Raw genomic sequence first — 144,179 nt, 5'->3', positions numbered from 1 at the left:
ACTGGCTCAAGCTTATCAGGCTCACCCACAACCTTCTCAAGCCCGTATAGTAGATGACCAAATTCATGCAGCTTCAGTAGCTGATCCTAAGTCAGCAACAGTTCATCGACAGATTAGAGAGCCGAATAGTATAGCTAGCCGAAGCCAAGAATAGGAGAGAAGTCGGAAAGCTACCAAGTCAACCGGTTGTGAATCCTAGAAATCAGTCATTGGGTTTTCCTCCACAACAAATTCAACCACCACCTAAGAACCCTCAGCCTGAAAATACCAAGGCTATTATAACCTCAAGGAGTGGGAGGATTTTAGAGGACCCGTGCGAGAAAAAGAGAGTTAGTGAAAAGGAACGAGAAGACCCTAAGTTGGGGGGAGTAGAAAAAGAAAAGAAAAATTTAGAGGAAGAGCCTTTAGTGAACCAACCCATAGTTCCTATTCCAATTGCACTCACAGCCGGGCCGGTGCGAAAGAAGAAAGAGACTCGCAACGAGGAGAGCTGGGAAGTCCATATTAACTTCCCTCTCCTCGATGCGGTCCAACATGTCCCAGCCTATTCCAAGTTCTTGGAAGAGCTATGTACTCAAATGATGGAGTCACGATCGGCTCCAAAAAAAGAGATGCTCCTGGCAGATGTTAGTGTAACTCTCCTAAACCAACTTCCCTGAAGAATGAACGACCCTGATGCTCCTCTCATAAGCTGTGTCATCTCTGGAATCACCTTTTATTGGGCTCTATTGGATCTTGGGGCCAGTATAAATCTTCTTCCGTCCATTATTCATGACAAGTTCAGGATCGGTGAGTTAAAACCTACTCCGGTTATTCTAGAACTTGCTGATTGGTCAATTAAGACTCATTGAAGTGTTATTGGGGACGTCATTATCAAGGTAGAGAGTTGTCACTTCCCATTGGATTTTATCATCATAGACATGACCCTAACTGAGGAATTGAACCATATCCCGATAATCTTAAGATGTTCGTTTCTAGCAATGGTCAATATAAACATCAATTGTAAATCGAGAGAAATGGACATTTCATTAGGTGAACAGAAAGTCTAGTTAAACGTTTTTACTGCCTCTAAGTATCCAAACCTAGGGGAAGATGAGGGCATGGAGGATATAGTGGACAATCTTTTAGATGCCTTGCCTACCCCTTGGTTAGCCCAATCTGAACCCTGTCTGTTGGAAGACGAAAGTGGGTCAGGGAGTTTAGATGCGAACAGTGCATGAATTTGTCTAGCTGAAGACGTTATACATAGAACTAGTCGGGAGGCAACCCAACGTAGTTTTCAATGCTTTGACTGTTAGGATTTAAGTTTTTCTTTTCTTTGATTTGAGACCAGGTGACAGACCTTGAACCTCTCAGGAAAACCTATTAATTGTTCCCTTTGGCCCAAGTCCTTTTGCAACATCCTAGCCATGCCATTAGGGACAATGACATTTAAGTTGGGGGGTGAGGAAAGAAAGAGAAAAATTGAAAAAAAAATTGAGAAGCTAAGCCTTTAATTATGTAGAATTAAAACTTCTTTGGACAATTTAAAATTTCTTTCCATTAAATGTTTTTCCTAAACAGAAAAATTTGAGAAAACTGATAAAACAATATTGAATTTTGTAGAAATTGGTAGCAAGTGATGGGAGTAAAAATTGGGCTTACTTGAGTATTGTCGAAACTGTTTAGAAATTGGAAAATACTCTCAAGTTTACCCCTACTAAGATAAGAAGAGAAAGATGGAGAAATTAAACAAAAATTCTTAAAATTGTTAAGTGTTGAGATTCGCGTTAAACACTTAAATGGACACCCTGAACAATGTTGCAAAAAAAAAGAGGGAGAAAAATATCAATGGACACCCTAGACTTAGTAACCAAGTCTCTTTACCTAAGTCAAGTGTTGAGATTCGCGTTAAATGGAAAAGGGAAATGCCAAAGACACTTACCTAACACTTAGTAATCAGGTCTCTTCACCTAAGGCAAGTGTCGAGATTTGCATTAATTGGTGGAAGGTAACAATTGAAATAAGTGTGCAGATCAAGTTCAGGGGTAGAAATCCACTGTAAAAAAATGACAAGAAGAATACTTGTCTGATTTTAAAGATCACTCTCAGCTTATCAATACAATTTTTAAATGGAAGGGTATATAAGATTTTTAAACCAAGTTTCTATAATATTCAAAGTAAGACAAGTTTTACCCCTAAAGCCCATTACCGATCTATATAGAGTTTGAGAATGCTGGAATTAGGATGCTTGACTAATTTTGTTAGGGATGATCTTGAGATGGGAAGGATCTTTATGGTTAGTGTAATTTTAAGGCTGCATTGGTAAGGGACTAGCAATGGTTAAGTTGGGGGTGTGATAACTCTGCATTTTAATGCTATAAGGGCATCAATTCTAGGGTATTTTCGGCCTTAGAGTAGTCAAACTATGTTTTTCTCCTAGTGATTTTTAATGTTGTGAGGTCTCTGTGCAAAATTTTGTGCAAAATTTGAAAATTTTCATGGTTGAAATGCAACTTTTGGGAACTTATGTGTGAATTCCAGATGAAAGAAGGGTGTTTTGTGAAAAATTGAGAGCAGAATGGTGTCACATATCTACTAAACCCAGTTTGGCTTCCCTCCTATTGTATTAGCATGCTCCCCATGCCTTAGCAAGCCCAATGGCTCCTTTTAACCCATTCTTTTCACTCTTACCAAACCCTAGAGCGCCCCAAGGTCTTAGTTTATTTTAAGGGGATTTCATCACCCTTCCATGGCCCAAAAATTACCACCCTTCATGTACAGTTCACCCTAACCCTAATTTAAAATTTAGATAGCAATATCCTTTAGGGAGCCTCACACTTGGTTCAAAGGTGTGCTCTATTTTAGGGAAGCTTGTAATTACTTTCCATAACCAACAGTTGGTGTCTAAGGAAAGAGGTTAAACGGCTACGCCAAAGCGGGTTTTGTGGTTACATAATTAGGTCCTTGCGAGAGCAAGGGGAGCTTCCCACATCCCCACCCCTTACCTAGCAAACAAAGAAAGTGGTCTAATTCCAAATGAACCTAAATGGATTCACATTGGTTGAACCACTAGTTTAGGAAACCCTAGGTCCTAGGTTGTGTGGTTGATTCACTTGCATTTATTTAATATTTTATAAATTCAAATTTTAGGAATTTAAATTTCAAAATCTAAATTTGAATTTAAATTTCAAAAATTTAAATTTCGAATTTCATAAAAAACAAAAAAATAAAAAAAATCAAATTTGAATTTAAATTTCAAATTTCAAAAATAAAGAGAAAATAAAAAACCAAAAATTAAAAAGAAATCAAATTTGAATTTGAATTTCAAGAATTTAAGTTTCAAAATCCAAAATTGAAATTAAATTTCAAATTTCAACAAGAAGAAAAATGGGGTTAAAACAAAATAAGATAAAATAAATTCAATGGCCGGAGTTTGTGGAATGAAAAACTACTTCCAACCTGAGCAATAGATAGATTGGAACCATGTATCCCAACAACTGGACAAGTCCTAGATAGTCCATAGAATTGACCAAGTCCTTGCATATCGTCAAAAAAGTGGCCCATACCCAACCTTGTCATCCTATCCATTTTGTTCCATCTTTGCATGCCCGACTCGTTATGTTAGCTAGTGCCTTACGGCAAGCCCATGTCAACCAATCAGTCCAAACCAAGTATATGTGGCCAATAGATTTTTCCAACCCAAGGCTAACCCATTCTTTAATCCATATAACCCTGGGTGGGAAAATCTGGCAAACTTCACTTATAGGGCCCAAGTCCAAGAAAACCCCTTGCTAGATTGGCACTCTCAAGGGTCTGAAGCCCAGACCCACTGGGAATACAAAGATTACCCTGGGACTCAACTAGCTCAACCATGTCAAACCCACACACAGTCCCAACAGAATCATCATCCATCTAACTCCATGGCCTAGCAATTTTAGAGGCCCCAAGTACAAAGTTCATTCCAGCAGGTGTACCCTAGGAACCAACTGGTTCAACTGTGTCAAGCTTAGCCTCAACCTCCTCAGACTCGTACAATATATGATCAATTCATGCAGCTTCAATAGCTGCTCCTAAATCAGTAGCAGTCCATCGATAGATTAGAGAGCCGAATAGGACAGCTAGCCGAAGTCAAGAAGATGAGAGGAGTAGGGCAACTACCGAGTCAACCGGTTGCAAACCCTAGAAATCAACCACCGGTTTTTCTTCCATAGCAGATTCAACCACCTCCTAAGGACCCTCAGCTTGAAAATACCAAGGCTATTACAACCTTAGGGAGTGGGGTGATGTTAGAGGGCGCATGTGAGAAGAAGAAAATTAAAGAAGAAGAAAAGGAGCCGAAAGACCCTAAGTTGGGGGGAGAAGAAATAGGAAAGGAAAACTTAGAAGAAGAGCCCATAATGAACCAACTTGTAGTTCCCTTTCCAATTGCACTCATAGTCAGGCCGATGTTAAAGAAGAAAGAGACTTGCAACGAGGAGAGCAGGGAAGTCCATATTAACTTTCCTCTTCTTGACGCGATCCAACATATCCCAGCCTATGCCAAGTTCTTGAAAAAGTTGTATACTCAAATGGTGGAGACACGATTTGCCCCACAAAAAATGATGCTCTTGGAAGATGTTAGTGTAGCTCTCCTAAACCAACTTCCCCGAAATATGAAAGATCCTAATGCTCCTCTCATAAGTTGTGTCATCTCTGAAGTCACATTCGATCATGCTCTATTGGATCTTGGGGTCAGTATAAATATGCTTTCCATCCATTCATGATAGGTTCAGGATCGGCAAGTTAGAACCTAATCCGGTAATTCTAAAACTCGCTGATTGGTCAATCAAGACCCCTCGAAGTGTTATTGAGGACGTCATTATCAGGCTAGAGGGTTGTCACTTCCTACTAGATTTCATCATCCCAGATATGACCTTAATCGAGGAAATGAACCACATCCTGGTATTCTTAAGATGTCCATTTCAAGCATTGACCAATATAAATATCAGCTGTAAATCTGGAGAAATGGACATTTCATTAGGGGAGCAGAAAGTCCGGTTAAACATTTTTAGTGCCTCTAAGTATCCAAAGCTAGGGGAAGATGAGTGCAAGGTGGATATAGTTAATGATCTTTTAGATGCCCTATCTACCTCGTGGTTAGACCAATTTGAACCTTGTCTATTGGAAGATAAAAGCGAGTCAGGGAGTATAGATGGGAACAACGCATGAATGTGTCCGGTTGAAGACGTTAGACTTAGCGCTGGTTGCGAGGCAACCCAACGAAGTTTTTAGTTGATTTTTGTTTGTAGTGTTAGAACTATTGTTTCTTTTCTTGATTCGAGACCAGGTGACAGACCTTGAACCCCTTAGGAAAACACTATTCATTGTTCCCTTTGGCCCAAATCCTTGTTTTGCATCATTCTAATCATGCCATTAGGGACAATGACATTTAAATTGGGGGTAAGGAAAGAGAGAGAGAAAAATTGAAAAAAAAATGAGAAGCTAAGCCTTTAGAAATGTAGAATTAAAATTTCAAAGTTTTTAAAAATTTGTAAAATTTTTCCGTTAAAAGTGATTCCCAAACAGAAGAAGTTGAGGAAATTGATAAAAGAATATTGAATTTTATAGAAATTGGTAGCAAGTGATTGGAGTAAAAATTGGTCTTATTTGAATATTGTCAAAACCGTTTAGAAATTGGAAAATACTCCCAAGTTTGCCCTTGCCAAGATAAAAGAGAAAGATTGAGAAATTAGACACAAAATTTTCAAATTATTAAGAGACAGTGGATTACCCTGAATAGTGTTGCAAAAGAGAGAGAGAGAGAGAGAAAGAGATAATAAAAGGTCAATGGATACTCTAGACTAAGTAACCGGGTCTTTTCACCTAAGTCAGGTGTCGAGGTTTGTGTCAAATGGGGAAAGGAATGCCAAAGACAATCACCTACCACTTAGTAACTATGTCTCTTCACCTAAGGCAAGTGTCGAGATTTGCATGAAACGGTGGAAGATAACAATAAAAATAAGTGTGCAAATCAAGTTCAGGGGTACATATCCATTGTAAAAAATGATAAGAAGAATACATGTCTGATTTTAAAAATCAATCTCAGCTTATCAAGACAGTCTGCAAATGGAAGTGTAAATAAGATTTTTAAGCCAAGTTTCTGTAGTATTCAAAGTAAGACAGTTTTACCACTTAAGCCCAATAACGATCTATACAAAGTTTGAGAATGCTGGAATCAGGATGCTTGACTAATTTTGCCAAGGATGATCTTGAGATGGAAATGATCTCTATGATTAGTTTAATTTTAAGGCTGCATTGCTAAGGGACTAGCAATGGTTAAGTTGGGGGGTGTGATAATTTTGCATTTTGATGCCTTAAGGGCATCTTTTCAGCGGTATTTTCGCCCTTAGAATAGTCAAAGTGTGCCCTTTTCCAGTTAAATTCAATGTTGTGACATCTGAGGTCTTTGTGCAAATTTTGTGTAAAACTCGGAAGGTTTCATGGCTGAATTGCAGTTTTTGGGAAGCTGGTGTGAAGTCCAGCTGAGAGAGGGGGTATTTTTGTGAAAAACTGAGAACAGGAGGGCCTTTTAACCTAATAGCATGCTCCCCTCTCCTACTGTATTAGCATGCTCCCCTCTCCTTAGTAAACCTTAGGGCTCCTTTTAACATATTCTTTTCATCCTTAGCAAACCCTTGCCACCCCCAACTGTTTAATCTCCTCCCTCCAATTTTTCTAATCACCACCACTCATTCTAGGGCACACTTTTTTGTATTTTTAAACCCTAGGGCGCCACCTATCTGCTAATCCTCACCATTCAACCCCTAACCACTAGATCTCAGTGGTGTGTCTGGAAGCATGTCGTTAAACACTCTAGAACACCAGTTTCTACATTTTTAATTTTATTCCGATTCTCAAACAACTAGTAACATAGTAAAGTGATGAGAATGGGTCATATCCACATGGAAGTTGGGGAAAAATAATTATGTACTTAGATCGAGAGAGAGAACACAAAGGGGAGTTGCAGAAATAGAAAATTAATTAATTAAAAAAATAGAATTCATTAAAACCAAATTCGAATAGTATTGAGAATAACAAGTGCTTAAAAATAAATAAATAACAGAAACAAATAAATAAAAGGAACAAAATAAAAATGTCTAAGAATCCGATCAGAGGTAGTAGTCTCCGGATCTCTCCTTCGACTCTCAAATTTCTCGAGTTGGGCCTTCCGTCTTACCTAGTCGAATTTCAGATTTGCAGAAAAGTAATAAAGTACAAATTAAATATAATAAAAGTAAAATTTGTAGGAAGGAAAAATGAACTGGAAATTAAAGAATAAAAAGTAATTCTAAAATTGAAGAAAAAAGTGGTTGGGATTCAAATCCAAGGTGGCAATAGTGGTGTTGTCGAACCGCAAGTAGGAACCCCTCCTCTTGCCTGGGCATCCTCCTCTTCCTCTACCCTTGAACTTCTCAAGATCAACCTCTTTCTTACCTGGGTGAATTGACCAACCCTTTCTCCAGGGCCCCTAGGGTCCTTTTTATAAAGAAGGGTGGATATAATTGAGAATAAAGAGAAAGAGGTGGTGGCAGTTGGGTTTTAGCAAAAATATGGGCGCCCTAGGCTTTAGAATGAAGAGTTAGGATGGTTCTAACGTGATCCTAAGGCTAAAAAGAAAAGGAGAAGGCACCCAATATTATGTATGGCTAAGATTTAATGGATAAAGGTTGAATGGTGAAGATTAGAAGTTAGGTGGCTCTTAGGGTTAAAATGCTAAAAAAAGAGTGCCCTAGAATGGATGGTGGATATTAGAAGAGATGGAAGGTGAGGATTTAACAGTTAGGGGCGGCTAAGGTTTCTTAAGAGTGAAAAGAATGGTTAAAAGGTGCCCTAGGGCTTGCTAGGGCGTGGGGAGCATGCCAATACAGTAGGAGGGGCGCCAAATTGGGTTTAGCAGCTAGGAGGTGCCCTCCTGCTCTTAGTTTTTCACAAAAACACCCGCTCTCTTAGCTGGACTTCACACCAGCTTCCCTAAACCTTCATTTTAGTCATGAAAACTTTCCAATTTTCCCCAGAATTTGCAAAGAGACCCTTAGAGGCCACAACATTGCATTTCACTAGAAAAAGGGCACATCTTGACTGTTCTAAGGCCTAAAATGCCCATGAATTGATGCCCTTAAGGCATCCAAATGCAGAGTTATCACTCAGCCCTCCACTCCATCTTCTATCTCAGCCATCCACTCTAGGATGCCACCCAACTCTTTTAATCTCCACCTTTCAACCTTAAGTGCCTCAATCTTCATTCATTTCTAGGCACCCAAATTTCAGCCCTACATAATATTGGGCACCCTCTTATTTTCTTTTCGGCCTTAGGATCACCCCAAAATCATCCTAACCCTCCATTAGAAATGCTAGGGCGCCCATATCTTTGCTAAAACCCAACTACCGCCCCCTCTTTCTCTCTAATCCCAGTTGTGTCCACCCTTCTCTATAAAAAGGACCCAAGAGCTCCTAAGAAAGGGTTGGATTCGGCCCCCATGTAAGATGAAAGGCTGATCTTGAGAAGTTCAAGGGTAGAGGAAGAGGAGGACGCCCAAGCAAGAGGAGGGATTCCGACTTGCAGTTTGCTAACACCACTACTGCCACCTCTAGAATCAAATCCCAACCACTTTTACTTTATTTTAGTTTTAATTTTTGTTTTTTCAATTCCAATTTCGTTATTTATTTTCTGTAATTTATTTTCATTCTGTTTGATCTTTGTTTTATTTACTACGGATCTGCAATTCGGCTAGGTAAGACGGAAGGCCTACCTCAAGAAGTTCAAGAGTCAAAGGAGAGGTCCGGAGACTGATACCTCTGGTCAGATTATAGATTTTTATTCAATTTCTTTTGTTAATTTATTTCTGAATTTATTTATGTTTCTACACTTTTAACTTTCAAAACTATTTGAATTCTATATTTTTCTCAGTTTAATTAAATAATTTTTATATTTCTGCACTTCCCTCTTGTGCTCTCTTGTCTGAATTTGAGTGTATATTAATTTTTCCCTCCCTTCCCTATGGATACGACCCGTTCTCATCCCTTTACTGCATTAGTAGTTGTTTGAGAGTCGAAAAAATTATAAATGTTTAAACTAGTGCTCCGAAGTGTTTAACGAGGCGTTTCCGGACACACCACATCCCAACATTTAGGGTTTCATATTGTAGGGCATGCATCATATAGGTTTATTTCATTGCTAAAATTATCTTCTTAGTTGTGAATTTGTTAGGTTTTCTTTCTTATTATTATGTTAATTGCTTATTGTGCTTAGTTTATTTTATTCTTTTATGTTATCTTGCTGAATTGCACTTTAGAAATAATTATTTATGCATTTTAATTAGTTGCATTTGTTGGGTTTATTTTGTCTTTCCGTTAATCCACTTAAGGGCATCCAACTTAAACCCAGTTTAGCGCCCCTCCTATTGTATTAGCATGCTCCCCTTGCTTTAGCAAACTTTAGGGCACCTTTAAACCCATTCTTTTTACTCTTACCAAACCCTAACCGCCCCAAGGTGTTTAATCTCCATCCTCCACATCTTTTAATCTCAACCACTCATTCTAGGGCACTCTTTTTGCAGCTTTTAAACCCTAGGGTGCCACCTAACTATTAATCCTCACCATTCAGCCCCTAAGCACTAGATCTCAACCCTCCATTCCATCTTCTATCTCAACAATCCACTCTACGGTGCCACTCACTTCTTTTAATCTCCAACTTTCAACCCTAGGCACCTCAATCTCCACCATCTATTTCTAGGCACCCAAATCTCAGCCCTACATAATATTGGGTGCCATCTCCTTGTATTCTCTGCCTTAAGATCACCCCAAACCCATCCTAACCCTCCATTAGAAACACTAGGGCACCCATATCTTTGCTAAAACCCAGTTGTTGCCCCCTTCTTTCTCTCTAATCCCAATTATATCCACCCTTCTCTATTAAAAGGACCCAAGAGCTCTTGAGAAGGGGTTGGATTCTGCCCCAAGTAAGATGAAAGGCTGATCTTGAGAAGTTCAAGGGTAGAGGAAGAGGACACCCAAGCAAGAGGAGGGGTTCCTACTTGCAGTTCACCAACACCACTACTGCCACCTCTGGAATTGGATCCCAACCATTTTACATTAGTTTTAGTTTTAATTTTTGTTCTTTCATTTCCAGTTCCGTTATTTCCTTTTTGCAATTTTTTTTCATTCCGTTTGATTTTCATTATTTTTCTGCAGATCTGCAAGTCAGCCAGGTAAGACAGAAGGTCTAGCTCGAGAAGTTCGAAGATCAAAGGAGAGACCTGGAGACTTCTACCTCTATTTGGATTATAGATTTTTTTTTGTTTCTTTCGTTTTTTATTTTTGTATTTATTTATGTTTCTACACTTTTAACTTTCAGTATTGTCCGAATTCTATATTTTCCTTAGTTTAATTAATTAATTTTTATATTTCTACACTTCCATCTTGTGTTCTCTTGTCCTGATTTGAGTATGTATTAATTTTTCCCTCACTTCTCTGTGGATACGACCCGTTCTCACCGATTTATTGCATTAGTATTTGTTTGAGAATCGGAAAAAAAATTTATAAATTTTAAACTAGTGTTCCAAAGTGGTTAATGACACACTTCCGGACACACCAGTCACCCCTTGTGGGTGCTCCCTCGGCAGGCTTCTTCGGCGCCTGCCCTCCTGGACTGCTGCCCCCTTGGGCCTTCTTCCTGGCACGAACGCTCTCCAACAACATCTTCTTTGCGTCCATGGGAACCTCTGCAAATAGGCAAAAAACAAAAGTTAGTAAGCTAAGGAAGATGATGGGAATGTGTTAAGAGACTACAGGACCTCTCCTACCGATGGGGGCAGGGCTGAGCCCTGCGTACACCAAGGGGAACTCCTCCTCCCCCAAAGGCTTGGCCTTGACCTTTCCCAGCATGAGTAGGTGGGCTATGTCAGTGGCCTCCTCGTTTTGAAGTGTGGGGGGCACCTCTCCACTGTCGTATAGGCTTCTCCCCACCTTGACCTAAACAACCAACCCTCGGGACAATAAATAAAAAACAACTTGCCCTTCCAATTGTGGACGAACGAGGGGTTATTAGCAGGCTTACCCTTCTGAGGTTGAAGGTAATACATGCTAGCTTTGGAGGTGTGCTTCCTTGGCATGAACAAAGCATGAAATAATTTAGGCATCAGCTCCACGTCTTGAAGCCTAGCCACTACCAACATGGCTAGCGTGGTTTGGAGGGCATTGGGGACAAGCTGGCTGATGGTGATCCCATACCACCTTGACAACTCAAAAATTAGAGGGTGAAGATGGAACTTAAGGTCGGGAGTCCACGGACGATCACCAACGTCGGGTACTCATAGTGAGTAGGATCGAGGTATGCAGAAGCGCCTAGCTAGGGCCTTCACTTGGTTCACGTCCAGAGTACTATCAAACTCCGAACGTGGTAAATTGGCTAGGGCCACCCCTCGGGCAACGCTTTCCATTGCCCCCCCTCGGATTGTGCTCAGGGACCTGGTCCCCCTTGGCTAGAGGAGGGTCACTGCCTCGGCACACCCAGAAGCTACCCTGTCCTTCAGCTCCTCCACCTCTTACCGAGGGGGGACCTTGGCAATCAATGGCCCCAAATTGTAGCTAAGAGGAGTAGGAGTTCGAAGAGAACTCCCCTCCAAAAGGTCGGGAAGCTCATAACACTTGGGGCTAGAATTGGAACCTGACGTTAGGCTAAGGTGTTACCTAAAGACAAAGGTTGGAAGGAACTAGATGAAGTGTGTTAGTAGAAGGCTTGGGAAGTGGGAGTCTCGATTGCAAGGGCATCTAGAGTCAAATGACGAAGAAAAAATCACAACTAAGGCCCCTATTTTTGGAGAACAGATGGCCCAGATTCGGCCAGATCCAATGGTGGGGAAGCCTCCGCCTTCGTTGCCCATCTGTGGCGTGACACTCGACACTTAGCCTCGGGGAGACGAAACAACATCGGCCAAAACGACGGGTCCATTTGCCACAACCCTTTGTTTCAAACCCATTGACCCAATGAACTCGTGGACCGGATCACTCAGAGCATCCATCCCGCGTAAAGAAGACTCTCGTCTCGCGCGACCTGTATGGGGGACAGCCTCGATGCAGCAACCCATTTGGGCACGAGGCATGTACTCGGCTTCTCTGAACCCAACTACACGGTTTTCCCAGCCAGAGATGAGACCCCAATAGCTTCGCCACTCAACCACGAAGAAAAGTCTGGGCCGAAGCATATGCAAGACGAACGCGATTCCACTACAGGATACACCTCGTGAGATGAACCTAATGGCACCTACCAATGTTTGCACTAATGAGCTTTTGGCAAATTAACTTTATTATTACCCATTGTAGGATTTTTCTGCGAGATATTTGTTAATTGTTGGTAATATGCATGGTTGCCCATGTGCTTGCTAAGGATGATTGCAATACATGTAGAGCAGCACTATGTGCACATGGTCTTTAATCCCTGAGTTCATTGCTTCCATACAGGAAATTGATTAAGAACTTCTTTAGGAACTTTCCAATAAATTTTAGTGGCACAAACTGAAATTGGCATTGGTGATTGGGCTAATGTTGCATATAAATTGGATCGGGATTATATATAAGACACACTAAGAACCTAATGTTTGTTATTTTTAATTTTATGCTTAAAATTTGATTTGTTAATATTGCAGATTTGAATCAAATCATACACATTGAATTTAGATGGATTTGAATATTGAACAATAATTAATAAATAAATCAAACAAAATGTTATCAAAATATTATATTATTAATAGTATAGGTTTGAATCAAGTCTTTTGCATTGGATTTAGATGGCTTTGAATATTGAGCAACTATTAATAAATAAATCTAATTCAAATTAGAAATGATAAAAATATTACATTATGTAGAATGATATCGAAGAATGAGAGAAAACATGTATATGTTCTTATTGATGATTATCCAATATTGATAGGTACATGAAGAGATAGAGTTCTATAAGGAGAAGAAGAAGTGATATACATGGAGAAGGGGAGGATTAGAGATAGAGAAAAAAAGTTATTATCGATATCGTGTGACGTGCTTGAGACAGTCGGCAAATGGAAGGGTATATAAGATTTTTAAGGCAAATTTCTATAATGTTCAAAGAGGGATGATTTTACCCCTTAAATCCAATATTGATCTATACAAAGTTTGAGAATTCTGGAATTAGGATACTTGGCTAATTTTGTTAGGAACGATCTTGTAATGGAAATTATTTTCTTTTATACTCAGTGTAATTTTAAGGCTGCATTGCTAAGGCACTAGCAATGATCAAGTTGGGGGGTATGATAACTCTGTATTTTGATGCCTTAACGGGCATCATTTTAGGGTTACCTAGGCCTTAGAATAGTCAAAATGTGCCATTTTCCCAGTTAAATTCAATATTGCGACCTCTGAGGGTCCCTGTGCAAATCCTGGGGAAAACTGGGGAAGTTTCAGGGCTGAAATGCAATTTTTAGGAAGCTAGTGTGAGTTCCAGCTGAGAGAGGGGGTGTTTCTATGAAAAACTGAGCACAGGAGGGCGCCTCCTATCTGCCAAACCCAGATAGGTGCCCCTCCTACTGTATTAGAATACTCCCCTCTCCTTAGCAAACCCTAGGGCGCCTCCCCACTCATTCTTTTCACTTCTAACAAACCCTAGCCGCCCCTAACTATCAAATCTCCGCCCTCCACTCTCTCCTAACCTCTAATCTTAACCATCCAAGCCTTAGCAACCCCTCATACCCTTAGATCTCTCCCTAGACAGCATCCTAGCCTTACACCTCACTCCTGAAACCTCAACCAATCACCTTAGGGTGCCACATCACACCAACCGATCACCTTTCTCCAGTTATAAGCACCCAAATCTGCACCCTTCATTCTGGGCGCTCAAATCTCATCCCTACATAATATTGGGCACCCTCTCCTCCTCTTTTTCAGCCTTAGGATCTCCTTAGAACAATCCTAACCCTCCATTCTCAAACCCTAGGGCACCCATATTTCTGCATATACCCAAGAGCTGCCCATCTCTTCCTCTCTAATCCTAGTTTTGTCCACCCTTCTCTATAAAAAGGACCCCAAGGGCCTTGGAGAAGGGGTTGGTCAATTCACCCAGTTCACAAGGGTAAGGTTTCTTGAGGAGTTCAAGGGTTATAGAAGGAAAAGACGCCCAGATCTTGTTAGGAGGGGTTCCTACAAGCAGTCCAACCAATCTGCAACTACCGCCACTAGATCTGATTAGCCATCCTTTTCATTTTCTTTATTTTCTTTTTTGTTAATTTTATTATAGCAATCTTTTAGATTTAATTTCTTTTTGTTTGTGTGTTTTGTAGATCTGAATTCGTCCAGTTCAAGGCTAAAGTGTCTCGAGGGGTTCGAGGGTTGAACGGAAGGAGAAAGCTTATACTTCGTCTTCCCAGACAGCTACCACTACTGGATCTGAATTTTGGATCACTTTTATTTATTTCTTTTATTGATTTCAGTGTTCTTTAATTTCTGAACATAAATTATTGTCTTGTCTAATTCTGAACCTTTAATTTCAGCATTAATAAAAATTTTATTTTCTGATTTTCTGCAAATCATAGATCCACTTTCATTTTATTTATTTGGAACAAAAAAATTTATTCTTGCTTCCCTGTGGGTTCGACCCCTTCATCACCACGTACTACGTTGTTTAAAGTTATGGCATTGTTGTTTTGCTGGTGTCCTTCACCGGAGATGTTGAGGCATCTGCGCTTGTGAGGACATCGGTCTTCATTTTTAGTGTCTTCATCTGAGCCATGGTCACTATGCCTAGTTTTGCATGATTCTGGAGCATGCTGCTGAGTAGAAAAAGTTGGTATTTTAAGTGGCACATCTTGCTTGTGTTTCGCTCTTAATTAGTCTCCTGGGTAGTTGATTGTACGATTCTCAAGGAAAGCCTTGTAATTGTTGATTGTTTGGTCCCTTCGTTTGCAGTTGTACTAGACGTGCCCCACTAATCCACAGTTTGCACAAACCCGTGGTAGTTGCTCATAGTAGTAGCGAAGCCAGATAGGTTTCCCTAAGAAAATGATGAAGTGACCTATATAGAGTGGTTCCTGTAGATTGGTGATGATCTTCTTTCGGACGTAGAGTCCACGGGTTAGATGACTGGAGCTGATTTTTTCTTGATTTGGTAGAACTTTTCTTGCAAAATTTTCCAAAAAACAGATCCTTGTGTCATCTACCATGCTTCGCGGGATCATGTGAATCTGCAACCAAACTCGCTAAGACCATACTTTCTCAACTGCTCCAGTAGCAGAGTTTGACCATTCTTCGAGCAATATCCAACTAGACTTATAGAACCACGGACCTCCTTCCAAGGCTGTTGTTTTGTCTGTAGGTTGCTCGAAGATGAATTCAATGTTGCCGTTATCAATAAATTTGATTGAAATTGAAGTATGAATACTCCATAGTTCTTTAATGTATACTGCCAGATTGACTAGGGAATATTCTCCCTTTCAAGGTTAGGTCGGTGAGATCAAGTGCTTCCTTGACTGGGCCAAAAGAAGGTACTTGGTGCTCTGTTGCTGTTGCTGAGGTTATCGCTTTTGAAAATTGATTAGTTAGATCTGTTTTCGCGAGCACTAGGTCATCGTAAGAGATTACTTTTGGAAGGCTCTTTCCTTGCATGCAAGGTGTTTTCATGCCGTTGAACCTCTTTCCCTTTGAAGCCTCGCTTTTCTTGTCTTTCTCCATTTTACGTGAGGACACTGTGACTTGAGTCACAGTGACTCCCAATGAAAAAACAGTGACTCATAGTAAAAACAAAATCAGTAGTAGCTTCTTGATGTGCAAAGACCCAATACACGACCATCCGATGGCTTATTATCAATATAGCATGTTTTGTCTAGACTTGTTCATGGGCCGGGCCGGGCTTTTACTGTGTATTAACAAATTTTTTTAAGGCCCGAGTCCGAGTCCAATCCGACCATCGGGCCTACAACTTGAGCCCGAGCCCGGCCCTCATAAAAAGTCCGAAGCCCGAGCCTGGGCCCGGGCCCAAAATTTAGCCTATACTATTATTATTATTAATGTTGAAGCAGCTGAATAGAGAGAGAGATAGATTGAAATTATAAAGAAAAGAATAATATATATATATATATATATATTAAATTATAAATATATATTTTAATAAATATTATATTATTTATATATTTTATAAAATATATAATACTGAGTCGGGCCGGGCCGGGCTTTTTTGACAAATCCCGAACCCGGCCCGAAACACAGTCGAGCTTACTATGTTAAGCCTGAGGTCAGACCCACGGGACTAATTATATGACCAAGTCCGACCAGGGTGCGGGCTGGGCCGGGCCGGGCCGTCGGGCTACCCGGCCCATAAACAGGTCTAGACTTTTGTCTAGGGACTTGGAAAATAAGAAAATAAAAGCAAAAACGAGGAGTCTCGAATTACCGTCGAAAAGACAGACGCAAAAGTCGAAAAGATACAGACGCAAAGGTCGGAACTATTTAGCCCGGTACAAATCATAAATCATATATTTGAATTCGACTGTTTACGTCATTTGAATATCGTTTACACTCCTATTTTCTTTGTCTAAAATTCTTTTAACAAAAACCATGCATTATACATCACACGATCTCAACCAGTTAAAAACCATCACATGAAAACGTGTTATTAAATGGAATAATGGAGTGGACGTGGACATTAGGTAGACTTTTCTGAAGGAGACGTTAACTATGATGACTGACTTTGCATGAAAATGACTGATGCTCATAACAGAAACGTGTTAGTGTTGCATGGTTCCTAATGAAAAGAGTGACGTTTTCTCAATTCTGGTTAACGGAGGGCAGGGCATTGCCGCATTGGGATGACTGGCTGGACCCCACAAGGACGAGTGCCCGGGTGTCCGATTAAGACGTGTCATGGGGCACACTTGTCTTTTGCTATGGTGCATGCACCGCCCTACTTATATCTTTGATTCTCGTGCAAATTACAACAACACAACCAGAGGAGTTGGGGTCTACCTTTTGAATTATCCAAGAACCTTGGTTTATCAGCCATACAGGTCTTTATCCTAAGCCCTAAAGTGGGCCATATCAAATTAATTGGGCATTCTAAATTATTCTTTGCTAAAACTCTTCTCTTCACGTGAATTTGTTTTTTAAATAAAAAAAATACAATTTCTTGTTTAATTTTGTTTTGGATATATATATCACATTTACTATGAAAGTGTTGTGGAAAGTGAACTAGACTTTTTTGTAATTGCCCACAATTCCACAAGTTCCACGTTAATTTACTTTGCTTCCCAATTCCTTAGAATTTTGTAGGTTTTTTGAATAAAAAATAAAAATCAAATATGTGACCATTTCAATTCATCCGCAATCAATTCAGATTTCTCGATTTAGTTCTCAAAATCAAATTGAGCATCTTTTTACACTATATATCCTTCTAAAAATTAGGTAGAACAGCCTAATTATTTGCGCTAATCAATTCATTAGCAACTTTATTTTAAGAAGGACATGATTATTTGAAATCAGGTCTAATTTCAAAATCTTTTCTAGTTAAAATTTTTGCATTAGTTACTACAAGGCGTGTGGAAATAAAATAAAATAAAAGGCTATAGGGGTTATAAATTTAAAAGGGTATTTGGCTATATGAGGAAGGCTCTATGGTAATATATGGATGCCAATTTTCACTCTACCCAATGGGTACCTGACTCTCCATGATGGGGCAGGTTTTTTGTTTGAAGAATGGATTTTGTGGTGGGGACAGATTTTGGGATTTTACAATTCACATGGGCATGGATAGAGTATGATATTATGCTAGACCCAATCCTCTCCGAGCCACACATTGGATTTATTAAAAAGCCCTTAGTGCTTATAATTAAATCATAGTTGTAAGGCATATGGGCTTAAGTATCATGTGTTGAATTTAATAATGCTTTAAATCTTATATGAAGGATAATTAAAATTTTATGTATTTTTTAAGTATTTCAATAAAAAAGTTGATAAATTTGATGTTTGTTCATGCTATTTTACATGTTTATTATATATAATAAGAAATAATATGTGGATTCTTGACTTAACCTGCCAACTCAACCCACCCGACCCTCATTCAGGAAGGGTAAGGTCAAGGGAGGGTTTTGCATTTTAGTTTGTAGGTAGGGCCAAGGGTGTCAATGGGCTGGTTTTGGATTGGAACTGGTCCGTCCGTAACAAATTTATATTGGATTGGATTGGATTAAGCCAATATCTGGTTCATTGATATAAAATAAGATATGTATCAATGGACCGGGTTTGGGTTGAAATCAATTTAAATCAAAATGAATTTGAACAGATTGGATGGTCCAAACATTGAATTGGACCAGTCCAAGTTGGTCCAAAACATTCATTGGATTGGAATGGACCTGGTCCATTTATAATGGACTCACATTGGAATGGATCGGATTGGGTAGGGTGTGGGTTAGGAGGTTTGGGGAAGGAGGGAGGTCTAGAATTTACAAAATCCTATCCCTAATGATATGGTGGCTTTGCCATATCCTTTGACATATTTTGAATGAGTCATTTATATAAAATTTTGAAAAATAATTGTATTTTGGGTGATGAGACAAGGATTTTTTTATAAACCATAAAAAATATATTTTGATATTTTGGGTTGCCTTGTGAGGATAACTTTTCACCAAACAAAAGAAGAAATCTCCAAATTATCAATGCCAAAGATACATGAAATGTTGAGAAGTTATAAAAGTGGACAACCTATATTTTAATCCCAAGAAAGCATAAAAATGTATATTTTTATATATATTTTATATTTCCTATACATTATAAATTGATAAATATGTATTATATATAAATATATATTTATAATATATAATATATTATTTATTATTTAAAATATAATATTATATATAATTCTTATATTTTATTATATATTTATATATTTTTCTATAATGAATATTGTAAATAATAAAAAACAGAAAAATTGACGAACCAAACTGACAGTTAACCAAATCAATCAACTGGTTAACTGTTAGGTTTCAGTTCAATTACGATTACCAGTTTTCCAAAAACCAGTAACCCCAGCTCAGTTTAAAAAATTAACCCACAACCGAATCGTGAGCACCCACACTTGTTCTCTTTGACAAAGACTACCGAGGGTAGTACCAACTGACTCAACTGGTAAGGTTTGAACTGATCAAATCCTGTCACAAGGGATGGGTATGGGTAGGGGGACAGGATCCACGGAACCCATCCACCAGTGGGTGAAAAAGGAAAAGAGAAGAAAGAAAAAGAAAATGGTGACCATTGAGATTATCTAAATTTATCCAATCAAATATAGATATGCACCCCTGTTGGGTTGGGCCTACTCGATCCAATTTGATTAGATTTAAATACATATATGATTACATATTTATATTACGTGTATTAGTAAATTTGAGGGATATGATTTGATTCAATTTGAATATATAAACAAATCAAACTTGAATGTATTTATACACTATCTGATCTAATCTCTGCTTGCAGTTCTACTAAGACCGTATTTCTGAGGCTACAATTATTAAAGTTTGGAAAACCTTGATTCAAATAGGAATTAAAATGAGAATAGAAATCAGTTGGAATGGGATTTCATTCTCAAAAAAGGGGGAGGTAAATGAGAGAATGTCATTTCACCAAGGTAAAACAATAAGTCATTCAATTTTGTTTTTGATACGTTTCATTGGATTTCTGAATTTTTTTCTGACTGATTATAACGTGTATTGGAACCACAACAGGCACACTATTGACCAATAAACTGATGATAAATGAAAGTTTTCAATTAGAACTAGAGGATTACTCAGTGTTTAGAACCAGGGAATTATTTATTTGATATTTCATCATCATCTAAACCTTATTCCAATTATATAGAATAAGTTACATAATTCTCTTTTGTCATTCTATTCTGTTTGGTGCGAATTATTTGTTTAATACATAAAAATTTTAAATTTTATCTGTAAGTACATTTATCTAAACTATTATCACCTTACATCTGCCTACTAACTTGTAATTTGGTCTGAGCTATTTTCCTAGAAAAAAAATTTAAAACAACTAAGTGTTTTCAAACAGCTTATAATGTTAAAGAGTTCTTTCAATTAGTTTCTACTTATCATTTAAGAAAGAAATGAAGGAGAAAAATGTTCTTAATTGTTTGATGTTTTACAGCACAATTATGAATTCACAATTTTCTTAATTACCACACAATTATGATTCATAATTTTCAATTTGTTTACTTTTGATCAAAATTAGAAAAACCTTGTCTAAAACGAATAGATTTTTGAGAAAAACGGGGGAGCTAATTCCTGGATTGAAGATCTCCAGGCTAGAGATGCCTCAACTCTTTCTTTTTTTGATAGAAAGGGAAAGAACAAAGACCTAAAGCAGCATGGGCCTACTCTATCTATCCATAAGACAGATGTAACCCTCAGCTCTTGCTAATGGTAGTACAACTCCAACTTCCTTCCATTATGGATGATATTTTGATCTGGGCCCGGTGTCAAAGTTATTTGTTGAAGTCCATTATTACCCCACTTTCACTTTCAGAGTCTCCGACAGGAATGGCAACGCCGCGGGGTGGGGACGGAAAGCCTCTCCCCATTCCTGTTTCCGTAAAAATCCTTGTCTTCATTCCTGTCCCTGCTAACTAAGATAAGGTTATCCCCATTCTTGTCTTCACGGAGATATCCCCATTTCTTATGATTTTTTATAATATTAATCATTTTGTTTTTGTTTTTTATTTTATTTAAAAAAATAAAAATAAAATAATTAAAATTTACAATCTTATTAGAAAAGATTCAAACATATTCAACCATATTTTTAAAAGTATTAATATATAGATATATGTGTACATATATACATATATAACGCATACATACATGTATACATATATATTAGTGGGGAACCCATGGGATGGGGATTGGGGTTCCCGCGGGGCAGGGAGTAGTCTCCCCATACCCACCCCATTCGGAATTGTCATCCCTAGTCTCTGGGTCGCTCTCTGATAAGACTTAGGCTGTGTTTGGTTACAATGCTAATAAATTTGTACTGATAGAAAACTATGAGAGTGAAAATGATTTGGATGTAAAAATTCTGATTTATTTTTGTTTCAAATTTTACCTTATTTTATTTGATTGCAGTACCTATAAAACAAAATAAGACTTAAAACAGAATGAAGTAAAACCAAACAGAAATTAACCAGAATTTGCATTCTTTTCATTTACACTCTTATGCATTTGTAGTAATGCAAATAGGATTGTACCGCAACCAAACACAGTTAAGAGTGAGTTTTGAATGACAATCTTTGTATTCTCACGTTGAAGTTGGCTGAAATAAGACAATAAGAAAAAAATTGTAAGCGCAGTCCTTTTCAACATTTCTGAAACACTGGTGAATGAATTTCCGGTTATCAAAAGAGGGAAAAAAAACACAGGCCACCATCCAATGAAATCTAAAACACAAATAGATTCCAATGGAATGAGACTATTTCAGCTATTTGTGAACTGTCTCACATTGGACCCAATATTTTATGTGTATTCATTCTTGATAGAGTGCCCATTCTGCTATAAATTATTGTTTTGGATCAATCTAGACTCCCGTCACAACGGAATGGCATGTAGATAAAAGCAGAAAATCTCATTAAAACTTTACAAATTTTTTATTTCATTATACACTCACAACAATTTAAAACTTTTGACACCCTCACTTACCAGTTACCACAGGATGCCCCCTTTTCTATTTTTACAATTCCAATTGTATGGTAAATTAAAAATTTGTGAGATTGGGGTATATGAAGATTTCCCTTGCTAGACAAAATCATGGATAGCAAGCTGGGCAATTTATCAGGACTGGAAACACTAAAACACAGGGGTTTACATGGCACCCCATGCATATGGAACACTAAGGCTGCATTTGGAAATAATACAAATGGAATGTAAATCACGGTTCAGGGTAAATTCGTATTCTGGTTCACTTTTGTTTGTGTTTGGCAACATTACATTTTTGCATTAACAAATAACAGAAAATACATTTATTCATGGATAATGAGATGTAAAAATACATCAATAAAAAAGAAGTAAATTTGCATTCAAGTGGGCTTTAGATAAAAAAGGCCTATACTTTATTGGAATTCGTATTTGCATCCATTAGATCTAAAAGTCTGTTTGGTAATTAGAAGGTAAATTAGTCAGTGCAAAACTAACCCAACTTTACTATTTATATGAACTGTTTTACACTCTACATATTTGCATTCACACTTATTTGTGTCATTTCCAAATGCAGCCTAAGGTTTTCACTACTTGCAATAGATTGCCTAATCCGTTGTTCATGATTTTGTTTCCAATCAATTTGGATTCTACCCCACCATCCTAATATGGGAAGGTAATTTTTTTTATTTTTAAAATTTCTTTTTTTTTTTAAATCTAAAGATTCAACATATATTTTGACTTGGGAAAAGGAGTTTAAATCTACCACCCACTAGGCTTGGGGAAGGTGTCAACTAGTTGGTTGTAGCAGAGACTTGAGATTGGATCCCACTTTCATTGGGGTTTTGTATTGTAGTCTGAATGTTTTTCTTTCCTTTTATCTTCTCTTTTTAGGAATATAAAATGGAGGTTTGAGGGCACCTCATCCATAATTCCATCGTTAGTGCATCAGAACCATGTCATAACATGGGTCCTACTAAATAGATCAAATAGAGCATAATTTAAGCTTGCAACCAAGGTTCAGGTCTCTCATACTGCAATCTAAATAGAGATTAAGCTTCATTAATTAGTAGGGCTAGCTGCAGATGTTTGGGATTTAATTTGATTCATTCATGTCAGCTTGACAAATCCATTTAATCATCGGATCAAATATTAAATATCATTTAATATTTACTAATTAATTGAAATGAACCCCTAGAATGAAGAATGGTCGTTTGACCATCCCTCGATAGTCAGAGAGGATGTAGAGAGAGTGGACCGGGCAGGTTGAACCAAGGATCAAATATTGATCCGATCAGTACACCCTGATATATATGCATGCATGGATAGACTGATACAATCATATTTTAAAACTTTTACAACCTTTTTTTTTGGTAGAGTAAACTACACAAGCTTGGGGATGAACTTTTACAACCTTGGGGGTGATAGAAGACATCTTCTAATCATTATAAAATAAAATAAAAAAATAATATATAGAATATTGGCCAATACGCATTAATATTCATCTTTGAGCATTGAACATAACAATATTTTGATCCTTGGATTGAAAAGGCTAGAGGGCTTTGACACTATTAGAGTATCAGTGAGATGGAAGGTAATTGTACATAGGAGTGTCAATTAGACTGGATTTGGTCCAACCTGATTTAGTCCAATGTGAGTCCATTACAAATGGACTATGTCAAATCCAATACAATGATATTTTGGATCAGTCTAATTCAATATCTGGAGCATTGAATCTGTTCAAATTTGTTTTAATTTAGATTCGTTATAACCCAAACCTGATCCATTGACACATATATTCTTATCTTCTATCAATGGACTCAATATTGGCTTAGTCCAACCCAATCCAATATAAATTCATTATAGATGAACTACGTCCAATCTAATCCAATAAACAATTTGGACAATTAATTCGAACTGGTTCAATTTAATGTGCCTTTGTTGCTCTCTCCAATCTGTCTGAATTGATTTTGGTTTGGAAGGGATCCAATGACACCCTTGATTATATTATAGGGAAAATGGACAGTGTAGCCATGAATCTGGGTCTATATTTTTCATGGGCAAGGCAATTACTTGATTTTTTAAATTTTGTATTTATTACCGAAATAATTGTTTGGTGGTAGCTGAGTTTTGTCATCTGTTGTACGTTGAATCAAATTTGATTGCCGTTCTCCCGGGTTTTTGTTTATTTTCATCTATCGACGTATTCTATTCTGATAGCATCATTCTTCCGAGAGAGTTTAGAGTTCACATCTGCGCCCTACTCAGCGTGCTCACAAACGCCCCAGAGCACATCTCAGTGTGTATTGGGCCAATACACAGCTGAGATTGGCTGTGGGACGTTGTTGAGGCGCGCAGTGTGGAGCGCAGATGTGAATTCATAAGAGATAACATTGCCTACGACGATGCTCGCAGAACAATTCAGGACTCCCCAGTGATTATTGAACACGTCAGTGTATTATGAAAAAGACAAAATATTAATTCCATGGGTAAAGAGAATTTTTATAAGATGAGATGGGAGCATAAGACGCGTATACTCGATGTGGATGGAGATATTATACATTTCTAAAGAAGAAAATTATCATGCTGAACTCCTTTCGATTTTCTGGAGCGAAAAAAAAAAAAACGAAAAAACTCCTATCGATTTTCAAATATTTTTCACGTGCAATCCCCAAATCCTTCCATATAAACCACTGAAATCTTCACTCCACAACCACCACCACCACCAGCACCAAGCTGGTAACCACCCCACCGGATTTAGGCATTCAGCCACAACCCATTATCTTCTTCAACATTCTGCAGCAATAAGCAAAGATGTTGAAGACTCAGGTGCATCAGTTGGAGTCGACCAATCGGCCCCTGTTTTTGTTGCAGAAGTCCTTCTTCTCCAGCCATGGAAGCGCTTCACTGCAAGTAGGACGAGGGCCTTCTCTCCATAAACAGCACAAGAGCTCTGGTGCTCGTGCTAGATCCCTCTCTAGTAAGATAAGGGCAATTTCCACCTCGACCACCGATGCTTCTACTAAAACTAGTAAGAACATCACGGTTAAGGCCGTCGTTACGGTGCAGCCAACCGTGGGTGGAGTGCTGTCGAACCTCGGCCTGGAGCGAGGGCTCGATGATATAACAGATTTGCTTGGTAAAACTCTCCTTTTGGAGCTCGTTAGCTCAGAGCTTGATCCACGTAAGTAATGAGCTGCCCAGCAACATATATAATGTATATACGAATTAATCCCATAAAATATTAAAGTATATATATACTGATCTACATGTGTGTGTATTGATGAAGAGACGGGGACGGAGAAGGAGACGATCAAGGGGTATGCACATACAGTAAGCAAAAATGATGAGGGGTTCAAGTACGAGGCCAACTTCAAGGTTCCGGCGAGTTTTGGGGAAGTAGGCGCAGTTTTCGTGGAGAACGAACACCACAAAGAGATGTTCCTCAAAAACATTGTTCTTGATGGCTTTTCTACTGGCCCTGTTAACGTTAACTGCGAGTCTTGGGTTCACAGCAAGTTTGACAACCCACAGAAAAGGATCTTCTTCACTAACAAGGTCTCTCTCTCTCTCTATTTCACCTTAATGTGAAAGTAAAATAGTTCTCTCTCTCTCTAACAAAAGATAGGTATTTCCACCTTTCTTTCAACACTATTACTATTAGGAGAGTTCTTTTACGATCAAAACACAAGGACGGTTTTCTTTAATTTTTCCAATTAATTTTTGTATTGATGGATAATTTGATATTTAATGAAATAAAAAAATATGCTGACCTTAATATTATTAATTTAATCCAATCCATGGGGTTCATACTGTAGAGACCTTGGAACTATATATAAATACATACCTATAAGTATGGTCCCCAATCCCCATCACTCAACATTAATGGTCCCCTGTGTTTGGGCCGGGCTTAGGCCGGGTTTGAGCTACCTAAGGGCTAGGCCCGAGCCTGGCCCAAAAAAAAAAATTCAACTTCTTAGGCTCCAGTTTAGTTTGAGGGCCGAAAATTTAAACTCAACTCGTGTAAAATTTCGAGTTGGGCCAGTTCGAGCTCGGGAGCCCAAGTTGCACCCCTAATCAAAATTCACTCCTAAATTTTGATAAATAACATCCGATTGGCTACCAGGTTTATGATTCCAGTTCATTGGTTAAAAAATTTTCAGATATTATTATATCTTTTTCATATCATAGTCGAATCCATATATTATTGCAATGTAGCTTTCAGTAATCACCATCATTCAACACTAATGGTCCCCTGTATGGATGGCGCAGTCCTACTTGCCATCCCGGACGCCTGATGGTCTGAAGAGGCTGAGGGAGAAGGAGCTGCAGATCTTACGAGGCGATGGAACAGGGGAACGCAAGACTTTTGAGAGGATCTATGACTATGACAAATATAACGATCTCGGAGATCCCGACAAGAGCGATGATCTGGCTCGACCAGTTCTGGGTGGTAAGAAGCACCCATACCCTAGGCGTTGCAGAACAGGGCGTGAGCGTTGCAAGAAAGGTATATCTCGGAACCATGGAGTATGATTATTTGTAAACAACCATTCTTGTTATTTCTGGGCATTTAAGCTTATTAACTGTTAGGCTGTCTTTGGTTTGAAGGAAAAAGTAGGAATTGAAAGGAAAGATGGGAAAACTCATACAAGGTTTGTAAAGGTTTTCCTACCTTTTCCTTTCTTTCCCTACTTTTTCCTTTAAACTAAACATAATCTTTAATGTCTTGTTCTGATTTTAAAACCATTGAGCTTTGTCAATACCAGTAATACAAGATGGCAATTATAGGGATTATTATGAGGCCGGGCTGGGCTTAACACTTTTGATAAGGGCTATGGCAATGGCCCCAGCCAGGCTCGATTTTTTCGTCTATATCATTAAATATGAAAATATCATATATTATAAAGGGGTTTTTACCGTTCAGTCCTCCCCAGAAATCCGTACAGTTCAGGGTAAGTGCCAGCTCGAAATTGATGCCAATTCATGGATGTTATAGGTGGAGCTGTTTATAAATTTGAATTATTGTAGGTCTATAATTCAAATCTGAATTCTGAGGTGGAGTGCAGTTTAAAAGTCTCTATTTCAGGAGCGTTGTCTACATGTATAATATGTTTATATATAATATAAAATATAACAAAAAGTACATATTTATATAAATATGTGGAGGCTGGGCTCAGGCTGAAGCTCGAAAATTTCTGTGCTAGGCCAGGCTGTAAATGATCTGCAGCCAGAAAATAAAATAAAATTGTTTTCTTGTACAGATTTTGATCATTCTGATTTTGTTCTTAGTTTCTTTGATCCAGCAGTATCAATTGGGTGAATAAATAAGGTCAGTAGGACATAAAATGTAAGTCGGACCGGATTGGACCATTCCTCCCACACCAACTAGCTGATAGATAAAAGAAGACTAAGCTTGAGATTTGCTGTTTATATTTTCTCAAGATTTGTCATCAGCATACTACGTACATCAAAATTCAGTCTAACATGTAACAAATGATGCAGACCCAAATTCAGAGCAACGTAGCAGTACTGTTTATGTGCCAAGGGATGAAACGTTCTCGGAAGTGAAGCAGTTAAGCTTCTCGGCAAAGACTTTAAAATCAGTGCTACATGCTCTGCTTCCTCAGATTGAGATGTCGCTCATTGATACCAGCCTTGGCTTTCCATACTTCACAGAAATAGACTCTCTCTTCAATGAAGGGTTTAACATTAAAACCCCTAATAAAGGAATTTTCAGTCTGCTTCTACCAAGGCTGGTCAAGGCTATAGAAGATGGAGGAGACGAACTTCTCCAATTTGAGGTCCCTGAAATGATACTTAGTAAGACCTCTCTCTCTCTCTCTCTCTATCTATCTATCTATCTAATTCTTTTTACTCGTATTATTTGCAGGAGACAAGTTTTCTTGGTTCAGAGATGAGGAATTTGCACGTCAGACTCTGGCTGGTCTTAACCCCTTAAGCATTCAGTTGGTCACGGTATGAAGCATAAATCAATGTCATTTATTATATATCGATGGTAATTAGGCATGCTTAGAGTATATATTATATGTTAAATTATTTCATTGATAACAAAGTGTGAACAAAAATTGTGCAGGAATGGCCATTGAAGAGTAAACTCGACCCTAAAATTTATGGCCCACCAGAGAGTAAAATCACAAAAGAAATTGTTGAGCGAGAGATCAAAGGCATAATGACCATTGAAGAGGTAAGATGAACCCCTTGTTTATATAATTCCAATACTTTGATTAAGGATCGTTTCTTTGTGCCTAATGACTATTAGAAATGTCAACCAGTTGGGCACCTCCACTGTGAGTCGAGTTTAATAAACCGGCACTATATGAGTAAATTATAAATGTTTTAAGGGTTCGATTATGAAACAGGAAAGACATGATAATATGCAGAAAACTTGTGACCAATCAACTAATATGTCAAAATTTATCTCTTCAAATATGGAGGTGTGGGATGAAACCCATAATGCGAGCTTGTGGTAAGGTTGGTAGACCTCATGTGCACCCTGCTTTATCCTCACCCCTGAAACAAATAAAATAAAATAAAATTCAAGCCAGAAAATGGGAAATTTTGAAATTCAAATGGGTGCAATAAAAGAAGATGAAGCAGCAGCCAAGAGGCCCAAGACAAGCTAGCTAGATTTTGGAATGCAAAATTTACATTGCCAATAGGTGCAAATTTGAGAAAAATGCAAATATTTCATATTTGAAATTCCAATGAGGGCAAATGAGACAAAAGGTGTAAATTTTGCATCAGGTAAATGTAAATGTAGCTACAAAACGAACAAATGCAAACCTGAACTGGGTGCAAAATTTGCATCCCCAGCAAACAAGCAAAGTCTTAGGAAGTAAGCATCAAGTACAAAATCAATTTTGCTGTTCTAATGACAATCTGTGGATTTTTCGTCATTGAGCTTGAAATTCTGTAATTTGTGCTTGCAGGCCATAAAGCAAAAGAAACTGTTTGTGTTAGATTATCATGATTTGCTCCTGCCTTATGTGAACAAAGTAAGAGAGCTAGAAGGAACAACACTTTATGGATCTCGAACATTGTTCATGCTTACACACGAAAACACATTAAGACCATTAGCCATTGAGCTCACTCGGCCACCCACCCAATACAAGCCTCAGTGGAAGCAAGTGTTCACACCTAGTTGGGATGCCACTAATTGTTGGCTATGGAGGCTAGCTAAAGCCCATGTTTTGGCCCATGATTCTGGCTATCACCAACTTGTCAGTCACTGGTAAGTCTTTTTTCCTCGAATACAAGATCGACGTGATTCCTCAGAAGTGATGAGATAATTAGGGATGCTATCATCATCATTATCTTTATCATCTAAACCATGCTTTCAGAAGCTGTTTAGCAATAAGGAAGATTAGGATTCGTAGTTTTGGCCCATGACATCACCATATCCCTAATTAATACATTGATCCATAAATTTATTTTTTATTTTTTTTGAAATTTGCTTGATGATTTTGCAGGCTGAGGACTCATTGTTGCACGGAGCCTTACATAATCGCAGCAAATCGACAATTAAGTGGAATGCACCCAATCTATAGATTGTTGCTACCTCATTTTCGATACACAATGGAGATCAATGCTCTTGCCCGTGAATCACTCATCAATGGAGGCGGTATCATTGAGAGTGGCTTCTCTCCAGGCAAGTATTCTATAGAGCTGAGCTCTGCGGCCTATGACCAGCTCTGGAGATTTGACATGGAGGCTTTGCCTGCAGACCTCATTAGAAGGTGCGTAAATTTTACAGGAACAATGATCGATACACAAGTGCCAAACAGCCTTGTCTTCACCCATGCATTTTCCCTAACTAGTTGTATATTTCTTAATTTTTTCACAGAGGAATGGCAGTTGAGGATCCAACAAGCGATCATGGTGTAAAGTTGACAATCGAGGACTACCCTTATGCAGCAGATGGTCTTGTGGTTTGGTCATCCATCAAGCAATGGGTGAGTGACTATGTGAATCACTACTACCCGGAAGCCAGCCTAATTGAATCCGACCAAGAACTCCAGGGATGGTGGACCGAAGTGCGAACCAAGGGCCATGAGGACAAGAAAGATGAGCCATGGTGGCCAGTCCTCAAAACTCAGGATGATCTTATCCAGATATTGACTACTATCATCTGGGTTGCCTCTGGTCACCATGCTGCTGTAAACTTTGGTCAGTATGGATTTGCCGGCTACTTCCCTAACCGGCCATCTATCGCCAGGACAAACATACCCACTGAAGAACCAACAGAAGCAGAGTTCAAGCAATTCCTCGAGAAACCAGAGCTTGCTCTCTTGCGTTGTTTCCCTTCAAAAGTTCAAGCAACCAAGGTGATGGCTATCTTGGATGTGTTGTCAAGCCATTCAGTAGATGAGGAATATATGGGGGCTACAATGGAGCCATCGTGGTCTGAGGATCCAATAATAGCAGCAGCATATGAACGTTTTAGTGGAAGAATGATGGAGCTGGAAGGGATTATTGATGCAAGGAATGCAGATTTGAAGTCGAAGAATAGAACAGGTGCTGGTGTCGTGCCCTATGAGCTTTTGAAGCCAACCTCTAAGCCTGGAGTAACAGGAATGGGTATTCCCAACAGCATCTCTATTTAAAATTGGATCATGTACGTCAATCTTGTATGTTTTAATGTGATAATAAAGCTGCATTTGGAAACAATGCAAATAAGTGGGAATGCAAATAGGTAAAGTGTAAAATGGTCCATAAAAATTTCGAAGTTGGGCTAGTTTTGCACTGACAAATTTACCTTCTTATCAATGAGACTTTTAGTTGTAATGGATGCAAATACGGATTCCAATAAAATATGTTTTTTTTTTTATCAAAAGCCCACTTGAGTGCAAATTTATTTCTTTTTTATTGATGTACTTTTACATCTTATTATCAATGTAAAAATGAGTTGGTCTGACATTTGTCAATGCACAAATGTAATGTTGCAGGAAAAATGAACCAGAATGCAAATTTACCCTGAACAGAGATTTACAAATGCAGCCTAATGACTTATTCTAGTTATTGAAAAAAAAAAGATTAGTTTTGCTTTCAATGTGAGTGAAATGTTTTGGCTTCATAGAATAGAATCCAAGATTTAAAACCTAAACCTCTCCTTACATGGTGCTAATTTCTTGCTAATGAGCTAATAGATAAAAGAAAGGGTAACAGCAGACTTAAATACACCCTGAGTTTTGTAAATAGGTATATTAATGTTTTTTTTATAGCCAATTTATGAAGACTTATGGTATGTTTAAGTCAATTTATGAAGACTTATAGTATGTTCAAGTCTTTTACCCTAAAAGAAATAAGAATTCATTGACTCCAAATAAACTAGGGTGCAACTTAGTTGGAGTCAATCTAAGCCCAAACTGATCCAGCCCACAATTTTACATAAAATGGGCTTAGATTTTTGGTTCTTGAGTTGGGCTTGTGGCTTATGCCCAATACTTTGGGTTTTCTTACTTTTGGATGGACCCAGGCCTGACCCTAAAGTAGCCCAATCCCACGCCTGAATTGGAGAAATCGAAGTTGATCTTAAGGTCAACTAGGCTCCAGCCTTAGGACCAATTCTTAGGGTCAGGTAATACAAGTATATAATGCTTATCGATAGCAATGTGGGTGGGTTTGTTTGCAACAAATTGAAGAAATCTTTCACATCTCGCAACTCGAATGGCATGGTTCTAATGGCGTCTCCTCCCACGTCAGAGAAATAAATCTTTTGTTGCTGTCGTAGTAGAATCGTGTGCCTTGGAGCAAGTTCGAATTAGGGTAAGCCTCCGTCCTTCACCCAATACTCATGAAGAAACTACCAAGATGTGTGAGCCTTTCAAATTTTCCCTCATTCCCTCAAAGAGGTGGTGCCGGTGGTTATCTCAGTTATTGATTTCACAGACTTGCTCTTACATTTCCAATGCGAGGAAGACTTTGTGAAAGTGTGGCTTAAAGAAGTGGTCTAACTAAAAGGCTTTCTCAGATTCTTTAAATGGTCTCCTTTATTCAACCCAGACGAGAATTTCATTAGATCAATTTCCGGGAACATGGGACGGGTCCAGAAAGTTCATATTTCAACATTGCAGTGTACCATGGCAAAAATTGCTAGAGTCTATGTAGAAATTGATAGTTCTAAGCCATTGGTTGAGAAGGTCTGGATTAGGATCGGTAAGGAAGGTTTCTTTCAAAAAATTATTTGAGAACATACCCTTGTACTGTGATGATTGTTATGAGATTGGTCACATCTCCAAAGACTGCAAGAAGAAGAACAAAGAACTAAACAACCTCATGAATGACAAGGTAGAGGTGGTGAAGTCTAGTGATGAAAAGAAGGAAGAATTTTTTTGAGAAAAAGAAACAAATTTTAGAGAAGAAGAACAAATAAGTAATAAGATCTGAGTGGCATCCCATGGGAGATTTTAGCAAATTTGGAGTCAAAGAAATTTCACCAAAGAAGAGTTCAGGTGATAGGATTTTGATAAATAATGAACAACCCAAAGGTAGTGCAGTAAAAGAAGCTTTGCACCAAGTATTTGGAACTCCTCTAAGTGCAGTTACAACAAGAGGAGCCAGTGCAAAGGCTATTGGGGCATCATGGATTAACAGTCTCAGGCCTAAATCAGCAGATGGAAAAGTAATGGCAGTTAACTCAAAGGCAGTGAGCATTAATCAATTGAGAACCTTCCAAGCGAGCTTGAATAAAAAAATTAATGGAGCCATAACTTGTATGGCAAAAAAGCCAAAGTGACGAAGAGAACAATGGAGTTCAAATCATTAGCTGTGAAACCAATGTGCCTAGTCCATTGGAGGTGCAGAGAGAAAAGTAGTTGGACGTCGACAATATCTCAATCGCGGAGGAGTCTCTGGCACGTCAGTTGGCTGATCAGACGACTTTGAACCACAGGTTGTGGTTCGACAAAAACGAACAAGGAGACCCGCTAAAGGTAAGATCAATGGTTCCCAATCAGCCCCCACAAGATTGCCCCCCACAACGTCCCACAACACCCCCCCTCCGTGTCTTGGGAACATCTCCCATGATAATACTAGAAATGATGATATCATCATTGGGAGATGTTCCCAATACACAGTGGGGATGTGCTGTGGGACATTGTGGAGGGCTGATTTGGTCTCTTTATTTTGGAATATTAGAGGTATTAGAAATAAAAAATCAATGGGCTAATTAAAAAAGTTTATTAAAATTCACAAAGTTTCCATAATTGCTACTACGGAGCCTTTCATTGAAGGCCCTAAGGCTATGTTTGGTTTGTAGGAAAAAGTAGGGAAAGGTAAAAAAACCTATACAAGATTTGTAAAGATTTCCTTACCTTTCCCTTCCTTTCCCTACTTTTTCCTTCAAACCAAACATAGCCTAAAGTTAGACTGTTGTTTGGTCAATTTAGCTTGGTCATGGATGTTTGAGTCTACAGAGTTTTTCACCTAAATCAATCATTCTTAGACCATGCCCCACTTCTGGTTACTATTACTGATGAGCTTACCTCAGGACAAAAGCCTTTTAGATTTCAAAGAATGTGGCTGTTCCATATCTTAAGAATCACTTCATTCTTGTTGAGAAGTTGAAGAATCTCAGGAAGCATCTGCACGAATGGAATGAAAGAGTATTTAGTGGTGTTTTCAATAAAGGAAGCATAAATGACAACATTGGATTTTCTCAAGAATTAGCAAATGAAATTGGCAAGAAAGGAAGCTGTGCGAATGTAATGTTTAAATTGGACATGGCCAAAGCCTACAACAGGTTGGATTGGAACTTTGTTTTTGTAGTGTTTCAGAAATTTGGTTTTAGTTCTATCTGGATTGATCTCTTATAGTTACGTATTTGATTGTTGGTTCTCTATGATGATTAATGTCTCTCCTGTGGGATATTTTAAATCAAGTAGGGGACTAAGGAAAGGGGATCCTATGTCTCCAAGTATTTTTATTATTGTATAGGAAGTTCTTAATAGATGGCTAAGCATCATTTTCTCAAATGGCCATGTTCCTTATTTCAATTAACCTAGAGGGTGCAAACCTATTTCTCACAAGTTGTTTGTTGATGATACGATGATTTTTGCAAGATGTGATAAAAGATGTTTGCAAAATTTAATGGCTTTTCTATCCGCATATGAACAAGCTTCAGGTCAATTGGTAAATAAAGAGAAATCTTGCTTCCTTGTTCATCCTAAAGTTAGTGCATCTACTACTAGTATAATCAAACAAGTTATGGGGGTTCCAAGAAAAATTGTTAGAAAAGAATTGAAGGATGGAAGTCCAAGTTACTTCAAGAAAATTGACCTTTGGCAACAATCCAAATATTATTTTCAATATAGAAAAATTATTACCAAATGTTTTACTACAAGAAAATTTTTTCATCGTATATTGCATATTTAATTAGATCATCAAATTAACCTTTGTTTTAATATCTTTTTGTTTTTCTTTGTAGGTAAAAGATGCGACGAGCGACTCTTGAAGAATGGCCAAAGACAAGGGATAATTCTTTTGTATTTAGAACCTTTTAAGGGAAATTTTACATTTGTAATACATTTTAAACAATGGATGTATTCAAATTATACATGGCAAGTAATTTCTTATTGCAATAATATAACAATTTGCTAAAAATTATTATATAATTTTTATGTGATGTATGAATAAAACAGGTGTTGCTTCAAAGTGGCTGTTCCAATTGTTGTTATTTTACTATTTTATTTGGAATATAGCCACATTTTTTCTCTAGATTCAAACAATTAGCTATGGTTTTGCAAGAAATCATGGCTATAGATTTCAGCTTTTAGCCACTGTTTCTCAAAAACTGTAGCTATAGGTTGATATATATAGCTTCGGTTTTATAGAAAATCGTAGTTATAGCTTGGCATATCTAGCTACGATTTTTCAAGAAATTGTGGCTATAGATTACATCTTTTAGCTACGGTTTTTTTAAGTTAAAATATTTAACTTCTGTTTTAGTAATTGAAAACCCGTGGTTATAGGTTGATACATTTAGCTATGGTCTTATAACAAACCGTAGCTATAAATGGAAGACTTTAACTATTGTTTTATAGAAAACCGTGGCTATAGATTTAGATATGTTTACGGTTTAGCCCATGGCTAAAGGTTCATATGGTTTCCATCCATCCTTTAGCTACGGACAGATACCGTAGCTATAGATGAGTTATAGCTATGAATTAGTTGAACCGTAGCTATAGGCTATAGCCACGTGAACATAGACTATGGTTTTCAGCCCATAGCTAAATCGTAGCTATAGGTCTATAGCTACGGTTTTTCTGATGTATAGCCACAGTTTTGTCCGTAGCTAAAGGTTATAAAGTTCTGATATCTACAAAATAATCATTGAAGCTAATAGAAAAGATTCTAAAAACATATACGCACTTTATGCATATAGCTAAATATCTTGAAGAGGTTTAGACTTCCAGATTCACTTGAATTGTGTGAAAATATTTGTATCTCGTTTTTTCCCCATTATGCAAGGCACAACCATATATATATATATACATGCAATCTACGCCTGAAATTTAGGAGTAGGAGACTCACTGAGGATAAGATACATGCATGCATGAGAGGAGTTCCTAATGCATGCAAATTTCCTAGTCCATGACGAATTCCAATACTCCCCCTCAAATTGGCGCATGAAGATTCCGAATGCCCAATTTGCCAAGGAAATAGGTGAATTTCTCTTTCCCAAGAGCCTTCGTCAAGATGTCAGCCAATTGCTCTGTGGTTCGAATATGCCGAGTAACAAAGTTCCCATACCATAGCTCATTGCGAACAAAATGACAGTCGACTTCAATATGCTTTGTCTTCTCGTGAAACACTGGATTTGCGGCTATATGCAGGGCTGCCTGGTTATCACAATATAAGTGCACAGGTTCGTCATGCACCACTCCCAAGGACAATAGAAGTTTCTTTATCCACTTCAATTCATAGCATGTTGCAGCCATCGAACGATATTTTGCTTTTGCCGAGGAGTGCAACATAGTGTGCTGTTTTTTCGTTTTCCAGGAAACTAGTGACTGCCCCAGCAGAACGTAATAGCCGGTCAACGATCATCGTGACAACGGGCAGCTTGCCCAATCAGAGTCACAATAAGCATACAAACGCAGATCGCTATCGGAACGCAATACTATACCTTGTCCAGGATACCTTTTCATATATCACACTACACGCAGAGCTGCCTCCCAATGTTCTTGCCGCGGGTTTTGCATGAACTGGGCTAGAATATGAACACAATAGCACAACTCAAGTCGTGTGATGGTTAAGTATATCAATCGCCCTACTAGTCTTCGGTACTGATTCAGATTGTCCATTAGAGCGCCCTTGGCCAGCGCAAGATGATGATTCTGTCCACATTCCGAGATAATGTCCAGGGCATACTTCTGTTGAGATAAATATATTCCCTTAGAACCACGAGCTATTTCAATACCTAGGAAATATTTGAGTGGTCCCAGATCTTTCATATGGAAGCATTGACCGAGATACTCTTTGAATTTCATATGGCTACAGTATCATTTCCCCCAATAATCAAATCATTAACATATATCAGCACGTGCAGATGAACATTGTGTTTGAAATAAGTGAACAAAGAAAAATCCGGATACGATTGAACAAACCCGAACTGTATCAAGGTCGCTGTTAATTTCGAAAACCAGCATCTGGGAGCCTGACGTAATCCATAATGAGATTTCTTCAGTTTGCACACTTTTGTTCGATCCTTAGATGCGAAACCTGGTGGCAACTGCATGTATACCTCCTCATCCAAATCCCCATGTAAGAATGCATTATGTACATCCATCTGATGCAACTCCCAGTTCTTAGCGGCTACCACGACTAGGAAAGTGCGAACTGTCGTCATTTTGGCCACAGGAGCGAAAGTTTCATTATAATCTAACCCCTCAACCTGTCTATTCCCGAGAATAACTAGCCGAGCCTTATGTCGTTCAACCGTTCCGTCTGAATTATATTTGATCTTATAAACCCATTTACTCCCTATTGCCTTTTTCCCAGGAGGTAGAGTTTTCAATGTCCAAGTACCATTATCCTCCAGAGCCTAGATTTCCTTCCTCATAGCTTCCCTCAATTTCTCACTTTTCATTGCCTTAGAAAAGTTGGTGGGCTTGGCTCCTACAGTGACTACAGCTAAGAAAGCTTAATGTCTAGCAGAGAAATTAGTACATGTCACATAATTCACTATGGGATAGGGAGTCGTACTTGAGGACTCTGATTCAGAGTTGGCTTGAGTGTGAATGGGGCCTTTCAAGCGTTGAGCACTATAGGTCACGTAGGGCATCAACAAAATAGACGGCGTGCGATGCCGATGTCCCCTACCAAGTTGCTCTTTTGGTGCCGTTTGTGGTGCTAGATCCACATTAATTCTGTCATCACTGCCATCAATTCCCACTTCCTGCACACTCTCTTCTTCTCCATGCTCCTCCTCTCTTCCATCATCATTATTCTTAAGGCTCCCCCTATCACAGATGTCGGCTGCATCACTCCCCTGTCTTTATTCTCTATGTGGCTGTGTACAACATCATCATCAACTCCGGCATCAACTGGTGCAATGGCTGGGCCGGTTTTGTCTCCCAGAGTGGCTTCTGAACCAGTGACATATGGAAATATATTCTCATGGAAGACTACATCATGGGAGACAAAATATTCACCTCTTTCAACGTCATATACACGTCAACCTTTCTTTCCGTAGGGATAACCCACAAAAACACACTTCCTACTCCTTTCTCCAAACTTATCCTTGTCTTGAGGACTCTAATGAGCATAGCAGAGACAGCCAAATACTCTCATGTGCTCGTATTGAGGTGGCGTCCCGAACAATACCTCATACGGAGTCTTCCCGCCAAGTACAGAAGAAGGTGTCCTATTTATCATGTATCCGGCAGTTAAGGCACACTCCCCCCAAAAACCAATGGGCAAGCCTGCTTGAAATCTCAATGCTCTCGCAACATTCAAGATATGCCTGTGTTTTCTCTCCACCCGACCGTTTTGTTGCAGTGTCCCAACACATGAAGTTTGATGCAGAATGCCATGAGTCTCAAAGTATGATTTCAAGCTTTTAAATTATGTTCCATTATCACTTCGAACAGTCCTGACTTGCTTGCCAAACTGACGTTTTGCCATTGTACAAAATTTCTCAATAATATGTGCTACTTCACTTTTTTCCAGTAACAAGTAAACCCACACAGCACGAGAATAATCATCAACAATGGTTAGAAAGTAAAGTGCACCACAATAGGCAAGTACTTTATAGGCGCCCCATGTAATACAATGAATTAGAGAAAAACAATCATCAGCTTTATGTTTACTTTCAGGAAAAAATTTCCGTGTTTGTTTTGCTCTATAACAAACATCACATGGCCTATCTCCTTCAGTTCTACTATTTAATTTATCTACTTTAGGGAGAAAAGATAATATCTGTTTAGACGGATGCCCTAATCTACGATGCCATAACTCCCATTCATCCATACCTCTTATTCTATTCGCCCGAACCGGTGCTACTCCTCTAAAATGATAGACCCCATCACACTATTCACCCACGCCGATCAAAATCCTCGAGGTTTGGTCCTGTATCACACATATCTTGTCAGTAAAAGTGACAGTACATTTTATCTCTTGCAATAATTTTGCTACGGAAATAAGGGTGTTGTTCATTCTTGGTACAAAAAGCACATGATGCAAATAAATATTTCCGCCCAAATGTAAAGTCCCTTCTTTCACTGCAGTGGTTTGCTTCCCATTGGGAAGTCACACCGGACACGGTGTAATATTCCATGCATCCATCAATAAGTTAATTTCTCCAGTCATATGGTGTGATGCCCTGGAATCAATTATCCAATCAGTAGAATTTTTCTTACCAGAGAGTTTTTCATTAGTCCTGGTTTTGTAAGTATCAAGCATGCTTACGAGAGACTGCCACTACTCATTATTAAGCCCATTTAATCCGGTCCTATCTCTGTCAGTCACAACTGCATTAGCACCCACCTCACGCCCTGCTGATGATTGAACAATATAAATTTTTGCTGAACCTCGGTCACGTCCGCCAGAGGGTCCACCCCGTTTTCCTCGACCTGCTCCATCCCTGGTCGTCGTAACGCGGGGTCTTTCTCCCCACCATACCGACTTACTTGAGCTTTCACCGTTCCTGTCATTGTTGACAGCCGTGGTGATTGATCAGCAAGACTCGTCAGCAACTGCTCAACTGATCAACTTTAGAAAACACGTCTCTATCAGCCTGTCTGCAACAACAGATAGTAATGGCCAGAGGTGCGTCACAGTCTCAGGCTTCGTCTTCAATGTCTGGTCGGCCGGGTGTCGTCGGCATAGCGCTGCGTGGATCTACACCGGAAGCCAAAAAGGATCAGTTCGGGTTTGGCGGGAGTGGAAGGAATATGTTGGGGTTTTACACTATTGAAGCCCCTGGCTTGAAGATCACCCCTACTATCGATCGAACGAAGATTGCAAACGCAGACTGAGAAGGTAAGAAATCTTGAAGACGAAGATTGAACTGAAGGATTGTAGAGTGCAGACTGAGCCACACCTCTGTGCAGTGTGCTATGGCGGTCGGCGGTGGCGGGAGCGGAAGCAATATGTTGGGGTTCTACACCGTCGAAGCCCCTGGCTTGAAGATCGCCCCTACTGTCGATCGAACGAAGATTGCAGATGCAGACTGAGAAGGTAAGAAATCTTGAAGACAAAGACTGAACTTAAGGATTGCAGAGTGCAGACTGAGCCGCACCTCTGTGCAGTGTGCTACAGCGGTCGACGGTGGCGGGAGCGGAAGCAATATGTTGGGGTTCTACACCGTCGAAGCCCCTGGCTTGAAGATCTTCCCTACTGTTGTCCTCGTTAAGAGTTGGAGCCAGCGGTGGAGGCAGATCCTGCTGCTCGCTACCAAGGCAACTCGTAAATCTGCACCAACCACTGGAGGTGTGAAGAAACCTCACAGATACCATCCAGGAACTATTGCCCTCCGTGAAATTTGTAAGTACCAGAAGACTACGGAGCTCCTCATTAGGAAACTTCCATTCCAGAGGCTTGTTCATGAAATCACTCAGGACTTCAAGATGAATCTCTGTTTCCAAGGCCATGCTGTGTTGGCTTTGCAGGAGGTGGCCGAGGCATATCTAGTGGGACTGTTTGAAGACACTAAGCTCTGTGTCATCCATGCCAAGCGAGTCACGATCATGCCCAAGGACATCCAGTTGACTCCTAGGATCCGTTGTGACAGGGCCTGCAGCTGATGTTTCCAAAGACAGAGAGATGGCTCTGCTCGCAAGTCCACGGGAGGAAAGGCATCTAGGAAGCTGCTCTGATACCATGTGAAAATCTTTGTATCTCATTTTTTCCCCATTATGCAAGGCACAACCATATATATATACATACAATCTACGCCTGAAATTTAGGAGTAGAAGACTCACTGAGGATAAGATACATGCATGCATGAGAGGAGTTCCTAATGCATACAAATTTCCTAGTCCATGACGAATTCCAATAAATTGAATCCTTGACTCTAGGGAAGAAATGAAATATTCTGATGAAGAACAGTGGAAGCTTTAAAAAATGGATGGAATACTTGCCGGTGAAGAATAGTCAAAGCTGTATTTTTATTTTAATTCACCAGTCAAGAATAGTCACTGGTGAAGAACAGTTGTTGGAAAACAGATGGAATATTCCGAGAAGCCGAATATTCTGAGCAATAGCACCCTGTCAGTGTTAGGGTTTACGTTCTTTTGCTCTGATAAAAAGAATAGTAAATGTGAGTGAGATGTTATGAAATCTTTAAGTGACGCCTCAGGGGTAATTTCGTAAATGTTGATGTTTTCCATCTAAATCAGTGATAGAAGGGAGGTTTTTTTTGTTGAATTTCTCAAAAGTTGAGGGGAGGTATTTATTACAATGATAAGAGGGTTTAAATGATTATCAGAAATTTGAGGGGAGGTTATTGCATTTTACCCTTATTTCTTTTTCATTATTTGGCTCTTGGCCATGACATAGAACTCTATAGGTGGAATTGACTAAGCAACTTCCTTTAGGGTCCATCTTCCATCTTGTTTTATCTTCTTGAGGGGTCCTCCAGATTGGAGTTGCCTTAACTTCTTCGGTAATCCTATCTGGGACCCAATTCCTTAGAACCTCTAATCTCCATATCTTCAACGGGTCAATATATAATATCACTTACTTTAAGGTATAATTGCCAAATAATCCCTTTGGCCACCACTTTCATATTTGTCATGTTAGTTGTCAAATATTTTTTAAATCCTAAAAATGTCTTATCTCACTTGAAAAGACAATTTCACTTTTTAACTAGATGAGATATTTTCAATTTTGATTCTAAAGATTTGGTCCATGAAACTCATGCTTGAAAGGGTCATGAAAGTGATATAATAAATAATTAATCCAAACATCTAGACCATCAAAGGGTCTCTAGATTAATGCATTAATCTAAACCATCCAAATGTTAGGATGTGTATAGATTCAATAAATCCAAGCCATCCAAAAAGTGTACCAAATGAGGACAAAAAATCTACAACTATCAAAATGGCTTCTATTTTCAAAGAATCAATCTTGGCCATCTATTTTCAAAGATTTCAACTAATCTATCATTCCATCAAGCACCAAATTTTAATGTTCTAGAAACACTAAACCAAAAAAAAAAAAAAAGCAGGAATGATGTACCAAACAATATCTGAACTCTAAGCCATCAACATGGCATCTTAAGAAGAACATAATCCTTATTCCAACAATATGTGGTCGGGTCCATCAATCATAATTTGCCATTCTGTTTTATTTAATGTCATATCTTTTGTTAAATTATAAGTACTTAAGATCATTTTCTACTATTTCAAGACCCATATATCTTTTGATATACCCCTAGCCCTCCTGGTCCCTTCAAAAGATCATTCAACTATTTCAATTAAATCGTCCAAATGGCATATCAAGATTCCATCCAATCTAACCCATCCAAATGGTGTATTCAATGCATCTAAATATCTAGGCCATTGAAGTGATCTCTTGACATCATTGAATCAATCTTAATCATGGAAATTGATAACTATTATTAGGAAAGATTGCAATGTTGTTGAAAATAATTAATCTTTATTTTAGTAATTTTTTACAAAAATAATTTAGTAATTTAGTAATTTGGATTAATTATATTATAATTTTTTTTTTATAAATGTTACTTAAATATTAGTAAATATATAAAGTTAGGTTGTAGTCATAGTTAAATTAATATATAGATTAAATTTTTTAGTCATAATTAAATTAATCTAAGCCCAAGTTCGAGGTTTAAGACTTCGGGTTGGGATTTGGTTGATTCTCAACCTGACCCAACCCCCTAAGTAGTACTCCTAAGAAAGCGTGACATTCATAATTAGATTGAAACAAACTAAGCATAACCCATGCATGCATTGTTTTGGTTTTTTAACTGTTTTTAGATAAAAATTATTAATATTGAACCTGAAAGAGCTATGGGGATGGGCTACCCCCACTGTGTAGCCTAATGAACAAAAAATATAAAAGATCTCGGACAAGATTTGGATAATGTATTAACAATTTTATAAGTTGCCAAACCCAGTCTGGCCCACACCCAAGCATAATAATATTTTTCTAGGCATGGGACAAGGATATTTTTGTTCATATTAATTATAAAACTATGGTTTTTAAATTATTTTTAAGTTTAGTTTATTATAAAAATATATAAAAATCCCATCTATATATTAATATAATATTTGTAATATATATATATATATATATATGTATGTATGTATGTATATAGCTTCTAGGTTGAGCTTAGGGGTTAGCTTGGATTTAACCCCATTTGATCTAACTAAAATTCAATTCCAATAAACAATTATTATTTTATGTATATAAAAAATTATTATTTTAAATACAATAAGATGATTGTGGATTAAATCCAAATCTGATCCAAAATCTGACATATTTTTCTTAAGGCTGTGTTTGGTTTGAAGGAAAAGGTAGGGAAAGGAAGGGAAAGATAAGGAAACTTTTACAAGCCTTGTATAGGTTTCCCTGTCTTTCCCTTCCTTTCCTTACTGTTTCCTTCGAACCAAACATAACTTAAAAGAATCTCAAAGAAATAAAATGACATATAAAATGGCATCATAATATCAATCAACTCACTCCAACCATCTAAATAATGTACTAATATTTTATTTGATCCATCGATTGTAATAGGCAACTTTAATAACGTAAATTTGTTGATATGGTATTTAACTTGTATAGATTGCTTGGATGGCCAAGACTGAATCTAAGCCGTTAAAATGGCCTCCTAAAATCGACGTACTATTCTCAACCATCCAAATGATACTAATTAAGGTTTCAACCATATAAAAAGTATAGAAAATCAATTCAAAAACTAATGCCATGCATCAAAGCCGTCTCATAGAGAAATGGATTAATCTTGTCCATTAGGCTGTCTTTGGTTGCAATGCAAATAAATTTGCACTGATGCAAAACCATAGCAGTGCAAATGATTTGAGTGTGAATTTTGACCTTTTTTTTAAAAAAAAGTTTATCTTATTTTGTTCGATTGCAATACAAATGAAGTAAGTTAAGACAAAGAAAAATAAATTAAAATCCAAAACAAAATTAAACAAAAAATTGCAGTTTTTTTATATTTGCACTTCTATGCATTTGTACTAATGCAAATAAATTTGCATTACAATCCAACACAGCCTTAGGCTCAATTTGAAAGCAGTACAAATACAAATATGCAGAATACAAAACCTTATATTTAGATGTCAACAATAGATGTCATGTCACTAGGTCTCATTCACCATTCCTTTCAAAAAAAAAAAAAAAAATTCTCATTCACCGTTAACACGATCAAGGCATTTGATTAACATATGAAAAATATAGGGGTCGAAATGACAAAATAAATAAATAAACAAGAGCCAAATGTCACACCCTCCAAAATACAAACGGGTCCTTATAATTTACTTCTATAATCAACCAACAAAGGCAGTACCAAGCAATCGAATTCACATTCACTCCCCATATAGCCTGCCCTACAGTGATCTTAACTGTGCATTGAAAATATCTTTCGATAACAAATACGCGAGTTGTTCTTAATGCAGACTGAGATGTGTATTAGAGACGTTCTTGATTTGGTTTTTGGGGCAAGATGGTTGTCTTCTCATAGTCTTCTTTTCGATGCTGGATAATTAATAAAATATTAAGGTGACTGCTGCAGAATAAAGTTTGGAGTTAAAAAAAGGGAAAATCTCGAATTAGTATCCTGTATTTTGGGCCTAGTGCCACTTTGGTCTTCAAATTTTAAAAATGAGACAATTCAGTACCAGAACTTTCAAAACATTACAATCCAGTACCTGCTGTTAACTAACTGTTAATCAGCTGTTAATTAGCATTTAAAAAAGACATAAATGCCTTTTGAGTGTCATCTGATTTTCTTTATCAACCATCTAAACATTGACAAAAAATTTACAATTTCAGATCCTTGCCTCTTCTATTCAAGAAAGTTGAGGTCACCAGAATGCCCACTCAAATGTGACCCCAACTTTCTTGAATGGAAAAAGCAAAGATTTAGGACTATTAATTTTTTGTCAACATTTAGATGGTTGATAAAAAATTAAGTAACACTTGAAGGGCATTTGTGTCTTTTTTAAATGCCACTTAATAGTTAACAGCTAGTTAACGACAGGTATTGAATTGTCATGTTTTAAAAAGTTGGATACTGAATTGTTGCATTTTAAAGTTCGAAAATCAAAATAGCACTAAACCCAAAATACTAGTTACTAATTACAAATTTTTCCTTAAAAAATTGATAAACAAATAATATTATTAACAAATCGACCTCTAAATATACAATCAATAGTGCTAAAATTTCATGGGCCTTTGTCCATCATGGAAATGTCAAATGACTTAAAACAGGTGAAGTTGGAGTTGGTGCAAATATAGAGGTTATTGGGTGTTACATTTTGTCCTTTCTGTGTTGTAAGAGACCCATGAAGGGCCAAGCTCATGAAACTGACATCCACCCATTTGTACATGGTTGCTTATGCGTGGTATCAGGCCACCAGCTAATCTCTCCCTTTTTCTTTCTTTTCTCTCACCCAATTGTGTTTGGATTTTTTGTCATCAGTCCTTAACATTGATATGATTTTCTTTTTTTTGTTTGACAAGTTAAGCATGTATATGATTTGACCCACATTCTTAGTATTACACTTTACACCGGATGAAAGAAATCCAAATAGTTATGAACACATTTTGGAGGATTTCTCACTGATAAACAATGTATTGAATTGTTGTTATGAGATTCTAAAACTTTGACCAGCACCAAAAAAAGGGTCGAACCTACCATTCAGCAAGTTCCTTTCATGGCGGAAGTTTAGCCTCCATCTGATTACCAATAAAAACAAATTAGGAGCTGGTTGGGTTTTCGTGGTAGCTCTAATGTTCTTTTCAACTGAATTACTTTCATCAAAGTAGAAATGTAAAAGAATGAAGTTTTCTTCTTTTCATTTGAAGATTTGGTAATTTAAATTATTTATGTTTGAAAGGATTTCTAGTTAAGAATTGAAGATTGTATATATTTTTCAATGTTCAGGTAATAAGTCAACAGTTTTTTTTTCATTGAAGTAGAAATAATCAATAGAAATTTTGATTAAGAAAATTCCGTACACGTTTTTCCTTTTTACTTTTGGGGAGAACATTGAAATATGGCGACACTTTTCATTATAAATTGACTTAAACATATCCCAAGTTTTTGAAATATACTTTGGATTGATCCCACTAGACTTAAATATATCCTCTATTATCAAATGTGGATAAAACACTTAATCTGCACTAAGTTTTCATAATTGACTTAAATATATCCCGAATATTTAAAACTGAAGCAATCCTTTAAAATTTTAAATGACTTCACATGTGTGTTTTCATTAACACGGATATGTTTGTTAAATTCAATGGGGTCAGCCTAAAGGTATATTTAAGTTTTTTTAAAAAATTGAACGTAATGAAAACTCAGAATATGTTTAAATCTTTCATACACTTCAAATGTCAAATACCCTTAAATTTTTAAAACCCTATTTTGCCCCTCTATGCTCTGTTCTGATAACCTGTGTAAATCAAACTAGATTGAATGAAAAACGGGGTAAATTACAGGGATAGGCTAGTATTTGGTTAGACCATGTACTAACATGTTTGATAGAGTTGTAAAACGAGTCGTGCTAGGCTGGCATGGTATGACCTGCATGCAGCCCGTGCAAAGTGCGGACCTTCTCGGGTTATGTCTTCCTCTCTTGGGATATTTTGGGGAATCGGCCCGGCATAGTCTACAACCAGAGCTCGTGCGGGCCTGTGCCGTGCCACAGGCTATTTATTTAAAAAAAATTCTTAAAATTTTTATTTTATAAGAATTTTGATAAATACAACTGTTTATATATAATAAGTAAATAAAATAGTATAATAAAATTAAGAACGATTATTTATTTTATTAATATATATATGGGCCGTGCCATAGGCCACGGGTGGCACGACCCACTTGGTTGTGCCATGCTGGCCCAGCCCACGGAGTAAACCTCAAAGCCCAGCACAGCCCATAAACCATTGTGCTGAACCGGGTCGGACTGGCTCAAAATTGTGTCAGACCGTGTCAGGCCATAGGTGTCAAGACCCGATTTACACCTCTAATTTTTTAAACAATGTTGTACGTATTGCGGAACGACGGTGAAAATGGACCAAACTACTTGTTCCAGGTCATTTTAACTTTCTGAGAATTGAGATTGAAGACTGGTCATGGGGTGAGTCAAAGGTTTGGTATTCAAGTTCAAGGGTGGGGAGTCATACAAGATTTTCATTCTTGTAGTCTACTCGGTATAAGCATCAAACATTGATGTTTAGTTTTTCTTGGTGCAAAGTTTTATTTATTTGTATGTGCTTTTCCCTATGTCAATCTCAAATGTCAGATTCAAGAAAAATGAGTACCCATGTTGTTTCTGTAAGAACTAGTCTGTTTAAATTTAAACCCATTCCATGTTTTTTAACCAAGCAATTGAATTATCTTTAAAGATTTTAAAACTTCTGAAAATACTTTTCTCCAAATTACTGCTACTGAGGAGTTTGATAGCTCCAGAAAAAGTGAAAGTGTAGCAGCAGGTTCTTTTTGTATGATAACAATAGTATTCGTACGCTGTTAGAAATTCTAGGTAGAAAGGTTGGTTATTAATTTAGCAGGAAGAAACCCAATAGTGGCCACTCCCATGAATCAGCCAGGACAGTCCATCTACCTCTATTATCTTCCATTTTATTAATCAAATCCCAGTTTAAGTGCAGGCATGTGAAGTTAAGGTTAAATTATTATAAGAAAAACAAATACTAGCCTGGATCTCTCACCACCTTGTTATAAACTTCAGTGCAATGTATATATTCAAGGTCTTGATAACTAGTTAATGCTGGTTTTCTATTTTTAAAGACAGTAGGATTTGCATGGTGGTGCCTCAAGGTAGAACACAATCCTGTTTCACCTCTTATGCCCCCGTTCACTTTTCGGTAAGCTATTTATCCAGGTAAATGCAGTTATCTGGGTAAGTGTTTCTATCCGGGTAAGTGCATTTATTATGTTCTTTTATTTTTCATGTAAATAACGCAATGACCAGTTTAGCCATAAAAAATCATTATTAAAAATGACATTTTTGTCCCATTCAAGTGTTGGCAAATTTCCCCCCTAGGTGGGAAAGTTATTTACCCACTTAGGAGATGGGTATCGGTAAGTGATAGCCAGGAAAATAAATTTTCCTTAATCCCCACATAAATCTGAAAAAAGAATATGGGACTCTTGGTCAGTGGGAACCAAAATCCCATTGACCAACTTTCCCCCTCTCAAAATCTGAAAAACAAATGCCCCCTTAAATGAAAAATCAGATTTGGTTCTCACTAGACTGTATTCACACTGTTCGCACAGCCCTTTACAGCCGTACATTAAGAATATCTTCTCATGAAAATAAACATACAACAATGGAGAGATGTTCTTTTTATAAACATACAAAGAATGTACAAGGCTGTGAGGGCGGTGTGAGAAAATGAAGGGTAAAACTGTTATTTTATTAAGAAGGGATATTTAAGACTAACTGCAAAACCCATTGTATGTATAACTTTATGAAAAGCCAGGGTATGTTGAAGTGTTTGCTTTTTTTTTTTTTTTCAGGAAATTGTAAACCAAGTAAAATTAAATGTTGCACTTTTGCAGGTGTTTGGATAACACTCCATCGAGGTAAAACTTCACTAATAAATAATGCCTAGGCCCTAGGTGATGGACTGCACATTGAAGTCTCAGATTAATAAAAAAACACAGGTACGGGTAGCTCTGTTCCATGAGGCAGTTCAGGGTGGTCAACCGACGATTAGAGTGGTAGAAATGGTGAGATGTTGTAGGAAATATAGGAAGGAAGAAAAAAGAACAAAAAACCAGGGGGGTTTTTACTAGATTCAAGTGAGAACGAAGAGAGAAGACTCGCCAGTCGCCACTGCAACTCCCCTGCTTTTGTTAGAGAAGGAAATGAGTAATGATGGGTCACTGGCGAGAAGGAAGATAGAAAGGGAAGCGGAGAGAATAGGAGGAAGATAAGGGAATCGAAGAGCAAGAAAAAAACGGAGGAAGAAAAACAAAGAAAGCTCTTATCGCCACCGCTGTTAGTGCTTTGGAATGTTGAGGACGATGAACAGGACCATTATCAGAGCAGAAAAATGGCGAGAAATAAAAAACTGATGAGAACGATGGGGGCGGATCCGAGGAAAAAAGAAGAAATAATGCGAGCAGATCTGAGAATGATGCATCCGTTCCTCAGATCCATGAAAAAGGAGAAGAACGATGTATCTCTTCCTCAGATTTGTTCATCAAATGGGAACAAAATGGTGCAGATATGAGACTGATGCATTCATTCCTCATATCTGCTCAAATGATGGAAGACTGAACTTGCACCATTGCCAATAGAGAGCAATACTGGTGATTGTTTGAACGTTGCAACGACCAGAGGTCGGAGGAGGGAGCTTTACACCGATGGGGAAGACGATGGAATTTTACATCGATTTTATCGATGATAAATTTCCACCGATTATCGATGTAAAACTTGGGCACAGTGGAGTTTTACGCTGATTTACGGTGTAAACCAACACCTCAAACAAACAGATGTGAAATCAAACCGGAATGTAAACTTTACATCGGTTCAAGCTTCCACCTCAAACAAACGTGTAAATAGGTTGATGACTGCCAAAAATTATTTTTTAATCAATTGCAGGAAAGAAAAGAAGTAGGGGGCAAGCAACAATGTGTGTATGCCTAAGGTTATAAAATGTAACGCAGCCTGTCTAAAGTCTAAACCACCAGCCAAATGGTTGCCTGCTAGGTGGTGGTCCACAAAAATTACACTGTTGATGACCTGGTAGAAATATGAGGCATACATGGATCGCTGATGTCTTTATTTGTGATCGGAGGTATGTAGTACAATATATGTGCTTTCTTTCTGGTAGATAAGAGACTAGTACCCGTGGCCGTGACTAAAGGTGTAAGTTGGGTTTCCAATTTAAAGAGTTTATACTATATTGGGCCTGGGTTTTTGGATTAAGCCAATTTAAAAATTGATGGAATAACAATTCAAGCATTCCCAAGTTGCATCTGTATCATGCTTTCATTTTCTTTTAGGGGTCGTTTGGTAAATCTTTTTTGAAAAATCTTTTGTAAGTTTGACAATCAAAAGGATGATGTGAGCTTTTGTTTCAAGATCTTATTAACTTGAAGACCCTTTGGTTAAAGTGTGTCTTTATGTGTAAAAATGAATTGAAAAAAAAGGTGAAAAGCTACATTTGGAACTTCTTGAAAATAGCCTTAAACAAGCTTTCAACGGCTTTAGGCAACTATATTTTTTTTCCAACCAAATAGAAAAAAACCAAAACATAGGCAGTCGGCTTCTTAAAAAACCGACAACCCATGCAAAAAAACACGCCAAATGGGGTCTTAATATTTTGTTTGACCCAAATGTACATTTTACACTGATTGGGCTAGAGCTTTGGATCAAATCCATTCAAATTTTAAGAAAAGCCCAACTTAAACCCGCCTAAATTGCTTCCCTACCTAAACTGCTAAAGCCCCATATTGCTCTATAAAAACTACAAAAAAGGGTATTGAGATTTACTCCTCACAGAAGAAACGCATCTCACATTGACCTCACAGCCCCATCCCACCATATCCGGACTGATTCGACTATAATATTGCAAATAATTACACCCTACCGACTGGTATCATAAAAGAGGTGATACGGGGTGCATTGATTGATCAAAACTCTTCCTGCATCGTAGAATTTTTTTCAAGAGAAAGAACAACGTCCAATGCTTATGGCCCAAGAATGGTTTTAAGGTGAAATAGAACCAGTTGCCTCACCGTTTCCTGGGTCAACCAATCCGAGCTTCTGGTCCAGTTTTCAAAACCATGCTATGGATGACAGATTGAAATTCAGGCTACCGAAAACCAAACCTTTCAGATATACATGCGAGAGAGTTCAGAATTTTCAAAACTAGGCTCTAAAGAGAGCAATGCTAGCTTGTTTCTGTTCAGCCGGCAGCAATGGAGATTAGAATGGCAGGTAAATAAAGATCGGTAGGTTTGGAGAATGAACGTATCAAACTAGGCAATTGACCCATTTTTCTGTGGGAAGCTTTTTCTTCTCAGTGCGAGAATTTTACACGTTCTTTCTCCATCACTATGCAATCTGTGGCAGAAATGGATTTGAATCCCGATCCTGTAACTGAATTCCTTAAAACAATGGGTCAATTGCATGTAGGTATCGTGTATCTTCATGGTCCTCTTTTTGGGCCTGAACATTCAAATGAGTCGTTTTAGTATACCTAAAACTTTCAGAAATATACATTTAAGTTTAACTCGGTTAAACTAAATTTTTACAGCCACTTTAGTCTCTTTTTCTCACTATTCATCTTCTTCTACCTCTGGACTTCAGATGCAAACCAGTGGCATCAAAGTAACCTCACCATATCTATTGATTAGAATATAGATGTTAAAGTGATACATTTAAAAGTTAAGACAGGCTCAGTTTGGAAAGAGTACAAATACACACATGTACAGTAAATAGGAGTGCCAATTGAATTGGATTTGGTCCAATCCAATCCAATGTGAGCCAATACAAATGGACCAGGTCCAGTCCAATCTAATGAATATTTTCGACCATTTTGGTCTAATCTGTTCACATTTATTTTAATTTAGATTAATTCTAATCCAATACCTATCTACAATTTTCCCTAAAATAAATCCTCATCAAAAGAAGGAAACCAGAATATTAATTTACCGGAAAAATTTATATTTCGAAAAAGATATGGTATGAAAAGAGTTTTGACCGATCAAAACTCACCCGTGAATTTTAATAAATAACACCTAATTGGCTATCCCATTTATGATTTCAGTTGACAGGTAACAAGTTTATCAGATATCATATCTTCTATGTATCATAGTCAAACCCTAATTTACTTGTATGCATTCAAAGTTTGAATAGTCTAATTAATACTTGTATATCACGTGTTGGACGTCAGGATTCAGTGCACGCCGAATATTCTACTCTAGGGATACAGCTTGGATGCTTCATCTAACCCAAGACTTCCTCCAAATCTAACTAAAAATATATATGCAAGTGGGTCGATATCTAAAGAATTACAGAATAGTTAAGTAGATGTTGAAAAGTAATATACTAAGAAGAAGAAAATGAAAGAGATTAAAGGGAATTGCATTAACCATTATATTTTCCTCCCTTCATTATCCATATATTACACTCTACACTATGATTTATTCTTTGTACCTTTTTCAAAGCTTAATTTGTGGAATCCCTTCAAGTTTGAGACCGCCAACGCCTGAACTGTTAGGTGGGAAATTAAAACACTTTGACAGGATTGGCAGGAGGTGGCCAATAATGGGAAGAAAGCGGGCATTGGACCATAAGACCACCGAACTTTAAGAGCCGCCGGTAAATGTCATTGTTTTAAATTTTGAGACCACACCGGAAGTTGACCAAGGAAGCTACCGGTGAATGGTTGGAAACCGTCCTTTTGCTTGCAACTGTGCAAGAGGGGCCTGTGGGAATGCAAGACAAAAGTTATTCACATCCAAAACCCAGGACCACTGCTCAGCGTTTGTTTGGGTCAATAATGGCTCACCAGTTTTGTACCATTGGTTTGTTTGGGTCTATTTGGATCCTGTTTCGTGAGAAATGTGATTTTTTTGGTCCATGTCAGCACCACATCAGCACCATATCTATCATTCATGAGGGTGCTGAGACAAATTCAAAACGTGTATGTGGTGCTGATGTGGTGATATGTTTATATTTGAAATGCTAATGTTACCACAAATAGCCCTTAAAACTTTAAAGGCTTGGCTATGATGTCGAAATGACATGATACTGAAAAAACATAACCAACCCACGGGCATCATAGAAGTGATTAATCAATCAAGTGGGTTTTCATCAAAATTCGCATGGAGTTGTGATTTGTCTACCATGAAAAAAATTAAATTTATCAACAAAGGAGTTGTTACCAACGTGAATGTTTTTGTTACCAAATGATCTATGAAAGATTATGAATATATTGTGTGATTTAAAGCAAAAAAAAAAAAAAGCATAACTTTGAAACAAGAAATTCAAGAACGTTTGTTGTTTCAATTTAAAAAAACACGTACATTTACAACAACAACAAAAAAAACATGTTTTAATTTCCATGTTTTGATTTGCTAGAAATTCTCAACAAAGGAAAACAATTTACATTGAAGAATTAAAATGTCCAATGCGTAGAGCAATAGAATTAGTTTTATGGCACCCGATGGTTTGTAATTATGTTAAAAGTTAGGGTTAATTTATGTCTTAATTAAATAAGGTTATATACAGATGACATCATCTTGTATCGATGATTATCATATAGGACCCGTCCACGGTGGGCCCAGATCCTCTTTGTATTGACAAGTGGCAACTTATTCATTAGGAAAAGCTCTTCATTGTTCTGATTAGGAGGGAAACCCTCACTCTCTAACCACCATTCTTAAGAAATATATGAACAACTCGAACCAGTCAGCTTAATTAGGAAAAGCTCCTCACCGATTCGACATTTCTACTTACGTGCAACGTCGACGACGTAATACCAAAAAGCGAAGTCAACCTCTTTCACGACTTCGTCTATAAATGGAACCAACAACTTAGCTTAATACACAAAGTGAGGGAGCTCTAGCCTCTAAGGACCCGTAAAAAGCAAGAGAAGCCATGACTACCATCTATCCTCCCAAATTACAGCCAAAGATGTTGAATGCTCATCAGACAAATCATTCTGCCCGATCCCTATTTCTCCTGCAAAACTCTTTCATGGCGGCCGGAAAGCTCCCGATTAGAGCAGTGCCGATTAGACGTCAAAGGAGGAAGAGTTGTTCCGTTTGCTCATTTTCTAGTGACATCAGGGCAGTAAAAATTACAAAGGAGAAGGTTGTAACAGTTAATGCAGTTGTCAACGTTAAACTAACTGGTTTGTTGTCCAACCTGGGGCTGGGCAAAGTGGAGGACACCATCAACGATGTGCAGGGTGAAAAACTTCTTCTGGAGCTTGTGAGCGCGGAGCTCGATCCAAGTAAGTAATAACAAAAAATAAATGAGAATTATTTCTGCACCAAGCCTTAGCATTCTGCTTTGGAGGTTTATCAGCCATAAATAATACATTAGCTTCCCAAAACGAAAAAGCTAATTACAGAAGTCAAAATATCATTTAAAATGGAAAGCTGAGTCAAGTCTATCAGATCTCACTAACCCAGTTTCCAGAAAAACTTTCTGGTTTCTGGGTTTCTGGGTTACTGCATTCGTAGTGTTTCCACCAGTTGTAGTAGTAAAGGGTGGCCTTAATTAGCTCACTGGTTTCTGGGTTTCAATCAAAGGGCATTAAGTTCTTGTTAACAGTTGTTTGTTTTGGTTATGTATTATGCTTTGATGATGAAGAGACGGGATTGGAGAAGAAAACAGTGAGGGGGCATGTAGACTGGGTAAGCCAAGATGGGGAGGATGCCAAGTACCAAGGCAAATTCGACGTTCCTACGAGTTTTGGCGATGTAGGAGCAGTTCTTGTGCAGAATGAATTTGGTAAAGAGATTTTCCTAAAGGACGTTGTTCTTGGTGGCATTTCTCAGGCTCCTGTACATATTGTCTGCAACTCTTGGGTTCATTCTAAGTCTGATAACCCAGAGAAGAGGATCTTCTTCATCAACAAGGTCACCTCTCTCTCTATCTCTCTCTATCTCTCTCTCTAATTACTATTATCAATTGTTGTTGTTGTCAAGTTATACTTTAATAAATGTATTTCCTCTATATTATATTCCTAAATACCGCTAGGATTAGTGTTAATAAAAATTAAATTCTACCCACTAATGTTGAAGGACCTTGGCTTGTACTGATATTGTTGAAAGAAATTTGTCTTATTGGCTTAAAAAAAAAATCCTAGGACACAGGTTTAGATGCAATTATTGAATTTGGATTTGGTCCTCACAGTCCCTTGCAGATGTGATTCGAAAATATCTATGCATGAATAAAACCAAACAAGTATGGAGATATTATCAATGAATGGTTGAAAGGGAAACTTACATTATCATGATGATGCAAGTTGACTGGGTTAACTCATATAAAAGCATTTTTTTGTTAAGCTCAGTTTGAAAGGAATACAAATACAATTGTGAAGTGCAAAATCTTGAATTTTGTATTATTTTGTATGTATTTATACTATATAAATTTGTATTTGTACTCCTTTCAAATTGAGCCTTAAAAATAATATAATATAACAGGGTTGGGCTTAGAGTCTCAACCTTGATGAACAAGAGTCCAAGACTTAAAATTCGGCCTTGAATTAGCCATAAACTCAGCGTGTGCAGATCAGGTTTTACCATTCGGTCCATCCCACCAATTTTTGTTGTGCATTAATTGCATAGAAAATGGCATCCATAAAATAGAAGGAAGAACATAGCCTAGCTGGAAGCTGGAACTCAGCCATATTACAGGATGATCAAAGAATTTATTAGTCTTCTAGTTCAATGAACCTTTCTGGTTTTAGTTTGATTTGGTTCACTATTTGAACCAAATTGGATGAAGGGAAAATAAGTGTTTAATCAGTTTTTCATATTGTCACATTTTTTTTTTTAAGTTGTTAAGCACTTTGTAACTTTGGTTCTTTTAATTGTGTCATCCAGTCCTACTTGCCATCACAGACACCAAGTGGCTTGAAGACACTAAGACAGAAGGAACTCGAGAGCCTACGTGGCAATGGAAAGGGAGAACGAAAGACTTTCGACAGGATATATGATTATGACACGTATAATGATCTTGGGGATCCAGACAGTAATGATGACTTGGCACGACCAGTCCTAGGTGGCAAGAAGCATCCATATCCTAGGCGTTGCAGAACTGGCCGTGAAAAGACCAAGAAAGGTATATGAATTTTGGGCTTATAGCTTTACCATTCAACGTTACATGGTCCAATTCCATAGATCTTAAAACACAAAATGAGCTCCCACCCAATATGGGTCCACCAGTCCAGTCCAGCCTTGTTTATTTTAGCCGAAAAGAAAGGTTTATTGGGCCTTCATTTTCAGGCACCGAGATGGGCCTTCCCCCATCTCTGTTAGTTATACATTGAGGAACGATTAGTTATTCCAAACCCCAGCCCAAGTCTGCTCTTTATTGTTTCAGAGTTTAGTATCTAGGCCCAGCCAGGGGCCAATCCCACATCAGTAATGCTGTCAACTGACTCCAAAAATTCAAAACCTGATTGGATTATCTCATATTTGGATGATCCATTTACATAATCAGATTGAATGCAGATTTAGCGCCCCCCCCCATCCCATCGATTAAAATCAAAGTAATTATTTTATGATATATATATATATATATTGATTTAATATATAAAATTTATAATTATATATAAATATAAATATATACTATAAATTCAATATTTATATTAGGTTATATTATTTAAGTTTTTATATCTTTAATTTCTTTTTTTATTTATAAAATGAAATGGGGTCATATTATTATGTCAGTTTTTATTAATGGAATCGCATTTGGATGTTGATTAATTTGATCCAAATCTAACCTGATTACAGACTCACATACATCAGTCTGAAAAATTAGGGGTTTGGTCTAAGCTCAGTGCTTCAAGCCTGCAATATATATTATATATTTAGTGTGTGTATGTATTCGTTATTTTATTTTATATCAAATAAAGTGTAACATGAATTTTAAATACATATTATGTGTTATATAATATAAAATATAAATTTTATATTGACCACATTGACGTTGCAGATCCATTGTCGGAGAAAAGGAGTAGCAACATGTACGTACCAAGAGACGAGGCATTCTCCCAAGTGAAGCAACAGGAATTTACAAGTGTAACAGTTTCATCAGCACTGAATGGGTTGCTCCCTTTGATCAGAGGAGCCCTTGTTGACACCAACCTTGGCTTCCCTACCTTCAAGGCCATCGGCGAATTATTCGACAAAGGGGTGCCCATTCCTTTACATGAAAATCAAGGGCTATTAGAAACAGTGGTATCAAAGGTGACTGATATTAAAGATGACCTCTTACGCTTTGATACCCCCGAGTTGGTAGAGAGTAAGTCTCTCTCTCTCTCTCTATCTCTCTCTCTCTCTCTCTCTCTAGATCTCAAGCATTTTCTGCTTTGCAGGGGACAATTTTTCTTGGTCCAGGGACGAGGAATTTGCTCGTCAGACTCTTGCTGGTATCAACCCCTGTAGCATTCAGTTGGTCACGGTATGATACACCAACCCCTTTCCACCACACAAAAAGAAATTGGACAAATCATAAATTCCCACATAAAATAGTAGACTTAAATAATTGTGCAGGAATGGCCATTAAAGAGTGAACTTGACCCTAAGATCTATGGTCCACCTGAATCTGCAATCACAACTGAACTTGTGGAGAGAGAGATCAAGGGAATCATGACGATTGATGAGGTAACACCTCTAAAGATGATGTTATTGATGGAATACTACTATGAAGAACAGATAAAACGACTAATAACATACTTTGTGATTCTCTATATGCTTGCAGGCTTTGCAGCAGAAGAAACTTTTCATGCTAGATTATCACGACCTACTCCTGCCTTATGTGAACAAAGTAAGAGAGTTAGAAGGGACGACTCTCTATGGGTCACGCACTTTATTCTTTCTTACCCACGAAAATATTTTAACACCCATAGCGATTGAGCTCACTCGGCCACCCACCAATGACAAACCTCTTTGGAAGCAAGTGTTTACGCCAAATGGGGATGCCACCGATTCTTGGCTCTGGAGACTAGCCAAAGTGCATGTACTAGCTCATGATTCTGGTTATCACGAACTCGTCAGCCATTGGTAAGATGCGTTGTAGTCAGATTGAAATCTTCCTCTAAGAGCAGAAGAATTAAATTAATACTCAACTTCATGATCCTCACTCAAAATGAACATATATAAGCCCAAACTTAAATGAATTAAACTCTAAAATGATAGAAGAACTAATGCTCAACTTCTGTTACTTTATCTTTTTTAGGTTAAGGACACATTGCTGTATGGAGCCTTACATAATCGCATCAAATCGGCAGTTGAGTGCGATGCATCCGATATATAAGTTGTTGCATCCCCACTTCCGATACACCATGCGCATCAATGCTCTTGCTCGAACAGCCCTCATCAATGCAAGTGGGATAATTGAAGACTCCTTCTCCCCAGCTAAGTACTCAATGGAGCTTAGCTCTGTTGTCTATGACAAGTTTTGGCAATTCGACAAGCAGGGTCTTCCAGCAGACCTAATTAGCAGGTAAACTGAAAATGATGTCAATTTATGTTTAATCTCCATTGAGAATGGAGTGGTATTATTTACTCTAAAATCTTATACTATCTATTAATGTAAGCATAGAGATAATTCTAACTGATGAACCAACTTCACCAAACTACTAGGGGAATGGCAATAGAGGACCCAACAGCCAAACATGGTCTGAAGCTAACAATTGAGGACTACCCATTTGCAAGTGATGGCCTCCTACTGTGGACAGCCATAAAACAATGGGTCAGTGACTATGTCAACCACTACTACCAAGATCCCAACCTCATTGAATCAGATCAAGAGCTCCAGGCATGGTGGACGGAGGTCAGAACCAAAGGCCATGAAGACAAGAAGGATGAGCCATGGTGGCCTGTCCTCAGAACTCAAGATGATCTTATTGAGATATTGACAACAATCATCTGGGTTGCTTCTGCTCATCATGCCGCTGTCAACTTTGGCCAATATGCATATGGAGGTTACTTCCCTAATCGACCAACAATTGCTAGGACTAATATGCCTACTGAGGACCCTACAGAACAAGAATTGCAGCAATTATTGAAAAAGCCTGAGCTCTCACTCATGCACTGCTATCCTTCACAACTTCAAGCAGCACTGGTGATGGCTGTCCTAATCGTATTATCGACTCATTCATCGGATGAGGAGTACCTTGGAACTCAAAATGAGCCTTCATGGACAGAGGATCCAGTGGTAAAGAAGGCATATGAGCAGTTCAATAAGAATTTGAAGGAGGTCGAAGGAATTATTGATGCTAGAAATAAAGATCTCAAGCTGAAGAACAGAACAGGAGCTGGTGTTGTGCCATATCAGCTTTTGAAGCCATTTTCTAAAGAAGGGTTGACAGGAATGGGAGTTCCCAATAGCACTTCCATTTAGTTTAATTTAGTTTTCTTTTTATTTTTTATGTGTAGTGTTTATAATCTTCATTTAATTCGTATTGTCATAACAAGCATGTAGGATTTTAATCTTATTGGAGATTAAACTCAATGAGTGTTTGATCGATTAATTACATATACACATGCACTTTGGAAAATGGATTTAATATGACCCAAACCAATTTGAATCAGCTTTTGAATACGAGAAGATTATAGACTGATACAAGTTTTGAATGCAAGACCCTAGGATCAGAAACTTTTTAACTTGAGAAATTCATTTATGCTCTGTTTGGGAAGAGTGCAAATACAAATATATTCAATGCAAAAACAAATATATTTAACTTAATTGGTGATTTGGTATTTTTCAATTTCTGTTTTCATCTTTGTTATTATTTTCTCAAGGAACAAAACATATTTATGGAAATACAAGCTCAGTTAAAGAATTTGAAAAAGAAAATTAACCAGAAATCAAGGAGCATCCTGACAATTTGTATAAAGCATGTCAAAAAAATATTAAGATGAAGCACAAAAATACCTTGCATCTAAGCTTCTAAAGGTCTAAAGTAAGATCCGTCCTTAGAGAGCCTTGAGTCCAAACCTCATAAGAGCAAAACTCCTTACTTGTTCAGAGCAAAAGTAATATGCATTCTCCCTATCACATTGGGGCCTAGAAGAAACAATTTTTACCAGAAAGAGAGAGAAAAGGAAAGAGCTTCTAAACTAAAAAAACAAAGTTGATAAAATTGGAAGAAACCAGCCAACCATTGAATTGTAAGAGGATGTCAAATCTTTAATTTCATTTGTCTCATGTACAGAATACAAGGTTGATACCTGCCCGAAAATGTCACTGCTTTAAAATTAAACCATCCCAAACCTTGACCTAGCTAGAGAGCTGCCTGGTGACTGGTTGGACACCGTCCTTTTGCGTATTGCAACATGTCTCTTGACAGTTATCCACATCCAAATGGACTAGGCCCATTCCAATCCGATGAATATTTGGACCATTTTGGATCATCCAATCCAACCCGATTCAATGTTAGGATCATCCAATTTACTCAAATTGGTTTTTTAATTTAGATTTGTTCTAATCCAAATCTGATCCATTGACATCTGTATTCTTATCTTTTATCAATGGGCTGGGTATTGGTTCATTCTGATCCAATCCAATATAAATCCATTTCAGATGGACCAGGTCCAATCCAATCCAACAAATACTGAATTTTGACTATTAAGTCTGGACTGGTCCAATTCAATATCTTATCAGTCGGTCAATCCATCCAAATTGATTTCGATTTGAACAGGGTCCAACCCAAGACCAGTTCATTGATATCCCTACTAGTACCTGGTCAGTGCTGTTTGGGTCAATGGTGCACCAGTTTGCCCATTGGGGTTAAGAAATTGTTTGAGAACACTGATTAGGTTGTGTTTGGTACTGTTGATTTTCAATCTGCAATGTTCTGAGTTAAAACATCATTTATATATACTTGAAACATAAGGGTCTGTTTGTTTGCTGAGAAAATTGGACTGAGAAATGTTGGGATGAGAAAAGAAAAATTTATTTTCTCAGTTAGTTTTAATGTGTTTGTTTGCTGAGAAAATTTTTGTGAGAAAATCCACTTTCTAGTGTTTGTTTGCTGAGAAAATTTTTCTCAACTAAGAAAATGCATGTAATTTACTTTTATGACAACTTGCACCCCCTAAATGTATGACACATGATTGAACTTGCCACGTGGCATGATAGTGTTAATAAACTTGCTCATTCAAAAATTTTACTTAAAAAGAGTAAGAAATGCTTAATTATTTGGACCTGCTCATTCATCATAGAATTTGTTCATAGGCAATGTACTCATCCATAAAAAACCTGTGCATGCATTCATAAAATAGTCTACTAGGAACTAAAATTGTTCTATTATTTGGACCTGTTGATACATCAAAGAATTTGCATTCAATAACATATTTCATTCAAAAAGTCATACATACATCAATAAATCATTTGAATTTGTCTTTAACCTGTAATTAGTTCATCAATGCCAATAGTTCAGCCTATTCATTCCATGTAGTTATAATCATCCATATACCAAAAAATCCATTTGTGGTAAAATTTAACCATTCATTCCACCTAATACAAGTAGATTGACCATCGCAAAAAAAAGGGACAACAATCAAATTGCCAATGCATCCCCAAAAAATATACAAAATGGACGCAAAGGCTCAACCATCAAAACAAGTTTTTGTCATATATAATTAGTACCTAGTTTGTTAATAAATGTGAGTTATAGTTTAAGTCTTTTATCCATCCCTTCAATATGGAGGCCCTAACTTCATTTGAAGCCATGCCTTCCTCAAATTTGGCTCCACTCCGTAAAATGTCATAACTCGACTCTCAGACTCAGCTAAGAAGTCATATGCTTTCATAAAAAATGCCACTGAACATCCTTCTATGCTCATAACATCGGCATACACCTTTTCCTTGCTAAATAAACCAAACCCTCTTTCAACTGCAGATGCAAGTTTCCCAAGATGTGTAGCAATGTTTTGCACTTGTTTAGCAACAATTGCAGCATATGATTTCCGTTTTCCTAAAACTCTTCCTTCTGCAAAACTATTTCCCTCCACCGGCTTTGTTTGAAGGTTAGGATCTCCAGAATTCTCAGTCTCATCAATGTCATCAAACACATGCTCAACATTCGGTGTTGCACTAGTGGCAGTTGCAGAAATTGCACCTTGCTTATTTAGCTCCTTGGTTGTAAAGGCACCATTTCTAGTCACTTGATCATTTCCACATACTAATGCCAATTGGTCATAGTTTGGAATGCTTTTTCATCTAAACTGCTTTGCCTCTGGATGTGCCTGTTCATTTACCATGGGAGTTCCATAATAAGTCACCTTTCGTACTAATAAGTCATCTTTCATATAATTTGTAAACCAAGTGTTTAAAGTATAAGTGTTGTTAATCTATTTTACCTCAATATATGTAGCCCAAACATCAGGTGTTGCATCTATTGTCTTGGTTGAATCATTCCACGCAAAACCACTTTGATTCAAAAGGTTTTTTAATATTACAAAATTCTGCTTGATTGTTTTCAGCCTATTTCGTATGTATCCTTGAGTACATTCAATTGAAAACTTAGTACTAATAGCACGTGCTGCTGCAGTGTAAGTCGGTGATTTGAAATTTTTGTCAACCTTGTTTCCAAGGTTGACCTGCTCAGCAAGTGTGTCAATGAGTAAATTATCAATATCCTGTGTCCAACTCATATTTGTTTTTCCAGTCTTGTTTTCAGGCTGAGAGCTAGAAGAGTCCATTTCTGTTTCATGCCAATCAAATGAACAATGCAAATCAACAATATATATCCATAACACCAATTAATACAAGGTATTTTTGTATAAATAGCAATAGACAATTAATAAAATCAAACATCATAATCAGTTAAAGAAGTGAGTACACACAGAAAAAAAGTTATACAACAAAAGTTATATTATAAAGAAAGAGTTAAACAACAGGAAGAAATTAATGTCGAGCCCTAGATCGATACAAGACATAATCAACCCACATTTGGGTAGCTATTTCTTCTCTGAGACGAGTTCCTTCCCTTGATTGTTCATTTCTACTAACTCGTTGAGATAGTTGGGAGATTTGTGTATTGTCTGCTCCATCATCATTTAAATCATCAATTCCTACATCATCCTCAGTATCAACTGCTTCTCGATCATACTGACGCATGATGAAATCATACGGATCCACACCCATGACATGGTTGTGTAAGATGCAGCATGCAAACACAATCTTCACCTATGACTTAAAAGGGTAATGTTGCTGAGATACCAAGATTGGAATGCGTTTCTTCAATACCCCAAAGATCCGTTCAACGGCATTTCTAAGTGATGAGTGTTGAAGGTTGAACACTTCTTTTGGGTTCTCAGGTTGATATGCACCCTATTCCTTTAGATGGTATCGTGTGTTTTGATATGGTGTAATGAACCCCGTCTTTAATGAAAATCCTGCATCTACAAGATAATATTTACCTATTTAAAATATTAAAAGTTAGAAAACACGTACATACTTAACTATTAAATAAAAATGTCTCTTGTGAGATTTTATTACTACCTTGAGGGACCTCTAATTTATGCTCTCTCCTCAGAGCATTGTTAAGCATATGAGAATCCGATGCGGCACCCTCCCAACCAGGTAATACATATGTGAACAACAAATTGAAAGTGCATGCAGCAAGGATGTTTTGTGTGGGATAAGATTTACGACCTCGAAACCTAACAACACCAGTAGAAGGGACTTTCACAGGGAGGTGTGAGCCCTTGATTGCCCCAACACAATCCGGCCAGTAGATTTAAGTTTTTTATTAATCCTTTTTTTGGGTGTATACGTCATAAAGAAGACTTTATCACTTAATTACCTTGAAATATGGTCAAAAATCATGTTGGTTTCTAATTTCTGGAGGTGTTTCAGTACCACTTGGTTGAATCAAGTACCTATCCTCCAAGCTCAACAAAGCATTCAATACGTTATTGAAATGACAGCTCACAGTCTCACCAAACCGACTGAAATGAAAGCCCATTGTTCTATTCCTAACGTTGTGTGCCAATATGTGTAGGAAGCGTGCCACTTGTTCTTCTACCGTGCACCTCATTGTATCATGTATTCTTCCTGTCTCATGAATAATCTTGCATAGCCTTGCAAAGGCTGCTTTCCCCATTCTCAATTGGTTATAACAATCTATTTCTTTCTGTCCATATAATCTATCCAATAAATCCCTTCGTTCAAAATCCCAGTTCACGGATGGTTCCCTATCAATATAATCCACATATTCTTGCAACAATGAAAATGTAACTGCAACCGTAGCAGTTGTAGCCCTAATAATTGCATAAAGCAAATTTTGATCCATCTATTCATAGAAAATAACAAATAAATAAATAAATAAATGAGTTGGGGAATTCATTCTAGAATGCCTATATAATTTACATGCTGGAAAAGTAAATACTCTCTTTAATGACTCAAATACCAGTTAGGAAAACTAAAGACTCAAAAAAAGCTTCAAAATTTTACAACAATAATCACACTACCCATCAATATATATTTAGAAAATCTCAGATCTGACATGTCAGCTCCTATATCACTTCCTTTTAGAAAAAAAAATTATATCTAAAAATAAACAATTATCAATATTTTTGGCATATGAAAGTATGAATATGAAGAATACACCCTCAAACAAAGATTATAACTCCACTCCCTTCTTTCTTGTATTCTAAAAGAAAGGAAGCAATAAAACACACAAAAGTATAAGAAATACAAAATAATTTGTAGAAAACATTTGGACACATCTCTAATATCATATATTCACCATATAAAACAAAAACAAGTGTAACAAATAAGTAATTTTTATAGACAAACAAGTGACTGATTGTAGGAAGCTACCTTGGAGCTAGATTGTATGTGATATATCAGATTATATATACTAACCTAGGAACATTGATACAAATTTTATTGTATTTGCATCTCTCAAAGTTTTGATCTATGGTCATACAACATGCAATAACCTGAAACAAAACAGAGAAGCATGCAATAGCTATGCTGAAGTACTGAAAAAGCTTTTATAGGTTTATACTTAATGATGCTGAAATCAATGAACAAGGCTTGTGACTCTGAATTTTAGTCTAGGTATGGTGACTGATGAATTGAGTTTATATAAGTTTCTGGTAGGGGGCTTAGGGAGATCAGAGTTTTAGTCTAGGTATGGTGACTGTTAGAGTTGGGAGCTCTGGTAGTAAATGGGGTTTCTGAGACATTAAGGCAAATTTTTGGTAAGAAGAGGTTCTAGATGTTACAGAATCTGAATTGGAATGGCTAGGTTCTTTGTTTTGGTTGTCAAGCCCTAGTTTTAGATTTTTTTTTGGTGTGTGTGCATGTGTTCCAGTGGGATTGATGCAATTGAATATGTAGAATTTTGTTGAGGCTGGTTAGTTGAGGCTGACCATTCTGTTACAGCCATGCACTTTAACTTTTGAAACTAATAAAATTTTTACTTTCACTGATAAAAAAAATGTAGAATTTTGCTTAATAAGGGGTGTGGGTGAAGAGAGTGCTCTTTTCCTTTGCTGAGGGTGATATCTTATCGTCGGGCTTTGTTTTTCTTTAATGGATAACGAAATTATAATAACAAGAAAAAAGAATGTAGAAGTGATACAATGCCCCAGATACAAGCAGTAGCATTTGGGACAAATAAGCCCTTTTAAGTTGTAACCCAATACACTTGCTCCCTATTATCCCTTGTCTGGCTAAAGAGTCAGCCAAACCAGGCTTTGTAATTCCTCTAACTTTTTCTTTACCATGCAAGAAAAAAAATGTTGATAAGAAAATAGATTTTGGAACAGAAACATTGTTTTTTATACATCTACACAATGTCATATCGTTCAATATCTATTTTTATTGCTTGCCAAAAGATCTTTTACCTCATGTCCGTCCTGTAAATTATTTTTTCAGTACATTTTCTGTTAGTACAAATTCTCTGGTTATTATTGCACCAAAAAGAAAAATAAAAATATTCCTTCCATATCCCCCAACAAATAAGTATTACTACAGCTAACCACCTTGTAGCAACTGACAACCTAGACTATCATGCAGTTGGCAGTTGGTAGAGGCACTAGCAAGCTTGGTTGATCACCTAGACAAAGCTCTTATTCACAAAATACCTCTCTATCTGATCAAACAATGCATATCTCAGTATGAAAACAGTTGGGTGTTTTTGACACTAATTTAATGCATTACCATGTAATAAAGACTTTTATTAATAAAGTGCCAAATTGATTTTTTTTTTATTACAGAAGTTTAATGGTGATGGTTATGCTACAAAAAACTCCTCTCTATTAGTCCCACCTCACAAAAAGGAACCATAGCTGATTAAAAAAGAATCCTCAACTGAAAAGTATTCCCAAAAGTCTCCTGCATTGTTCCCTTTCCAAAACTAGTTCTGCCCCATAACTGATGTGTTTCCATGTAGCAAAGTTCGTATTATGGCCCCACAATACAAATACCAAGGTTATCTATCTCTCTAAGCTACAATAGACTCTCCACCCTTGTCCAACTTTCTTCCATTGCATTTTTAAGTATTGCATTAATTGATGTCAATTTCAAGAAAAAAATGATTTTGGGACTACAGTTTCTTGATCATTCATTGAAATATTGGTTCCTTCACAGCTCATCCCAGCATCCATCTATTATGCAGTCATAAAGACAAAATATAAAACATCTAAGTGCAGGTCATTTTCGATTTGTTTTATCAGAGTGGCTTTATTAGGAAAGGAACCAGAAACTTACATGGCTTGGAGGTATATGTTTTTCATTTAGAAGGTCAAGCAAAAGGGTGCCAAAGTTGAATATTACACTCTCAGGTGTTACTCTTCCTACGGCATAAAGACAAGAGGTCAAAACCATGTATGATGTACATAATTCAAATGATATTTCAATATGAGAAGCCATATGAATTAGCAAATGAGAGACTCCACCTATGTGAAATCAATTTTCCATAAAAATTAGGAAATGAGAGATTTACCAATTAGATTGGTTGAAATCATGTCATTGCACTTAAGACCACATTAAGTAACTAGCAATAGCAACAGTCATGCACAATACCATATAAAAGAATAAGATAGAAGAATAACATGTAGTTCTAACATAAAGCAAGCTGCTAACATCATTACATGAACTTGGAATTCCAGCAACTTATACCAAACATTACATTGCATGAATTGGAGATCTTGTAATATTGAGCTAATATTTTTCCAAGGAAATAGCTAGAGCTTGCACATTACATGGAGCCACCCCGAATGCATGGCCAATAGGTTATAATCCTTTTTTCCAAGTTACTAAATTAAGTGTGGGCAAAATGCATACAGAACACTATCCACCATGCACATATTGGCACAATTAGTCGTACTCATAACCAAAACTCCTGCTACCTTCGCCCAAGGCACTTCCAATTTCAGACCCAAATCCCTAATTCACTTTTCAAGATAAATATGATCTCCACCTGACTCTAAACCTTTGAACCTCTAGACGCCAGATCCTCTAACCTCTGTATTTATGTTACCTAAATAAGGCAAGGAATGATTGAACAATATGTTGAATGCAAAATACACACTAAAAGTGAAGCTGTTGGCACAACATGGAACCCATGATCAGTAATCCAAATACCCAAGATCTATGTTCCACTTGCTCCATCTCCCTTCAATATCTTCAACACAATTACTAATCTATCCCTGATCAAGAAATACCACTTTTAACTTCTTTCAGAGGGTATAGCAATGGTGGATTGAAGCCTACCAGTCCCAAACCTCATCAAACTCAATTTAATCCAGGAAATTCTGGTATGGGAATTTTCAGACCCTCAAAAGTCCTTTTAAGTCCTTCCAAATGCCACATGTGAGAGCAAAGCAAAGCATCATCTACAGGATTTGATAAAAAGAGCATGGCTTCTATTTCCTTATGAAACTAACTGAATCAATGTGATACCATGCACACTAAAATTGTTTACCATTTAACATAGAATACCATTCAACAGGAGCTGACCCACACAAGCCACTGGTACCTTTGAAGGTCAATCCTTGCTTTAGTAAAACATCCACTGTTTGAACTTTACCCCTTGCTGCAAGCCATAAGAAAGAGACAATCTCTGAGGGAACCTGAGACTTCCGAAACCAGGATCAGGCCACTAGAGTTTAGATTGATTTGAACCTCCTACAAACTCCCTAACAGTTTTTTTTTTGATAATTAACTCCCTAACAGATTTTGGAGTGCATCCACCTCCCAATCATTTAAGTTTCCTTCGATACCTGGGGAACCAAACTAACTGACCATTAACAAACTCCAAGAAATCCCCTTACCACACCATCTCTGTTAAAGGCAATGGAGAACAAAGTCAGAAAGGCCTCGGCTAAAGGCTGATCTAAACACCAAATGTCCTTCCAGAAGTAAACTCTGCTTCCCTCCCCTACTTAAATTTTATATGTCTTTGAAACAAAGGTGCACCACAATACCTTTCCACACACTAGTGCCATGGAAAAGGTGAGAAGGGAGAGCAGACCAACCCAGGAGCTACCATACTTACCCTCAATTACTTGCATCCATAGCCATTTACAAAGCAAAGCATCATTCACCCCTCTCAACCTCCTCACACCCACACCCCCACAATCCTTGAGAGTACAAATGGAATACCATAAAACCAAGTGTAGCTTCTTGTCCTCTCTAGGACCTACCAAAGGAGATCCTTTCTTAATTTCTCCAGTGTAATAGCCACAAAGGCGAGTAATGAAAACAAAGAGAAGTAATAGGTAGGCAAGCTAGATAGAACACTGAATTATTCATGATTCATAAAAACCAAAAGAAAATAATGTAGCAACATAAAAAAGAAAAAATTACGTTGCAGAGAAAATGTTTAATGCCTTCCTAATTCCCTACAAATTCATTTATTGTTATGATTTTTCTTCTCTGGCACTAGCATAGATTTCAAATGACACATCAATTTTGAAGTTTGCTTGTTGCTACATGAACAATTTTGAAGCAATAAAACACAAGGGGTTCTTAGAGCTTGGGGTGCAAGGTAAGGTACAAGGTGAAGTACTCTCAGAGTTTTCCATTCATAAAACACTATATAAATATGAATTTTCAAAGCAAGTTTGAAAAGGAACCTAAGCATGTTGCAAGTTTACATGGAACTTGACTTTGATAAATAAAAAATGGCAAGGTTTCTTTTTTTTTTCCTTTTTCTTTTTCTCAATGATTAGAATGCTAATTCATTTTCCTTTTGTTTTGATACAGGAAGCACATAAGACAATATTTACATTTTACTTCCCAACACCATCCCATTGAATAAAATTATACAATCTGAACAATGCAATCAAGTTTCAGCATGGATTTTATCATATCAGAACTTACATTAGACTCATATTGCTTTGTCAAATCAAAGAAGCAAGTTTTATCCTTTTGACTCAACAAACAAAGCTTGTTAGAAAAAACTCTGTATTTGTAAATGCAAATATTCCAATTTAAAGACACTTTATTTAAAGGGGAAAACACATAAAAATATTGAAGTACATGAATAGGATCAATGGCTCAAAATTATTATTAAACCAAATTGCATTTTCAAATGTTTTTAGTTTTTCTTTCTTCCCCATCTACCTCTCCCTACAAAAAGAAGTTAAAAAAAGTATATTAGAGTAATAGGTTAAGATAAGATATGAATGCTAGTAGCCTAGTATGCAGTATCAACTGTTACCAGCTTTACTAGAATAGCAAACCTGAACCTACAGAACTTCCTTACATTCAGAAGAGACTTCTCAAATAAGATAGTTAATTCGTTTTACCAATTTGATCAGCTTAAAATCAGGTTTCTGATTTTTTGATAAGAAATTCACTATCATTAACTAGATTTGACTAGTACTAACTCAATCAGTGTAAAGTTGTACTTGAGTAATTTAGACACAGTAGCTCGCCAGAGCAAAATAATCCCCCCCCAAAACAAAAAAAAGTGCTAAGGTGTTTTTAGAATGATAAGAAATAAGTGTTACAAACTCCACTAAGTGCACCTTCATTAGAAATACTCAAATCCTATGTTGGAGAAAAGCAAAAAGGGAGAACAACAAATAAATGAATAAAATCACATAAACAGATAATAACATCATTCTTTAGAGAGAAAAAACAAAACCCAAATATCTTATACCTGCAATAAAATGAATCCAAACCCAAATATCTCCCATCGATTTCATAAACAAGCACCTTATACCATCACAACTCAAACCATCAAAAATACCCTAAGCACATGAATAATTTCTAACTACATTTAACCTTCTAACGTACCCAAAATCCCCATTTCTATTTATAATCATCAAAATCCCCATTTCTTCGATTCAAAGAGAGAAGATGGTTTTTCTATCTCAAGATTTTGGCTTGGATCAACAATGACATCAAAAAGAAAACATAGAGATGGCCGAAGAACACAGAAAGGTAACTCAAGATTTCTTCGCTGAGCAAGAACCATGGAATGAAAAACAACAAAAAAAGGGTAGAACAGGACCGCTAGAGAGAGGGATTCATGGATCTTGTGTTACCATCCACAGAGATCGCCGGAGAAGCTACCAGAGATATGGCCATTGGAACAACGGCTTCGAAGGGGTGACGAGCTTGTCGACTTCTTGCTCTGACAAACCCGATAGATTTTCTTAGACTTTTCTTTTCTCACTGGGGTCACACCAAAATGGTGCGATCCCTCTCACTAAATTTTGGGAACCCGCATCCCTTTAGTTTCTCATCCCAAAACACTGTTTACCAGTAAATAAACACAAGAAAGAGAGAATCATTCGGGAATATTCCCTTTTCTCATCCCTTTCTCAGCAAACAAACATAACCTGAGAGAACTAATTGTATTTGAAATTTTGAATCTATTTGCCGAGAAATGTAAATTTGTCAAAATCGGCACCAAATCATTCATGGTGATGAGACTGTGCTTCTCAAAGTAGGAAATATCAAATTGATGTTTGAACAAAGCACTTTGTGAAATTCCTTCAACCGAAGACGTAAGATAGGCTCTCTTTTCTATTGGCCCTTTAAAGGCCCTTGGACTAGATGGAACCCATGCTTTGTTCTACCAGAATTGTGGCCTGAAGTGGGAAATTTATCCAAGATATTTTTCAAAATCCTAAAAAAACTAAGGAAATTAATCATATAAACTTGGTTCCCATCCCCAAAAGGGAGAAAGTGGAATCGGTGAAATGATCTTATTGGGAAACCTACCTGTATTGGAGATCTCCACGTATCCTTCCTGTGTTGGGAATCTTCTTGCTAATTGGTAGTTTCCTAGATGTATTTGGATAGTAGTTCCCTAGATTTCTTTGGGAACTTGTAATTAGTAATTTCCTATTGCAACTGAATCTACTAAATTCAGGCATAGGAATTGTATATATATAGGATGTATCATGCATAATGAGAGACACAATTTCCACAAGGTTTTTCATGGTATCAGAGCCATAAACGGGAGCGAGAGGTTTGTGTTCTAAGACCTGGAGATCGGTAGCGGTAGCAACATTGCTCGGCGCCGGCAAAGGACAGACTTTGCACTCCAATTTCCAGTTCGACACTTCGTCTTCCGCAGTCCTCACTACGGTGCTCCCAAAAACCTGAATCCAGACTCGAGACTTCCATCGAAAATAGAAAGAAGGGAAGACTCTTTGTCTCCCTCATTCCTCACTGTGGCTCTTTCAGAATTTAGACTTCAGAATTCCATTCCAGACTTTCCAGTTTAGCAGTTACCAGTTGGACCAATTCCACTGTTCGTCTCATTGTTTGTTCCAGACTCCAGAGCAAGAGCAGACTAGACTCCAGAGAGACAGAGATCGAGAATCCTCCCAAGGCTGCAATCGGCGGTTCCGAGTTCCGACTTTCGCAGTTCAGACAAGAACTCTGCACTCAAGCAGAGTTCTTCGGTTCTTCTTCTTCTATAGTCTTCTTCCAACAACGGCGAAGTTTTCTTCTACAGTCTCCTACAGTCTTCAGTTTTCTTTTCTTTATCGAAGGATCGGAATAGTGCACAACAGTGTGAACTAGCAAATCAGAACGCGTCTCGATGGGTTTTCCACCATGTCAAGCAGAGGTGAAGACAGCAGAAAAGGCGCAGAGAAAGACACGACCGTCTTCTCGCCGTACTACTTGCATCCGTCTGACAACCCTAGAATGATTATCTCACATGTTCAGTTAAAAGGTGAGAACTATGAGGAATGGGTGAGATCCATGAGAAACGCCCTCAGAGCAAAGAGAAAGCTCGGGTTCATTGACGGAACATTGGGCAAACCAATAGATGACTCGACCGATATCGAAGATTGGTGGATGGTGAATTCAATGCTGGTTGCATAGATTTTCAATATAATCGAACCAACCTTGCGATCTACTATATCATATACGGAGAGCGTGAAAGACTTGTGGGAGGATCTGTGACAGAGATTTTCTATCGGGAATGGATCTCGAGTCCATTAATTGAAGGCTGATTTGGTTGCTTGTAAACAACGGGGACAAGCAATGATGGCATACTATGGGAAGTTGAAGGTCATGTGGGTCGCACTGGCAGATTATGATCCAGTACCCGCGTGACGTTGGCACCGTGTGTTCGAATATTTTGAGCATAGAGTCGTTGCTGAGTTTGAACCATGTCTATGCAATTGTCATTCAAGAGGAAAGGCATCAAAGTATAGCCAAGAGCAAAGAAGAACGAAGTGATGTTGTGGGTTTTGCAGAACATGTAGGTGCTGGTGCAAAAGCAGCTGCTGCACGTACAAAGGATAAAAATGTAGTTGTACACACTGTGGAAAATCCAGACATGAAGCAAAGAACTGCTTTCAGCTGATCGGATATCCAGAATGGTGGGGAGATAGACCACACTCAACCGGGAAAGGAGCAGGCCGCGAGCGAAGTGGTTCAGGCGTGGGTGCCGGCGGACAAGGACGAGGAAACAAGGCAAGAGCAAATGCTGCCCAAACAGCGGGAAGTGAGACTGGAGGACAGAAGGTTGGAACCACAAATGATCATGACTGTAGCGGGTTTCTGGGGCTGAGTGGAGATCAATGGACAACACTTCTCAATATTCTGAATTCACATAAATCTGGTGAAAGACTTTCCAGTAAGAAAAATTCTACTGATTGGATAATTGATTCCAGGGCGTCGCAACATATGACTGGAGAAATTGATTTATTGATTGATGTTTGGAATATTACACCGTGTCTGATGGAACTTCCCAATGGGAAGCAAACTACTGCAGTGAAGGAAGAGACTTTGCATTTGGGTGGAAATATTTATTTACATCATGTGCGTTTTGTACCAAGAATGAACTACACTCTTATTTTTGTAGCTAAATTATTGCAAGAGATAAATTGTACTGTCACTTTTACTGACAAGTTGTGTGTGATACAGGACTAAACCTTGAGGACTCTGATTGGAGTAGGTGAGCAGTGTGATGGGGTCTATCATTTTAGAGGAGCAACATCGGTTCGGGCAAATAGAATAAGCGGAATGAGTGAATGAGAGTTGTGGCATCGCAGATTAGGGCATCCGTCTAAACAGATATTATCTTCTCTTCCTAAAGTAGGTAAATTAAACAGTAGACCTGAAAGAGATAAGCCATGTGATGTTTGTTATAGAGCAAAACAAACTAGGGAAGTTTTTCCTGAAAATAAACATAAAGCTGATGATTGTTTTTCTCTAATTCATTGTGATACATGGGGTGCTTATAAAGTACCTGCCTCTTGTGGTGTCATTTACTTTCTAACCATTGTTGATGATTATTCCCGTGTTGTGTGGGTTTACCTGTTACTTGAAAAAAGTGAAGTAGCACATATTGTTGAGAATTTTTGTGCCATGGCAGAACGCCAATTTGGCAAGCAAGTCAGAGCTGTTCGAAGTGATAATGGAACAAAGTTTAAAAGCCTGAAATCATACTTCGAGACTCATGGCATTCTGCATCAAACTTCCTGTGTTGGAACACCCCAATAGAATGGTCGAGTGGAGAGAAAACATAGGTATATTTTGAATGTTGCGAGAGCATTGAGGTTTCAAGCAGGTTTGCCTGTTCGTTTTTGGGGGGAGTGTGTCTTGACCGCTGGATACTTAATAAATAGGACACCTTCTTCCGTACTTGGCGGGAAGACTCTGTATGAGGTACTGTTCGGGACGACACCTCAATACGAGCAAATAAGAGTGTTTGGTTGTCTCTGCTATGCTCATTGGAGTCCTCGAGATAAGGATAAGTTTGGAGCGAGGAGTAGGAAGTGTGTTTTTGTAGGCTATCCCTACAAAAAGAAAGGTTGGCGCGTATATGATGTTGAGAGCGGTAAATATTTCATCTCCCGCGATGTAGTCTTCCACGAAAATGTATTTCCATATGCCGGTGATTTAGAAGTCACTTTTGAAGACAACCCCTAGGCAATTGCGGTCGTAGTTGATGATGATGTTTTTCACAGCCATAGAGGAAATAAAGCCAGGGGGAGTGACGAAGACAATATTTATGCGAATGATAGGGAAATCTTTCAAAATACTAATAAGAGAGAGGAGGAGCAAGGCAATGGAGGGGGTGTGCAAGAAGTGGAAGTTAATGGCGGAGAGGACAGAATTAGTGTGGATCCAGCACCACAAACAACACCAGAAGAACAACTTGGTAGGGGACATCGACATCGCATGCCATCTGTTTTATTAAAGCCTTATGTAACCTACATTGATTGATGTTTGAAAGACCCCATTCACACTCAAGCCAACTCTGAGTCAAAGTCCTCAGGTACGACTCCCTATCCCATAATAAATTATGTGACATGTACTAACTTCTCTGCTAGACATCAAGCTTTTTTAGCTGTATTACTACAAGAGCCAAGCCTATCAGTTTTTCTGAGGCAGTAAAAAGTGAGAAATGGAGAGAAGATATGAGGAAGGAAATCCAGGCTCTGGAGGATAATGGTATATGGACATTGAGAAACCTACCTCCTGGATAAAAGGCAATAGGGAGTAAATGGGTTTATAAGATCAAATATAATTTAGATGGGACAATTGAGCGGTATAAGGCGCACCTAGTTATTCTCGGGAATAGACAGGTTGAAGGGTTGGATTACAATGAGACTTTTGCTCCTGTGGCCAAAGTGACGACAATCCGAACCTTCTTAGCCGTGGCGACCTCTAGGAACTGAGAGTTGCATCAGATGGATGTACATAATGCTTTCTTACATGGGGATTTGAATGAGGAAGTATACATGCAATTGCCACCAGGCTTTATATCTAAGGATCGAACAAAAGTGTGCAAACTGAAGAAATCTCTCTATTGACTATGTCAAGCTCCTAGATGTTGGTTCTCGAAGTTAACAATGGCCTTGATATAGTTCAGGTTTGTTCAATCGTATCCAGACTACTCTTTATTCACCTATTGCAAACACAATGTTCGTTTGCACATGCTAATATATGTTGATGACCTGATTGTTGGGGGAAATAATATTGTTGCCATTGTAAAATTCAAAAAGTATCTCCATCGATGCTTCCATATGAAAGATTTGGGTCCACTCAAATATTTCCTAGGGATTAAAATAGCTTGTGGCCCTGAGGGAATATTTTTGTCTCAATGGAAATATGCCCTAGACATCATCTCGGAATGTGGACTCTTGGAAGCCAAACCAACATCCGTGACCATTGAGCAGAATCATCATCTTGCACTAGTAAAGGGCGCTCTAATGGAAAATCCAAATCAATATCGACGATTAGTGGGACGATTGATCTACTTAACCATTATACGACCTGAGCTGTGTTATTGTGTTCATATCCTAGCTCAGTTCATGCAAAGTCCACGACAAGAACATTGGGAGGTAGCTCTGCGCGTAGTGCGTTATCTGAAAGGATATTCGGGACAAGGTGTATTGTTCCGTTCTGATAGCAATTTGCGTCTATATGCCTATTGCGACTCTGATTGGGCAAGTTGCTCGTTGACGCGACGGTCGTTGACTGGTTATTTTGTTCTGCTAGGGTAGTTACCGGTTTCTTGGAAAATAAAAAAACAACATACCGTGTCGCGCTCCTCTACAGAAGCCGAATATCGTTCGATGGCTGCAATAAGGTGTGAGCTGAAGTGGATGAAGAAACTTCTTTTGTCATTTGGGGTGGTGCATGATGAACTTGCGCGATTGTATTGTGACAAACAGGTAGCTTTGCACATAGCCGCGAATCCAGTGTTCCACGAGCGGACAAAGCATATTGAGGTCGACTGTCATTTTGTTCGTGATGAGCTACGGCATGGGAACATTGTTACTTTCCATGTTCAAACCACAAAGCAATTGGCTGATATCTTGACGAAGGCTCTTGGAAAAGAGAAATTCGCATATTTACTTGGAAAATTGGGCATTCAAAATCTGCATGCGCCAATTTGAGGGGGAGTATTGGGAAACCTACTTGTATTGGAGATCTCCATGTATCCTTCCTGTGTTGGGAATCTTCTTGCAAATTGGTAGTTTCCTAGATGTATTTGGATAGTAGTTCCCTAGATTTCTTTGGGAACTTGTAATTAGTAATTTCCTACTGCAACTGAATCTCCTAAATTCAGGTGTAGGAATTGTATATATATAGGATGTATCTTGCATAATGAGCGACACAATTTCCACAAGGTTTTTCAGATCTAAGGCCTATTGGATTGACTAATGTCACCTATAAAATTGTAACTAAAATCATTGCCATTTGCCTCCAAAAGTATATAGGCTCTCTCATCACTCCCTTCCAGAATGCCTTCAACCCTAGAAGGCAGCTCTATGACAATAGGATCATAGCTTCAAAGGTTCTGCACTTCTCCCCCCAGTTTTGCTCTCTTATCAAAGCCTGTATATCCACAACATTATACTCAATTCTAGTGAATGGGGAGTCTGAAATACCTTTCCAACCTAAGAGAGGGTTGCGGCAAGACTACCCCCTCTCTCCATATTTATTTATGCTATACATGGACCTGCTGTCTAGATTGCTAACTCGTCAGATGGATTCTAATTCTCTCTATGGAATCAGGCTAGCCTAGAACTATCCGAAAATTAATCATATATGTTTTTCGACGACATATTGATTTTAGGTAAGAGTTCAGATCAGGAATTGAAATTCTCACAGTTAAAAATTCTTTGATGCATTTTTGTAGGTGTTGGGACCAGGAAATCAACTTTTCAAAATCTTCTATTTACTTATGCAATAATACCTTTTGAGGAGAAGTTCCCATGAAATCCACCCTCACAGCCATTTACTTTTCCATTAATACCTTTCAAAACCTGCTATTTACTTATGCAATAATCTCTTTCGGAGAGAAGTTTTCATTTTATTGTGGACAAATACAAAAATAAACTTCAATCGTGGAAAGCCAATTGCCTATAACACGTTGGACGGGAAGTTCTCATTAAATCCACACTCACAGCCAATTTCACATCTCCGCCCCACAACGCCCCATAGCACATCTCCGTCATGTATTGGGAAAATCTCTCAGTGATAACATCATGGGGAGTGGTACTATCATTGGGAGATGTTCCCCATACACGGCCAAGATGTATTATGGGGCATTATGGGGCAATTCCTTGTGGGGCGGAGATTTGAACTCCTCACAGCCATCCCCTCTTATTTCATGGCTACCCAATTCATCCTACAAGCAACTTATACAAAAATCAATGCAATAGCCAAAGATTTCTGGTGGGGTTATAAATAGGGCGAAGTTTACATCTACCTTCAGGCTTGGCAAAACTTCTAGCTACGAAGGAGATGGGTGTATTAGGAATTCATGATGTTTCCACTAAAAACAAAGTGATTATCATGAAATTATCTTGGAGATTCCTCAAAGAACAAAACAGGCTCTAAGCACAACTCTTGTACCAAAAATATTTGGGCACACAAAATTCTTTTTGGAATATTAAAAGGAGGAATTCAGATTCTATCATCTGGCGAAGCATGTTGGAAGTCACAAATGAACTGATTAAAGATACTAGATGATCATTGCTGATGGCTGGCAAGTTAATATACATGCAGACCCATGGATTCCGAATCTTATCATCAGCCAAGATTTGAACCAGTCAAATCTGAAAGTTGCATCTTTGATAAACCATACTACTAGCAGTTGGAACGCAGATCTTATCCACTCAATGTTTGATGAGGCGACTGCAAATTAAGTGTATTTTGTCTATTGAATCGAAGGTTGTTCTCACCCTGTTGAACTCTCAGTCTGAGGTTCCTTGGCGAATTCACTCAACTATAGCCGATTGCAGGGTCCTTCTATGCCTTATTCCTCAAGCCTCGGTGTCTTTCACTCCCGCGTGGAGGCAATAAAGTTGCACACACAATAAAGCATGGTTCAAAGTGTGGATACATCTCTGCGTATAGGCAGAGGCGTATTGTTACTTAGATTCACATAGAATTATCTCTTTTAGTTTTCTTTTTTTTTTTAAACTTTGGTTTTTGGGGAGTTAAAAAAGGATTTTTTTATTAAAAAAGGGTGGGATCCTGAAACAGGTGTTTCAGAACCCAAAAGATATGATATATGCCTGATATGGGGCATATTGTATCGATTTTTTGAACCTTGCTTGTAAGGTTTCTAGACCACTTACCTGGTGTTCTCCTCCTGAATTTTTGTTGCCTGTACTCAACCTTGATTTATTACATAATTGAAGCCTACGGACTCCTTTTTCAAAAAAGAAGCTCTAATTAAAAGGTTAACTTTTTAAAAATAATATATTTAAAGAGTAATATATTTAACTTTTGGGGTTTAATATCAATAAAAATAATATAATTAAAAAAAATTTAAAATTAGATTAACATTTTAAAAACAATATCAACAAAGGGCAAAAACACTGTTCATTTTCTTCTTCTTGCCATTTGTTCACTAGAACCGTCGTTCGCCACCGCCCGCCACAACCCACCACCTCTGTCCGTTGTCGCCCGCCGCCGCCTCTGGCAACGTTGCTGGAGGTGGCCAAAGGCAAAGGTGGCGGTGCCGGTGCTGGTGGTCATTCCTCTGCCCGCCACCACCGCCACCTTTGTCTCCACCCATCTTCGGCAACATCGTCGGAGGCAAAGGCGGAGGTGGGCGGAGGTGGTGGCATTGGACAGTGAAATCACCAACGCCGCCATCGCCACCTCCAACAACGTTGCCAGAGGCGGAGGCAGCGGACAACGGTGGCGGGCGGCGATGAATGGTGGCAGACGGCCGCTCTAGTGAACAAATAGAAAGAAGAAGATGATGAACAGTGTTTTTGCCCTTTATTGATATTATTTTCAAAAAGTTAACCTATTTTTAAATTTTTTTTAAATATATTACTTCTATTCATATTAAACCCCAAAAGTTGCCCTTATATACTATTATCCCAAAAAAAAAGCTCTAATTAAAGCCTATCCGTTAGACTTAAATGTATACATGATAGTAAAAGTGACATATTTGAAATTTAAGACCATAAATGAGAATACATGCAATAGAATAATCCAATACTTATCTACAATTTACCCTAAAATAAATCTCCATTAAAGAAAAATTCAAACATGTAGAATAAGCAAAGGAAGGGAACCATAATACTAATTTACTTGTATGCATGCAAAGTTTGAATAGTCCAATACTTCTAAACCACGAGTTCAATGTCCGTATTCATGACGAGCCGAGTATTGATTCTAGTCTTGCGATTCAGCTTGGATACTTAATCTAACCCAATTAATTTGCTAGAAAGGCTTGACTTGAGCTGAATAGATTAATTAATCATCCAACTAAAGATATATAAAAAAGTGGGTCAATATCTAAACAGTTACATTCTGACAAGTAAAAGACGAATTAACCATTATTTTATCTCCCTTCATTAACCATATTGCACTCTAAACTATGATTATATTCTCTTTCTTGAAGTGTATATTTTTCAAAGCTTAATTTGCGGAATTCCTTCAAATTTGAGATCGCCACTCTGAACTGTTAAGTGCAAAAACTCGTCCTTGTCAGGATTTGCAGGAAGTAGCCATGTGAAGCATGTGGGAATTGGAACACAACCATCCAACTGTAAGACTTGAGACCCGCCGGTAAATGTCATTGTTTTAAATGTAGAGACCATCCCGGAAATTGACCAGAAAGCTGCCGGTGAATGGTTGGAAACCATCCTTTTGTTTGCAACTGTGCAACAGGCCTGTGAGAATGCAAATCACAGTTGCAACATGTTTTAAATTCCATGTTTTTTATTTGATAGAAACAATTTATTTCTGAAACTCCCAATCATGACAACAAATTACACTGAAGAACACCCCCAAAAATGTCCAATGTGTTGAGTATTCAAGGCTATCATCATAGGACCCATCCAATGGTGGGTCCAGATCCTCTTTGTATTGACAAGTGCCAACTTAAATAGGTAAATCTCTTCATTATTGCTCTGATTAGGAGGGAACCCTCACTTCTAACCACTATTCTTAAGAAATATTTAAACAATTCGAACCAGTCAGCTTAATTAAGAACAGCTCTTCACCAATTCTACATTAATTTCTGCTTACGTGCAACGACGACGTAATACCAAAAAGCTAAGTCAACCTCTTTCACGACTTCGTCTATAAAGGGTATTAGAAGACCAAACCGGTACCTTACCGGTACCTTACAAAAGTTAGTTACGATTAGCCAAGATAAGTTACAAGCTTTCTTTTTTCTTCTTCCAAAAGTTAGTTACGATTAGTCAAGATTAGCTACAAGTTTTCTTTTTTCTTCTTCCTTTTTTTTTGTTGTATATAAACCCCTTCTGTATTATTCTTCAAATCAATAAAGAGCATTATCTCTCTGCAAATTCTAATATGGTATGAGAGCGTTCCTTAGCTTCTACTATATCTTTTTCCGGTGTCGCCATTGTTACAGACACGTTCAAGGATATTTGATTTTGTTTCTTAGAGCTTGTTGCTGTTCGGCACCAGCAGACTCCTCTTTTCTTTTCTTTCTCCTGCATGGCTCTCTATCATCTTGCTTGATTTTGATTCTTTCTTTGATCAGTTTTGGCGCCTTATTGTGCCTGTTGTTCATTCTTTTGATTTTCTTGGTGCCTGATGTGCGATGTTTTCTTGAAATTTTATTTTTCCATGATTGACTATATACAATGTTGATATTCTTTACAATAAGAAACAAAATGATGAATCCTCGAGAAATTAATGGTTTCTTGGAATTCTAGACATTAATTCACTTAATTTATATATATTTGAGTTAATTATAATTGTTTCTGATATTGTGATTCTTCCCGCGGTAATGCAAGTTCCGAATTACTATACTCTTTTTTCGTGCTCTATTTTGGAGTAAGCTATATTAAGAACTCCTTTGACTTTCTTTTTTTCCTGTATTTCTGAATGCAAGTGTATTTTCTGAGCACTTGTGCCTTTTTCTTTTGACAGCCATTATTTATTAAGAGATCCTAATCTACTAAAAGTTAATGTCTGGTATAACATTTTAAATTGGAGATAGTTGCAAAAAGTTAGATTCTGTTCCCGAAATTTCCTGGTTTTGCCACCATTACCTTTCGATGCGAAGAATATAATTCTCTGCTTTCTTTTGGTTGGATTTCATGTTGTTTACGTACAACTTCACTTGAGAAGTATGTTTCATCTATATGGATCATATTCTTGTTGATCTTGGGTGCGTAGCAGGTCCCTCTAGATCAAGATTTATTTGGACAATCTCAGCAAGGCTTTCTTGGCGTTGCTTGTTTTGATTATCGACACCCCTTCGATTTTCCACTTGCATACATCGGTGGAAGCTCTTGGACAGAATTTTCTTTTCTTAGAAAATTTTCCTTTGGTCTTCTGCCTGCATACATCGATTTCACAAAAATTAGTTCAATTTGATCAAGCTTTTCTGCTAAAGTCAACATGGCAAACAACAAGATTCTTCCTATTAATGATAATAAGTCTCATCAAACACACTAGATTCTTGATAGTGGTGCCACTGATTATATAACCAATAGATTATCCAATTTTTCAATCTATGCACCTATCATAAATACACATGTAGTTTTACCCAATTTTGTACTGTTATATTCTCTTGCAATTTTGTACTTCATAATGTTCTTTATATACCTCATTTTTCTTTCAATCTTATATCTACTAGCAAGTTTATTGATTCATATCCTTATTGTCTCATTTTTCAACACAATCTTTGTATCCTCCAGGATCATTAATGCTGGAAGATGATTGGACTAGCTAAAAAGGTTAATGGCCTCTACAGGCTTGTCCTACCTTCTGTTTTTTGTAATTCTTCCATTACTTGTAATTCTGTTTCTATTCCCTTTTGTAATAAGCTTAATGCCACTGATATAAGGCATTTTAGAATGGGGCATTTGTCCAATACTCGATTGAAACTTTTGAGAGAATTTGATCATTCTATATCACTACCATCTTCAGATTACTGCTCTATATGTCACTATGCCAAACAAAGAAAGCTTTCATTCCCCATCAGTCAATATACTTCTGCAAACTATTTTGATTTGATTCACATTGATACATGGGGTCCTTTTTCTGCTCCTTCATTTTATGGACATAAATATTTCTTGACAATAGTTGATGATAAGAGTAGATATACATGGATATACCTTATGAAAACTAAATCTAAAGCTAGACAATATATTCAAAACTTTTGTTTTTTTTATTGAAATTCAATTTTCTGCAAAAATAAAATGTATTAGATCTGATAATGCTTTAGAATTTAACATGCCTGATTTTTATGCTTCAAGAGGTATTGTTCATCAAACTACATGTGTATATACTCCTCAACAAAACTCTATTGTTGAGAGAAAACACCAACATATTTTGAATGTTGCTAGAGCTCTCAGGTTTCAATCACAACTTCCCCTTTCCTTCTGGTTTACTGTATTTCTCATGCAGTCTATCTAATAAATAGAACTCCTTCCCCAATCATTTCAAACAAAATTCCATTTCAGCTTCTTTATCATACTGCTCCTTCATTTGATCATTTGAAAGTTTTTGGATGCCTTTGCTTTGCTTCTACGCTTGATACAGATTGAAGTAAGTTTGATACTAGAATTGATCCTTGTGTATTTCTGGGCTATCCTTCTGCTATTAAAGGTTTTCGTTTGTATAATTTCAAAACTAAGAAGGTTATTGTCTCAAGAGATGTTCATTTCCATGAACACTCGTTTCCTTTTAACTCTAATTCTTTTTCAACAGATAATTCAGACTTTGTTCTACCCACAGAATATGCAGTTCCTTTAGCAGAACCCTCTCCACTTTCATTTACATCTTCACCTACTAACTTTCCCCACATCACAACTTTGCCTCTCATTAATCAGTCACCACCACTTACCACTTCAGATAATACCATTATTGATTCATCCCCTTCTATTAATATTTCACCAGATCCCATACAATGTACACATCCTGAAACTTAGAAGATCATCTTGACCTCATACACTTCCTTCATATCTTGACCAATATCATTGTCAAATACCAAATCTTAAAGCCAATTCTATTTTCAAAACCTCCAACCCTCACCCCATATCTTCTACCTATTTCACTCAAAAATTATCTTCATTTCATATGATCTTTACTACTCAAATCTCTCAAACCAAAGATCCTAGAACCTATAATGAGGCTATAAAATCACAATGCTGGAAGGATGCAATGGCGCTTGAAATCAAAACATTAGAGCAAAATAATACTTGGGTTTTAACCGATTTACCTACAGGAAAATGTCTTATAGGGTGCAAATGGGTTTTCAAAACCAAGTATCATGCAGATGGCAGCATTGAAAGATACAAGGCAAGATTAGTTGCCAAGGGCTATACTCAACAGAATGGCATTGATTATCTTGATACTTTTTCTCCAGTTGCAAAAATAACAACTATTAGATCTTTACTTGCTATTGCAGCTATTAAAAATTGGCATTTGCATCGACTAGATATTAACAATGCCTTTTTACATGGTGACTTGCATGAAGAAATTTACATGACCCTTCCCCTAGGTTTTGAAACATCTGATCCTTCAAAAGTGTGCAGATTAACTAAGTCACTCTATGGTCTCAAGCAGGCAAGTAGACAATGGAATCAAAAACTCACTAATGCCTTGTTGTCTCAAGGATTCATTCAGGCAGTTTCTGATACTTCTCTGTTCACAAAACAAGCTGGTTCTTTTTTTTTAGCCTTGCTAATTTATGTTGATGATGTCATTTTGGCAAGTGACAACATTGATTTGATAAATGAAGTCAAAGAATTCTTACATGATACCTTTAAAATTAAAGATCTCGGCCAACTCAAGTTCTTTCTTGGCTTAGAAGTTGCCAGATCCACGGCTGGCATCAATCTCAGCCAAAGGAAGTATGTGATTGATCTCTTGGAGGAAACAGGTTTTATAAACAGCAAGCCAGTAGCTACTCCTATGATTACCTCTCAAAGACATGATAAAGATGTTGGTACTCCTTTACCAGATGTTACTTCCTATAAAAAATTGGTTGGCAAATTAATTTATTTATGTAACACAAGACCAGACATTTGTTTTGTTGTCCAACATCTTTCTCAATTTCTAGACTGCCCTACAGATCTTCATATGCAAGCCGCACATAGAATTCTTCGATATTTAAAAGCTAGTCCTGGCTAAGGTGTGTTCTTCTCTGCTTCATCATCTCTACAGTTGAAAGCCTTCTCAGATTCAGATTGGGCTTCATGCCCTGATACCAGGAGATCTATCACTGGCCACTGTGTTTTTTTGGGAGATAGTCTAATATCTTGGAAATCCAATAAGCAACAAACTGTTTCCAAATCTTCCTCTGAAGCTGAGTATCATGCCCTTGCTGTTGTTATATGTGAAGTTCAATGGCTTACTTATTTATTGAAAGACTTGCAGATTCCAAAAGTTGCCCCTGCTCTTGTGTTTTGTGACAATCGATCAGCTCTTCACATTGCTCATAATCCAGTTTTTCATGAGCGTACAAAACATATTGACATAGATTGCCACATTGTAAGGGAAAAATTGCAAGTTGGTCTGATTCACCTGATGCCAATAGCTTCTGAATACCAATTAACTGACTGCTTCACTAAGCCCTTGCCACCTCACTCATTTAATAGTTCAGTCTGCAAGCTGGGCATTCAAAATTTGTATGCTCCAGCTTGAGGGGGGCTATTAGAAGACCAAACCGGTACCTTACAAAAGTTAGTTACGATTAGCCAAGATTAATTACAAGTTTTCTTTTTCTTCTTCCTTTTTTTTTCGTTGTATATAAACCCCTTCTGTATTACTCTTCAAATCAATAAAGAGCATTATCTCTCTCTACAAATTCTAATAAAGGGAACCAACAACTTAGCTTTATGCACAATGGGAGGGAGCTCAAAGGAAAGGAGTCGTAATTAAAAAGCAAGAGAAGCCATGGCATCTTCTAGTCACATTGGAGCAGTAGTAGCGAATACAAAGGAGAAGTTTGTCACAGTTAATGCAGTTGTCACCGTTAAAGAAACAACTGGTTTGTTGTCCAACCTGGGTCTGGGCAAAGTGGCATTCACCATCAACTATTTTCTGGATGAAAATCTTCTTCTGGAGCTTGTGAGCGCGGAGCTCGATCCAAGTAAGTAATAACAAAAAATAAATGAGAATTATTTCTGCACCAAACCTTAGCATTCTGCTTTGGAGGTTTATCAGCCATAAATGCATTAGCTTCCCAAAACGAAAAAGCTAATTACAGAAGTCAAAATATCATTTAAAATGGAAAGCTGAGTCAAGTCTATCAGATCTCACTAATCCAGTTTCCAGAAAAACTTTCTGGTTTCTGGGTTTCTGCATTCGTAGTGTTTCCACCAGTTGTAGTAGTAAAGGGTGGCCTTAATTAGCACACTGGTTTCTGGGTTTCAATCAAAGGGCATTAAGTTCTTGCTAACAGTTGTTTGTTTTGGTTATGTATTATGTTTTGATGATGAAGAGACGGTATTGGAGAAGAAAACAGTGAGAGGGCATGTAGACTGGGTAAGCCAAGATGGGGAGGATGTCAAGTACCAAGGCAAATTCGACGTTCCTACGAGTTTTGGCGATGTAGGAGCAGTTCTTGTGCAGAATGAATTTGGTAAAGAGATTTTCCTGAAGGACGTTGTTCTTGGTGGCATTTCTCAGGCTCCTGTTCATATTGTCTGCAACTCTTGGATATGAAGGACCTTAGATGTAATGCAGCTGTGCATCGGAAAAAACTTTCAAGTACGGAGATGTTTTCAATGAATGGTTGAAACTTAAAGGGCAATGGGCAATGAAGACGGTTTTTGAGGATCAAATCTGAAAAACAATTACTATACTACATCATTGTGATATTGCAAGTTGACCCGTTGAGCCCAGACTGGGTCAACTCATATACAAGCAATTTTTTTTTGTTAAGCTCAATTTGGAAGGAGTACAAACACAAATATGCCCAGACGGCGTTTGTTAAGCTCAACTGTATATATTTGTATTTTTACTCCTTCCAAACTGAGCCTTAAAAATAATATAACAGGGTTGGGGTTAGAGTTTTTAGCCTCGGGATGGGCTTAGAGCTTGGAAAATGGGATCTGATCCAAGTCTAATTGAGATTGGGTTTTGCCCATTATGGGATCGAGCCTCAAATTTGATGACAAAGAGCCCAAGACTTAAGGTTCGGCCTTGAATTAGCCATAAACTCGACCATATTAAAGGATGATCAAAGATTTCATTAGTCTTCCAGTCCAATGAGCCAGCTGATTTTAGTTTGATTTGGTTCACTGTTTGAACCGAACCACTAACTGACATGGTGTTTGAAAGTATGGGTGATTTTTGGGACCAATTTTCAAGAAAAAACACCCGTGCTTCCAGGACCCATTTTTCACAAAAAAAATACTTCTGCCATGTAGGCAGTGAGTAATATTATGCTGTTTGGTAAGGTGACTTTCATAACTGTTTTTCATACATGTGCTGACAGGTAAGCACCACATAGAATACACATCAATCAACCATTGGGATCTCAATTTTCATACATGTGCTGACAGGTAAGCACCACATAGAATACACATCAATCAACCATTGGGATCTCAATTTTCGAAGCATGTCTGATTTTTTAATAATCCGCTGAACCAAAGAATGAAATACATGGGCATTTATTGAAATGCCTATTGAATCCAACGTGGCACCATTTTTTTGAAAAACGATCTCGATTCCAAACATCCCCTGAATTGGTCCAGTCTTAGTAGGATGAATTGAAAAGGAGTGTTTAATCAGTTTTTCATATTCTCACATTTTTTCAAATTGTTAAACACTTTGTAATTTTGGTTCTTTTTGTGTCATCCAGTCCTACTTGCCATCACAGACACCAAGTGGCTTGAAGACACTAAGACAGAAGGAACTCGAGAGCCTACGTGGCAATGGAAAGGGAGAACGAAAGACTTTCGACAGGATATACGATTATGACACGTATAATGATCTTGGGGATCCAGACAGGGACGATGACTTTGGCACGACCCATCCTAGGTGGCAAGAAGCATCCATATCCTAGGCGTTGCAGAACTGACCGTGAAAAGATCAAGAAAGGTATATGAATTATGGCTTTACCATTCAACGTTACACGGTCCAATTCCATAGATCTTAAAACCCAAAATGGGCTCCAACCCAATATGATCCACCAGTCCAGTCCAGCCTTATTTCTTTTCGACGCAAATCAATCAACTTATATAACAAATTTGTTGAGCTTATTTAGCCGAAAAGAAAGGTTTATTGGGCCTTCATTTTCAGGCTCTGAGAGACTGAGAAGACTGAGATGGGCCTTCATTTTCAGTTTCAGAGTTTTAGTATCTAGGACCAGCCAGGCACAATTGATTGTCCCATCAAGGATTTGCCTACTCCAGGCTTAGTAGGAGTGATCATTTCTCCCTAAATCAAAAATTTTCTGGCTTGGGTAATTAAGGTTTTTAAAACCGAATAGTACAATAAACCGTTCAGGGTCTGGTTTTTAGGTCAAACGGTCCGATCATTTAAATTGAATGGATGGCCCATTCTGACAAAAAATGTAAAAAAATAAAAAGCAGTCAAAAATCATTGTCCGGGTCAATGGTTCAAACAATTCGACCGCCCGGATCAGCGGTTTGTTGACCAAATCTATAGTTTTTGGCCAAAAAATGGTTCTGGGTGAAATGGAACCAGTCAGGTTTCCGCTTTTTCTGGTCTGACCATCCAGTCCGGTCCAGTTTTGAAAACATTGTTGTCAACAAATTCCTTGGTTGCAATGCAAATTTATGGTAGTGCAATTGATTTCAATGCAAATTATGGTTTATCTTTATTTTGAATTTTACCTTGTTTTATTTAATTGCAGTACAAATGAAGTAAAATAAGACCTGAAACAGAATAAAGTAAAACTTAAATCAAAATTAAACCAGAATTTATATTATTTTCATTTACACTCCCAAGCATTTGTACTAGTGCAAATAAAACTGCACTGCAACCACAGAACATAACCAAAAGTTCAAAACCTGATGCAATTATCTCAAATTTGGATGACCCATTTACATAATCAGATTGGATGCGGATTTAAGTCTATATCCTATCCGATTAAAACCCAAGTCCAATTACTTTATGATATATATTGATTTAATATATAAAATTCATATAATTATATAAATATAAAAATATGTAATTATATATTATAAATTCAATATTTCATATTTATATTAGCTTATTTTATATTTTTAATTTCTTTCTTTATTTAAAAAATAAAATGTTGACCAAGTCCAATTTCTTTCTTTATGTTATCCCCAAATCTGAATGGATTCAAATTTCAGTTTTCATTGATTAGACCGGATTTGAATGTTGCCTAATCTGACCTCAATACTTCAAGTCTTCAAGCGCCTCGTCCAAGCCTGCAATATATATTATATGTATTCTATATTTAGTGTGTATGTGTGTATTAGTATTTTATTTTATATTATAATGTTTTAAAAAATGACTCAAAATCAGAACTGTTTTGGTCACTAGTTTCTGGGTCGATAGTTCAATCTTTTGGTCCAAATGGATGGTCCGTTCTGATAAAATATATGAAATAAATAATTAAAATTTAAAAATGGACATAAACCGTTGAGCGGGTCAATGATTCGATCGCCTGAATCAATGATTTGTTGAACAATTAAACGGTTTTTGACCAGGGACTGGATTTGGGATAAAACAGAACTGATTGCCTGGATGATTCCCGGGACGAATGGTTATATGCATATTGTGTATTATACAAAATGGGTTGAGGATAGGTTACCTCTATTGTGTAGTCCTTCAAAAGAAATAAAAGAAAAAAACATCCTCTTAATTTGATTGATCATTGATTATAAATTATGGAAATAGAGGTAAAGAATTGGGATGAAGAGTATAAGAGGATAAAATGTGCATTGAGCATTGATGTTGCAGATCCATTGTCGGAGAAAAGGAGTAGCAACAGCTACTATGTACAAAGAGACGAGGTATTCTCCCAAGTGAAGCAACAGGAATTTACTGGTGCAACGGTCTCATCAGCACTGAATGGATTGCTCCCTTTGATCAGAGAAGCCCTTGTTGACACCAACCTTCACTTCCCTACCTTCAAGGCCATCGGCAACTTATTCGACAAAGGGATGCCCATTCCTTTACAAGAAAATCAAGGGTTATCACAAGCTGTGATATCACAGGTAACCAACACTGTGACGAAATTTAAGGATGACCTCTTACGCTTTGATCCCCCTGAGTTGCTAAATAGTAAGCCTCTTTCTCTCTCTCTCACAGTCTCATGCATTTTCTGCTTTGCAGGGGACAATTTTTCTTGGTCCAGGGACGAAGAATTTGCTTTGCTCGTCAAACTCTTGCTAGCACCAACCCCCTTAGTATTAAGTTGGTCACGGTATGATATACACCAACCCCTTTGGACAAATCATAAGTTCCCACGTAAAATCACTTTAAGGCATCTTAATTTGCCACGTGACTAGGTTAAATCCAGAACTCTGGCCTGGCTTGGCCTAGCTTAGCTTGGCTTGCTTTAAGACGGAACAAATGTCCTAGCCAAGGTTATACCCTTTAGCTAGGGTTAGACCTGTTCAAATCAAAATCAATTTGGATTAATAAAAAGATCAATAAGACATATTGAAGAGTGAACTTGACCCTAGCTAGATGATTAGCCTTTATAATCTCCTGTTACTAGGATTTGGATCCAAATATTGTATCAAAATAGTAGACTTAAATAAAATTGTGCAGATTGGCCATTGAAGAGTGAACTTGACCCGAAGAGCTATGGTCCACCTGAATCCGCAATCACAACTGTACTTGTGGAGAGAGAGATCAAGGGAGTCATGATGATTGATGAGGTAACACCTCTAAATATATATGATGTACATTATTAATGGAATACTAATATGAAGAGAACGGACAAAACAACTAATTACTTACATACTTTGTGACTCTCTATATGCTTGTAGGCTTTGCAGCAGAAGAAACTTTTCATACTAGATTATCACGACCTACTCCTGCCTTATGTGAACAAAGTCAGAGAGATAGAAGGGACGACTCTCTATGGGTCACGCACTTTATTCTTTCTTACCCATGAAAATATATTAAGACCCATAGCGATTGAGCTCACTCGGCCACCCACCAATGACAAACCTCAGTGGAAGCAAGTGTTTACGCCAAATGGGGATGCCACCAATTCTTGGCTCTGGAGACTAGCTAAAGTGCATGTATTAGCCCATGATTCTGGTTATTACGAACTTGTCAGCCATTGGTAAGTCAGATTGAAATCTTCCTCTAAGAGCAGAAGAATTAAATTAATACTCAACTTCATGATCATCACTGAAAATGAACATATATAAGCCCAATTTTAATTGCATTAAACTCTAAAATGATAGAAGAACTAATGCTCAACTTCTGTTACTTTTCTATCTTTTGTAGTTTAAGGACACATTGTTGTATGGAGCCTTACATAATCGCATCGAATCGGCAGCTGAGTGCAATGGAGCTTGGCTCCGTTATGTATGACAAGTTTTGGCAATTCGACAAGCAAGGTCTTCCAGCAGACGTAATTAGCAGGTAAACTGAAAATGATATCAGGTTATGTTTAATCTCCATTGAGAATGGAGTGATATTTTTTACTCTAAAATCTTATACTATATATTAATGTAAGCATAGAGATAATTCTAACTGATGAACCAACTTCACCAATTACCAGGGGAATGGCAATAGAGGACCCAACAGCCAAACATGGTCTGAAGCTAACGGTTGAGGACTACCCATTTACAAGTGATGGCCTCCTACTGTGGACAGCCATAAAACAATGGGTTAGTGACTATGTCAACCACTACTACCAGGATCCTAACCTCATTGAATCAGATCAAGAGCTCCAGGCGTGGTGGACAGAGGTCAGAGTCAAAGGCCATGAAGACAAGAAGGATGAGCCATGGTAGCCTGTCCTCAAAACTCAAAATGATCTTATTGAGATATTGACAACAATCATCTGGGTTGCTTCTGCTCATCATGCCGCTGTCAAATTCGGCCAATTTGCATATGGAGGCTACTTCCCTAATCGACAAACAATTTCTAGGACTAATATGCCTACTGAGGACCCTACAGAACAAGAGTTGCAGCAATTCTTGGCAAAGCCTGAGCTCGCACTCATGCATTGCTATCCTTCACAAATTCAAGCGCCGCTGGTGATGATTGTCCTTGCCATACTATCGACTCATTCATCGGATGAGGAATATCTTGGAACTCAAAAAGAGCTTTCATGGATAGAGGATCCAGTGGTAAAGAAGGCATATGAGCAGTTCAATAAGAATTTGAAGGATGCCGAAGGAATTATTGATGCTAGAAATAAAGATATCAACCTGAAGAACAGAACAGGACCTGGTGTTGTGCCATATCAACTTTTGAAGCCATTCTCTAAGCAAGGGTTGACAGGAATGGGAGTTCCCAATAGCATTTCCATTTAGTTTAATTTAGTTTTCTTTTTATTATTTCATATTGTCATAAACTCGTAACAAGCATACCAATCTTAATTGGCTTCAATAATCCAGTAATTAGACCAAATAAACAGATTTTGGTCTCTAGTTCCAGCATAGCCAATTGAATCATCATGATTTTGGGGCACCCACCTAGGATCATTATTTGGTGCAAAACAGTAAAATCTTAGGCTACAAATATGAGAACATAGGGCACCCACCTAAGGGATCCGCCTAGGGCCATTCCAACTGTAGTGCAGTCCTTCATGTGCTTGTGACATACTAATGGCTGAATTGCAGCAATACCTGGTTTACATGGCCCATATTTCCCCCATGAGATGCCATGAGAACATCACTGTTCTCAGAAGATATATAATCAAATAGCAGCAAGAATAGAGACCCTATCTACAAATGGCTCCAATTTATCCAACAAGGCATGGTCATTCTTGTTGAAGAAATAAAGGAAATTCCTTGATTAAATGTAGCAATGCTTCTTCGGGCCAAAGGGTGGCCCTCCTACCCAATATATCCTGGTATCCTTGGAGCTCCAAGTGCTTTAAGTAGCCTAAAACATGCAAGGAAGAGTGGATTAAGTTTATATAATGGAAGAGAGGTTTTCAATTAGTACCTCTTAACTTCTGAGGCCATGTTTGGGAGTGTTTATGTTAAAAATAAGTATTTATTCAAATAAGCACTTGTTTGCATTTGGAACTCAACTTTTTAAGTGTTTATTTAAAAAAAAAAAAACACTTATTTCATATTAGGCATTTGATAGTCTTTTTCATCAATAATCAATTAAATAAGCATTTGTGACTATTTTGTCCTTCATTTTCTTTCAAGTTTTCAAAACACTCTTATGAAAATATTTTTATTAAATTTTTATAAAAATATTTTTATGAAATTACTTTTATGAAAGCACTTTACAAAATAATTTATAAAAAGTACTTTTACACGAAAGCACTTTTATAAAAATGCTTTTATGAAAGTGCTTTTGATAAAAGTACTTTTATAAAATTCAACTAGTGATGGTTTATAAGTGGTATTCTAAAATTCAACTAGGGATAATTTTGGAAGAAAATAACTGAATAGATGCGTATTGTATAAACACTTGAAAAAAACTGGAAATTTGGGATTAGAAAATAAGCCCTTATTTTTTAAATAAGCACTTATTTCGGATTTATTTCCCAAACACCAATAAGTGCTTAATGGTGTGGTCACAGCCCAAATAAACATTTATTTTTAAGCACTCCCAAACATGGCCTAAAGCATCCAAGGGATAGAGCCTAGCAAGCTTGTGATCATGGTAAGTCATGTTTGACCTTCCTATGTCAATGGACCGATTTTGGGTTGGACCCCTCTAGGAATGATTGGATGGACCAATAAGACATATCAAATTGGGCCAGTCCAGACTTAATGTCCAAAGTATATATTGGATTGGATTGGACCTGCTCTATCTATAATGGACTTATATTGGATTGGGTCAGATTGAACCAATACCCAGTCTATTGATAGAAGATAATACAAGAATACAATTGTCAATGGATCAGGTCTGGATTGATACAAATCTAAATAAAAACCAATTTGAATAGATTGGACAGTTCAGATATTGAATTGGGCCAGTCCAAAATGGTCCAAAACATTCATTGGATTAGATCGGACTTGATCCATTTGTACTGGACTCATATTGGGCCAAATCCGGTCCAATTGGCACCCCTACCTATGATATGAGGAGATCCAACCTTAACTTTCTCTCATAGTTAATGATCTCATCATACTCAAGGTCTCAGCCCAGAAAGACAACCAGTCTTCATCCAAACATCTTTCTCCAAGCTTAGATGAAGTGCAAGTTATGACCCCTTTGGCTTGCATCCTCTCTGCTATCTTGTCACCATTATCCAGAATGCATGAAAATCCACCTACTGCTGTATACAAATAAAACCAGACTCAGCTTTATTAGAACTTTTTAACTTAAGAAATTCATCTATGCTCCCTTTGGGTAGATTATAAATACAAATATGTTCAATGCAAATACAAAAGGATTCTATGTGTAGGAACTGTGCGTATTTATTTTTGCACTGAACATATTTGTATTTGCACTCTTCCCAAATGAAGCCTAAACCATAGTTGGCGTCAGAAGGAAGATCCTTAGAGAGCCTTGAGTCCAAACCTCCTAAGAGCAAAACTGGTTATTCCTTGTTCAGCTGCAAAGAAAAAGAAATATGCATCGTCATTCTCCCCTATCACATTGGGGCCTAGAAGAAACAATTTTCACCAGAAAGAGGAAGACAAGGGAAGAACTTCTTAGCTAATAAAACAAAGTTGACAAGATTGGAAGAAATCAGCCAACCAAAAAGCATGGAGATAGGCATTAATTTGACCACAAGACCATCGAATTGTTAGAGGATGTCTTTTCATTTGTCTCATGTACAGAGTACAAGGTTGAAACCTGCCAGCTAGGGTTGTAATAAATCCAACAAGATTTGAATACTTTGGATTCAAATTAATCGATTTAGACCGAATTCAGATTTAATACAACTCTACTTTAATCATCTATTTACATTAGTCTTCTCTTTGGTACTTAACTTTTACTTTAGTTTCCTCTCATAAAGATCAATCAAATGCAAATTTTCTTTTCAATATTAGAATTTTAGATTAATTCATTTAATAGTTTAATTAATTAGCATCTTCATGTTTTGTTTTTTAAATTTCAATAATTGATAAGGAACGGATCAATCCTAAGTTCCTAACCCAAATGTTTAGGATCAGGGCCTAGCCTTCATTGACCTTATCGAAATCTTGACCTGACCTAGAATTAACCCGAAAATTCCTCAACCCAATCTGATTGCCAGGTCTAGGGTTGACAGGTTGGGGCAATTTTTTGCCGTTATAATATAATCAAATCAAATCCAAATTAATATGTCATCCAAATCCAAAATAATTAGAAACCAAACCACCCTGTAGGGTCTGTAATTTTAGTCTCATAACTGAATCAATCAGCTCATGGGCAATCCATGGACCCAATTACAATTGTATATATGACTCGGTTGTGGGTTCGGGTCTGAGTCGATTACTGGTTCCAAAACCAATAATCATAAGGACAATTTATCAAGAACTGGAACCGGCCCATCAACACTGGATCCTGGAACCAGAACCAACCCAACTGGCTCGAGTCCATCAGGTTGGACCCGACACATTAACCTTCCCAACCCCAATGCAGCTATGGACTTTGGGGGCAGTATGGATTTGCAAATTATTTTCCAAACAGGTCCACTATTGCCAGGAGGCCCAAGACTAACATACTATTGGATTGGACCTAATGTGTTTGCAATGGATTTATACTTTGGACCAGTCCAAAATCGTTCAAAAGTATTCATCTGATTGGGATTGGACCTGATCTGTCGGTAATGGACTCATATTGGACCGGATTTCGTCAAATTGAACCCAAATCCGATCCATTTGACACCCCAAGGAGGCAAAGACCAATTAGAGTGAAAATTCAGAAGCTTCTTGAGCAAACCAAAAATGTTCCGTTGCCGGGAATTCAGAAGCTTCTTGAGCAAACCAAAAATGTTCCGTTGCCGGGACTCGAACCCGGGTCTCTCGGGTGAGAGCCGAGTATCCTAACCAACTAGACTACAACGGATCAATGCAAGATCCATGATAAGAATATTCTCAATATGTCTGTTATAGGAGCAATTCCACACGACTGTACCAATGGAAGAGTTTTCGTGAAGAACAATTTAACAATACAGCTACAAGGTTTTGAGTAATAATCCAGCGTAAATACATACAAAATACAAGATTTTGCACTCTATAAATTTCTATTTCTACACCTTCCAAACTGAGCCAGGGAAAATAGAACGAACTTGAAGGTATTAAAAATACAAGTCATGGTGCTGGTGAAAACATACTGCTTAGGCATCAAAATGTTACGGTTACCAATGGATATTGCATTTGAGAAATAAGCCTTTTTGGATCAGACTTCAGAAATGGGCACGCAAATTCAAAATTGCTTTCCCTCCAATACAAAAATTACCTCTAAATTTTGCAAATAAATCAGAGGCATAGTTTTAAGTTGCGTGTCTAAACTAACTTATAAACCCAGTAGCTTCTTTGATCATCTGCATATGTATGTATCTATAGCACTTAGAAGAAATATTTGGGAGGTATTTCCCTGAGTGCTTGAAAGGGCTAAGAATCCATGTTGAAATCAGTCGAATTAAAACATTTTACGCAAGCTGCATTTCTGTAATTCGTTGGGACAACTTTTGATTGGAATCAGGTGGTTCAAATTAAATCAAAAGATGGATTACCGGCAATCACTCAGTGTCACAGTCTCACAGACGTCCACTCTCTTAAATTTAGGAAAGCTTTTTCGCTTGATTGAATTAAGATCACCCTCTCCATAATTTCCTGTCATCGCATATTATGTTATTCATCTTCATCTTATGTTAAACCCAACAGATCAAATCTGCATGTTAGTTTGGGCAGCCCAGTGCATAATGCTCCCGCCAATACAAGATTGGGGAGGGACAGATGTATGCAGCCTTATCCTTGTACATAAAGATATGCATGTATGTTCTTCAATGAAATGCCTTCTGTTGATTAATTGATATTCAAACATCAAATTTGTATGGTTTTTAAAACCGGATTAGACTAAACGGTTGGACCAAAAAAACCAGGAACTGATCAGGTGATCGGTTCGGTTTTATCCCAAACCATTATTTTGTCAAAAAAATGTTGATTTGGTCAGTAAACCGCTGACCTAGGTGATCGCACTGTTTGAACCGTTTAGCGGTTTTGATTGTTATTGTTTTTTTTCTTAAGTTTTTTGCCGGAATGGACCGTCTGTTCAGTTCGAATGATCAGACCGTTCGACCCAGGAACCGGATCCCTGACCGGTTCATCGTCCGATTCAGTTTTAAAAGCCTTGCAAAATTGACAGATGTATGATGCCAGAAAGTTGCTAATATCATTTCTTGAGAAAACAAAGAGATGTTTAGCGTGCAAGGGAAGAGGGAGTGGGCAGTTTGAAGAAGTTACTAAATGAAGAAGGCACACGACTATCAATGATGAATCTGGATTTGCTCCTCACAGCACATGCAGCCACATATATTTGGAACATCTCCCAATTTATAAATTATATTTTATGAGAAGATATTCCCAATGCACGGTTGCAACATGCCATAAGGTTGGTGTGAGGCATGTTCTCTGAGAAATAAATCCAATTTAATCAGTCATATCATAGGAACGGGATCTGCTCCTCACACATGGGCATCTCACAAGTACGTCCATCGTGCATTGGGGATAGACTTGTTCATGGGCTGGGCCGGGCTTTTACTCTTCATTAATGAAAATTTGTTAGGCCCGAGCCCGAGCCCGGCCTGACCAACGGGCCTACAACTTGGGCCCGAGCCGACCTTGATAAACAGCCCGAAGCCCGATTGTGTTCGCCGGAACTGAGTTCGTGGTGATTGTGGTCTATGAGCTGCGACCTACGATTTTAAGTTTAACAGTGATCAATTCGTGTCTGAGAGAGAGAGAGAGAGAGAGAGAGAGAGAGAGAACTCACTACCGATGCCTATATTTGCCACCTCGTCGTCGCCGGTGTTTGAGATTTGAGAAGAGGAACGAGAGAGAGAAAGAAAGAGAGAGAAAGAGAGAGAGAGAGAGAGAGAGAGAGAGAGAGAGAAGGAGAGGAGTGAGGACTCACCATCGGAGTTGTTGCGCCGGTGAACGTTCTTCGTCTCGCCAATTGTGTGGCTACCTGAGAGTGTGAGGATGAGAACTATGGAGGATGTGGAGAAGAATGGTTCGACTGGAAAAATAAGGGAAAGAGGCAAAGAGGTGAAAAAAGATGGGATATTCAACTAGGGTTTTTAGGTTTAATTATAGGTCGGACTGGGCCGGGCTCGGGCCGGGCTATTTTGACAAATCTTGAGCCCAGCTCGAATTTATTGCAGGCTAGGCTTTTTACCCCGAGGTTAAACCCACGGGCCTATATGCGTGTTCAAGCCCGTCCAGGGACTGGGCCGGGCCGGGCCACCCGGCCCATGAACAGGTCTAATTGGGAACATCTCCCGTGTAAGTACGAGAGATGTTCCCAATGCATAGTAGAATATGAGTGTAAGGTCCGAGGCGTCCTGTGTGAGGAGCAGATCCAGTCTCCATATGATACAAGTCTGTGGACATGGTAAGAGCAACATGTATGGGTTCGGGGATGGGCTACCCCTGATGTGTAGCCCCATGGAGCATAAAAAATAAAGAGCAAGATGGCTTTTAATTTCATACCGTGTCTTTTTTTTTTTTTTTTTTTTTTGAGCCATGCTTTTTAAGAAAAACAAATTAAAATATTCCGTTGCCGGGACTCGAACCCGGGTCTCTCGGGTGAGAGCCGAGTATCCTCACCAACTAGACTACAACGGATTGATGCGAAATCAGTCAATAAGAATCTCCAAATCTGTCTGTTATAGGAGCAATTCCGAACGACTGCACCATTGGAAGAGTACAAGAAAACTGAATGAACAACAATTTAAGAATACAGCGACAAAATGAGACAGAGAACAAGGTAAAATATTACCTCAACAAAATGGTATTTTATACAAATATACACGTATGAAATATTGATGCAAAGAAAGAAGGAATGAACAAAAAAAATTCTTGACAAAATTCCTCCACAAAGAAATAAAAAAAAAAAAGAACAAAAGGCCTTCGTGTTTATTTTACATGGAATTCTATCTCATTACACATTCTTACATACACAGGCACACAAGCAGGAATGCATGTGTATGTATGAATATGTATTTGCAGAAGATGCTCTTCCAAAATTGGGCTTACAATATAGTTTTCAAAAGGCGGCAAACCGTAATAACTGCAACTTTCTGGCATTCAAAGGACCCAAGGCATAGATAGATGTCATGATTCTCTGATCACAGGATCCTGCATTCAAAAGCTTGTTGCAAAACTTGCAATCTGATACTGTGAAAATCTCAAGAGAAACCTTCCACATTTGAATCATGAAAAAGATCTTATGTGTGTGTGTCATTGCACATGCATTCAGGGATAGGATACTTGGTCACATCCCTTCCCACCTTGCTTGTTCTGAACTCTGGCTGTCCTAGAGAGTCATGGTGCAACTCTTTTATAATCCTGTTGAACTCTGATTCTGGAAGAGAGGAATTTAGAAAGTAAGGGAGCATTTGCCTTTTGTTTGGAGTTATATACTTCTTGTGCCCAGCATAGGCCCTATGCCCCTGCATTAACCATAAACATTTGTTAGAGTCACGAACAATTAAGTAAAAAATACAGAAACTGGGGTAACTTGAAATGCCTAGGATTCTCAAGAAAATGGCAACACCTGAACACAAACAAAGATCAATGGTTTGTGTCAATTCAGCAAACCAACTGTAGCTGAGTCCTTCATGTGCTTGTGACATACTAGTGACTAAACTGTAGTATGATATAGGAATAGGAGGCAGTACCTGAATGGCATGGCCCATATTTCCCCCATGAGATGGCATGAAGACATCACTATTCTCTGAAACAACATAATCAATAGCAGCCAAAACAGAGGCCCTGTCTGCAAATGGCTCCAATTCACCCGGCAAGGCAAGGTCATTCTTATTGTAGAAATAAGGAAATTCTCTGGTTAAAGGCAGTAATGCTTCTTCGCCGCCGAAGGGAGGCCCTCCTGCCCAATATATCCTTGTATCCCATGGAGCTCCAAGTGCCTTAAGCAGCCTAAATCATGCAGGGAAGAGAGAATTAAGTTTAACATGAGCAATATAATAACAACTAGAAATTCAAAAGAGAGGTTTTCACTTTCCAATCAGTACCTCATGACTTCTAAGGCATTCAACGGGCAGAACCCAGCAAGCTTGCGATCATGGTAAGTCATGTTTGATCTTCCTGTGAGGAGTTCCGGCCTTAACTTTCTCTCATTGTTGATGATCTCATCATACTCAAGTCTCAGCCCAGGAAGACAACCAGTCCTCACCCAAACATCTTTCTCCAAGCGTAGATGAAGAGCAAGGTACGACCCCTTGGCGCGCATCCGCTCTGCTATCTTATCACCAATTTCCAGAATAGGTGGGGCAAACCTCAATGCATGAAAAGCAACCTAATGCAGTATACAAATAGAACCAGACTCAGTTTTAGTTGGTGATTTTTCGATTACAGTTTTCACCTACAAGAAACAAAACATATATATTGAAGTGCAAGTTAATTCCAATTAAGATTTACAAAAGAAAGTTGACAGGAAATCAAGGAGCTTCCCTGCAATTTATGCAAAGCAAGTCAAGAAATCAGTAAGACCAAGCACATAACTACCTTGCACCGAAGCTTCTGAAGGTCAGAAGGAAGATCCTTAGAGAGCCTCGAGTCCAGACCTCGCAAGAGCAGAACTCCCTCCTTGTTCAGCTGCAGAACAAAGGATATATGCATCATTCTCTCTGTCACATGGGGCTCAAAAAAAAAACAATTTTCACCAGAAAGTTGATAAGAGAAAAAAAGAGGACAGTAGTCTGGTTTCTTTGGAAATCCAATCTCATGAATTGATCAGGGAGCAATGAAACAATTAACAAAAGTAACAATCAGAAACCCTTCTGAAAAGACCATTCACTTGGACTGTTAAAAATCGTTCAATGAGTATGAGTTTCAGTTTATTGCAATATTGTATATTCAGCAATTCAATGTTCAAAGATCACCTGAATCTGTATAATGAGGATTAAATATAAAAAGAAGAAATTCAACTGTAACTAATATTTCTTGAGATTTGGCCAACTTAGGAGCTACCAATTATCAGACCAGCAACTTCACAGATTTCAAACTACTGTTGAACCCACAATCAAGTTCAAGTAACTAATAAGAAACGCATGCATTATGAATAAGAACAGAGAAATAGCTCCCAGGGAGGATATTCAAATCAACAACCAGAAGCTACAAATAATTGAATCGAAAAAAAGATAATGAATGGTTCTGACTTCTGAGTTCTTGGTTCTTACCCTCTTGAGGTAGCGTTGACGAATCCATTGAGGGGTGACATGAAGTGGAGTCCGCTTCTCCTCCACTGGTCTTGACATCAGATGCGTCGACGGCAGCGATGAAACAATCCGCACGTCATTAGCAAGAACTTTCTTGAAATGCTCCAAATCAAATATATCAGAAAACTCACTGCAACCACCAAGACAAAATCTAAAGAAAATCAGCAACTCAATTGGTCTCTCTTCTGTAACACAGAACGCATCATCAATTTATTTTTATTTGAATCAACAAAAGCTTATAGGGATTTTTTTCGTCTTAAAATTTGAACTAAGTACTAATCCTTCTTTCGTCTTTATTTTTGTCTTGTTTTTCTTGATCTCTCTCTTTATTTATTGCCTCTATCTCTGTTCATGAGCTTATCCTTACCTTTCATCTCCCCAGATGACGTTGACTTGCAAGATTGGAACCACCAAGGCTGCTCCAAGAATCCGAGCGATGACAACGGCATCAACAATCTGATTCCTCTGCTGATTCACCCCACCTGAAACCACAACCATCATATACCTCCTCCGGTTCTGCACAATCGCTTCGCTCGACCTTAGATACTCGTCGCTGAAATCCAGACACGGCCGGTAACCCAACCCGTCCGGCTGCTTCCAGAACTCCGTCTCCTCACCATCCTCCGCTTCCACGCCGGCGTTCTCACCATTTGCCCCAAGACCCATCTGTACAACTGGCTCCTTTTTCGGGAATAGCGTCTGCACCTGGCCAATCAAGCACGGGTTGTGCGAGAAAGGCAACAATGGGTCGAGATTGAAGCCCAACCTCAACATTCCGAACAGAGAAAAAAGAAACAGAACGGAAAGCCAGAATCTTGGCCTCCTCGAGGTGTTGAAAAACCAGTTGGCATTCCTGGACGGCTTCTTGGGCGAGAGAAGAAGAGACTGAAGAGATGAAGACGAGAGAGAGTGGATTATCTGAGACGGGACCGAGATGTAAGAGAGCTTCTGCTTGTTGTTCTTCAACTTTGCCATCACAGCCATCAGAGAGACCCCCCTTCAGAGCCTCTCTGTTTCTGTTCTTCGTTTTCTTTCTCTGTACTCTAGAGCTAGACCAGAGAGAGAGAGAAGAGAAAGAGAATTTAATACAAAATGTTACAGATTTACACGCGGCGAGAGCGCGAAATGCCTGTGATCAAATCAATCAGCTTTAACGAAGGTTAATGAAGAAGAGGATAGCAGTTTTGGAATTTGGATGGATTAACAAATCCCACTGGCCGAGGCCAACTCCCCATTCTTATAAGTTAATTGAACGTTTAATATTTTTAAATAATTTTCACCAAACACCCTTAATTTATCTCCAATTACTCACGAAGCCCTTCCAACAGAACCCCAACTCATAACCAACTGTCGATTGATCTTGACCATTCAATAAGTGGACCACCGGAATCCAACGGCTGAAGGTACAAACTAGTTTTATGAAAATAGAAGGTAAAATAATGGAGGGTGGTTTGTTTGTTTTTTTCTTTTCTTTTTGTTTGAATGAAAAATGATGGAAAAATCAAAAACAATGAGTATCGTGTCGTGTTGTGAGAGTGCCAGCTGGTCCACTGGCGGAAGGACATAAGACCACGTGACACTGCCGCCGTTGCACTTACCATTTCTCCGACACGCTGGTCGATAGGCGATAGCTCGACTCCCAATAATTATAAAACTCCAGCCCCTTTTTTGCCAGCTGGTTCCTACTTAGGACACAGGCTTTACAGTCCACGTGTCGGAAAAAGGTTGCTTTATTAGCTGCCACGTTGGTGTGACAGGACGTTTATCCAATCCAAGACTAGGGGGCCCCACACCTAAAAGACTACTGCTGGTCCCTTTTGGTTTCCGAGGTGGCGAGATGGTCTCAGGATTTCAAATTTCAAACTGTGGCGACCCATATGGGTCACGACCCGATGGATTGGGATTCGTTTGGTTTTGTATTTTCCTGTCCATAGAAAACTGAAAAATCGAAAAATCGAACGGAATTGACTAATTGAGGAAACTGAACCAAAAAATTTGATTAACCAAACTGCCGTTTGGTTTCGGTTCAGTGTTTTGCAAAAATCAATGGTATCAGTTCGATTTTTAATTAACCTAAAAGAAAATTGAGAGTTAATCGAATTGAATAGTATATGAGAAACTACAGTCGAAGGGAGATGAGAAATTACTGTCGAAAGAAGATCTTTCTTTCTATTCTTGTTCCAGCAAACGATTACTGGGAATTTATATACAGAATAGAGTTCGGCTCACCATTAGGAATGTAATTATAGTCTCCTAAAAGAATAATGAAAAACAAAAGAAAGAACAACTAAAACATACAAGAGATAAGGATAAGGTTTACAGAGGATAAGGTGATTCTAAGATAAGGCTCGCTTGTTGGCTTAATATATAAATTAAATAAATTGTATATTGCATATATTTTGGTAATATTTATAATATAATATATTATACAGTTGCATATTTTTTATAATATACATTAAAAATATATAAAAATCAAGAAACCAATGAACCAAACCAACCAATTAGCTAACCTATTGGTTTCAACATGGTTTTAGTTCCTGATTTTTCAAAAACCAATGGTACCAGTTTTGTTTTAAAAATTAGATCATGATTCGATTAATTAAACCGAGAGCACCCTTAACTTTAATTAAAACTGGTAATGGGTCAGGTTTAATTTGGTAGAGGATGGACCAATCCTGAAATTATTATTAACCCGTTCTATGAAATAAATCCAGCATTTAACCAATTATTAATCAGGATAGGTGCGTCTGACTCGATTAAAACTGATTGTACATAACATCTATAGTTACTACTTTGGAACTTCACTTTTGATAATATAAATAAAAATGACAGTAAATAATAAATTGTTTATATATTGATAAAACTGTAACATCAAACAACAAATGCGAACCAATAATATGTGATTAGTTGAATCTTGATTTAATCAGAGCCAACATATTTGGTTCGATTTTGATTGAGTTAAGCCAACCACTTGAAGATACTGTGGTTAAACCAAAGTGGGTTGGCAGATTTTGGATAATTAGATGGTTTAATCAGTTAAACCATGAAATCCACCTCTAACTATGAACCAAATCTTTATGAATCCGAACTGACCCACTGGGGCATCTGGGAACCCGAATTAGAATAAGTTTGAAAATGGTCTTAACTCAAAAGTCGTTAAGTAATAAGGTGAGTCATTGACCTCTTGTTTCCTTTTTCCTGTGAGCACAAGTCAGTCATATTCAATTAAATGAAACAACCTGGCAAGTTATGGGACTGTGACTAACACGGAACCATGACCGCACAAGTTCGCTACTTCCATTGAAGTGATTAAGTTGATTGGGAAACGAAATTCAAGCCTTTATAATACAATGTTGCTTACTTGTCCATCACTAAAGATGCTCGGAGTAAATGGACAACCAACTCCATCAATTGATTTGTCCCTTGTTTGGATGGTTCTAGCTATTGGTAATGGGCGTTTAATTCATTCATGCAATCAAGACAGACCAATGGGGATGTCAGTCTGGTGCAATTCGGGTTGGCCCAAATTAATATTTTACACTTTTTTGGATTCGGGTCTTTGGATCAGATCCCTTCAAATTTTGGTAAAAGATTAACCTAAGCCCGCCTAAGTTACATTCCTTCATATCAGTGGGTCAAGTTAAATGATATATCTACACCGGTCCAACTTAATTTAGTTAAGGTTGGATTGGCCTTAATTTGTGTTGGCATTTTGGATCTATCCAACTTTATTGAATTAGGGCCGGGTTGGCTTCAAATTTGGGTAGGGTTTGTGTTGAGGTGAATTCCTGCTAAATGGACAGGTTGGCTTTAAATAGGGGGGAAGCCAAGAATATTAATGGGGCTTCTTTTCAAATTTTTTTTTGTTAAAAGTTAAAACCATTATTTATATATATGATTATTAATGTTAAGTTTGGTTTGAAGGAAAAAGTAGGGAAAAGAAGAAAAATGTAGGAAAACTTATATTTTCCTTCTTTTCCTTATATTTTCCTTTCCATTAAATCAAACACAGCTTAAGTGAAAACAGGGTAAAAAAAAAAAACTTATAAATCAGCATTAGGTGTTTCATCAAAGGTTCTTCAATATGTTTTCATTATTATAACTTGGAGCCAGACCCATCCTTTTTTAGAATGACTGCAATTGCTTACGAAAATAATGTCTGAAATGCCGTGATAGGGTGAGGTAGGGAGGTTTGGAGGGGAGAGGGGGGGGGGGTCTAATTGAAAATTTTATCAAATAGGAAGAGTCGAGATAGGAGAGGAATTATTTCTCTAGCTATATTTGGAAACGATGCAAATAAATGTGAGTGCAAATATGTAGAATATAATCGGCTCATTGTAAAGTTGGGTTAATTTTGCACTGATATATTTACTTAACTGTAATGGATGCAAACACGAATCCCAATAAAATATATGACTTTTTTTTTATTTCAATGCAAATTTATTTATTTTTTTATTAATGTACTTTTACATCTTATTATCAATGTAAATATGCATTGATTTGTCATTTGTCAAGACAAAAATGTAATGTTGTCAAATACAGGCAAAAGTGAACTAGAATACAAATTTACCCTGAACCAGGATTTATACACTATTTGCATAGTTTTCAAACACAGCCTCTAGAATGCTACATCAATGGAATAGCAATGCCAGAAAATGGAATCTCAGGAGAAACAACGGCATATCAGAATTTTAGAGAAATTTACTAATCTTGAAAATCCTTTGATTTTGGATTTATGTGGGAATCTTTTCTCCAAGATCCAAATTCATTTGAAGTGGGCCCCACTCATTATCTTGTAGTGAATAATGGGCACGGTATCTCTCTGTCATCTTGTTTGAATATGTCACTAAAGTGGATTCCACTATTTTGAAAATTTAAAGATTTATCAAAGATAAAAGAGACTTTTTAATAATTCCATTAGACATAACTTTGATAGGGGAGGACTTACTCCAATTAAAAAAAAAAAAAACAAAAAGAGGAGGTTTCAGTATTTATAAGAAATATTAGGGGAGATTTAAGCCTTTTACCCTAAAATATACCATTGCAATACCTAAAAATTATCAATTTATTGTTTATTATTAGCATTTCATCAATTATCTGTATCACCTAATAAACAGTGGTGCCGGAATTGCAATGAAAAGAGATTATTTTGGCCATTTTCAAATTAAAACTTGAGAGATATTTGTGTTTTTTAATATTACATCTAATCATGGTTTTAAAAAATAACTTGGAAATGGAATAGTTGTGACCACCAGTTTTTGAATCAACGGTTTGATTATTCAGTTTGAATGGATAATCTATTTTGATAACAAAAATTAAAATAATTAAAAACTGTTGAACGGGTTACAGGTTATTGACCGATTTAATGGTTTTTAAATAGGAACCAAGTTTGAGGTAAAACAGAATTAATTACCTGAACAACGGTTTGATTATTCAGTTCGAATGGATAATCCATTTTGATAACAAAAATTAAAATAATTAAAAACTGTTGAACGGGTTACAGGTTATTGACCGATTTAATGGTTTTTAAATAGGAATCAAGTTTGAGGTAAAACAGAATTAATTACCTGAACGATTTTTGGGCTAAACGGTCCGACCGTCCGGATCAACGGCGGTTCGAAAAATATGCATCTAATGTCCTTAACATTTTGGAATAAATTGGCAATATTCGAAAATTCAAATGGTATGAGATAGTACGTTACAAAGTTGAGATACTTGAAACCGGCGCCGAAGTGAGAAGTGAAAACGTGAAATTGTAGGAACTGGGAAGCATTTTGTGGATTACGTTTACGTACCCGTGGAAGTCCAACGAGAAGGACGCAAACAGTGCTATCCTGCGCGGGGTACACAGGTTAGCGTGTACGGGGTACACGCCAATCAGCGCGTCTCGTACAAACTGGCTCTCGCTCTGCACTTAAGTATTTTCTAATTTCTATTGGCCCGAGGAGAGGGAAGTCGTCGTCGTCGTCGTCATTCATGCTGACATGTGGGTCCCACCCCACGTATGTTCGCCTCGTTTCGAATCTCAAGAAACGACAACCTTCCACACCCGATGCACTGTTTTCACTGTTCCCCTCTTCTCTAACCAATCCAATGTTTGATGTTTCCCTTGATCATGAACGGAACGCTTCGCTTCGATTAATTAAATTGAACTCTGTTTTTTTTTTTTGTTTCAAAGCGGCCCTCCTGTTGTTTTGGATTTTTCATTATAAGCCCCTCGTTTTCCATTTAGCTTAAAAAACAGTCAGTAAAATAAAAAAAGAAATTGAAGAGGAATGCCAGCGTGTCATTACTTCATGGAAGGATCCCGGCTTCTAAGTTAGCCTTTTTTGTTAATTTTTTTTTCACCAAAATTTGAGAAACCCACAAACTCATGTCAGACTGATACAAGATGACATCTAAGAGCTGACTTAGGGATAACAATATTTTCTTTGTTTGAAATATTCTATTTTACTATATTCATGTCACCCTTGATCATGAGTATCTAGAAAACAATTTAAAACATATATTGGGAATATATGTTAGGGAGAATTACCAATCAGCTCAGATCAGAATTTTATAGCCCTATAGTACAGGGGGAATGTATCCTGCCGTGAATTGATGCTAAATTCACGGCCAGGATGTGGCTTATAGGGGGAGAGAGGGTTTGTAATAGGGGGGGTTGGAATTCAGAATTCTGCATAGGGTGTATTTGTACTTCTCCGTATATGTTATATATAAGCTTGAATATAATAGAAAACTTGGGATATGCATTGATATCCTAGGAAAATTCAAATAAATCTAAAACAAAAAAGGTCTATCAATAAAATTAAGTTTAAGTCTCAAATATGAGTTATGAATAAGGTATGAATTACCAAGATGCAACAAGGGAATGGTAGAAGAATTAAAACATTTTCTTAGGTGAAATTACTGATTTCAATGATCATTTACTTAGTAATAAAAAAATTGATAAAATTGGTTCAGAAAGTAAAAACTTAAAGCATGTATAATTTTAACAAATTGTAATACTTTAGGTTATTGGAAGTATCTTCTTTTTTTTTTTCTTTTTTTTAGGAGATTTGTGTTGAAGTCTTTGCAATTGCATTTGTGTATATATAGATTAACAATATTGACTAAGAGGATAATTCAAATTTAAAATAGGAAGGAATGTTTACAATTGATATTAATTGGGTTTAACTTTTAATAATTGAGTATGATATTATGTATATAGTTGAGTATCAATTTTTAATGGTTGAGTATAGGTTTGTAACAGTCAAGTATATATGGTTTGTTGAGTATGGGATGGAATCAATTGAATACTACTATAATAGTTAAGTATATGGATTTGTAATAGTTTATACCCGTTGAGTACTGATAGCAGTAGTTGGATTGAGTTTCTAACAATTTGTATTAGGTGGTGAGTATTGGTTTGTAAAGGTTGACTATGAACTTCTAGCAGTAGAATATGATTTGTAATAGTTAGGTATGTTTGGGTTTGTAACAGTTTCTACCAATTCAGTATCGCATTGCAATGGTTGAGCAAGGGTTTATTTGCAAAAGTAAAGCATGGTTTTTTATGAGTGAGTCTGAGTTTGTGATAATTGAGTATGATTTGTGATGGTTGGGTGTGGACTTGCAATCATTTATAGTAACTAGTAAGAAAGTACGTATCAATTTTAAATGATGATAATGATAATAATAATAATAATATCCAAAATTTCCTATAAATTTATGTATTATTTATTTTTTGTTTCTTTATTATTAATTAGATGTAAATTGTAAAATCCAAATCTAATTACATAAACACTTCATCCAAATATGTGATAATCAGATTGAGTTGTGAAGTCTCAAGTATCATTGGCATGCCTACTTGCTTGGCTAGACTATTCTTTTTGTAGTGTTTTATCCATTTGGTGTATCTTTTTTTCTTTTGTTCATTTATCAAAAAAATGCAAGATTTAAATAGAGGAAATTTAATGAGGTGAAAAGTAACAGTTCAAATTTACAATTTAAACTTTACAATTAAATAGGGAGTAAATTCAAAAATGAGTATTTTAGTCAAAAGAATGTTCTCAATCTTATTCATATTTTTAATAGTAGTGTAAATATAGAATTATAAATGTGTTCATTTTTTTTCTACAATTTTTTTGTATTTTTGTGTATAAAAATAATCTTGATATATCACATTTACTTTTGTTTAATATGATAAATATATGATATTATACATGTGTCTGTATGTTTTTTTTCAAAATTTATGTATTTTTAATTTTTGTATTTTATATTTTATTAATTTTTATTATCTATTTCTGACATTAAAGGTTAACAAATTTAACCCAAAAGCTGAACTGTTTATTATTAATTTTTATATTTCACTTTTTGTCAATTATAAATTATGTATTCCATTTTCGTTATCAATAAAAATAATTTATGTTTATTACAGTTATTTTTTTAAATTGATTAATAAAAATATCATAAATATGTCTAATTTTTCTATATTTTTTTTGTAATTTTTTATATTTATTTATATTTTAAAAATTTTATTACCTAACTATGACTTCATAGGTTGATCAATTTGGTTCGTATGGTTGAATTGCTTAGCCACCATTTGGATAAAAATGGTTTTATTTTTTGGTCACTTTTAAAATATATGGGTTTATATTGTTAGAAATATTGACACAAATTTAATTAATAGCATTTATTAATGAAAAATAACTGAAAAATACAATATTTAATAAGAGAAAATGGGATTTAATACCTTATATATAAGACTTAATGACAGGGGATTAAATGAGGTAGAAAGTAATAGTTGAATATACATTTTCAACCCTTATAATTAGAGATGGATTAAATACACAATTATAAGCATTTTAGTAGCCATTAAATTTGGCATTAAAGCTATAATAAATTGACTTTTATACCCTTTTAACCCTTACAAGTGCACATGCTTTGCATGTGGCAATTCTAAATGATGATAATTATAGTAATAATATATCCAAAATTTTCTATAAACTTTATGTATGTTTTATTTTTTGTTTTTTTATTATTAATCAGATGCACATTGCAAAATTCAAATCTGATTACATAAACGCCTCATCCAAATATGTGATAATTAGATCAAATTGTGAAGTTTCAAGTATCATTGACAAATCTACCTACTTGACTAGACTCTTCTTTTTGTATTGTTTCATCTTTTTTGTGTATCTTTCTTCTTTTGTTCATTTATCAAAAAAGAAGTAAGATTTAAATAAAGGGAAATTGGATGGGTGAAAAGTAGTAGATCAATTTACAATTTAAACCTTATAGTTAAATAGGGACCAAATTCAATAATGAATATTTTAGTCACTTTTTTAAAAACTGAACCAGACTGGATGGTCAAACCATTGTTCTAGGAACTAGTGAGGTCACCAATTCTATTTTGGCCCTGAATTGCTATTTTACAAAAAAAACAAAAAAAAAACCCGTTGAAATGGTCAAAGAACTGTTGACCTAGACGATTTAACCGTTAAAATGTTCGACCTGATTAACATTCTTGGGTTGCTTTCAAACTAATTACAAAATTTTTATTTATTATAAAATAAAAATGAAAAAATAAACTTTCATACATCATAAACTTGTTTGATTATTCCTAGTGGCCAAAATTATTTAGGGCTTTTAGTTTTCTCATTTCTATGATTATTTTTAAGTTGTAACAATAAAAAATTGCATCTCTAATAAAGAAATCGAAAAATTGGTGTAAGAGATGAGAGATTAAACACCAATCTTATATTAAAATCTGAGATACACCAATGAAGCTAACAATCTGAGATTTGAGAAAGATTTAGAGAGATGTAAGAAGAGGGCAAATGGTGTTGTAGCGGTCGTGATGATGAACATGGAGATATTAGCGTATGGTAGTTCCTTCTTCTTCTATTTCTTAAGGAAAAATGGTTCTTCAACAATGATTAGTGAACATGGTATCAACCGCCTCTGACAACACTCCCTTCTCTTCTTCTTCTTCTTCTTTATTTTTCTTTCTTAACTTTAACCAGTCGCCTCTTTCTCAAAGTCTCACACTCCCTTCTCATAATAATGTATATATATAGTGGACTTTTAACCTAATACTAATCTAACAGTCAAAATAAAATGTTACATTATATTTTACATCTTATTGGTTTGACCTATTCAAACTGGATTGTTGAACCGTTGATCCGAAAACTAGAAACCAAAGCAATTCCATTTCTGGATCGGTTGTTAAAACCTTGATTTTAGTCAAAAAATCTCTACAATCTTATTCGTATTTTTAATAGTAGTGTAAATATAAAATTATAGATGTATTTAATTTTTTCTATATTTTTTGTATTTTTGTGTATAAAAATAATTCTGATATGTCACACTTACTATTTGTTTAATATGATAAATACATGATATTATACATGCTCCTAAATGTTTTTCTGCAAAATTTATGTGTCTTTTTTTTTGTTTTTGTATTTTTTATTTTATTAACCCAAATGTTGAACTATTTAGTATTAATTTTTATATTCCATTTTTAGTTAGTTCTGAATTATGTATTTTGTTTTCATTATCAATAAAAATAATTCTTGTTTATTACATTTATTTTTTATTTAATTAATAAAAATATCATAAATATGTCTAATTTTTTTTTGCATTTTTCTGTAAATTTCTATTTTAAAAATTTTATTTCCTAACTATGACCTCATAGGTTGATCAATTTTATTTGGATAGTTGAATTGCTTAACCACCACTTGGGTAAAGAATGGTTTTGTTTTTTGAGTTAGTTTTAAAATATATGGGTTTATATTATTAAAAATATTGACAAAATCTAATTAACAGCATTTATTTGTGAAAAATAACTTAAAAATATAGGATTTAATAAGAGAAAATGAGATTTAATATCTTAAGTATAAGACTTAATGAGAATGGATTAAATGAGGTGGAAAGTAATAATTGAAGTTACATTTTCAACCCTTATAATTAGAGATGGATTAAATACACAAATATGACCATTATAATAGCCATTAAAGCTTCCATTAAAACTATAATAAAACTTTTATAGCCTTTTCCAAACAAAGAAATAGAGGGTAATTTTAGTCCAAAAAACGTTTCACATTACATCCACACTTTCATATATATAGAATAGATTAAGTATACACACATACAAGTTGATCCAGATTTTCTCCTCACAACGCATGCCTCATACTAACCTCCACACATCACGGATATCTCCCATATTTGTATATATCATTCATAGGGAGATATTCCCAATGCACAGTTGCAACATGCTGTGAGGTTGGTATGGGACATGTTTTGTGAGGAACAAATCTGGATTCATACAAGATACAAACATACAGTGGATATTTTTGGAATTGGTAATTTCTTAATTCTTATTATACTACATATCCATCTTCCCAAAACCCAAAATGCGTCAAACCTTATTGGTTATGGCTAGACATAACCCAAAAAATGCTTGGGTTGAACTTGGACCACCTTGCCTCATTGGGAATGTGATAATACTACTTTTGCCTCAGTTTCACCTAACAAAGCCCGTGCATAGTACGAATTCCAACTAGTTATATTATATATCAATCTTTCCAAAAATCCAAAATATGTCAAATTATATTGGTTGGTGCATGTTGAAATTTTAACCTTGCTTCTAAACATCACCCTATATTAACTTCCATTTTCCAAATTTTTTAAGCTTGTTTCTAAATATTCCTTTCTCCAGACTCCATATTCTTCTCCCTCTCTCTCTCTCTGCACATCGCATTCAATTAGTGATGAATGATGACAATACAAGTTAATTAGGGATGTACACCGTACTTCATGCAAATAGCTTATGTACAAATTAATCTTGTACAAATTAATAACTAATATAATAAATTACTAAATACCACATTTTTTTGGCAAGTCAAATACCACCAATTTAGAACATTCAGTTAATCATGCAGTGGTTAATAAAATGATAATAAGTTTCCAAATTTGGTTTATTTATATTCGACTTCAAATCAAGTCTTATCCATCTAGTATAGATCAGATATGAATCTCAAATATTATTAATAAGTTACACTTAAAAAAATGATTATTAATAAAATGAGCTAAAAATGATTTTGATATTTTTATAGCATGAACCAACTTCTATAAGATTTTAACCTATAGTTACAATATTTGATCCAACTTCACCAATATATATCCGTATTTGATGCTTTGATCCAATAATTATACAAAATTTAAAAAAGAATCAAATTAAAATGAAGAACATGTCAACATATTTAGGGTTTTATCAAATTAATTAATAATTATAAAGCATGCACAGAATTTTATTAATTATAAGAGGTAAGAGACATCAGTTGAGACATATTTTTGGTTAACCAGCTAAATTTTGACTAGAATCTAAATTATTCATGTAAGACATTAGCAAAGTATATATTAAAACAGAAAGTGAATCCTTGCTCCAAGAAGGGTTTTCTTGAAAAATGTTTCAGAGGTAAAGGGATGAGAATATAAAATCAGAAAAATGGAAGGATGTGTTTAAGTTTTTTTTTTTAATTCTTTTTATTGGAGTTAGTATGACGTGATCTTTTATGTTTTGCATTGCTTATTATTATAGTGGAGGACAACCTCGGAAAAAGCTGGGGAGCATCTTCCCAGCTCACGAGTCTGTGTTACTGTTCTTTTTTTTTTTTTTTTGTCAGAGAACATTAAGCTTAATTAGTTTAATAATATATTGATTCTATGATGGATTTAATGTCCATCACCAATGGCAATCATCCTACGTGGGCCCTTATCCACGGGATGCTGGAAATGTGGCCCATAGACTCATGAATCTGGGTCATTCAATCAGTGATCACTGATAAAAAAAATAAAAAATAAAAACCCAAAAGTTAAATTGACTGAAAAAAAGGAAAATTTTCATTTTTCCTCTTCATTTATAAATTTCTGGTGAAACATTGATCAGCCCACAAATCGACTTAGGTCCTAATGCTGAGGAGTGAGGAAGCTTGGTCACTGCCAGAAAAAAATAAAAAAAAAGGAAAAAATGTAGTGGAACGAGTCATTGAGATTCACAAATTTCAATTGTACGGTTGTAGAGGAACAAAAATTGGGTAGGACCAGGTATGGTTGCAATGTTAATATTCTCTAACTACTTGAAGATGTCTGTTGTTTAGTAGTCCAACAGTAGTGTTTAGTATTTAATTCTGAAATTCAGAGAGTTGGCAAAGCTATCTCTTTCTCTTTGATTTTTTTAATTTGTTTATCCTTTTTCCTGCTGGTAAGCTATCAATTCTGGGTTTCCGCTCAACTCCTTGTGTTGGGTTTGGTAAGTAAACCTTCCAAAAGCTAGTCACCTAATTCTAATATTTTATATATTAAATAGATTTAAATAACACATTTTTGTTTTTAATTCTTAGTTTTGATACCTGCTCTCAGATCGTCCAATGATAAAAATTTGATTTTTAGAGAGAAGTGGTCTAGTTTGTCTAAATCTATCTGGAGTGCTGACATGGCAAATACAAACAATGCATTTGATGATGAGGGACCATTAGATGGCCACCTGTTTTAGTCTTCTTCTATGTGGCAGAGCATATATTCACTCCCACAATGATCATCTTTATTTTTATATGAAAGTTCTAAATTTTAAACCCTAAATCCTAAATCTTAAACTTATAAAAAACCTTAAACCTTAAATCCTACAATCCAAGATCTAAACCCTAGGCTGCATTTGGAAAAAATGCAAAAAAATGTGAATGCAAATATGTAAAATGTAAAACGGTCCATATAAATTGTAAAGTTGGGTTAGTTTTGCACCAACAAATTTACCTTCTTACCAAACAGACTTTTGGCTGTAATTGATGCAAGGACGAATTCCAATAAAGCATATGCCTTTTATTATCAAAAACTCATTTGAATGCAAATTTACTTCTTTTTTATTGATGTACTTTTCCATCTTATTATCAATGCAAATATGCATTAAAAAATGTATTTTCTGTCATTTGTCAATGCATAAATGTAATGTTGCCAAACAAAGGCAAAAGTGAACTAGAGTGCAAATTTACCCTGTGTAGGTAAGGTGGTGGCTAGGTTAAGGAGGCGGTCTTCTTTGAAAGACAGAGAAAGATCGTGGGTAAAGGGGGTTGAATCTGAGGCTAGGGCATAAGCAAGAATGATAGAGTTAGGAATCAATGGTGAAGATGCTCGATGGCTGAATGAATTTCATTACGAGGAGGATCTCTATTTATGGGGGGAGATCCCGAGATCCTAAAAGGAAGGAGCTAAGGCTCCATTTGGTTTGTGGGAAGATTTGAGTGGGATGGGAAAAGATGGGATGGGAAGGTGTAAAAGTTTACTCTTCCATTGTTTGGTTAAAATTATACATGGGAAAATAATAGGAAAACATTGTTTCAAGGGAGAAGAGAGAAGAAGGTGAGGGAGAAGAGAGAAGAGGAAGATGGAGGGAGAGATGGAGAACTCCATGATTGAAGCTCTGATCTGTGTTTGCAAACCTAGATCTAAGTTCTACCAACTTAGATTTGTGTCTGCGAACCCATATCTATGTCTACGAGCCTAGAAGAAGAAAGAGAAGAAGAGAGGAGAGAGGGTGGAAAGGAGTGTCTTCGATTTGTGTCTACAAACCCATATCTAAGTTCTACCATGGCAGAACTTAGATCTATGTCTATGAACCCAGAAGAAGAAAGAAAAGAAGAGAGGAGAGAGGGAGGAAGGAAGTGTCTTCGATCTGTGTTTGCGAACCTAGATCTATGTTCAACCATGGCAGAACTTAGATCTGTGTTTGCGAACCCAGATCTATGTCTGTGAACCTAGAAGAAGAGAGGAGAGAGGGAGGAAAGGAGTTGTTGAGAGGGAGTGCCGCCGCCGCTGCTCTGTTTCTGGGTTCGAACGGGAGGGGTGCCATTGCCACTAGTTTCACTGAAGGAGAGAGGGAACAATGGTTTCTCACATTTTTCCACCGGGGTCGCACGGTTTTGGTGCGACTCCAAATCCACAACTTTGGGATCTGACATCCCACATTTTTCTCATCCCATCTCTCTATTTCCCTCAAAACAAATGAGAAAAAGGAATATTCACTTTTTCCCATCCCCATTCCACAAACCAAACAGATCCTAAAGGTGCTCGTTTCCAATTAGAAAAGGGAATATTGGATTTGATGTCAATCATTAAGGGCACTGTTGGGTTTCACCATGTGTTCCTATGGGGATCTTTCCGAGGATTGGCTTTCCTTTCACTCAGATATTCTCATAACCCACGTGTGCTATTACCTTTTGTGTGCCTTTCTTAACTGACATGGCACTAATGATGTCACCGTCTGGCGGATGGCGTCTTACTAGACCTACGTGGTGCCCTTTCGCTTTCGTTCCTTCGAAGTTACGTACGTAGGTAACATCTAAGCTTGGTTCTTGGTGAACCGGGGTGCTGTAGCGACTGAGAGTTTATCACAGGGCCGAATGCATGTGAAGCTCATCGCAAGTTCGACCCGGGTTTGCTTTGGTTTGAGCTTAGGAATAAGTTCATCACAAGCGTGCGATGACCCATGGGTTTATCGCAGTCTTGGGATGTGCTGTAGGTTCATCGTAGAGGGAAGATTGGCTACAAATTGATCGTAAGCATCCATGTAGTATCAATGTGGTGTTTACTGTGCTCTAAGGGACTGAGCGAGCACTATATACCTAAACCCTGAACCGGGATTTACACTCTATTTTCATCATTTCTAAACACAACCTAAGTGAACAAAAGATTATCGGACCAAATAAATGAGGCTAGGTTAGCAAAGAAAGCAAAAGAACAAAGCAAAGACTAATATGGTGTTTGGTGGTGTGGATGCACCATGAGATATTGTGTTTTCAAGCACACTACCCCAAAACTAGTGGTTCGGTTGCACCGTGGTGTAGAGAAAACTACACTATATCGTGGATTGGTCTACACCACAAGGCAAAATATCGTCCACAGTTATTTCTCATGGACAATCCATTGCTACCATGACATTTATCTCCAATATGTTTCCATGCTTCACACTACTCTATAGTGTGTCTTCCCGCATGATTCACACTACTCTCAACATATTACCGTTGCATTTAGGGCTCGTCACTATAAAGCTTGCGTTTGCTACCTCTTTATCTCACGTCGGGTACTATTGCTACTTCGAACACCATTGCATCATTGGACTGTCAGATGTAAGTGATTCATTTTTGTTTTCCGTTGTCATTTTGTTTTTATTTTTTGTGCAATATTTCCCCTCTTACCTTTTGGTTTTCATTGGTCATTACAAGGCTTGCCGCTACTAATCCGTTGCTAGGTAGAAGCTCACCATTGTTCACCATTTCTCGTTGTTAGGGATACAAATGGATCAAATCGAATTCGAATCAGGGTATATTTGAATCTGGTCTGACATTGTTCATTGTAGATTCGATCGGATCAGATCTAATAAGCAAGGATTTGAATTCAAATCCGACTGAGAAGTCGGATATTTGGATCTAATCCGATCTAATTTGTTTTCTTTAAAAAATAATAAATTATTAAAAGAAAAATAAAGTATACCAATTTAAATAATGAAAAACAAAAAATACAAGTATTTTTTTTAATTATTTTCATCATATATATACATTTTTTTATAAAAAATATAACAAATTTACGAAAATACAATATAAATAATATATTTATAAATAAATAAATAACATATATATGTGTATTATATATATAATACATAACATATATATTGAATTACATCTTCTCGGATCAGATAGGGGTGATCCAAATCCGATTTGATTTCTGATTGAATCCTATTATCCGACTCGAAAATACAAATAGGGGTGATCCATTTGCACTCCTACCCTCGTTATCTGCTGCTGCAACAACTATCATCACCACTGGTAAGAATTTATGCACTTGCTATTGTAAAATTGGCTGGATTTTGGGAGAAGCATTCCTAATTTCCCATTACTCTCATATCGTGTGCTAGCCCATGTTGTAATTGAGTTGCATGGAATTATAACACAAGGTGCGGACTGAAATGCAACAAATAGGCCTTGTAGAATGCATACGGAGGTGTGGTGTGATTCAATCCATACATCTTTTTCCACAATGCAAAACAACTACCTTGTTGGGGGGGGAGGGTGACACACCACTTAATTTCTTATCTACACCCACTAAAAAGATGTTATAATATGCGTGCCTTTTTCTGGAGTGTCTTACTTATTATAGAAGAGGTATCGTGTTCATCGAGAAATTCTAAATTTATTGAGAAACAATTGAGAGGCCAGACCTAAGCTTTTTGATGATTGTCCTTATTAGGATCTAGGTCCTTATTAGGGTTGCGTATTGGATGCAGGGTTACAATCGGGGCGTGATGTTCGGATCGGATCATCGTATTAGAGAAACTTAAAATTCGAATCCTTTATATTGTCAATATGAAATAAAGAAAGTTTAATTTAAAAAATTAATTGCTTTTTAACTTTATATAAAATATTAAATCTATTAATTATAAACTTCATAATATTATATACATTATATATATATATATATATTTTATAGGATAGAATTATAGAACCATGTTGGCTTCCAATCTGATTATGAAATGGATGCAGGTTTTATATTGTTTCAACATCCGAATCCCAAATAATCAGATGGGATGTCGTAATGGGTTTTGACATTAATCCATTATTGACACAGCCCTATTGCATGCGTGAAGGTGAATCTCATTCAATTATATAAGAATGTTAATTAATGGGAGAGCAATAGGTTAATCTTAATATAGAAAATTGAAGAGTAGTTCAGTGGTTAACCATCTTCCTCAATGTTGTTTTCGTTTTAAAGGTGGGAGATTTTTTTGGCCAATGTGTATTTATACATATATATTTTTAGTGGTTAACCATTTTCTTGAACAACAACTCCCACTGCCTGGTATAGAGTTAGAGAATAGGTCAAACTAAACAAACACTCCCTGAACAATAGGGATTATTCCACAAAGCTATAACAGCCTACACCAAATCCTAATAACTTAACGGTATGTGTATATGTCATTTATGAATATAGCGATCAAATTGATTGAATTAAGTATTAATTTAGAGGGTTTCACACTTTCACTAAGACTATGTTTGGTTTGAAGGAAAAGGTAGGAAAAGAAAAGGAAGGATAGGAAAACATGTACAAGATTTCTAAAAGTTTTTCTATCTTTTCTTTTCTTTCCCTACTTTTTCCTTCAAACCAAACATAGGTTAAACGTGTGATTTCCTTATTTCAATGCATGGAAGTAAGTGGGTGTCAACAACCACCCAACTATGGGTGGATTGACTCCATTAATGAATGGGCTTGGTATGCCTCTTATGTGGTTCTTATGTGGTTAAGGTTGGGTTTGGGGTTTGAAAAATATCATTACATGGCAGATTTGGGTTTTAAAAATATCAGTGCATAGTCGTTGAATTGTAGTACTATATGAAGTTTCAACTGCCTTTTTATTGATTTTAAGTGCTGTTGCTTTTATTGTTCTTGAAAAATTATTTAAACATCCATGTGTATATTTCTTGACACATACTTAAGTCTCCCATGTACTTTTAACTCTGTAGATGCCTATCTTCATATTTCAAATAAATATGCAAATTCACCCCTTCCATTAATTATCCTGTAATGGAAATACCAAAATTGCAACTTTGGTCTTGATATGAATGTGCATGGAGAATATGGCATTTCTGGTAATAGGGGAGGTTTAAGTTCAACCCCATCTTCACTTTTAGGCCTGTTCGCTTTTTGATAAGTTATTTACTCAGGTAAATGCAATTACCTGGGTAAATTTTTCTTAGAATTACCTACCTAAGTAAGTGCATTTACCCATGTTCTTTTATTTCTCAGGTAAATAAGGTAATGACCATTTCAACCATAAAAACCAATTATTAAGAGGGGCATTTTTGTCCCATTTAAGTGTTGGCAATTTTTCTCCTATGTGGGAAAATTATTTACCCATCTAGAAGATGGGTATCACTCTCCTGGGTAGGAAAATAAACTTTCCCTGCTCCTCACATAAAGCTGAAAAAAGCATGAGATTCTTGGTCAATAAGAACCAAAATCACATTGACCAACTTTGTTCTCTCTCCAAATCAAATAAAGAAACGCCCACTAAAAGGATGTTATAATATGCATGCCTTTTTCTGTGGTGTCTTACTTATTATAGAAGAGGTACCGTGCTCATGGAGAAATTCTAATCTTATTGAGAGACAATTGAGAGGCCAGACCTAAGCTTTTTGACCATTGTCCTTATTAGGATCTAGGTGCACCAGGGGATTTCGAATGAGACTGGATGGTCGGATTGGCAACCAATCTAGTTTACATCATCAATGAGTTCCTTAGGCTGTGTTCGGTTGTAGTGCAATTTTATTTGCACTAGTACAAATGAAAAAAAATGTAAATTCTCATTTAATTTTATTTTGGGGTTTTATTTTATTCTGTTTCATGTCTTAATCTACTTTATTTGTAATGCAATCAAACAAATTAAACTAAAATTTAAAATAAAAATAGATCAGAATTTACACTTAAATCATTTAAAATAATTTATTTGCATTGCAACCAAACACAGCCTAAGAGCTTCGTGTAAGATAACAAATTACTTTTTATTTAATTGTTGTCATGCTGGATAGTTAAGGTGTCGCATCGTCAAACGGGTGTGATGTGGCAAATTGGTGTTCAAAGAAATTACAGTATTGATAATTTGTAGGGGCAGACGAGTAGACATTAGCCTCTTCTTTTCTTTACTTTTTCATTAATTTTTCCCGGCTGGTAGGAGGAGAAAGTGAAGGGTTGCGTGTTGGATGCAGGGTTGCAATCGGGGCGTGATATTCGGATCGGATCATCGTATTAGTGAAACTTAAAATTCGAATCCTTTATATTGTCAATTTGAAATAAAGAAAATTTAATTTAAAAGATTAATTGCTTTTTAACCTTATATAAAATATTAAATCTATTAATTATAAACTTCATAATATTATATACATTATATATATTTTATAGGATAGAATTATAGAACCATGTCGGCTTCCAATATGATTATGAAATGGATGCAGGTTTTATATTGTTTCAACATCCGAATCCCAAATAATCAGATGGGATGTCGGAATGGGTTTTGACATTAATTCATTATTGACACAGCCCTATTGCATGCGTGAAGGTGAATCTCATTCAATTATATAAGAATGTTAATTAATGGGAAAGCAATAGGTTAATCTTAATATAGAAAATTGAAGAGTAGTTTAGTGGTTAACCATCTTCCTAAATAATGTTTTCGTTTTAAAGGCGGGAGATTTTCTTGGCCAATGTGTCTATATACATATATATTTTTAGTGGTTAACCATTTTCTTGCCCACACACAACAATTTCTACTGCGTGGTATAGAGTTAGAGAATAGGTGAAACTAAACAAACAATCCCTGAACAATAGGGATTATTCCACAAAGCTATAACAGCCTAGACCAAATCCTAACAACTTAACACCCTCCCTTAAATTAAATGCTATCAGCATTCAGTTTACATCAGGTACTGGATACACACTCAACAAGCTTCGTAGCTTCACAAAAGCATTGAGCTTTAGAGGTTTAGTCATCACATCTGCTACTTGCTTTAGAGTATTACATTGAACCATCTTTACATCCCAGCCTTTGTAATTTCACAAAGGAAATGAAAGCGAACATCTATATGTTTGCTGCGTCCATGCATTACTGAATTCTTGGAAAGTTTGATTGCTGAACTATTGTCACAATAAACTGTGGTGGACTGACTTTGAATGCCACTTAGCTTTTCCAAAACTCTTCTCAACCATACAACATGACAAGCACATGAGGTTGTAAGATGTTCCTTTAAATAGGTCAAACTAAACAAACACTCCTTGGACAATAGGGATTATTCCACAAAGCTGTAACAACTTAGACCAAATCATAACAACTTAACAGTATGTATATATGTTATTTATGAATATAAAGATCAAATTGATTGAATTAAATATTAATTTAGAGGGTTTCACACTTTCACTAAGATTATGTTTGATTTAAAGGAAAAGGTAGGAAACATGTACAAGATTTGTAAAATTTTTCCTACCTTTTCTTTTCTTTCCCTACTTTTTCCTTCAAACCAAACATAGGTTAAAGGAGTGATTTCCTTATTTCAATGCATGGAAGTAAGTGGGTATCAACAACCACCCAACTATGGGTGGATTGACTCCATTAATGAATGGGTTTGGTATGCCTCTTATGTGGTTAAGGTTGGGTTTGGGGTTTGAAAAATATCAGTATATGGTAGGTTTGGGTTTTAAAAATATCAGTGCATAGTCCTTGAATTGTAGTACTATATGAAGTTTCAACTGCCTTTTTATTGATTTTAGGTGTTGTTGCTTTTATTGTTCTTGAAAAATTATTTAAACATCCATGTGTATATTTCTTGACACATACTTAAGTCTCCCTTGTACTTTTAACTCTGCAGATGCCTATCTTCATATTTCAAATAAATATGCAAATTCACCCCTTCCATTAATTATCCTGTAATGGAAATTCGAAAATTGCAACTTTGGTCTTGATATGAATGTGCATGGAGAATATGGCATTTCTGGTAGTAGGGGAGGTTTAAGTTCAACCCCATCTTCACTTTTAGGCCTGTTCGTTTTTCGGTAAGTTATTTACTCAGGTAAATGCAATTACCTGGGTAAGTTTTTCTTAGAATTACTTACCCAAGTAAGTGCATTTACCCATGTTCTTTTATTTCTCAGGTAAATAAGGTAATGACCATTTTAACCATAAAAATCAATTTATTAATAGGGGCATTTTTATCCCATTTAAGTGTTGGCAATTTTTCTCCTATGTGGGAAAGTTATTTACCCATCTAGAAGATGGGTATCACTCTCCTGGGTAGGAAAATAAACTTTCCTTGCTCCCCACATAAAGCTGAAAAAAACATAGGATTTTTGGTCAATAAGAACCAAAATCACATTGACCAACTTTATTCTCTCTCCAAATCCAAAAAAAGAACGCCCCCTTATTGTTTACTCAATGGAGAGAACAACAGACCCATTTAAAAAAGAATGAATCACCTTTTTGTAGGTAATTCGACAAACCTTCATTTACATAGAATTCATTAGGGAAAATGTGGAATTTTAAAGTACGTCTGTGTTTTTCATCAAGACAATTAACAGCATATTTATTTTAAATATGAAGGAAGGTTTTTGGAGAGGTCAAAATATATGGGAGATTTAAGTATTTGTCGGGAGATTTAAGTTGAGTGACTTGACCCAATTTCTAGAAGTTTCTTGTTTTTATTTATTCTCTTTTTATTAACTACTGTCATATTTTATTTTATTTGGTCCTACTTCATGTGTTGAGATCACCTTAACCTATCCTATTAATAAGGTGGGGGCAGAGTCAGGTTAGGGTTAGTTCAAATTGGGTCGGTTTCAGGTTAACCCCAAATAATTCCAAATTGACTTCTTGACCACCCATATCTACAATCGAGTATATTCAAAACTAGAATTTTTTATATTAAAAATTTATATGATTATTAGATGATCATATATGTGAGCAATGATAAAGATATGAGTTTTTCTCTTGTTTTTTTCCTCTTGTACCAGTGATAAATCCATTACACCATAGAGGTGAAAACTTGGGCTATCAGTTTGATTGGGGTTTAGCATTAATTTCAAAGGGCTGATACTTGGTGCAAAATGTTCCAAACTTTGAACCTGATTCCCTGAACATGTTTAGGAAGGATATTATCGATGACCCTGAAAATCAATATGTATCCTACTACGATATATATATATATATATATATATATATATATATATATATATATATATATATATATATATTTTGAATCTTGATTCTAAGTGACTTTTACAGGTACGTAACTCTCCATATGTATGGTATAAGATTTTTTTTTATTGTTTTGGTAAAATTTATTTGTTAGTCATGTATGAAAAAATTGTATTCTTGAGAGAATGGTTTTCAAAATCGGACCGGAAAAATCCGAAACTGGTTAGGTGGTCGGTTCCGTTTTACTTCAAAACTGTTAGTTTTCCTAAAAACATTGATTTGATCAGCAAATCACTGATTCGGGTGGTTGAACCGTTCAGTGGTTTTGGTCGTTTTCTTTTCTAATTTTTTAATTTTTTTGGCAGAATAAACCATCTGTTTGGTTCGAATAGTCAGACCGCTCGACCTGGGAATCAGACCCTTGACTGGTTCATTGTCCGGTTCAGTTTTTAAAACCTTGCTTGAGAGAGAGAAAGAGAGAGATCGAGAGAGAGAGAGAGAGGAATAGATTGGGAAGATAGGAAATAGACGCACATAGAGGATAGGTGGGGGTGAGGGGATAAATCATCCTGTATGCCTAATCCCTTATCCCAAGTATATGTGGTCGGCTACTTGAATCTTGTTTCATCAATCTATTATATTTAAAGCCATACTAATTATTAAATTATTAGTACTTAAATCGTTTCTTACTATTTCTATCTATGTCCTTTTGGTTTATTCCAAGCTATTCTACTCCCTTCAATGTGTAATAAATCACTTCTTCTATGCACATGCCCAACCCATCTTAGTATGCTCTCTCATCTTATTACCTATTGGAGCTATTCCTAGCTTCTTACAAATAAATGGATCAGACTTTTAAAAGGATGGTTTGGATGTGAAGACAAGACAAGTATTGGCATTGTTGAATGCCTTGTAAATACATGACTAGGTCTGTCAATGATATTTAAAAATCCAAGACTCGATCCAACATCCAGTCCAATTATCTTGGATTCAGATGATGTATTTATGTAATTAGATCAGATTCGGGTTTAAGAATCTACATTTGATTAAAATTTGAATCCGATTATTTATTGATTTTAATATATAAATTTTATATAATTAATTATAATTAAAATTATAAAAAATATATTTTATATATTATCATATATATGAATTTATATAATAAATTTAGTATATTATATTTATATTAATATATTGTATATAAAATTTGAAAAGTAATTAACATTTTAAAGTGGAATCGGATTAAATCCGAATGTAATACGAGTCCGTTTGGATATGAATTCAAATTTGACCAAATTTTAGATCGGATTCAGATGTAAATTTTCAATAATTTGATCCAGTCCATAACAAAATAATAATAATAATAATTCGATCCAATTACGGCCCTATGCGTGACATACCATACACTTGGACTTTCATGTAGGACCCATATTTACTTATAGCAGATAGCAAGAGGACCCGCAAACTAAGGCATAATATTCCAAATTTGTGGTACAATTACTAGAAAAGCTTCTAGTAATCCCAATCCAATCAGATATGGGCTTTGGGCCACATCTCCGTATTGAGATGCAAACGGATTAGATAAAATCCGAATACGACTATATCCGAATCCAATCTAATAATACAAATAGTAGATCCTATTTGATTTGAAGATTTGATCAAATCTTATAAATATTTGTCGAATTGAATTGGTTAAGAATGTTGCATATGTAAATCTGATCCAATTATATTTTATTTTAGAAAAATTTAATAAATTATTAAAAGTAAAAAAATATAATAATTTATATAAAGAAAAATAAAAAATATAAATATTTTTCAACTATTTTCATTATATATACATATTTTTTGTGAAAAATAAATAATATAAATAAATAAATATGATCGAAACGAACAGAGGCGATCCAAATTCATTGTGATTTTTTAATTGGATCCTATTATCGGATCTGAAAGATAAGAGGGTATTCAAATCCAACAAAATAGGACCAAATTTTAAATCGGAATGAATCATGATATAATCCATTTGCACCCCTATCCCTAGTTATATCAGTTATGACTAGGGATACAGTGCTAGAATTTGATGTATCAGACACGAATACGGTGCCTGGTACAAGAATATGGGTACCATAGTCCAGTGATGTGCCTTTGTTTCTCGATGAAATATTCTCATCTGGAAATTTTCAACTATTATTTATGTGCCTTTTGGAATAAAAACTTCACTTCAGCTAGAAAAATGCATGTGTGAAATTGCTCATCAACATTTGTAGTTAGGGCTATAAGTTGGGGCCCAATTTGGAGAGTTTCAAATAAATTGGGCTGTGGTTAAAGTTTGGGCCAATAGAAAATTTAATAAATTCCCAATCCAACCTCACCCTAGTTGCAAGATGTTGATATTGAAAATATCAACTATTTATATTGATAAGCCCATAACAATGATATCAAACACAACCTTAATTAGTTTAAAAGCAGATTGTAAACATTGAAGTATTTTAGTATGAACGAAACTTGGGCTCCACAAAACGGATAATACTTGGCTACTACCATATGGTTGGAAAAAAGTGTCTGACCACCTCATCTTTTTCTGATATAAACTCTAAACACTTAATCCTAAACCCCTAAACTCTAAAATTAACGTGTAAAATGCCTTTGGGTACATACATATCCTCCAACCAGGTAGGAGCCAAGTATTTTTTACACAAAACGAGGGATAGCCCTCCATCAAACATAAGAAATATAAATATAAAGAAAATAAGAATCTAACCTAGAATTGCAATCCACCTGGAGTCCATGCCCTAACGAAAACAAAGCTTTTCATTGTAAAAGAAATGAAAATTTAACCAAGATGTTTTAGCAGCAAGAATTTTCTATATATTTGATCATAATCATCACTATGATCACCTAGGTCTAGTCTCCCAACTATATGGGGTTTGCAATCCAAATCCTGTTTGCCCATCCTATTCGTTTTAGTGCTGATGTAGGGTGATTTGGTCCGACCTAATAATAGAGGGACACGTGGGCACAACCTAGCTGGCAGAACGACAACTCATCTCAATGTACCCAAGTCTGCGACAGACTGAACTCGGATAACCGAACCACCTCGGGGCAGGTTCACCTCGGAATGGATTCGCTTTGGGGCACGATTGCATCAAGGTCACCCCGATTACCAGTCACCTCGGCATTCGTAACAGGTCAGACCCAGGGGGGCATCAGTTCGGGTAATATTGATCGACCTTCACTGGCTGACCCCGAAGATCTCGTCACTGGATTCCATGTTTTACGGGATCACGCTTCGTAACAGCTGGCCTTATCTCCTCTGACCAATTCGGGCCTCAACGATATGCCTTATCGGCTGGCGACGTCACCTTCTATTAATCCGGTAACAGGCCACATCACAGCAAGAACCCCAGAACCACTCCAAAAAACCTGCGAGGACTCCAATATATAAAGACCCCAACCCTTTGGAGGCAGAGGTACGCGCAATTACTGCTTACTAGCTCTCTAGCTTTCTGATCACTTTCAGCTTGCACATACTGACTTAAGCATCGAAGCGACCTCGCCGGGTAAGCACCCCTGGGTTCTCTGATTCTCTCTGTGCAGATCCATCTAGTACATCGTCTGCTGGAAGCCGAGTCATCTCCAGCTAGGAGCAGCCAGATTGCGCATCATCAATTGGCGTCGACTGTGGGAACCGCTTTGAAAAGCCCTTTTCCACCAAGCATCCTAAACTCATCTTCAATGGCATCTTCCAGCAACGCCAGACAAAACGCCGACATGAACACCACCGGGGGGCAACTTCAGGTCCCAATTGTCTGTATCGGACAATTCACTGTGCCTCTTTTCGCGGACAGGATCCCCACTCTCAATGTGCCTCAAATTCCTGCACCGGCGAATGCCCTACTCCCTCTGACAGTGGGTACAACCTTTGCCGCACCTTCTGTCATTCCCCCGGTGGTCGGACAAAATCAATTGGACGACTTGGTACACTGCATACGGGCTATGCAAGCCCAAATGCAATAGGTCCAGTAGTTTCAACTGTATCAACAGCAAGTCCTACACCATGTTTATCAGCAGCAATTTCCCACACTGTCGCAGAATCAGCAGACTCAGCAGCCGGTTCCACCTAGGCATCCGGGGAGAGACCTTCTAAGTCCAGAACCCTCTCGGGAGCCAGGTCGCGTCCCGCGGCAGGGGGGAGAGACAGGTTACTCCTCCCGCCTCCCAACAGGTGAATAGGTCAGGAGATACTCAGCCTATCAGGGTCATGTCACCTCGGCCCTCCCAGTTCGAAGTTTCGCTCGCAGAGAACCGATTCGGGGTTCTGGCCGCGAACTCCAAGCAAGGCCCCTCAGTTCACAGCAGCTGCCGCCAGCAATCTGAGTAGCTCCCTGCAAGAACAATGCTTGATAATACTAAAGCCAGTAGCACTAACGCGGAGCTAGTGAAGAAGCAACAGAAGCGGCGTCGCAAGGCTCGCCGAGCTGCAGCCCAATGCCAGCCCAACCAGCCCAATGGAAAGGAAGAGGCGGGCTCGGGAACAATGAAGACTGCCCCACTTCTCTTTGTCCCGTCTCCCCTATCTCCCGAGCTCCTAGCAGTTCCAATGCCCAAGGATTTCAAAGTACCTCCCCTGGACAAGTATGATGGGTCATTCGATCCGAATGACTACGTTGACTCATTTCAATCACAGATGCACCTAGTCGGGGCGGATGAACCCTGCATGTGTGTGGCTTTTTCCACCACCTTTAAAGGAGTAGCTCGCACGTGGTATAGAAACCTAGCACCTAGGACAATCAAGAGTTGGGCATAGTTCGTGCAGATTTTTACCTCGCACTTCATCACAAGCAAGTGGTGCCCAAGGTCCCAGGAAAGCCTGCTCGGCATAGTCCAGAGGGAGGGAGAATCTATCCGAAGTTACATCAAGAGATTCAATGATGCATGCCTGCAGATCCCTAATCTAGACCCCACCGTGAGACTTATAGTGGGCAAAAGAGGTATCACCCATAAAGAGTTCAAGTGGCACGTGGTTCCCAACAAACCAAAAGATGTTACTGAGTTCCTCAAACTCGCTGACCAATTCATCGGAATAGAGGAAGAGATGAACCAGAAGAGCGAGAATCCGCTAGAGAAGAGGAAAAGAGAAGGTGAGACCTCAACTAACGGGGACAACAAGAGGAATAAGGATGAGCCAGCCCGAGGAGGAAAATCGGATCAGCCTTTTCGAGCTCCTCCAGTTGAAAGAACAAACTACACGCCCTTGAATGCGAAGCAAGCAAAGATTCTCTTGACGATCAAGGACGCTTCTTACGTGAAGTGGACACCTCGGATGAGAGGAGATCCGAACACCAGGAATAAAAATGTATATTGCCACTTCCACAGACATCACGGTCATAGCACCGAAAATTGTAAGAACCTCTGCAACAAGATAGAAGAGCTCATCCGTCGTAGATATTTGAAAAACTTTGTATTAAATGATAATAAAAATCAAATAGGTCGGTAGGGGGAGCAAGGTAGAGATGCTCCTGAGTCCAACAACAGGGAGAACGAGCAACCGCAGAGACAACTGCCCGAAGAGAGGCCAGTTTGAGGGATAATACACATGATCACCGGTGGATCGATTGTCGCGGGCTGCACCTCAGTCGTGGCGAAGACATCAGCTTGTGAGATGGAAAGAGAAGAGCAGAATCCTCCGAAGCGGCCAAGGTTAGAAGAGCCTATTTTCTTCACCGAAGATGACACACACGGATTCCTGTACCCCCATGATGACGCACTCATCATAAAGATAAGAATTAATGATTTCGAGGTGAAGTGCGTCCTGGTCGATTCCGACAACTCGGCGGACATACTCTTCAAGGATGCATTCGACAAGCTGCAGCTCTAGGAAAACGACATCAAGCCCGTGAACACTCCCTTAGTAGGCTTCAACGGAGAGGAAGACAGGCCCCTAAGAAGAGTTACAGTACTTGTGGAGGTCGGTACCTGGCCTAGCATAGCGAGATTCGACCACACTTTCCTAGTGGTTGTGACTCCCTCCCCGTACAACGCCATAATAGGTCGACCTATCACCCACGCTCTTCGCGCAATGGTGTCCACCTATTATTTGGCCATGAAGTTCCCCACGGACTTCGGAGTAGGGGTAGCGCGAGGTGACCAGCTCGAGGTGACCAGCCGAGGTCCTTGTTAGCTCGGCATTCTGGCCCTTACGGTGCCGAGGTCCTTGTTAGCTCGGCATTCTGGCCCTTAGGCTCTGGTAGTTGCTCATGGCATGCTTAGTTTGATAATTTATAGGTAATATCGTCTTAAGTTGACGATGTTCCATGCCCGGGGTATCTGTTTACCCTCCAGGGTCTCGAGCTAGTATGCTCCCCCGAGTGCTCTCTTTACTTGGTAGGGTCCTTCCCAGTTTGGCCCGAGTTTTCCAACGCCGGGCTCGGGTACCATGACCTTGCAGAGAACCAGATCGCCGACGCGGAAGTTTTGTCTCTTAACTCTGGCGTTGTAATACCGAGCTACCCTTTGCTGGTACGCCGTGGTCCTGATGTATGCGAGGTCCCTTACCTCATCAAGTAGGTCGAGGTTGGTACGTAGCTCATCGTTATTAGTATTGTCGCTGTACGCTTCCAACCCTAGTGAGGGGATTTCGATTTCGGCTGGGATGATTGCCTCCATGCCATAGGTGAGGTTGAAGGGAGTTTCTCCAGTGGCGGTCTTCTCTGTAGTTCGGTATGCCCATAGGACGCTGGGCAGCTCGTCTGCCCAAAACCCTTTAGCTCGGTCTAGCCTGGCTTTTAGTCCGCGGAGGATAGCTCTATTTGTGACTTCTGCCTCACCGTTTGCTTGTGGGTGCGCAACCGACGTGAAGTTTTGTCGGATACCCATGTCTTGGCACCACTCTTGGAATTTGATGTCCTCGAACTGCTTGCCATTATCGGAGATCAGCACCCAAGGTAGCCCGAAGCGGTACACTATGTTCTTCCAGAAGAAGTTCTGGACGTTTCGAGCTGTGATGGTTACGAGGGTTTCAGCTTCAACCTACTTGGTGAAGTAGTCTACTGCCACTACTATGAACTTTCTTCCTCCTATTGCTGGCGGGAATGGCTGGAGTAGGTCGATACCCCATTGTGCGAAGGGCCACGGGCTGGTGAGGTACTTGAGGTCGGCGGCGGGCTGGTGGTGAATATTGTCGTGCTTTTGGCATTTCTCGCACTTCCTGACTAGCCCGACGGCGTCTACTTTCATTGTTGGCCAATAGTACCCCTGTCGTAGTGCTTTCTAAGCGACGACCCTGCCCCCTGGTGTCCGCCACATAAGCCTTCATGAATGTCGTGGAGTACGAGCTTGGCTTCGGGAGGCCGCAAGTAGTGCAAGTAGGGGAGCGTGTAGGATCTTCGGTGCAGCCGTCCGTCTATCATGACGTACTTGGCTACCTGGCGCTCAACCCTCGTAGCGACGTTGCGGTTTGTGGGGAGGGTTCCATGTAGAAGGAAGCTCGCGAGTGGATCAATCCAGCTCGGTTCTGCTTGGGCGACAGGAGCGACCTCCTCTCCTCCCCGAAAAATGCTAGGCCGAGGTAAGTCCTCTATGTACACAGTTCTCATGGTGTTGTCACTGGTGCTGGCTAGTCAAGACAGGGCGTCAGCCTCAGCGTTCTCTGACCTCGGGATTTAATTGATGAAGTTTGACTGGAATCTAAGCAGAGCCTCTTTTACCTTTGCTAAGTAAGCGATCATAGTTGGCTCGCGGGCTTCGTACTCGCCGGTGACCTGGTTGACCACGAGCTGGGAGTCGCTATAGATAACGATGTGTTTTGCCTTTACCTCTTGTGCCAGGGCTATCCCAGCTATCAACGCCTCATATTCTGCCTCATTGTTGGATGCCGCGAACTCGAAGCGTAGCGCGTACTCCAGTTTCATGCCACTCGGACCGTAGAGAACTACACCGGCTCCGCTGCCCTACTGATTTGAGGAGCCATCTACGTGAAGGATCCAGGGCTCTTCATCCCAGTTCGCGCTTGGCCTAACCAGGAGAGATACCGAACTGGGTGCGACCTCACAGGGCTCGGACTCAACCAGCCTGGGAGCACCGAACTCACCCGAACTGTGAGCCTCGTGCTTGACCGGGCTGAGGACCTCGGAGCTAAACGTGCATTCTGCAACAAAATACGCCAAGGCTTGAGCTTTGATAACGGTTCGTGGCTTGTACTGGAGGTCGTACTCACTGAGTTTGATGGCCCATTTCGTCAATCGACCAAAGACCTCAGGCCTGAGTAATACTTGCCTCAAGGGTTTTTCAGTGAGGACGATGATGGTAAGGGCTTGGAAATACGGACGGAGTTTGCGGGCCGCAATGACCAGCACCGAATTGACCACTTCGTCGCTTGCCGAGAGGTATAGTCCTAAAACATCGCCCTCTTCGGGCCGGGTCAACACTAGGATACTGGCGAGGTATTTTTTGAGCTCGTCAAACGCGAGTTGGCATTCCGGGTTCCACTCGAACCTTTTGCTTTTCATTGCCTTGAAGAAGGGCAGGCAACGGTCTGTTGACTTAGACATGAAACGACTCAGAGCAGAATTTGAAAGATAAAATGCAGATCTTGTATCAATTGATGCCAAAACTGTGTCTTGACGACCATGTCGTCTACATAACATTCTATCTTTGTGCCTATTAAGGGTTGAAACAACTTATTCACAAGTCTTTGAAAGGTCGCCCCAGCATTTTTCAGTCTGAAGGGCATAACCTTGTAGCAGTACAGGCCGAGCTCGATTACGAAGGCGGTTTTTTCCTCGTCGGTAGGGTCCATCCTGATTTGGTTGTAGCCTGAGTAGGCATCCAGGAAGCTTATCAAATCGTGTCTCGAGGTCACGTCCACTAGGCGGTCAATCATGGGGTGGGGGAAGCAGTCTTTTGGGCCAGCTCGGTTCAGGTCGGTGTAGTCGACATACATGCGCCACTTGCCGTTTGCCTTTTTTACCAGAACGGGGTTGGCTACCCAGCTCGGGTAATGAACTTTCCTTATGAAGTCTGCTGCGAGGAGCTTCTCGACCTCCTCATCGACCCCCCTCCAGCGTTCTGGGGCTTAGTTGCGTTTCTTCTGTCTAATGGGTCTAACTACAGGGCCAGTATTGAGCTTGTGAGCTAGGAGCTTAGGGTCTATGCCGGGCATTTCTGTCGCAGACCAAGCGAAAACATCTAAGTTATTGAGTAAGAAGCGTACCAATTCGGATCGCAAGGGTTCTTCCAGGGATGCTCCGACCTGAAGTAATCTGGCGGGGTCTTCTGCCGAGACAGAGATGGAAACAGTTTCCTCAATTGGTGCAGCTTGCTCCTCGTTCTGTTCCACAGGTTGCTCCAGTTCGAGGTCGGCAGTTACCTTAGCTTTTCCCTTGAGGGCGGCGACATAGCACTTACGGGACTCGAGCTAGTCACCCCACACTACCCCGATGTCGAAGTCCGTTGGGAACTTCATGGCCAAATAGTAAGTAGACACCACGACCTTTAATGCATTGGTGAGTGGCCGACCTACTATGTCGTTGTAGGGGAAGGGGGTCGCGACCACCAAAAAATCGTGACTGAGTCTTACCATACTAGGCCACGTGTCGACTTCCACGGGTACTATGACCTTTCCTAGGGGTTTGACCTCTTATCCGCTAAAGCCGACCAGCGGGGTGTTTGCGGGTTTCAAGTCATTCTCCCAGAACTCGAGTTTGTCGAAGGCTGCTATAAAAAGGATGTCTGCCGAACTGTCGGAGTCAACGAGTACACGCCGGACTTCGAAGTCGTTGATCTTTACCTTTATGACAAGTGCATCGTCATGGGGGTAGTGGACCCCGCACACATCGTCTTCAGTGAACAATATGGGGTCTTCCATCCTAGGCCGCTTTGGGGGATTTTGTTCTTCTCTGGCGGCCTCCTGGGTTGATGCCCGAGCTGCTGCCGAGGTGCATTCTGCTACAATCGATCCTCCAACGACCACGTGGATTGTTCCCTGAACTGGTCTTTCTTCTGGGGGCTGCTTCTGCGGTTCAGCGGGCTGACTGCTGAACTCGGGAGCATCTCTACTGTGCTCTCCCTACCGTCCTGTCTTATTAATATTATTATTATTATGTTGAACAAAATTTCTTAGGTACCTGCGACGAATAAGTTCTTCTATCTCGTCGCGGAGATTATTACAATGTTCGGTGCTACGACAGTGGTCTCTATGGAAACTGCAATACAAGTTTTTATTTCTTTTCTTCGGGTTTCCCTTCAGACGAGGTGGCCACTTCACATACGGGGCGTCTTTGATCGTCAGTAAGATCTCGGCCCGCTTCGCGTTTTAGGGTGTGTAGTCCGTCCGACCTGCTAAGGGAGCTCGGAATGACTGGCTTGGCTTCGTCCACCGGGGTGGGTCTTTCTTTCTCCTGTCATCTGGGTTGGAGGGTTCACCTTCCCTCTTCCTTTTTTTGATCCCGCTTTCAATCCTTTGATTGATCTCCTCCTCTGTTCTTATGAATTTGTTCGCGAGCTTGAGGAATTCAGCTACGGTCGCGGCCTGGTTGACTACCAAGTGCCACTTGAACTCCTTGTGTGTCATACCCCTCTTGGCGGCCGCGAGCTGTACCGCGGAGTCTAGGCGCGGTATCTGTAAGCATGCGTCATTGAACTGTTTGACATAGCCCCGGATGAACTCTCCTTCCCTTTGGACTATTCCGAGGAGGCTCTCCTCGGTTCGGGGGCACCGCTTGCTAGTAATGAAGTGCGCGGTGGAGACTTGCACGAACTGGGTCCAGCTTCTTATCGACCCGGGGGCCAGGTTTCTGTACCAGGTGCGGGCCACTCCCCTGAAGGTGGTAGTGAAGGCCACACACATGCAGGACTCACTGGCCCTTGCCAGGTGCATTTGGGACTGGAAAGCATCGACATGGTCATTGGGGTCAAAGGACCCATCATACTTGTCTAGGGGAGGGAGTTTGAAATCTTTGGGCATGGGAACTGCAAGGAGTTATGAGGGGGGGGGGGAAGGGGCTGAAAGAATAGGGGGAACTTTCACCTCATCCGAGCTTGTTTCTTCTTTACCTCGGAGCTCGGGCAGGATGTGGGTGGTAGTTCGGTGACTTCGCCGGTGTCTTTGCTGCTACTTAGAAGGCCCGGTATTGGCGCTACTTGCATCGGTGTTGCCGAGCTCGATCAGCCCAGATTGTTGGTAGTCCGCGGCCAGGACGCCGAATTGGTTCTCTGTGAGTGGGAGCTCGAACTTAGAGTGTCGAGGTGCTGACTTCGGCGAGGAGGTTCCTGATCCACCGGCGAGCCGCGAAGCGGGGGTAATTAGTCTTTCCCTCCTACCCGGGAATAAGGCCTGGCTCCTGGAGGGGTTCTGAAGTTGGGAGGCTTCCCCTCGGTGAAGGCGCCCGCCCTGAGGGGAGGGCTTGACCGGCTTCGAAGCAGGGTGCCGAGGTGGGAGCTGTGGTTGGTTCAGAGGCAGTTGGGGGAACTGCTGTTGATAGTGACACTGAGAAATGTGGTGCAGTACTTGCTGCTGATGGAGCTGATGTTGCTGGAACTGCTGCATTTGGGCTTGCATTGCCCGCATGCACTGCATCTAGTCATCAAGCTGGTTCTGGCTGGTCGCCAGAGGGACAGCGGTTGGTTCGACGAAAGTTGTCTTGAAAGGGGGGGGGGGGAAGGGGAACATTCACAGGTGCCACCGCACTCGGTGCATTGAGGCTAGGGATTCCGTCCGTCGAGAGGGGGACGGTGAACTGTCCAATACATACAGTGGCGGGCTGAGGGTGTTCCCCTACAACATTCAAATCGGCGTTGTGCCTGTTGCTGCTGGAAGAAGCCATGGAAGTGAAGCTTTCTTTGAGAGAGAGAGAGAGAGAGTTAAAGGTTAGGGGAAGCTTTTTGAAGTTTTCCCACAGACGGCGCCAAATGATGATGCACATTCCGGTCGGTCCTAGCTGCCGGTTACCTTGCCTCTAATGAAATCGGAGGTGCCTGAAACAAGGAAGAAAATGGAGACTCCCGGGGAGGAACCTGGTTGGAACACTTCGAAGCTCAAGTTAGTGCTCTTGAGAAGGCAAGGGGAATGAGAGACTTCAAGACCAGAAAGCACAAGAATCACATACCTCCTTCTTTGGGGGAAGGGGGCCTTTTATAATCACCCTGGTACACTCACTCCCATACCTCTGCTAGATCGGGCATCATCACCTCCGCCAAATCGGGTGTCATCATTTCTGCTAGATGCCAGTTTGTGTGTCATAACCTCTGCCAGTTGCCAGTTCGGGTGTCAGAACCTCTGCCAGTTGCCGGTTCGGGTGTGATAACTACCACTGTCCTTGTCAGGGTCGTCTCTGCCACATCTGAGATGGCGGTGGCAGGTGGCCATTGGAGGGCGGCTGTCATGTGTCGGACCCCTAATCAGTCAGGCGCGCCGCCTCCGTGTACGAGCTTCCTGGGCGTCAGGTACGGTTGTTCAGTCAGGCGACTTGGAGCTGAAGTGGTGTGCGAGGTGAAGTCTTGAGTTCGGATAGAAGTGTGGCCCGAACTGCCCTAGGGTTGGTCAGCTCGGATTTTTGCCCTTTGCGCTCCTTGTAAGGCTCAGGACCTCCAAGGGAGAGCTCGGGTTCTTCCTTGGGGAGCTCGGGTCGTGGGTTCCTTTTTTGGGGAGCTCGGGTTGTGGGCCCGCTACCGTGCCAAGCTGGCGCTTCTGCCAGGTCACTCTCGGTTGCTTCCATGTGTCGCGTGGCCAAGGGGTTGGGCCAAATCTTCCTCCATTACTTCTTACTTCAAAACTTAAATGTCTTTGCATGGTCCGCGACAAAGATGCCCGGCATAGACCCTAGAATAATCACTCACAAACTGAACACTGATCCTGTAGTTAGGCCCGTTAGACAGAAGAAATGCAACCTAGGTCCGGAGCGTTGGAGAGCAGTTGACGAGGAAGTCGAGAAGCTTCTCGTAGCCGATTTGATCAGGGAGGTCCATTACCCGAGCTGGGTGGCTAACCCCGTTCTGGTAAAAAAGGCCAACGGTAAGTGGCGCATGTGCGTCGACTATACTGACCTGAATCGAGCTTGCCCAAAAGACTGTTTCCCACTTCCCAAAATCGACCGTTTGGTGGACGTGACCTTAGGGCATGGGTTGCTGAGCTTCCTGGGTGCTTATTCAAGCTACAACCAGATTAGGATGGACCTTGCTGATGAGGAAAAAATGGCCTTCATAACTGAGCTAGACTTGTACTGCTACAAGGTCATGCCCTTAGCACTGAAAAATGCCGGGGCAACATTTTAGAGACTTGTAAACTGACTGTTTAAGCCGTTAATCGGCAAAAAAGTAGAGTGTTATGTAGACGACATGGTCGTCAAAACTCAATTTTCAAATGATTTAATAAAAGACTTACATTATGTTTTTGAGAATTTGCGCAAATTTAATATGAAGTTAAACCCAAACAAGTGCATCTTTGGTGTCACCTCGGGTAAATTCTTGGGTTACATCATTAACCGACATGGTATCGAAGCCAATCCCGACAAAATCAAGAGGCTATCTTAGATATGAGACCGCCCCGTAAATTGAAGGAGGTTCAGAGGTTGAATGGCCACATAGCCGCTCTGAGCCGCTTCATGTCTAAATCGGCATATCGTTGCCTACCTTTCTTCAAGGCAATTAAAAGAAGCAAAGACTTTGAGTGGACCGAAGAGTGCCAGCTCACCTTCGATGAGCTCAAAAGGTATCTGACCAGTATCCCGGTTCTAACCCGACCCGAGGAGGGAGATATTTTGAAGTTGTACCTCTCTGCGAGTGACGAGGTGGTCAGCTCGGTACTGATAAAAGAAGTAGATCGGGTTCAATGACCCATCTACTATGTTAGTAAAGTTTTGCAGGATGCAGAGACGAGGTATCCAGACATCGAAAAGCTGGCGTACGCACTAGTCACCACAGCTCAGAAGCTTTGACCATACTTCCAAACTCATATCGTCATCATCCTCACCAACAGACCCCTGAGGCAAGTATTACTCAAGCCCAAGGTCTCCGGTAGGTTGACGAAGTGGGCCATTGAACTCAGCGAGTATGACATTCGTACGAGCCCCGTACAGCAATCAAGGCCCAAGCCTTAGCTGACTTCGTCGCGGAATGTACCTTCAGCACTGCAGTTCCTAAACCGATTGAGCCTGAGCACAGAGGAGAAGCTTCTACCAGTGCGGCACCTCCCACGGTCAGAGCAACGCCAACCTGGGAGGAGGAGCCCTGGATCCTCCATGTGGACGGCTCGTCGAATCAGCAAGGTTGCCAACACAAGCGACAACACCATGAGGACCGTGTACATAGAGAACCAGTCTCGGCCTAGCATTCTCGGGGGGGTAGAAGAGGTTGCTCTTGTTGCACAAACAGAGCTGAGCTGGATTGATCCACTCGCGAGCTACCTGCTTCACAAGATCCTCCTTGCAAATCGTAACGCAGCTAGAAGGGTAGAGAACCAGGTGTCCAAGTACGTCATAATAGACGGACGGTTGTACCAAAGATCCTACACGTTCCCCTACCTACGCTGCTTACGACCCTCATAAGCCGAGCTCGTTCTCCGTAACACTCATGAAGGTCTGTGTGGAAAACACTTAGGGGGCAGGGCTCTCACCCAGAAAGCGCTACGACAGAGTTACTATTGGAGCTTGTGAAAAGATGCGACAAGTGTCAACGACATGCCAATATCCATCACCAGCCTATTGCTGACCTAAAGTATCTCACTACCCCATGGCCCTTCACACAGTGGGGAATCGACATCCTCGGACCATTCCCACCAGCGATAGGATAGAGGAGATTCTTAGTAGTAGCGGTGGACTACTTAACAAAGTGGGTGGAGGCCGAACCTCTTGCGATGATCACAACATGAAGCATCCAAAACTTCTTCTGGAGAAGCATAGTGTGCCGCTTCGGACTCCCCCGAGTACTTATCTCCGACAACGGCAAACAATTTGAAGACATTAAGTTTCAAAATTGGTGCAGTCAAATGGGGATATAACATAATTTCACCTCGGTGGCACACCCCCAAGCAAATTGTCAAGTTGAAGTCACAAACAAGGCCATCCTCTCGTGGACTGAAAGCACGCCTAGCCCGAGCTAAAGGTATATGGATAGACGAGCTGCCTAGTGTACTGTGGGCTTATCGAACCACTGTGAAGACCGCCATGGGTGAAACGCCCTTCAACCTCACCTATGGCACGGAGACAATGATCTCAACTGAGATCGAGGTGCCTATGTTACGCCTAGAAACATACGACGAAGAAGAAAATGATGACGAGCTACGCACCAACCTCGACCTAGTTGAAGAGGCACGGGACCTTGCATACATCCGGACTACGGCCTACCAGCAGAGAGTGGGTCGGTACTATAATGCCAGAGTCAAGAAGTGGAACTTCCGCGTTGGAGACCTGGTACTTCGTAAAGTCATGGTGCCTTAGCCTAGTGTTGGTAAGCTCAGACCGAATTGGGAAGGCCCCTACCGAGTAAAGTGGGTGCTCGGGAAAGGTACATACGAGCTTGAAACCCTAGAAGAAAAACAGGTGCCCCGGGCGTGGAACGTCAACAACTTGAGGCAGTACTATCTGTAATCGTCTAACTGAGAGCGGACTGTAAGCCACTCCCAAAAGTCTAAGGACTAACAGTGCCGAGCTGCTAAAAGACCTCGGCATTGTGTATGCCCCAGTCGCCTCTTCGGCATGGGCAGAATCAAGAAGGGTGGACAATAAGTCGCCCCCAAGGCCTAAGGGCTAAGGTACCGAATAGACGGATTCGTCATTATATAAGTCATAGTCGCCTCTTCGGCATGGGCACCTAAAACCTAGTTGCCTCCTCGGCATGGGCATATAAGTCCTAGTCGCCTCTCCGACATATGCAAAATACCTCTAAATGCCTAAGGCATAGACAGTTCGGGAAGCCCTACGATGTCTAGCCTACTTCGGCATAAAACAACAAGGTGTACCCGTTAGGGACAACCGACATTTAAGTGAGTAGCACGTGCGCGAGTTACTCCTACTAGCTCGGTTAGGCAGTTCAGGGTAATCCACACTTTGAAAATTCTTATGGTTGGTTATCCTTACTTATCGTCCAACTCGGTAGCTTGGCAATTCGGGTAACCTATGCATTTTCTACCCAGATCGGAAGTCACTCACACTTAGAATATTTTTGCACAGATATTAGTAATATATTTCATTGACAAAGTGATTGTAAGTACAAAAGACTTCATTTGTAACCCGAGCTCAATAGCTTTGGGGTGTACATTCATGATTCGAAAAAGAAACAAAGAGAAGAAAAAACACTCAAGCAGGAAGGACTGCCAGCTATGTCCGAGGGGCCCACCACTTCGACCTCGTCATCACTCTCCTCCTCTAATGAGTCAGGCTCCTTGTTTGCTGCCGTAGCCACTTCTCGAGCTAAGCCCGCCATTGTAATAGCACTCAGGTTGAGACCTGGGAATTTCTGCCAGACCAGATATCTGCACAGTTTGAACCTGGAGTGGTAGGAGCTCGAACCGTACTTGACCTGAAGAGCGTGGAATTCCAAGGATTCCTTGAAGCTTTCAACGGCCTTAGCTCTCTCCTCTGACCGAGCCTCCTCGATGGCGGTATCGAGGATCTAAGTTCTCTCTTGAACCAGGGCTTCAAGGTTCTCGATTTCTTGTTGAAACCGCGCTCTCTCCTTGGTCGTCTTCGTGATCAACTCCTCTTCCTTCGCGGCCAGCGCAGAAATTTGCTCCTTAAGCTTGGCATTTTCCTCAGTCAGCGAGGAGATCAACTCCTCCTGGTCCAGAATCAACTGCTTATGGCACTCAGCTCCCTTCTTTTCCCGAAGTACCTCACCCCGGGCTAGATCCAGGTCACGATGGAGCTTTCGCACCTCCACCCTACTTTGAATGGATCGCGGACTGGCAAGCCAATGTGTGAAGGGTGGAGTTAACCTATCAAAGGCAAATCGATGTCAACAAAAAAAAAAAGAAAGAGGTGAAGTCGAAGGTAGTATACTTACCACCATGCAGTGACTCGAGGTCAGTCCCAGAAGCCGCTTTGGGAGCATCTCAGCCCAGCGTGCGACCTCGCTCGGAAAGATAGCGTCCTGGCTCTTCTGCACCGCGTACACATGGTTCCTAATGCTCTGCTCCTCGTTAGCAGGAGCGAGCTCGGTAGTGGGCTCTTCTGGCACAGGTGCATCCTCCGGTTCCTGAGGATGGACCTCCTCCTCGCAGTCCTCCATTGCCACCACCTCGGGGTCCGTGGGTTGGGCCTCCTCCCTTCGGAGTTCGGTGGAGATCGGTTCAGCAACCCGGGCCTCAACTGCTTCAGATGTCGAAGTCTCCTCCCGATGGAGCCTCTTTTTAGCCTTTCATTTCTTCCCCTTCCAGGAGCTCATAAGAAGGCTTCCTGCATCAACCTCTGGCATCGTAGCTGCAAAAAAAAAAAAAAAAAACAGGCAGTTAGTCTGAAAACTTAAAGGGTGCTTTAAAGCAAGTATTTGAAAAGAAACCTACTAGGAGGGCTCAAACCAGCTCGCACCAGCGCCTCCTCGGCCAAGAAGCTCTTCATCTCGTGGTTGAGGTCCCTCCAAGAGTTAATCACCGCCCTGGTCTCTGCATCCAAGATCACCCCAGGGTCCTAGGTAGCCACCCTCCAGTGGGTTGGAAAAGACCACCCTTCCGGGTTGCGGACAATGAGGTACCATCTTTTCCAGGCCAGAACCTTGTTCGGGCAGTCGAACAAGATTTTGAATCTAGGCCTGGGGGAGATGTAATAGCTCTGTCGTACGTCCCCGCGCAGACAGGCTGAGTTTCGCTTGATCGCACAGATCGAGCTAAAGATATCAAGGGATAAGGGTCGGTTATAGGCATGGAACAAGGAAATGGTACCAACTATGTTCCGAATAGAGTTTGGATGAAGCTGGTTGATAGTGATGTTATAGAACCTAACAACCTCTATCAGAAAGGGATGAAGAGGGAAGCGCAGCCCTGCTGCGAGCTGCTCAAAAGCAACGAGCTCGCTGTGGTCGTGATCCCAAGGGTATTGACCCAGTGGGAGACTGAAGACCAAGTTATCAGGAAAACAGTAATGAGACGCTAAGTACAGCAACCTATCCAAAGATAGTTTGGAAGGCCTGAAGTCATCAGGCTTCCGACCTCGAGAAGAAGTTGGGGCCCCTGACCTGGAAGACGGACCCTCTTCATGGGCTTCGGTCTCCCTGAGCCGAGATGGCCCAACTTCGGGGTTAGAGGTTTCCTCTGCAGACCGATAAGGGGAGGCACCCTGCCGTGGGCTGATTTCCCCTGCAAGAACAACGATGCCCTCCTCGCTAACGCTATCTACAAGTCTGTCTACGCTAGAACTCGACATAAGTGGAAAACAGGGAAAAAGCTGAAGAAGGGAGACTCACCGAAAACAAGGAACGAAGTGGGAAGCGGAAAAGAAAGCTGAGCTGGAAGACTCTGACGCGATCTCGGGAGAGCTCAAATCGTAGAACTTGTGGCGAGGAATGAGTCGCGGGCCCTCCTATTTATAGCCTCTATGTCCGAAAACTAACGGTCGAGATTGAAGCAATCCTATGGCTCCTAGGAAAACTGGCTGCGCAACCCCCGAGGGTAAATTCGGTTTAGCGCATTTTTTGACGTCCATGCGCAAACCAGACGCGACCTGCGTTTTCCTGGTTGAGTCGGATGGCCGAACAAGTCTGATCAGCGAGTTATCTAATTAGCTGCCCGGTCCTTGGACCAAATCCACTTGGCTTGTCATGAACTCCCCACTCCAGGTCAAAACCCCTAGCCCGAGGAGTGGGGGGCAATTGATGTAGGGTGATTTGGCCCGACCTAATAATAGAGGGACACGTGGACACAACCTAGCTGGCAGAACGACAACTCATCTTAATGTACCCAAGTCTACAACAGACCGAGCTCGAATAACCGAACCACCTCGGGGCAGGTTCACCTCAAAATGAATCTGCTTCGGGGCACGATTGCATCAAGGTCACCCCAGTTACCAGTCACCTCGGCGTTTGTAATAGGTCGGACCCAGGGGGCATCAGTTCGGGTAATATTGACTGACCTTCACTGGCTGACCCCAAAGGTCACCGGATTCCACATTTTACGGGATCACGCTTCGTAACAACTGGCCTTATCTCCTCCGACCGATTTGGACGACAACGATATGCTTTATCGGCTGGCGACGTCACCTCCTATTAATCCGGTAACAGGCCACATCACGACAAGAACCTCGGAACCACTCCAAAAAACCCGCAAGGACTCCAGTATATAAAGACCCCAACCCTTTGGGGGTAGAGGTACACGCAATTACTGCTTACTAGCTCTCTTGCTTTCTGATCACTTTCAGCTCGCACATACTGACTTAAGCATCGGAGCGACCTCGCCAGGTAAGCACCTCCGGGTTCTCTAATTCTCTCTGTGCAGATCCGTCTAATCCATCCGAGTCATCTCAATCTAGGAACAACCAGATTGCGCAACATCAAATACTATATCCATTGTTAAATTATCAGCTCTTAAATCATTAATTTCTTACTACATCAACCCATGTCCTCTTTAGTCTGTCTAACTCTTCTACCATTCAACTTGCAACATGGTCTTTTATGCATATAACCAAACAGAGGATAATGGATCTCCATTCACCGATGAAACACACCACAAAGGTCACAAGCCACCAAATCTCTTAAAAAACCATGGAAGAGACACAGTTGTTGATAGAAAGAGTAAGGGGCCCGTTCGAATGTGTGTGTTTAAAGTATATTGTCTTCGTTAAATAATTGATGGGTATCAGGAGACATGGATAAGAGGGGCTAAACGGCATTCCTTATTTGCATTGAATGAAGAAACAGGGCAAGAGAAATTTCATGCTCCCATGTGCTTATTATTGTTTCTCTCCCATGTGCTTCTAAGTCCTGGTTGACAAAAATCTCCCTTGGAATGATGATCTCTCCCTTGGTTGGTTCTCGTTGGTCCAAATCCTCATGGACCCAAGGGCCCATCCTGATGATGGGTAGCTTAATCCTTGAAATGCCCAGTTTTGTTGGCTCCGCTTTTTTGACCTTCAAGTGGTTAAGGACATCACACATGGAGCTCTGGCCACTGGGGTCCGATCAGCTGGCCTGGCTTACCTGTTTTTGGGGCCCAATAGGCCATAAATTGGGATACGATATACTTTTTGATCCAACAGGAATGGGTGTTCAGATTGGGCAGCCTGATTGAAAATCTAGTCTGACCCGATTCGATTCATGAGCAACAAACATTTTTTTAACCCCAAACTTTAATGCAGGTGGAGGAGCGACCACCTTAAATTTTATTAATTATTTTCATAAAAAGAATTTATAATAATTAGCCTGCCTTGCCCCATAACCCAAGTATACATAGCTCTCTCTCACCATCTCAGCGCCCCCCCCCCAAAAAAAAAAAGAAAAACAAAGAAAAAAAAAGTCTAACAAAACTTAATTAATTCTAAGGAAAACCTAAATTATCTTCGTTAATAAAATGAACCAAATCTCTAGAAATTTGGGAATTACCATTGATCACTTTAAGCGTGCATCTTTTATCAATTCCTTTGTTAGCTAGCAGATCAGCACAGCAATTTACCTCTCGTATGATATGGGTCCACCTAATATTCATTCTCTGCATTAAGTTCTTAACATGGTTTTTAAAATCGGATCAGACCGGATGGTTGGACCAGAAAAACGAGGAACTGGTCAGGTGGCTGATTCCGGTTATTCCTAAAACCGGATTTTCCTTTAAAACTGTTGATTTTGGTCAGCAAACCGCTGACCTGGATGGTTAACCGTTCGAACCATTCGACCCGGTAATCAGACCCCTGACCGATTCGGTCTCCAAGTCAGTTTTTAAAACTATGATTCTTAATACGTAAACAGAATTTCAAAGATAATCCGATCTACCCATTAGAATGTCAATAATTATCATGTTATCACTTTCCACCTCAATCTCTTTAGCCTCTTTGCAAACAAAGGCTTAGAACAAAGGCCCTGCGACAAACATAAGACTGCAATTTGTGCTGATTAGTTAAAAGATAGCTCTGCCCCAACCCTTAAATAGGGCCTGTATAAGGGGCCGTTTGGTAACAGTTGGAGTGGTTAAACTGAATGACTCACTGTTTTCGCTTTCAGTCGATAAAATAATTATATAATGTCATTGGAGAGTATAATTATCAATCCAACTTCAATTTCAACCCTTAAGGAGCTCACAACTTCCTTCATAATTTTATTGACTAAAAAGACAAATAAATAAATCGTTCAGTTCAGCCACTTCAGACGTTATAAAATGGCCCCCCAAGTCACAATCTCCTTAATTATTTATTCACTAAAGGGCAAATAAATAAACCTTTCACTTCTTCTATTTCAGCTGTTATCAATGGCCCCTTAGGCCTTAG

The 144,179-nt window shown here is 38.5% G+C and overlaps 4 protein-coding genes, 1 long non-coding RNA gene, 2 other non-coding genes and 2 pseudogenes across 9 annotated transcripts; 5 read left to right on the top strand and 4 right to left on the bottom strand.

Annotated features, from left to right (window-relative positions):
* Positions 1-24,405: 24,405 nt before the first annotated feature.
* On the top strand, positions 24,406-30,570 carry LOC104603494 (linoleate 13S-lipoxygenase 2-1, chloroplastic). Its single transcript, XM_010267545.3, has 9 exons — positions 24,406-24,897; positions 25,003-25,271; positions 25,986-26,223; positions 27,219-27,536; positions 27,607-27,692; positions 27,811-27,921; positions 28,667-28,968; positions 29,207-29,473; positions 29,581-30,570. Exons 1-9 carry the CDS (start codon positions 24,528-24,530, stop codon positions 30,338-30,340), a joined length of 2,721 nt encoding a protein of 906 aa, XP_010265847.1. The 5' UTR covers positions 24,406-24,527; the 3' UTR covers positions 30,341-30,570.
* An 8,956-nt stretch (positions 30,571-39,526) lies between these two features.
* LOC104603591 (histone H3.3-like) lies at positions 39,527-39,982 on the top strand. The gene has a single exon (XM_010267656.1). It carries the CDS (start codon positions 39,527-39,529, stop codon positions 39,980-39,982), a length of 456 nt encoding a protein of 151 aa, XP_010265958.1.
* Positions 39,983-52,964: 12,982 nt separating this feature from the next.
* Positions 52,965-58,645, top strand: LOC104603495 (linoleate 13S-lipoxygenase 2-1, chloroplastic-like). The gene is made up of 9 exons (XM_010267546.2): positions 52,965-53,384; positions 53,747-54,015; positions 54,985-55,222; positions 56,099-56,407; positions 56,481-56,566; positions 56,659-56,769; positions 56,867-57,168; positions 57,344-57,610; positions 57,751-58,645. The coding sequence occupies exons 1-9, from the start codon at positions 53,027-53,029 to the stop codon at positions 58,508-58,510; spliced, it is 2,700 nt and encodes an 899-aa protein (XP_010265848.1). The 5' UTR covers positions 52,965-53,026; the 3' UTR covers positions 58,511-58,645.
* Positions 58,646-58,987: 342 nt separating this feature from the next.
* On the bottom strand, positions 58,988-69,803 carry LOC104603592 (uncharacterized). 2 transcript variants are annotated; one of them, XR_016082978.1, is made up of 4 exons: positions 69,628-69,803; positions 65,840-65,925; positions 61,474-61,817; positions 58,988-61,359 (listed from the first exon to the last, which is right to left on the bottom strand). It is a non-coding gene; the product is annotated as an uncharacterized LOC104603592 (long non-coding RNA). The 2 variants fall into 2 exon arrangements; XR_016082977.1 differs by lacking the exons at positions 58,988-61,359; positions 61,474-61,817 and adding an exon at positions 61,833-62,517.
* A 1,349-nt stretch (positions 69,804-71,152) lies between these two features.
* On the top strand, positions 71,153-73,483 carry LOC148802707 (uncharacterized; annotated as a pseudogene).
* A 12,920-nt stretch (positions 73,484-86,403) lies between these two features.
* LOC104603593 (linoleate 13S-lipoxygenase 2-1, chloroplastic-like) lies at positions 86,404-91,212 on the top strand (annotated as a pseudogene). The gene is made up of 6 exons (XR_016082458.1): positions 86,404-86,569; positions 88,364-88,750; positions 89,243-89,352; positions 89,464-89,765; positions 89,933-90,070; positions 90,210-91,212. The product of XR_016082458.1 is annotated as a linoleate 13S-lipoxygenase 2-1, chloroplastic-like (transcript).
* A 3,336-nt stretch (positions 91,213-94,548) lies between these two features.
* Positions 94,549-94,621, bottom strand: TRNAE-CUC (transfer RNA glutamic acid (anticodon CUC)). Its single transcript has one exon. It is a non-coding gene; the product is annotated as a tRNA-Glu (tRNA).
* A 2,710-nt stretch (positions 94,622-97,331) lies between these two features.
* TRNAE-CUC (transfer RNA glutamic acid (anticodon CUC)) lies at positions 97,332-97,404 on the bottom strand. The gene has a single exon. It is a non-coding gene; the product is annotated as a tRNA-Glu (tRNA).
* Positions 97,405-97,517: 113 nt separating this feature from the next.
* On the bottom strand, positions 97,518-101,231 carry LOC104603496 (O-fucosyltransferase 20-like). The gene is made up of 6 exons (XM_010267547.3): positions 100,387-101,231; positions 99,981-100,149; positions 99,307-99,396; positions 98,814-99,097; positions 98,460-98,718; positions 97,518-98,231 (listed from the first exon to the last, which is right to left on the bottom strand). Exons 1-6 carry the CDS (start codon positions 101,001-101,003, stop codon positions 98,007-98,009), a joined length of 1,644 nt encoding a protein of 547 aa, XP_010265849.1. The 5' UTR covers positions 101,004-101,231; the 3' UTR covers positions 97,518-98,006.
* Positions 101,232-144,179: the final 42,948 nt, after the last annotated feature.

This window comes from Nelumbo nucifera, chromosome 2 (assembly GCF_055504915.1).
Source record: "Nelumbo nucifera cultivar China Antique chromosome 2, China Antique-T2T, whole genome shotgun sequence".
NCBI lineage: Eukaryota > Viridiplantae > Streptophyta > Magnoliopsida > Proteales > Nelumbonaceae > Nelumbo > Nelumbo nucifera.
The sequence above is the reverse complement of the archived record's forward strand: the minus strand, read 5'-3'. Positions and strand labels throughout refer to the sequence as shown.

Excerpts from the sequence above, each read along its gene's own strand:
- LOC104603494 (XM_010267545.3), top strand. The coding sequence starts at position 24,528 with ATGTTGAAGACTCAGGTGCATCAGTTGGAGTCGACCAATCGGCCCCTG. Across the intron at positions 27,693-27,810 it reads TAAGCATTCAGTTGGTCACG|GAATGGCCATTGAAGAGTAA; the intron begins GTATGAAGCATA and ends AAAATTGTGCAG. Across the intron at positions 27,922-28,666 it reads GCATAATGACCATTGAAGAG|GCCATAAAGCAAAAGAAACT; the intron begins GTAAGATGAACC and ends TTGTGCTTGCAG.
- LOC104603591 (XM_010267656.1), top strand. The coding sequence starts at position 39,527 with ATGTTGGGGTTCTACACCGTCGAAGCCCCTGGCTTGAAGATCTTCCCT.
- LOC104603495 (XM_010267546.2), top strand. The coding sequence starts at position 53,027 with ATGACTACCATCTATCCTCCCAAATTACAGCCAAAGATGTTGAATGCT. Across the intron at positions 55,223-56,098 it reads CCGTGAAAAGACCAAGAAAG|ATCCATTGTCGGAGAAAAGG; the intron begins GTATATGAATTT and ends TTGACGTTGCAG. Across the intron at positions 57,169-57,343 it reads CACGAACTCGTCAGCCATTG|GTTAAGGACACATTGCTGTA; the intron begins GTAAGATGCGTT and ends TATCTTTTTTAG.
- LOC104603496 (XM_010267547.3), bottom strand. The coding sequence starts at position 101,003 with ATGGCTGTGATGGCAAAGTTGAAGAACAACAAGCAGAAGCTCTCTTAC. Across the intron at positions 98,719-98,813 it reads AATGCCTTAGAAGTCATGAG|GCTGCTTAAGGCACTTGGAG; the intron begins GTACTGATTGGA and ends TGCATGATTTAG. Across the intron at positions 98,232-98,459 it reads ATATGGGCCATGCCATTCAG|GGGCATAGGGCCTATGCTGG; the intron begins GTACTGCCTCCT and ends TGGTTAATGCAG.